This window comes from Ptychodera flava, chromosome 2 (assembly GCF_041260155.1).
Source record: "Ptychodera flava strain L36383 chromosome 2, AS_Pfla_20210202, whole genome shotgun sequence".
Taxonomy (NCBI): domain Eukaryota; kingdom Metazoa; phylum Hemichordata; class Enteropneusta; family Ptychoderidae; genus Ptychodera; species Ptychodera flava.
The window spans coordinates 42,993,625-43,106,546 of record NC_091929.1 but is presented as its reverse complement, the minus strand read 5'-3'; the positions used below and the strand labels follow the sequence as shown (position 1 = coordinate 43,106,546).

The following is a 112,922-nucleotide window of genomic DNA, read 5'->3' as shown; positions in this document are numbered from 1 at the left end:
GAAAATTAACTCCAGTAATGGTTGGAAATTTTGTGTAGTACTAAATTAAATAGCTTGGATAATTTTGTATCGATTTGACAAGAACTTAGCGAGTTATCTGTCGCATCTGAAAAACCACATACTGAAATGGACAATAACAATCCATCTCTTTAACTTTGATGTGTTGAAATGACAACTTGAATGTCAGGTTAAAGAATGTTTGATCATAAATATTCATGCAAACCAAGTGTTTTCATCACACTTTGAACGAAAGATGAATTACATTATCCCCACAGGACCTGGAAACCAAACACAACAAGGAAAAATTTTTTTGCAGATTAATGTTTTTTGATAGGTAATGAGAATTATAAATGTTCTCAAAAACTGAATTTCATCACATTTCGGAATAAATCTACATAGAATGACCATGCACTTTGACAAACTATTTCTAACCAAATCTATTTCGAACAAAACCCCTTGGATACCAACAAACTTCTACATCTATTATTTGGAATATGAAGATGACCATATCTAGGGACATCTACCAATGATATAAATAGACTTGTGATTTTCTAATGTTTTGTAACCTTCCTCGGAGACCACTGTATCAATCGTAATGCTGAATTTTCTGCCGTAGTAAAGGTGGATAACTCAGATTGTGGATAGATTTGTCCCAAAGGGATATCTGAGACCCAGCTGAGTGACGCATTCATTGTTTTGAGTTCAATGTGTGCTAGTGTGTATGTATGAGCATAGACGTCTATGTGCTACGGTACTTTCATGGTGCCAGTGTGTGTGTGCTTCATCAGACTAAGAGCTGTGAAGAGGAGTAACGATCCAGATTTCAACTACATTATTGAACCACCGTTCTATTAGAGGTTGGGGCTGTTGTCTGGTGGTTTTGATAGCAAGCAGGTACTGAAGGTCAAAAAAGTACTGAAAGTATTTTGAACGGAAGTTTTTAGAGATCCATGTTGATGGAAAATAGCCATCAGTTTGTATGCTACACATAAGAAACAGAATTAATCTATTGAACTTTGACCCTGCCAGTGACTGAAGACATCAAGTGGGAATTTAAACTTGCGCAGAATTAATAGGGCCAAGCAATCATGTCAGCCACTCACCTTACCTGATGTGAAAAGGAAATATCTGTAAAAAGAACTAAGGTATAAAATATAAAAAACGCAAATACAAAAAGGGAAAAATGACCTGTTGCAATAATAAATCAGCAGCTTAATAGTAAAATATTAGAAAATTAAAAAGATTAGCAGAAAATAAGTTGCTGTTTATAAGATTACAGAATCATCAAAGCTGTGTTCATTAAACTCAAATTTATTTCAACAAATTCATTTCTATCCATAGTCCATCGCCAGCCATATAAGTTTTATTCCAATGCTCTGAAAATAATAAATGTCTAAATGTGCAAAGAAGTCACTGAAAATGAAAATTTTTCTGTTAATGGACAGATAGATATAGGCAGAGTGGATTATATCAATGTTTCCATTTTAATATTTTCCACTGACATAAAAGCAATGAACTTGGTCAAGGATGCAGTGCATGGACATATTTCAGAATATTTCTAATATTACTAGCTGTTTGAAAAGTTTGTGTAATTTTTGAAAAAGAACAGAAACTGACTGCATTTATACCTCAAACAACTAGATGTAAATTTTGTGAACATCAGCAAATCTGTTAAAATACAATGCTTGTGTAGCAACTTGTAATCTCTAGTTGCCATGGTGAATTGTCAAAACTATAAAAAAGTATCCTGTGAAATGATGAGTTGAAAGTGAAAGGTGTCTATGCATCTGATGAATGATGTCCTAACAGTTATTGATGCAGCTACGAACCAGTAGCTTTCAGTCACTCTCATCAATTCATCAATCAATCAAATGAATTTATAGAGCCCTAACCTCCATTGCATGGTGAAGTTCAATGGTGCTTGACAGAGAAGAACAGTGCTGTTTGTATCTTTCATCAAACAGGCACATCTTCAATCTTGTTTTTACACTATCCATGCTGTCAGACCGATGTATATCAGTGAGAGCCTGACTTTTCAAGGTGATAGCAGCAGACTGTGAGAAGGTCAATCTGATTAAAATCAGATGTTGGGATGGTGTCATTTCCACCTTTGCTTGTTCTTTGCTGTATTGGTGAAGATCGAGTGACTAGGATGGTTTTCATCGACTCAAACGTACCGGTACATCATGATGAAGTCCAATCTTGTCATTTGAAAGTTGTAATCAGTGTTTCAGTACAAGGTCAAGTCATTTTTCTAAATTTGAAATGCATCTCAAAAACACACACACATACCGTACAAAAACCCATCTTCATACTGGTATATCACCCAATCATCATCCATTCACATATATATCCTTGCTGTACGCTACGGATGGACATACTGACCTCTATAAACTAGTCAAAAGAATCAAGTAAACACAAAGCTTACGAGGATTTGAACGTGATACTAGGTTTTAATAACAAACAGTATTTTATAATGCTTCAGATCATGATTAATTTTAAAGGTATACTGTCACCTGTTCCAATTTTGCTTCATTTACCATGGAAAGAGAAAATCTAACCAATCACAGATTTTAAGCGGGTGGCCCCTTTTTAAAAACAGTGCCCTCACATGGGCATTTTGAATACAAAGGAATGCCCCTTTGACCATACTACAGGTGACTATACACCTTTAACCACAGTCACTTCACAAGGAGTGACAATGCTTTATCTAAACCATTAGGACATGGAAGCTGTTTGACCAATAGCTGGCGCCCTTCGCCATACATCCACATGACACATCGTGTACAGAATCAAACACTGACAAGACAAAACAGGCATACTGGTAACGTTCCATATTTTATTAGGAAGACAAAATGGAAAAATTACAATCTGAAATCAATCACTGGGTATAAAATACTCAATTCTTATTGTCATACCTCATGACACATTCCTAACAGTGGTGGCGCACTTTCAGGCTGATACTTACGTGACTGTCAAAGGTCACACAGATTACAAAGGGGCATCACTTTTTCTGCCTCATGTCACAATGAGATACTTTCCCGTTAGAAAAATTACATCTGCAATTTTTCACCAAACCATGATAAAGCTAAAACAGTCTTTTGTATTAATGCTTTGGTTTTTAATACCAGTACAATTATCCTGTGTGTTATCGCTGATCACTCACTGAGTATTGTTCACATCACTTTCCATAAATGCAGTATATCACGGTATTTTTGGCAAGTTGTGGCCCAATGTGGTGCACCACTGGCTGCTTGGAGTGTGACTTCATAATACAGTATATCTGTCTTTCAATTCTCTTGTCCACAGTGTGTGGGACTCACAATTTTGCTAATAAGGCTAATCTTACATCAACAGCATCAACATATGAACAGCATAAACTTGGCTGATACAGCCTGACAGAACAGAAAACAACAGATTTTTACATTTCTATTAATTTCACTGTATCATCATGATGCATTGAAACAAATCCTTTATTGAAGATACAGAGATTGTAAGATAATGAAATATTTGGTCCATGTTCTAAGATAGAAAGATGGGCATCACTCATTGGTTGAAGGAAGTCATGTGACTTATTTAAATACAGAAGTGTGTACTGAAAGTAGTACACACTAAAACTTAAGCAAATGAGGCCATGCACGGTCTGATAAAAAATTTGCCTGTTCTGAAGAACACTACTAGTCACATCATCATGGCAGAATCACTGCTTGACTGAGGGTGCCTTTTACAATGTATAAATCCAAACATACCCCCTAGGATGATGTTAAATTGTAACACAGCTTAGCTGGACCCAGTATGCTTCAAAACCCGGGACCATATCTGAATGTAACATTTCTGAATTCCTAGGTTCTCTTTCTGTGACTTTTGAAAAAGCTACCTGCAATGAATTAAAACTGTAGTGCGAAATGCAATTTCTCAAAATAAGACTGTCCAAGTTTGAATCTGATCTCTTCCTAGATTCATACAGGCTGATTCGTATCGCCTGTTTCCATGGCAACAACTCCCAGGTGTTTGTTTGTGAGGAAACTGTACTTTGGATCTTCAACGATACTTTGGTACACGTGGATTGGTAGAATTTCACATGGACACCTGTTAAGAAAAAAGACAGTAATCCTGAGATGTAGATCAAGTGACTACATTGTTGATATGGCTACTGTCCTAATTTCTTACCCCAAGAACTTTAAAGGTTTTCCTGCCAAGTCCATATTTCACCATCAGGTCAAAATGGTTAAAATTAATGAAACGCAACATATTCCATATGGTGTATTTTAACATAATACTGTACATTTGAAAGCTGTTGAAAAAATAAATACTGTAAACTTGATTTTTTTGGACTAAAGATGCTATAACATACCAAGCCAAGTGGGTGAAAATACATCGTGTTTTGGCTCAATACTGCTTTTTACTGACTTGGCTGATGGGGAAGTGATACAGTCTGGCAGGAAACCGGTACCTTTAAATGAGCTCCAACAAGTGGTAGATCAGAAAAGAATTGTAAAAATTTGAAAATCCGAATATCTGTCCCCGAGGCGCATTCTACCTAAAGACAATTTAGATTAAGAGTGAGGCCGAGGGCCGGTTTGTCAATTAAGGGAATCGTGAGCATATGGAATATCTGAACATCAGCAGCATTTCTGAATACGCTGTAATTTATTTTTTTTTGGATGGGAAATAGTCAAGTTGGTGATCATTTCCACATATCCATGCCGGCAGTGACTGTTGGCTGTGTACATTCAAATTGTTAATTAGTGTATTGTGATAGCTCAACTGTCCAGACAATCTTTTTCTTTGGCTAAAACTGGCAAAAATTGCCCACAATATATGGTAAGCACGCAAATTTTATCATAATTTCAACAAATCGTACTCAGGTCACTCCTAGGAACCTGCATACAAAAACGATCAGACAAGGGGATTCTCAGATAATCTTTGGAATTTTTCGACCAAACAGAGCAAAAATAGCACCAAAAAAACAATATTGCAGATTTCATACATTTTAGGACTCTAAAAATAGTCTTCAAGGCCTGGTTTCATTTACAAGTCATGGGAAAATCATATCGACAATATATATGTGCAATATCAGCTACAAAGTAAAGTACCGTACTATGAGAACATCTTTCTTAACATTAATTCACCACTCTAATCTCAATTACTGCACTTTAGACCTGAAATTTGCCACACTTGAAAGGCACTGTATTGCTATGGATATTTGAAAACATCCTGTTGCCATGGATACATACATATCAATTACCCACAATGCATATTATGTAACTTGAGTGACAACTTGGTGACCTTCTGTAATAGGCTTATCAGCAAGGCACAGTAAGTGATATTACCCACAATTCTCCTTGATTCATACACACTGAGATCACTCATTCAACTGAAGCAAATTTCTTCCGTACGCAGAACAGCTTTGTCCATATTTCAAATTTCTGATAGCAATATTTTGATGATCATTTCTTTCCCACTTTGAATAATGAGAAAATCAACTCCTTTTCCAGAGAGGAGATAGCAATTTTGTAATTTTATCAACAAATAATTTTGACAGCGGCAGCCATACACGATATTTTCAAGGAAACTAAGGGAATAAGTTGCATCTGTGTTGGCAAAAGAAAGGGTATTGATTTTTTTTAATGTTCGTAACAAAGGAAATTTGCATGTCTGACAGGTTTGATTAGACCATCTCAGTTGCTTATTTACCCTGAAAAGTGTACTATTTTAGCACCTCCGAACATCGACTTCTCATTCAATTTACCCTTGAATTTTGAACATAGTAATTTCTGAACATACTTTGAACAGATAATCTTGAAATTAAATTCTAGCTTTAAAATTGTTCAGAAATAAAAACAAAATTGAATTTGCCTTTAGCAAACGATGTCTGAGTGCACAAATCAAGCAGCATTGTGGGTAACCTCAATATCTGTGAAAAGATTTGAGTGCACTGAGTTGAAAATGTTATACGGACTGTGAGAAATGCAATGTCATCTCAGAAAATAAGGGATTACTAATACATTACCTGTTATCTGTGCGGTTGCCATGGGCAACAGCTAAAGCATCCCTCATTAGGTCATTCATGAACTCTACCATTGCCTGAAACAACATTATAGACTGTTGTGTTGAATGCATCAAGTATGATTTTTTTGCACGTCCCATTCCTTGGTCACAAAACTGTCTGGAAAATTTAGCGATTGTAAACTTGAATTTTGCACACTCATTTGATGCAGGCATATTTAGAAATTGCTGGTTAGACGTGTTCCCTTGTAAAATGATTTTTCCTTCATGAAGTTTCAGCAGTATCACATTTTGTGAAGGTTCATCAAGTTTGGGATTGATAAAACTTTAGGCAGTGCGTTTTTGACAAGACTGATGAATAGAATTCTCTCAGGTATCCATATCTTTCTAAAATACCCAACATTTTGAAATTACTCACAGCCAGTAAGACTTCCTCCATAACAGGTGCATAAGTATCTTTTGCAATTTCAGTAGCTGGTAACTTTACACCGACCTGAAAAAGTTAGATTCAAAATTGTCATTCTCACACAAAAAAATCCTGGTCACTTCCTTTCACCTCAAGTTTTTACCTCTACGTCCACCTTAAGCATTGCTGAAAACATGATTTAACAAGAAGTAGACAGTAGAAGTGTTAAATATTGCTGTAATTAGTCAGAATGGGCAATTTATCTTTTATATCGAAAAATGATTGAATGAATTTCTGTCATATTTTATGATTTGAAAGATGCATTACCAATTGTTTATCAATGTAGACTCCTTCCTTTATACCAGTCTTTGCTGAATGAAATATTTTCAAAGTTTTTTTGGAAACATTTTCTGTACCATTAGGAGACTTTGTATGTTGTAAATACAGCTCTGATGAAAAAATAACCTGTAGGTAAGATGCTTGGTAACAAAATAAATGTTGAGTCAATTTGACCATGTATCGAGTGTTCACGGTCTTACATAAGATGCAAAATGATTGTACAGATGGATTTCATTAAGGAAATGGCTGCATTTCAAGTTGTTGAAAAGCTGTGTTGGGTGCGGTGGCTAGGTGGTCCTCATTACATTCCAAATTCAAGGTCACTTATCCATCTGAGCTTTGGTAAGACTTAGATTTTTCAGTGCTAAGACTGGGACAGGGGTCGCTGTGCAAAAATTTTTGTCCTGTTAAATATTTTGCTATCAGTAGTACAAGAATACTAATGAAAACACAATGTGGTGTATGAGTGTTGTACATTTTTTCAGTGCACTGAACAATAGCATGGGGATTTCTCTGGGTGTAAATAGAAAATTTGAACTTAGCATAAAATTATGCCTCTGAATATAAATAAATCTGAATTAGTGTCAGTGGTATGATGTCGAAACTGAAAGACCTGAACTTGTGTTTAAACTTGCATGAAGGTAACTCAACCATTCTCTTTCAAAATCAGGAATAAAAATCTGGGGTCACTGTACAAATTTTGGTACTAGAGAAACAAATTACCTAAGATTTACTGACATTTGAAATTCAAAATGGCTGCCATCCCTGTGTTAACTCTATGAGAAAAATACATTTTCGATTTTCACAAAAGGTTGAAGCTTAATTTACTTCAATCTGTCCCTGAGGCACATTCTACCTTAAAAAAGTTTCAAAATCACAACCTGCTTGAGTTCTAATAAAGTTGCTTACCTCTTCACAAGAGTTCTTGACAAATTCAGCGTCAAGTGTTGACGGCAGGTACATCTGGATTGCACCACTACTCTCTTGCACTTCTGTCTTCACAGTTATTTTATTCTCATCAACACCCACGACATCAATGTCAACATCGTCGTTTTTGTCTTCTTGGAGAGACGACTGCCTTTGTTCAATTTCTTTGCACAGACTATCACAAGTTGTTAAGCTTGTAGTTGACAACCAACCTGATGATTAAATAACATTACAAACAATATGGTGAATACCAATTCCACATAAATATACATGTATATCTGAAAATTTTGTCGGTAATTTTGTTTTTCTAATACCACCATTTGCACGGTGACACTTAAAGGGACATTAGCTGTAACTTTTGACTAATTTTTCACTACTCTGTTTCAATGTATCAACTACAGAATTTTACTATAATCCGATCATCATGACCAATGCCCAGTGTCCTGCTTGCCAACACAGCCTGTGTATGTGAAATGACCATTGTTATTGTTGATAAATGTATTCTAGTCCGGACCTGAATACAAAATTTAAACAATAACAATGCAGATTATACTCATATAGGGTATATTTATGAGCTAAATATTAGGAATTTCTCCATGGTTCAGGGATTCAAACCAGAAACTGCAGATGATACAAAGAACAAACAAAATTTACAAAATGACCAAAGTTACAGCTAATGGATCTTTAATTTTTATTCTTGATTATGAAAGTGAGTGGTTGGAAGTTTCCCTCATGAAAGTTTAAATAAAATTATAAGACTTTCAGTTTTGAGGCACCTACCACTTTAAGGTAGAACGTGCCGTGGGGACAGATATTTGGACTCTCAAACTTTTCAAATTCTTTTCTGATCTACCACTTGAGGGGGCTCATTTTGATGTCCTTGGTAAAAAAAAAACTTTCACTGCCTTTGTTTTTTGAAAATCAAACACTTATTTTCTCTCATTAGAGTTAACACAGTGATGGCGACCATTTTGAATGTCAAATATTGATAAATCGCGGGTAATTTGTTTCTCTGTTACCAAAATTTGCACGGTGACCCCAAATTTTTATTCTTGGTTTTGAAAGAGAGTTGAATGATTCCTTGAGGAAACTTTGAGCAAAAGTTTAAATCTTTCATTTTTGAGGCGCTTAATGATTAGGTTAAGCAACTCTAGATACAAGAGGCATTGTAACTTTAACTACATTTGCGTAAAGTTGACTGAAGATTAACAAAACACTTTTTGTTGTTTTTTCCTTCTTGCAAAGATCTATGAGATTTTGTGTCATCTAAACTGGATGCTTGTGAAGTTACAAGAGAAATCACCCAATGAAATGGTGGTGAATTATTTTCCCGAATCAAATCAAAATCAAAATATTACGGTAATATCTTACCATTGTCACTTAGCATTTCTTGTTTACATTTATGATCTTCAACGTCTTCTTCATTTTCATCTTCTTCGCTTTCATTTTCATCATCATCATCATCGTCATCATCATCGTCATCATCATCTTCTTCTTCCTCGTCTTCATCCTCTTCCTCCTCATCATCTGCATCATCATGCATGTTGATGTCTTCATCCTTGCCTGTGCTTTTATCCGTATCAACAGTTTTTTCACATTTGCCGTCAAAACTCTCATCTGACTTCTCCTTCTCATCTGGAATAGGTCTCTCTGATTTCATCTCACCACACACATCACAGAGTATTTGCTGGGAGTTAGCTGTGTAAGTATTTATATACAACAATGTTGCTAAATGACCAAAAAAGCTGTGAACACATGGCATGGTACTGGCTGTGTCAACATTAATGTGTATACTGCATTTGTAACAATGATATGTAGCTAAATGACCAATTATGTTTTAGTGTCAAAGAGAATCATATTAGATGAATTTCAGATTATTGGGCACAGATCTGCAAATAAATCTTGGATTTGGCAAAAAAAAAAAAAACAGCTTTGGTTTTCCATCACTATATGCATTAATCCAAAGTAGCCACTCTGCTCTTTCCCTTCTGTTCAAAAAAATAAATGTAAAAAAATAACAATTTGCATATACATATGTTTCTATCAGTCAGATCATGTGTTCACACTTTAAATTTCTAAACAATGTGCTGACTGTTGTCATCTTGCCCTGTATCAGAAATACTGCTGTATGTTAACATTCTTTGTTTGTCAATTCATATATTTCTTTCATTTTTGGAGTGTCATTCAGACTATCCAAAGAGGCATTTGGATGCACGGGTGTGCAACAAAATGTGGTATAAGCCTTGGGTGACTACAAAATGCTAATTACCTTCATCAGGAATGGAGTATCCATGTCTCCGACACCATATCATGATACTTTTGACACTCCACACATCTTGATCTGTCCACTTTTCAGATAGTTTCACAATCTCTTGAAGCGTTTTCCTGACTTTAGCGGCTCTCTGCCACTCTGCAGATCTCCGTTTCCCGATGTGCCAGCCACGATACTGCTCCACAGAGGTGACACAAAATGGCGCTTCCTGTTGGACTTGATAACCCAGGATACGAATATTGGTTAAGACACAGAGAATCTGTTGCTATTCTTGGCACACCATAGTCTCATTTTGACAACTTGTACATGAAAGCCATGAAAAGCAAATCTACATCTATATTGTCTGACATAACTCATCCATTATTATAACATAGTAACTTCACTAAACTGACGTCTGGTACCAGACATCATTCAATTAGGTGCTGCGCAAACAGGTTTAGGAATACTTCTATGCCCTCAGCAGTAAGGATTCTTCACCAATTTTCTACCAGGTGAAAATCTCATCGTCGAGATTGCTACTGTCATTTTAAATTGTACTGTTGTTGATAAACAAGTGCTGTGTTTGTTTTCTGGGACTGTGCTTGTAATGTTTGTCACCTTGTACTTATCTTTCATGAATTTTTCTGTGTGCACCACACCATATTTCCATTTTATATTGGATTAACCCTTTGCACCCTGACCCCCTGGTACTCTATGACATCATCGGACATTTATGTCAGAGCCGAGTTCAAAGGGTTAATAAAGGATAATAATAACAAATATAGGGCAACACTGAAGACTAGTTCCAATGATTGACAATTCTACATATCCCAATAATCCTAGGGGGTCAAGTTACTTCATAAAGCTTGAGAGGCCCCCTAGCCAACCTGATTGCTTTCATAATTTTTACTCGCCACTAATCTGAGGGATCAAACAAAAAATGTTCATAAACTGACTTCAAAAATTGCAATTTCAAAACAAAAGTATGAAAGATGAAACACAAATTTTACTTTCATCATGAAAATTTTCCACTGCATACTCTAAAACATGTAATCCTAGCAAATTGCTGATTAGACATTTTCAACTTTCTTTGAACAAGTTGATTGAACATAGAAAAGTCTATTTTACATGATATTGTTTGCCTCCATGCAATGGCACTATTTTGACTATATTGTTTAGGATTTGAATGCTTGGGGTCAAATTCACCTATCTTAGAACTCAAAACTGATATTTTGTTGGTAAACCCTTCACATGAAAATTCTGAATTTTACTGATTCTTACCTCTGTCTTTCTTTATCAAGGGGTTCCTTTTGACAAGATGGCAGACTAGCTCTTCAAAGGAAGTCACATGATCAATGCTGAAACAACAAAATTGACAACATCTTTTCAGATTTTAATCACAAGACATTACAACATTCTAATGGCAAATACACTTTTTAACCTGTTCACCCCAATTATACATAAATAGGTCCACACTCACCACTGATAACAATGGGTTTGGGCTAAACCATAGTGGTGATAGGGTTAAAGCTCCACTTGCTGTTAAATTTCAATGTACTTTCCTGTAATTTAGTTGTTAGTCAAACAGTTCTTGTGTTCCACTCTCAAAATAAACCGAAATGTCTCGTGTTCACCCAGTCCACACAGCTTGCATACAGTATATGTACTGTGTTATTGTACTTTTGACACCTGACTTCAGTCCAAACTAAAATTCATACGTCAAAACTGCAAATTGTACTCAGCGTGTTGTGATGACAATGCCTTTACTGTGTACAAGGTCCATTCACTCTAAATCACCAAAAATTATAGGGTTAATGTGCAGCATCTCGGAAGCTGTTATCCTATTGGTTGTTGATATCTTACTGTTATAATTGAATAATACAAATAGACTCCCTAAGTTGCTGTGAATGGTGACAATTGACCAATCAGGTATAACATTCCGAGCACACTGCATATCAGCAGAAAATTCTAGGGCTTTCAAGGACTTTTTAAGCATTTTTGAAGGACATATTAAGGTCCAAAATACCAATTTTCCAGCTATTATTTTTTCCACTATTTCCATTTTACAAATCAGATTTATGATTTCACAACTGATCATCTTCTCATTTTTGAAAATTCTTGGTGGAATATTAGTTTTCCGGGACTTCCCGGACTCAGTGTAATTTTCAAGCACTTTTCCAGGACTATCTAGGCTTTAAAATTCAAGGACTTCATGGAGTGTACAAACCCTGTTTGTAATTCAATAGATGTTACGGAAAAGAATAAGATAACTATTTGTTTTATTGAATAAAATAAACTCATGAAAATATTATTAAAAGTCTATACAGCTAAGGAGTCAAATCACTGTCTTTCCTTTTTGATATTTTATTATTTGAAAAGTTCTTGAGCCTCTCAAACACTTATATTACCCATACATGAGCTCAAACTTGGGATTTAGGATTTTTATTGATACCTAGTCAGGGCTCGAAATAATATTTTTCCCTGGTAGTCCACTTGGGCTACCATTTTCTGAAGTTGGTAGCCCAGTGACAATGGCTGGTAGCCCATGCATATTTTAATTTAGGGATTTTTTTCATTAACAAGAGAAGAAAAAGCTATTTTTCAAGATTCTGCCCATGAAGTGAATTTGTTAGTCATTTGGTGTGACTACTTGCACACCTTTATTACCCAAAGGAAACTGGTATAATTGACGACAGTGACACTAAAAAGTTTGGTGACCAATCATTGTATTGACAACCCGTTTCATTCTCAGAGCTGCATGCCAATTTTGATAGTCGTCATGGCAATGACCACCACCTTCTCAGCAGGGCTAAAACAGACCATTGGCTTTCTGTAGTAGGGAGGAGTTTGTGATTGATACATTTTGATGAAAATGCAATGAGAATACATTTTCATTGGCTATCATTTTCTGTGCCTGTCATCCAACTACATCAGTTGAGATATTGAAACTTTAATGCAAAATTCCATTGTAAGGTCGTCTTTGCAATTTTCAGAACAAAGTCATAGTCTGGCCTTACTGTGTCCAGCATTTAGCTCGTCCAAAAGTGAAAAACCGGACATGCCACGCCAAGTACTGACTGAATTTTATGTCCCAGGCTTTGGTAGCCTATGTGGGCTACCATTTCATGGACTTTGGTAGCCCCAGGGAAAAGTTGATAGTCTGTGGACACGGGACTACGCTAATTTCGAGCCCTGCCTAGTGACAATGTTTGCCTACAACTGGTGGATACAGACGATTTTAGATTCTTGTCAAGATACCCTAACAACAAATGTTCAAAGAACCCTGATAATTACCTTTTGATTGCTGATGAAAATTCATATTTAATCTGTAATTACAAGAATGTATTCCTAGATGATATATACTATTATTTTGATTTCCAATGAATATGACATTTTGTATATAAAAAGGTAAAATTTATGAGACTGTTAGTCATTCTAATTCTATTATTGGGTGGTATCTCAAGATTAATTCTAAAAATCAGAATTGTTCATACACCACTTACTTGATTGTTGAAGCTGTTGCTAAGCAACCAGTTTCCAGCTTTTTCGCCACAGTATCCATGGGTAATCTCGGGCCAATGATGGTTGTTGTTGGTTTCACTGCTGCAGTAACCTTGGCAACAGGTATAGTTGACATCGCAACCTTTGATGTTGCAGCATGTTCCAATGTTGCTATGGAAGATGAAGTTGGTCGGAGAAAAGATGTCTTTGTTAGTTTTATCACTTGTGGCGTTGTCTTCTGATCTGTGTCTTCAGCATCATCAGCATTGGCGCTCACTGGCTTGATTGCGTGTACCACCGGTTTCGTCAACACCAGCTTGGTACCGATCGGTTTACTAGTTGATGGAGTAACAACTGTCTTGGCCACCACGTTGGTTACAGAGCTTGATGATGGTGTCAAGCTCGGTGACACTTGTTTGATAATGGTGGTCACACTTCCTCCCATGGATGTCCTCGCTTGGTTTCCAAAAGCAACAGCTGTTGTTGCCTGGTTACCAACAGTTGCTGTTGCCTGGTTGCCAAGATTAACCGATGTTGTTGCCTGGTTACCAACGTTGACAGCTGTCTTTGCCAGTACAGAAGTTGGTGACTGCGCTGATAAAGCTACCGTAGAGGCGCTTGATGGAAGGGAACTTGCCGGGGATAGCTGAACTGTTGTCTTGGTTACAGCGGGCGGTGACATCATCACTCTCTGTGTTCCAGTTTGTGCAGTTTTTGCTGCTAATGTTTGTGGCTTAGATACTGGCATGGTCTGTTGGATTTGAACAATGCTTCCGGGATGAATTCCGGGAATATTGGCTCCTTGTGGAATGAGAATCACATTTCCTGGTGGTATTGGAAATGCTCCCCGTACCTGAACAGTCTGTCCTCTGCTTTGTGGTGTTTGACTCCTGACCTGTGGACTTTGACCTTTACCCTGTACCGTTGTAGCAATTCTCTGAATTCCGGTTGTGGCTTTCCCAGCTGTGATTTGACTTGGGGCTGTCAGCCTCTGTATCTGACTAGCTCCACCACGAGGCCTTACAGCTTGTGATGTTATTTGCTGGCTGACTGGGGCAACTAGTCGTTGTCCTGCCCCCTGCGAGACGGGAGCCACCAATCGTTGTGCTGTTGTTTGGGAGACCGGAGCAACCAACCGCTGTCCTGTTGCCTGGGTAACTGGAGCTACAAGTCGTTGCCCTGTGGCTTGAACCAGTGCTTGATGGGGAATTAAGATCATCTTCCCTTGTAAATTAGGATCCGTTGATTTCGCTGCTATGAAATACTGGGTTCCCATGGTGACCCCTGGTGCTGTCATAGTAACACCCGCTGGCATGGCAATAGCTGTTGGCATGGCAACTTGAGGTCTTGGCTGTGGTGATGTAATGATAGATGCCTGACCTTTGACCTTGCATGGTGGTGATGTTACCTCCATTTTGACACCAGGTGTCGCCGACCTTGCTGTCGTGGCAACTGTACTGCGAGGCAGTGATAAACTTGGAGTCAATTTCACCACAGCTGAACTTTGGGAAGGAAGTGGAGAAACAACTGTATTGTCACTTTTTGATTGAGGAATGTTACTTGTTGACGACAGACCAACGCCTGTACTCTGTCCTGACATTTCAACTTTGCCCTGGTTGATTCGAACTTTAGTTGTCATGGCACCACTTGTTGCTGTGGTAACAGCTACACTGCCAGTTGTTGGACTTGTCTGCGATGAAAGCATGACAAAGCTTCCGGATGCATTGACGGATCTCACTGGGTTGACTTTTGTTTGTGATGTCTGTGGAATGACAGCAGTTGTGACGGCAGTACCACCGACTGCGTTGTTTGAATTACCCTTGGTGCAACTGATAGGACCCAGCGGTGGCATGGATAAAGTTCCCGTTGCCGTGATTGCTTTGCTGGTCAGTTTTGATCCGTTTTGAGCAATCTGACTTTGCGACTCATTCACACTTGACGCCTGTAACTTCGTAGCTGCTTGCACCGTAGATTTTGTCTTCGGAGAGCATAACTGCTGAGCTGCTGCGATTCTGGCAGCGATTTGTGCCGCAGTTGGCGCTTGAGTTGCAGCTACCCCTGACGCATCTTCAGATTCATCAGCAGACTTCAATTCTTGAGAATCGGAATGCTGTATTGTCACTTCCTTCATGCCACTTTCCGCTTTGCCTTCAGTTTCATTTTCTTGTGTTGCCGGTTTGGCCTCACCACTTTCATGATCTTCCACGGAATATCTGTCTAATTCCACATCCACAACCTGAAATCATGGAAGCAGAGTGATATAAATCTATGGCATATATGGCATTGTACAGGGAATGTGCAACTGTAAATGACATATGTGCGGAATATTTGATATTGTAAATGGAATCTGCCACATTAACTGACATACTGTATGGAATATCCCACATTGTACATGGAACGCACCACAATACTTGACGTAAAATGACAGAATGTGTATTATAGGATATCAGATTTTGTACATGGATTGTGCCACTGTACCTGATACAATACCTAAAGTATCTGACAATGTACATGGAATATGCTACAGCCGTACCTGACATAGGATGTGGACTATAAGTCATTGTGTATGCAATGTGTGAGAGTCCCAAATATAATATGTGGAATATCTGACTTTTTACGTGCAATATGCTACAGAAGTACCTGAAACAAGGTGCTGACATTTTTAAATGGAATATGCCGTAGTCCATGACTATGGTATCATGTGAGAAATATCTGACATTGTACATGGAATATGCCATAGCTGTGCCTGGGCTGACATTAATATATGAAATATCTGACATTGTATATGGGATATGCCACAGTCCCTGACATAATGAGTGAAATATCTGACATTGTACACAGACTGTCCCACACTATCTGATACCGGTATGTCATATTACACATACTGATAGTCCTACCTTACTAAGGTAGAATGCGACAATAAAATCTCAAATTTCTACATTTCTTTTGATATACCACTTGTGGGGGCTCATTGTAAAGCTCTTGGGGAAAGAAAAACTTTCACAGGCTTAGTTTTTCGAAAATCCAAAATTTAATTTTTCCCCCACAGAGTTAACACAGGAATGGTGATCATTTTAATTTCAAATATCGCAAAATGTTGGATAATTTAGCTGGTTTTGCTAGTTCCAACCTTTGCACGGTGACCCTCAATTTTCATTGTTGATTCGAATGGTTGAAATCAGAATGGTTGAAAGTTTCATTCAGGAAAGTTTCAGCAAAAGTTTAAGTCTTTCACTTTTGAGGCGCGTACTACCTTAAGCATGGAATGTCACCCACAGTACACAAAATATCAATAAAAGTACCACAAACTGTTTGGTAATCTTTTCATAAATTCCACTGTTGAATATCTTTTGTTTGAATTTTGGAATTTTGTAACTGTACAGATGCTAAATCAGTGTGAAATCACGGCAAGACAGACAAATACTGAATTTGTGTCATTTTTGTATTACAATTCATTATCATATACCTATATTCACGTGCCTGTGTAAAGCTATGGGAGAAAGCTCCCTCAGATCCGTGCATTTTTTTTACGTATCACGCCCCGGCCCGGTGCCCAAATATGGGCAATCGCGTGCATTTCTGAACTATCTCGATTCTAGTTACTACGCGCGTTGCTATCCGCAAACGTTCCATTCGTACACACAAAGCCAGCGCGAGATTTGGAAAACGTATGCTCGCTCAGATCGTAGTGTGCGTGGCAACAGTGGAGCCGCGCCGGTAACATCGGCTTTTATTTCTAAATTCTTGTGAAATCCTGTGTATACTAAGTGCGTGCCTGTTCAGTATAAATTACAAGAAACTGACATCACGCTTTTGTCCTTCTTACACCTCGATTTCAGCCTTGATCTCTGTTGGTCACGTAATAGTACGCATATTGCTTTGCGCGTTCTAGAATTCTGCAGGTAAACAAATGACGTCATTATGTATGTCAATCCGCGACGGGAAGCGGCCATCGTATTTATGAAAAACTGACACAAATGGCGATGAATTTTTGATATCGCACGCATTTTTATCTTCTAAACAATGTTGAATATTATGTAAACTACATATTTATCGTTCCATAAGGTATATGATAAAACCTTTACGGCCCTGATACGGATTTTGCGGCCCTTGGTCGTACGGCTAACGGGCCCCGCACGCTCGGGCCCTTCCGCCGTTCGACCTCGGGCCGCAAAAGCCGTATCAGGGCCGTAACAATTCATTACCATCCTAAGACTTGTGTTTTCATTTAATCCATCTGGAACCCCCTAAGACTTCAAGTCATACTACCAGAATGAGAATTTGACCCACTACACCACAGGTGCAACTGAAATACTTACTGTTTCTGCTCCCAGAGTTTGCAATCCTGTGTAGGTTCTGTCCAGCTGTAAAGTAAGTTCAATAAATGTATAAAAACCAAATCTAGCTGCATCAAGATCACTTCATAAAAAGTAAAACTATGTGTTCTAGAATATTTCTGAACACTTCAAGTGTGCAAAACAACACTACAGTGTCATCAACAACAACAACTAGTTCAGAAGAACTATATTGTGGTCCCAACTAGAAATAACTACTATATTTAAGCAATAATGTACCCCCTTCTGGCCCATAATCGACGGCAGCAAACTTGGAACAACATAATGTATGAGGCGGAGCCGAGTACATTATGGACAGCAAAGTTTGCTTGAGACCATTATGGGCCGGGACGGGGTACATTGTTGCTATTATTTTATAGTTTTGGCAATGCCAGTGAATTTGTAGATGTAGAAAACATCTTGGGGCAATAACAATATATAAATATGTACCTTGAGGTTATGAATGATGTCCACTTTCTTGTTTCGTTGATCCAAGAAATGCAACTGTACCCTGACTGGAAATTCACCCCATCCTCGTCTGGTCAGATGAAACGGAGGTTCACTACAACAAGACAAAACAATGACATCATCAGAACAATTGTACCAATGCTGATGATTACCAATGACATTACACCTCTATCATTAAACTTTTCAAGCAAAAAAAATTCATCTGAAATTATTGACGAGACTTTCGTAAATAAACCGGACAGGAAATGGCAAAATTAACACTATGTTACCACCAATATACAACAAAATTTGTCTGAATTTTTATTGGCAGCAACAAATGTTTCACGTAATTCTTACAAATCTGCGATCATGATACAAACTATCTGCACTACCTACACCACTGTAATTGGTGTTTATGGTCCACAATACTCATAGAAGCTGCACTGCAGGTTTACTGAACAGCGCCCTCAACTTCTTTAAGCTTTCTGTACTCTGATATCTACTTAAATGTGTAATCTGCAAACAACTATGTTAAGTCAAAGTTTGACAAACCACTGAGTTATCAAATGGCATGGACAGCATATTTTTGCACTCTATATCTGTACTTATTGTCACCTACATATTTCTGTTTCTATCCAACTGATTTGAATATTACAAATGGAACATAACACTCAAAAACACAAAATTTGTGCAGATAGATTGACAGAAACAACACAAGATAAAGAACGAGCTGTGATTGTCATGTGGTTAGAAATCAAGCAATCTGCTTCATTAGGATGGTTCATGTTCAAAACTGATTCATTTGTTCAGAAACTCACCTGACTTCAACGAGATCATTTGGTCTGTAACTTGGATGTAAAAAGAACCACACTTTCTTCACAAAGTGGTCAATACGAGGTTCCTATTAAAGATATACATATCAATGTCATTATATTTTGTATTTTATGTCATTATTGCTGACATAAAAAAATCCAACATTAAACTTCCCAATCAGTTTTAAAATGTTTGTAAAACGTAAATCATAAAAAATATAGAAACTAATCATAAGCTAAAAATATACAAAACAGGCAATCACTGTTGCTTTCTGAAGATAACTGTCGGTCGTGGTGACACGCCATGAATTCAATTTACACATAAACAAAATAACTACGTATCTGACCTCTAGCGGGCCTCTGACATAAACCATCCACTTGTGGGTTGAGGGATCATTTTCTTCTCGTTTGTCAGGAGCAATGTACCTGCAAACAATAAATACTTATTTAATCACTAAACAACTATGTAATACAGGAAAAGTAAAAGAGGTCATGACTAGCTGAAGAGAAAATAACATTGTCATATACTAAAGAGGACAATTTTTTACGATATATGCAATGACTTACTTGGATATGTTTCCCACAACAATTCTTTTCTTCACATGAAATCTCGATGGTCCAGATGATAAGGAAGAAACTGATTGCGGTGACAAACTTCTTGGCACAATTCCAAATGTGTCCTAAATTATAGAAAAAATTTTATCAATAACAATTCAGATTCAGAATTTCTGTCGCAGATTTGTCTCTTAATCTAGTGAAAAAATTATTACAGTCTATAAAAGGAAAAAAAAGAATCGTCCGTACATTTCCTTGGTTACGAGGACCTTTGACCCCAGTCACTTTGGTTACAAGATTGTCTTTATCTTCTGTTTCCATTTTCTCTTCCTCATCAGAGTTGACTTGTTTGATGATGTCACCAGTCATGTCAGTATTTGCTGTCTCCATGGTTACACTGTATGCAGAGTCACATGGTTGTTCAGCTACCGATGACTGGATGCCAGTCGACTGTCCAAGGACTTTTTTGACCGCCGGATGAAGACTTGATTTCTCATTTGTGGAGGGTTGTTTCTGATTGAATAAGCATTTAATAACAAATTTACTTGAAAGAAATCAATAATATAATAGTAAAATTAACTGATTTAATGGATAATCTTCAAGTCAGGTGTTTCCTAACATGATGCACTGCACATTGTCGGCATTCAAGCAATGGAGGTTCTTCAACAAGGGTTATACAACACTCCCAGCAGAGTTGGCACTCTTAGCTTGCTCACACCTCTGCGACAACTTAAAAAAATTGCAATTTTTCATATCACATTTCCGTAAAACAAATATTGATAGGGTATGATAATTTAACAGAAAAGTTACCTGTCTTTATTTGAAAATGAAATTAAAATAAAAAAAACATACGTATTAACTTGTTACAGATCATGTTTGGGGAAATTGTGTGAACCTGAGTTCTTTTAGCGTTTCCTTGGTAATATGAGGCAGAAATAGCTGGAGGAGCAAACGTCTGAACAAAAGTTCCCATTTCTTTTGATCATGTATCCCAAATTATAGAGAAAATTCTATCGATGGAAAAGAAACTTCAAAATTGCAGGTTATAAAATTCAAAGGCATTATAGATAGCTGAAAAAAAACTTCAAACAAAATGTCACAATTTGAAATCTGATTGCTGGATTCAGAGGCATTGTTCATGAGCCCTTGCTGTCCTAATTTACCTGTGACAATGCTGTTAGCCTTGTTAGAGCGCCACCAGTGGTGGAACTCTGCAAACTGCTCTGCTCAAACAAAGTCCACTGTATGGGGGTTAATTTTCTCATACTATGCAAAGTCGATCATGACCTCGCATAATGCTGTGAATGCATAACCGAGGCATACAAAATTACCTAGCTTTATGCTGTTTTTGTTTGCAAGTTTGTAAAAGCTGTTATCATTTCATTTGCATATCTTTCTGGTAGCTTCCTGATTTTTTATTCTTGATTGTCAAAGAGAATGGTTTAAAATTTTCTTTAGGTAAGTTTGAGCTAAAGTTTAAATCTTCACTCTCAAGACGTATAATGCAACTTAAATGCCTACCTCTCCGTTGGGTTGCTGCCCAGGCATCCCATAATATGTAGCAACAACACAGGCTCTCAAACGATCCAACATTGAACGAACTTGATGAATTCGCTGTGAAGGTAGACAAAAAATAAAATACATCTGTAACATCAATTGTTTGCATGAACTCAAACAGAGTTTACTTAGACATACACAAGTGCATGTGGATGATTTTTTCTGTACCTACAATGCAAATAAATACTTTTTGTCAAACTATCCTTCAACTTGCAAACTAAGATATTCAAATGATTCATATAACAAAAAACTTGATAATCTCACCTGATCAATCAGTTCTATTTCTTGTTCCTTTTTCTTCATTTCAACACCAAACTGCTGCCTTATAATGGTCTCAATTCTCTTCACAGTGGCCTCCTTAGCTGTGTGATTTTATCAAAATAATTCTAAGACAATTTTTACAACCACACATAATGCACAATTCATGTTTTTACATTTCTTCAATAAAGACAAAAAACTTTACCAATGTTTATTTTGGGGTGAATATTTGCAGATTTATATAATTTGATCAAAAGTTCCATATACTGTACCCTAAATAGAAAACAACTTAGATAAATGGTTTTTGGAATAATTATCGATCAAAATTCAACAGATTTCACTTCTCAAAAAGAACAGCTGATATTTTGTTATAATTTGAATAAATCTGAGACAGGGCATCCATGAAAATGAACAAATAAATGTGAAAGCAATCACAAATGAGGTATCAGGAGCATTTCATGCGATTTCATTTTCAAACTTTCAAAGTAACTGTTGCAATATTGTTTTTCAACATGCAAATCAAATTTTGACTCATTATGAGTTGTGAATATTCATAAAGTTGCATGAATATTCATAAATATCGATGAATATTCATAAATCACAATCCGCACACACCACATACTTGTCAGCAATACTCAGGGAAAGATAAGAGGTATTTTGCACAACTTACCACCTTCTTCAATGAGGCGTTGCCGCTTTCTTGGAGTACCATTGTCCAGATAGTCTGGATCCTGGTCATCTGTTCTGTGTTTACTGGCCATTGCTGTCTTGACTTTGGATTCTAATCTGTTGGCAAAAGTGGTTAGACAGTATATTCCTGTAAGTGTCTCCTCAAAGCTAACATTTTATGTAGGACAGACTCAAAAGATTTCTCTTTCACCTTTCCAGTGCTGTAATTTTTCCCTCAAAATTTTAGTGCAACATTTGACCAATTTTTATGATTTTTTTTCTGAGTCTTTTAATAATTTTGGACAAAATGGACATCATGTTTTATTGGCTTCAGTTCCTAAGCTAAATTTTGACAAAAATCTGAAAAAATTGACCGGGATATATTTTATAAAGGCGACAAAAATTGACTTTGACGATCAAAGGGTTAATTAAAGAAAATGTTACATATTACATGTATTAAATAGGGCTGATTCAAGGAAATTTAGAAATTCCTTAGCCAGTACTAGTGACTCCTATTTTTGTTCTTGATTTTGAAAGAGAATGGTTGAACGTTTCCTTATGGAAAATTTGTGCAACAGTTTAAGTCTAGATGTATGATGAATCAAGAGTTTGGTTTTGTGGATTTGGTATAATTAAGCTGCAATGATGTAATGTAACTCATTGATTTATCCCATTTTTTCCACACAAAACCTTGCGGAAAACTAAGGGCTGCATCAATGGAGCAGCTTCATCTGCATATCCAAGTTTTATTGGATTTGGAGTATAGCACTGAACAGCATTACACAGTCCCTTGCTTTTGTCCATTTCAGTATTATCAATATCTGACACTACTTCCTGTAGTCACATTGAGCTATGGGACGCCACACTATGCCTGAAGCACAAAGACACCTGTACCACAGTCCCTCCAGCACTAAAATAGCGGGACAGTGCCAGTCAGAAAACCTGATATCCACTCCAGGCCATGATGTGACGGACTCTTCTGGCACTACGTCCAAGCATGAAGCTGATATTGGTGGCCTAAGCAAATAGTGGTAAAACCACCTATAGCTGATGGAGTATCTTCTATCCATGGCTGTCTGACGGAACATTAATATCTGAGTATGGAAGCAGCATCTCCATGGTCTTGGCCACAGTCAGTTGTGGTTCAATATATGGGGAAGGCTGATGTGTATTATAAAGCATTTGAAAGAGAGGAAAGAGAGGCCCATCCTTCTAATGCACACATTGGCCATGGCCATGTATTGAACCACAAGTGACTGTGATCTGAGCAGTAAGAATGAGGTTGGAAGAACCACAACTCTTGGTTCTAAACATGTTATGGTATTTCTGACAATTAGTTAAAAATGAAAAACAAGTGTGTCAGGGAGGTCAAAATAATAAGCAAACTATCTTCTCCAATTTCAGAGTGATGCTTTCGACTGCAGCAACAAAATGACAAGTTGAAATAATAGCCTAATAGGGAAGTTGCACGTGTACTAGTGTCACTGCACCATGGGCTGTTGCTGCAGTTTCATAGTCCCGCAACTCCTCTTGAAGATTGCTGTGTGCCCCACCTCCCCAACACAAAATATCTTCAAGGGGAGTTGCTGGGCCACGAAACTGCAGCAACATGGACAGTACAGGCTCAGTAATTTGAGTGCTATCTCGGGCAGACTGTCGCATAGATCGTGGGGTGAACGCGCTTGGCCAGCCAGTAACTGCTCTGCACGCCAGAGAAAAGCCAAGCAACTAATCTATGTACGCATCGGGGGTACGCATGTGTACATTGGTCATAATATTTTCATATTTACCGTAGTGCTACACATATCAAATCTCATGCAAACCGAGCTCTGTAGTACCAGCTATACTTAGGCTCTTACTGGCCAACACACACGATCTATGATTCGCAAACAAACGTACAGTCGGTCATCGGAGCTAAGACACTTCCCCGAATCATTACTAGCTTGTGGCACTACGCTGCATGCTGTAAATGGTGTGCAGGCCGAGAAGCGTGCGACAAAAAAGAGTCTCAGATCACGCAGCTCATTCGGTCGGATGCACAAATTCGGGAGAACAACCCACCTAGCTAGCTCACCCACTCAGAATGCATTGATAACTGGGAGAACAAAATGATTTGATGCAAAAAATGACCGATATGCCCTTACCAGATTCTGGTCAAACTCATTGCGTGCTTGAAATATTCATTCACGTTTCAACACTCTGACGATTTTCAGTATGATATTGGAAGCCGCCATATTAGATAAGGCCCTCCAACTTGGTTAATAAAGTGAAGCGTATAAGATTATCAGCAACTTGGGCAGCAATGTCTTTTTCTTTCACCGAAAAAAGCTTCGTTTACAGAGAAAAGAGAAAATATGAACAATGCCTATAACAAAAGACATAACGGACAAAACTCAAATTAAATATCAAGAGGAGAAAAAAAGAAACCGGCTTTAAATTAGGTGATATCAGACAGGGAACAATGCCAGACAGGATGATGTGGACTATAATAAGGTACTGGACACAAATTACAGGGGGGGTGGGCCGGTGTTTTTGGGGGTGGGTCGCCATTTTTCGCGCAAGCGTTTTTGAAGGGTCATAAAATTTTGTGCAAGCCTATGGGGGAGGGTCACCTTTTTTCATGCATCAAAGCTGAAATTGCATGTGCACGTTATGGAATACTGAAAAAAGAAAAAATACCTCCTGGCACTTTCATTTTCTGCCATTACCATTTTCGGCGCGCCCTTCGGGCGCAAATTTCAGGTATAATAAACAATGTATTGATGATCCAAGCAGCCACATGATTTTAGTTGTCATGATTTCTACTTATTCAACACTATTGTGCATAACTGTCCCCTATAATAACTCTTTCAATAACAATTTGGGAGATTACTTATTTGACATCATTCTCCCATTGACAATACATTGGGTATAGGTCGGTGTCAAACGTTCATGTCGCTGTATGTACATTTTTTAATTTTTTGAGGACATTGACAGAATACAAACTGTTCAGAATAGTGCATAGTGTCATCAAAAACAACTGGAAGCTTCAGGTCGAACAACTTTTGAATAACAACCTATAATAACCTATGAGTTATTTGTAGTTTCCTCATAGCCTACAATGTATAGTGAATCAACATTTTGGTGAATTCCAAAATCAAATTTCTTGCACAACCATTGACTTGAAACCACTCTAGTCTAATCATGAATATTAATACTAATAATTAGGTGTACATAAATGCACAGGTTTACCAAGTTTTGTATTGGAAAAAAATTATTCATAGTTTCATCATAGACTGCCATGTATAGTGAATGGACATTTCAGTGAAATTCCAAAATCAAATTTCTTGCACACCCATTGACTTGAAACTACTCTAGTCTAATCATGAACATTAATACCAATAATCAAGTGTACATAAATGCACAGATTTTCCTATTTTTTATTGGAAAAAAATTATTCATAGTTTCATCATAGACTGCCATGTATAGTGAATCGACATTTAAGTGATATGCCAAAATCAAATTTCTTGCACAACCATTTACTTGAAACCACTCTAGTCTATCATGAACATTAGTACCAATAATTCAGTGTACATAAATGCACAGATTTACCTATTTTTGTATTGGAAAAAAATTATTCATAGGGTTTCACCATAGACTGCCATGTATAGTGAATCAACATTTCGGTGAAATTCCAAAATCAAATTTCTTACACACACATGGACTTGTAACCACTGTAGTCTAATCAAGAACATAAATATCAATAATCAAGCATACATAAATACACAGATTTGCCAAGTTTTAAATTTAAAAAAAATTATTCATAGTTTCTTCACAGACTACAATGTATAATGGATCCACATTTCATGCGAAATTCCAAAAACAAAGTTATTGTACACAGATGCACGTGTTACCACCCTCTTCTAATCAAGCACAATTATGTCAATTATTCAGGGTCATATATACACAAATAGTGCATATTTTTAATTCTGAAATTTTTTTTTTACAGTTTTGTCATAGACTCCCATGTATAGTGGATCAACATTTATGCGAAATTCCAAAAACAAAGTTATTGTACACAGATGCACATTTTACCACCCTCTTCTAATCAAGCACAATTATGTCAATTATTGAGGGTCCATATATGCACAAATAGTGAAAAATTTTAATTCTGAAAATTTTTTGCAGTGTTGTCATAGACTCCCATGTATAGTTTTGTCATAGACTCCCATGTATAGTGGATCAACATTTTGACAGAAATTCCAAATCAAATATCTTGATCACATGTGCACTTGTAAACAACCCATGCTAATCAAGTATATCTATATCAGTTATTAAACATCTGTATATGAACAGATATAGCTAGTTTTATACTGGAAAATACACATTCGTAGTTTTCTTATAGTCGACTACATGTATAATGAATCAACATTATCGATAAAATCTAAAAATTACATTTTTGTACAGGCATGCACTTTTTACCTGCCACTTCAAGCAAAGTACATTTACATGAATTATCACACACATATGATTTGATATTTCTTAGACAACGCGTTATATCGGCCACATTTTGCCTTCCTTTCGGGAGGGCGACTTAAAAAGTATAGCAAGTCAGAAGGGGGTCTTTAACACATTGCGGGTTTTTTGGGGGGGTATTGAGTAACAGGGGAGGGTCACTTATTTTCATGCACGGATAAGGGGGAGGGTCACTAATTTTTGTGCATGAACTTTTGAAGGGTCACTATTTTTTACGCAGCGGTTTTTCGAAAAACACCGGCCCACCCCCCCCTGTAATTATGTCCAGTACCATAAGTCAAATTGTACTTTGCCACACATACTTGTCACTGTTTAGTCATACACATATTTGTCGTATACATATTTGTTGTATACATACATATTTAACATATTAGTGGATGTCAACTGTACTTCTTTGTTGTGGGTGGTTGTTTATTGTAAAAATTGATCTCCTGAAATTTTTCTATTTTTTTTTCTATTTTTTTAAAAAGGCTTGAATAATAAACTTTTTATTGGTAAAATAATAAAAGCCATGCAGAGCTCAACTCCCCAGAGTTCTAAGATGAGAGATGTGGATTATTTTGTTACTGTGAGGAACTGAGAAAGATGAACTTGAAGTTCCTCACATCAAGATTGATTTTATGTTATCAGAGTATTTATTTGCTTTCTCTGTTCATGTACATGGACAAGTATGCGGTCAGAAATAAAGTAATATCTAAATAAAAACACAAATATTGATTCTGGTGAAGTGATAATATGTAGGCTGTGGATTTAGCCATTTTTGATGATCTTTTGTTGAAGACACTGAAGAAGAGAAAAAACATGATATGCCAATCTAAAAATGTGAGTAATGACTAGAAACCAAGTTGTTTACTCAGAGGATAGCCAGGATAAACAAACAAATAAACAAACTAATAAATATATAAATATAAGAGAAAACAATAAATTGAATAAGAATTGAAATAATTGACAGAACAACACATGCAACATGAAGATGCGAAATAAGTAGTGCAGTCAAATATTTTGATTCTTATTCAATTTTAAAGTTCTTTTATTTTTTTATTTATTTATCTATCTATATATTTGTTGTTTTTGTTTGTTTGTCTATCCTGGCTTCCATGCAATCTATTTTTCTATTGTTGTCACTTTTTATTGCTTGAGTAAACATGATGTGCAAAAAGTGTCAGTGCTTTTTGCTGCTTGTATAGCTTGCAATCATTGTACTATGTACCTCGGAATTGAAGGACATAAACTTTTGCTCAATCTTTGTGTAAAGAAACTTCTAAAAATTCCCTCTCGTAATCAAGAATGAAAATCAGGTTGCCATGCAAAATTTGAAACTAGAGAAACCATTACCCAATATCCAATTAGGGACTGGTCAGTTTCTTCAGCCTGGGGGGGTGGTAGATTATGTTTTGCCCACGTCAAAAAGTGCCTGACTCTTGTATTCAAACTTTCGAAAAAAGGGTAACCCCCCTATTCCAACTTTGTGAAACACGAGAAATTAAAAATGGCCATCAACGCTATGTTAGTTCTGAAGAGAAAGATTTAAGTTTTCGATTTTCACAAAATTAACCCTTTCACCACCATGGTTTGTCCCAAATCCATTGTTTTCTATGGTTAAGTTGGACCTGTATACAGGGAACTGGGGGTGAAAGGTTTAAGCTGGTAAAAACTTGAATTACTCCAACAGCTTCAAAATGAGCCGCCACAAGTGCAAGACCAAAAAGCTAAAAGTAAGAATTTGAGAGTCCGACTCTATGTACCCAAAGCGCATTCTACCATAAAATTTAGAACAAATACACATAAAAAAACAGTAGGTCTAAGGAGAACATTTTTCTTTCAAAATCACCGCCTCTGATATGATTGTAAATTTGGCACCCTGATGTTCAACTGCTTAGAAAGAAAATTGGTAGCTAAACAGTAAAATAAGAATTCCATGAACCCTCATCATGATACATAATATATTTAATTCATTGATCAATATAATTCATTGATACTTTGTAATATGGTAATATTACAATTATACTTGAAAACAAAATCCTTTTTGATTATTTGTGAAATAAATAGGTGGGTAAACAATGAAATAATTATAATAACAAAGGTATATGTGTTAATTAGATCAGCTCAACTTTCCTGGGACAGTCCAGCTTCAGTGATTGCATTTTGGCGAAATTTGAACCACGGTCCCTCTTGAACTAATTCTTTTCATACGTCAAATTCATTCATTATCTAACAAAATACAATGTAAATATTTTTTTAAGGACAACTAACTTTTGTCAGTATCGTTGTCCATTCACATCATATTCCACAATCATTTTTTGTCTCTCCAAAAATTTCATCCCTGCTAATGCTAGAAGTAACCCCCCCCCCCCCCCCCAATCAATAAACGCCTAACATTATCAGCATTGTGGTTTAAGACGCGTGGACTGGCCGCCTAACGCTGGCAAGGGCGATAAGAATGGTGGGACTAGCGCTAGCCTCTGCGCACACATGGAGTGGGCCGTACGCCTATCTGTGCGTTTTATTAGATTGTACCATGTGATCGATGTGGTCACGTCAAAATTAAATTCAGCAGACCTTTATACGCAAACGCTGCAAACTAGCCAACCCGGATCTGTTCAATCCGGCCAAGTGCACGTCTGTGCTTGACCAAACACGCAGCAAAGTCTAGGTCGGTCGAAATACAACCCCGGGCGTATACTATCTTAGACAGCTAGTTTAGGATTGCTACTGCGAATTTTGAAAAATCCCCGAATGCTGTGCAAACGCTGTAAAACCGAAAGCATACAAAAACACACTGGACAGTAGACATTCTCTTGTATAGTGTCCCCGCGCAAACCGAATGCAGAATTGAACCGATCAAACATATGGGCAAGAGTTGAGCCAGGAGGGAGGGGAAAACTCCGAACGCGACGCGCGGTCCTATGCTATGTACATTTGTGACGTCAGAGGTCAAACAGCTGATAGCGGGCGTGAGTGAGTCGCCGATACAGAAACGACCCCGTCGTATTTCAGCTCCTTGTCATGTAAATATGTTTTCATTTCACCGAAGGATGATATCTTTGATTCGATAGTGAACCGGAATTTATGTTTCGTGTGCTTTTGACAGGCTCTTGCGTTTATTTTTGGTTTTATTCGTGAAAAATTGTCAGCTGTGGTCATCACCACTTGACCTAAAATCGTCCAAAAAATGACGTTTTTGCTGCAAAAAACCGCCTGGATGGGACATTTCCATTTACGTGGCACTGATTTCGATTGCAGATATGGAATCCTTGGTACACCAGGTTAGTGCATGCCAATTTTGAAAGGTTTGCCCTTTTTCAAAAGATTTATCCATACATTTAAAGAATTTTGCCAGGTTGATATATTTTAATGGCAGTCATACTCATAAGGGGAGAACCATTTGATTTACTGGGGGGGGTATGGAGGAAAAGGGTATGGAAGCAAATTTTTTTTTCCTGTCAGAGTGACAGCAATTTTTTTTTCTACTGTCAGACCTGCATCAATTTTTTTTTTTCAAATGGAGTAGCAGTGCAAATTTTTTTTTTTATTGGTCATCAAGTTTGTAATGCGTTGTAAGGGAGCCGTCATTATTTACGGCCTGAAACTCCGAAATTCGAGTGACCCCCCCCCCCCGCCAACCATGATGAATTTGAGTAACCTCCCTCTCTAACTCTGAAATTTTGACTGATCCCCCACTTAGAAAAGTTTAATACCAATACATGTAATTGTAAAATTTACAAAATACAGCAACAGTAAAGACCTTTCAAATCCTGATGTACCCTGCTAGACTATCATCAGTTATCTCATGATGGTTCAAAAAAGGTGAACACATCAAAATGAAATTCAAAGTCACAATAAAATAAAGATATAAAAGATCACGCAGTATCTAATTATATAGTATATTGTTTAATTTGGATGGATATTATGACAGGGTTTTCACTAGGATATCTGACCGGGCAGAATTTGAAAGTACAGGGGGAGAACATGAGAGAGGCTTAGGGGAAAGTGTCACAGGGGCTTTCCCCTATCTTGGATGGAAATTTTTAAGATATTGATGTGTGCAATGGTGCAGTCTGGTGCAATCTGAGAGGTTTTTAATTTTTTTAACTAAGTGAAACTGTCAGAATACCCCAAGGGGGAGAGCACGAGAGGGGGGTCCCCCCTCTCGTATTGGGAATTTTGAGAAATTGATGTGTTTAATGGTGCAATCTGAGAGGAGTTTCAGTTTATTTTGCACTCGGTAAAACTGTTTGAAAATGACATTGAACACTGATATTTTTTACATATTTTGCATGATCAGTTTTTGAGTCACAATATTCAACAACCAAACAATGACAGTACAATGTGTGAATAACAGTTCTGTTTGCCAGAGACTGAAGACAAATGAATATACAGTAACGGAAAATCTGTGACCTTCTTGTGTCATTTCTCCAGCTGCCAGCTTCTAATGAAAAGCCTGAATATGGTATGTTTGCGATCCGGTGTTTGTGGTCAGAAAAACAAGGCTCACACATTGTATTTCATTATATTTGTTATTCTCAATTTTTCATTGTCAAGCTACATCTTTCTAACAAATTTATATTGAGAAAATAATATATTGGTTTAACACTAGTTTATTGACTCCTGTCTTGTGTTTTAAATTTTCACAATTTACAGAAGTCAAATAGTCCCCTTTAGATAGTGCCTATGCCATTGAGATATTGCAACAGAAATCCTGAAATATGATTTCTTGGGTCAGAAAAGGGAAGGAAAACATTGAGTGTACTGAGGTGTAAAGTAGACCTATGTAGTGCATGCTTTTATCATAAGTGCTGGGAAAAGAAACATAAGAATTGCTTGTGGTAAAACATTTGCGCCGCCTATGGCGGCGCGCCGGCAAAGAATACATGAGAATAAGGTTTCCAAATTTTGCTTATTTCTGGTGCATTGTGACAATTTTTTTTTCTCTTCTGTCTGTTATGACAATTTTTTTTTCTCAGGCCATGACAGGATCAATTTTTTTTTTCTTCTCTCTCACCTGGTGACAAATTTTTTTTCTCAAAATCCTCCATATCCCCCCCAGAAATCAAATGGTTCTCCCCTAAACACATGTTTGTCATGTACCGGTACACCACCACGGTGTGGAGGGACCGTGACACCACCAATTATCATGTAGAAAACACAGGTAATTGTTATAATACTCATAATTAGTATTCAATGAAATTCTAGAATCATTACATGTAATAAATGATGTCTTAATCAGTCATAGTTGATTTTCAGAAGATCAATTTTAGGAAAGTTATGAAAATCAATAGGACCCAAGGATCCACGATAGATTTCTGTCTGAAATTTATATCATGGAAAGATATTGTTATATGCTTGAAAACAGTGTCACAGATTTCTTATGCTTGCCCTTCTTTTTTGAGCAATAAAAATTTAGTCCAACACATTTAACTGCCCATATCTTTAAAACAATGAAAGGGGAAATCTGTCAGACACACTTTTTGAGGATGTGAAAACAGCTATCTATCTTGCATATTTCGACCGGAAATGTAGCAGCTTTGTCACAGAAAGTGAGAAAATCAAAGGTCAAATATGACAAATCTGTCACTCAGATGATGAGAGACAGCATTCCTGACTTTGACTCAGAACAGTAATTTGGCAGCTAGCTGAATTACTGTACAATAACATGTCACTCTAGTTCAATCTTGACGGTGTAGCATGCTAGCTCAGCCTGGTTAACTACGCGCTGATCTTATAAAGTGGTTCAAGATTGTACTACTGATTTCGTCATTGATCTTTGTTTGTTTGTTTGTTTGTTTTTATTGTTTATTGGACCTGGTAATTTACTTGAATGATTATGATTGCTGGAATTGATTTGATGTCATATTTCCTGAAGTATGCCACTTGAGTACTGCAGTTCTTTCATGTTCAAGTTCACCCTATCTAAGAACTTTTCAATGTTTAATCTGTGAGAGGATCAGTACAATGGAGACTTTGGCTTGAAGGGCTTAGATCAAAAGGAGATATTGTCTTCAACTTTATCTAGGGCAGTTACTTTCTTGAAAACATTGATGAAACTTTCTGATTTGTCAACATCACAAATCCATTCCATGAATCACATGCTCATTTTCTTCTCTAATTTCACTAATAAACAAGACCGTTTGACAAGTCATTAGTGGTGTGACACAGTGTTACACACCCTGATATGAACTCATCTTGCCAGAGTTAGTCACAAAAATAAATTTGTTTGTTTGCTTGTCAGAGCAGAAAAAAGGGTCAATCACACATTATAATATGCTTGGCTGGAATCCGGCAATCTGATTGGCTGGAGCCGGGGTTTATATTCTCAACAAGAAGACCTGCGCGCCGCGTAACATTTTGAGCTCGCGCAAATTTCGAACGCCAACTTGAGAGTTCAACGCGCCGTAATGTCGAACAAGTCTATGGCTTCAGATTGTTTTTGATCGTTAAATTTTAGGCTAGTGCAGCTTGACGAACCAAAATATGAAGAGTTTCTGTAAGCAGCGGAGTCTGTGTAACAACACCACAATTTTTTAAAGTTTTATGAGCGTTTTTTTTAAGGAAAAAATTCTTCAAGTTCGATGTCTAATCGCGATATCGATGCGTTGCGTAACCGTAGTTTATGAATGCAACTGTGCACGCGCGCGCGTTCTGAAACGTTCTTTTTTAGAGTTTGTATGAGGCTGGGCGCTCCTGAAACTGTTGTTCCAACTTCGGCCCTAAATAACGAAATTGTCCACTTGCTTTTGACTTCAACATATTATAATGAGGTTATAAACGGTGCGCTCGGGTATTTAGTTGCGGATATAAGACCGCTGGGCTGAAAATTAGCATATTTGGGTGAAATAATCACCTCGCTTCGCTCGGTGATTATTTCCCGCCAAATATGCTAATTTTCAGCCCAGAGGTCTTATATCCGCAACTAAATACCCTCGCTTGCCGTTTATAACCTCTAAATGTGAAACAAATTAAAGTTCCATGAGCTGTAACTTTTGAGTATTTTTCTTGTATTTTTGTCCTCCCAATGAGTTTGACAAATATATCATATGAAAAATATTAAAACTACCTTAAACAGCTGGCACTGCAAAAACATCTGTTTCATTTCACCCTGCGGGTGAACAGCTGTCATTATGATGTCTCCATTCATGTGTCTCTTAAAAATCCTGACTGATCATACATCATAATCTTTTTTCTAATATGAAATTATGTCAGGTATCTCATTCAAACTTGGTGAAAGGATGGTTCTCAGTGACTTGAATATGTTTATTTTATTTTCCAGTGACTTTGTCAAGCAATACAGCCAAATTCTGGGTTATTTTGGTCAAAATGGGATGTTTTGTTTTCAAATTTTCCCTATTTTTGGTCCAAAATTAGTCTTCTCTGAAATGTGACTTATCCAACTGCTTTGAAATTTGTATTATGCAGGTTTCTAACTTTGAGCTAAGTTAGATATGCCCAAATTGTAAGTGAAATTTGTATATTTGAATTTTGGGGCAATTTATCCCATTTTTGGTTAAAAATCTCTGAAATCTGCCTAGCACACTATATGGAAGCGACTGTGTCCTTGACACGATTTTTTATTTCACTTTACAATGAAATAGTAACTCATCTATACTATTAGTATACAAACAATACATATACAAATGAAGCTTGTTGAAGCAGTTCTTTAGTTTATTGACTTAGTCATTTATGAGATTAAAATGTACACATTTAATAATTTAACAAGTAAAGGTTAAAAATATTACCGTAAACAACTCATAAAAGCTCACTGTTCTAATGGTATTTCTTCATGTTCATCTAAGAAATCACATGTGACTTGGTATGTTTGGGGATTTGTTAGTCCAAGTGTCACACAGTGCAGATTGCATGGTTGTGACTGACTTACATTGCATTCTTTGTGACAGAGACTACTTTGGCAGATTATTTTTGGTTTGGTATTTAGTGTGCCCATGTGGGTGGCCACGGTTTTTTTCATTGTTGAAATGTCTGTTGCAGGTTTTAATGTGGTCTTTGTTGTTCATATTTAACACAATATCATCTTTTAGCTCGTACACACCATGCAAGGTTTGTAAACGTTTACTTCCCGGATATTTGCATCCAGATATTGCACACACGTCAGCTTCTTGTCCTGCATATGGATTAAAAAAAGAGAGTAAAACTTAATAATGAATAAAGCTTATCCCAGAGTTCGTTTTCAGGTAAATGCCCCATTACCTGTACAAAATAAAATATTACTTGAAGCTCAATTAGCTGTAACTTTTGGATGTTGTGTTATATTTTGTTCGTGTGCATCTACTGAAGTTTCTTGTGATAATTCAAAAAAAAAATGAAATGCCCAGTAATTACATCTCCTACAGTTTCATCTGTTTGTTAAATCTGCATTCATATTTGAATAACATGTACAACTAACAATAAAAATAATTCATGAATCTTATTAAATGTGCAACTTTCTACAAATAATTTGGAATTAAACTATTATAAAATAGTGCTCATTGATATCTACTTGTTCATTTTCAGGAGCAGTGAACTCAGGATACATGGTATTCCACTGGAAGTAAATTCATCAGTAAAATCTGTAATGGAATAAACCTGGAAAATGAAATGTGTCTTAATTGCCAGATGTGGAAGATTGAAAATGGTGACGGAACAGAGATGCAGCAAATACATCATTCAGTACTGCTGGACTCTTAATGCCAGGAAAAAGTACATTGACTCCACCAGGGTTTGAACCTGGGACCCCAAGATCCTGTCGGTGCTGTAACATGGATATGTTGCTCTGCCAACTGAGCTATAGAGTCTCACAAACATCTGATCCTGGATGTAGAAAAATAAATGAAGCTAGTGATAGTTAGGATGTGATGTGATGTGATGGGATGTAGTACTAAATTGGGTGATGTAGAAAGTATGTAAAAAGAGAAAGAGTTTAGATGTTAATTGGGGTGATATTATAAGTATGATGACATTATGCTATGAAAGAAGCAATTACAATTTTTTAGATCAGTGAGGACATGGTTAATGAAAGAGAGTGTGAGGGAAAAGTGATCATGACATGACTTTATTGTAGCAACATGACAATTAAGCTATTATTATCTGGTGTAAATTTGAAAAAGACATACAAAACATTACTTTATTGATTCGATATTCTGTTTCAAGCAATTAAAAACATTTTCATCCAAATTTAATTTTCATCCAAATTTAATTACTTTTAAGTCAAAAGTGGTAGACATACTGAGGCAAGGTCCATTTTACGCCTTTGCTCTTCATGGTCATCTTTTGCCATTGAAGAGACCTAATTTTGGAAGATGAATAATGGTTTTAAGTGTTGTCAATCCAATCAGTGCTTTGATTTTTTGAAGACAATTACTTTTCGTACCATGTAAATCTTCACCGGGATTGCTCTCAGCTCTAGTACCACCTGTCTGGCGTCTTCTATGCATTCCTGAAATTGCAACTATCATGCAATATGCATCAAAATGGATTGTTTTGTTGAGATTATCAAGTGTATATCCGGTGTTTCAGAAATAGAATGACATGATACTAACTTATTTCATTTTCTCCAGTAATCACAGCATAACAAGTGACAGTGCTGAACCTTCTTGTTGGATGGCATTTTGTAAAAAAATGTGCAGGTGGTGTTCCAGTAAAACCAACTGTCATCTAATGTAATTCAGTGAGAAATTATTACAAGTTTCTGGACACCTGTCATACATAAGGGATCATCACTTAAAGGGAAAAGTTAAAAACTCACCTTTTCATGTTGTCTGATGCAGCCAGCAGTTTCAGTAATGCAGTGCCTCTGTAACGAAGCAATGCTCTGTCTCATCTGTTGATGGGCTTTCTGTAATTGGTGAACTCTCCTTTGGTATGACAGAATTAGATATGACTTGACGCACCTCATCTGGTAAAGAAAGATCTTTAACCAGTTATTCAATATACAGAATTATTTTGTATGGTAATACTCTTGAAATATTACTTGTATTTTACACTCATTCAATGCACAACAAAAAAATATCAGTAATAATATTCTTCTTCACCCACAAATGATGCAAATTAGTCACTTGCTATAAAATAATATTTGATATTGAAAATTGTTTTCAGGCATATTTTATGCTAAGCTTGGAAAAGCACTGCCACAGGATATGAATAGAAGTTGAGATGACGCAAACCAATAGGCCACTTTCATGACTCCTGAGCCCTGAGTGACCTTACAATCTGGTATTTCTGTTGGTATGGCATCATACAACCTTCAACTTTTCTCCCTTTGTGACTAATAAAATCCTAAGTTTTGTTCAAGGATGAGTTGGAGTACACAATTTCAATGATCAAAAGGTTCACGGTTGCAGAGTTTGAACTCAAATTAGTAAAACTTATACCAACAAAAATGCCAGGATGTAGGGGTCACACGGGGGTCATGAAAGTGGCCGATTTGTCCCACTCATTTGGACCTGCTTTCCAATTGAACATTTTCACATATAAATGAAATTCCTGCACTGTTCATTACAAAATATCATATTATCCTCATACTGACATTATTTACAACCCTTTTCAGTGTAGAAGTCAATATTACACAATGTCTAGTTTTCCTACACGCTTGCAATGGTGGCGTGTTTCGGCGGCAATACCGGCTACGCATGTTTTGAATGCTATGGAATGATATTGAGAAACTTGAAAAAGGTTGAATATATCGACAGTATGAAGATAATATGACATTTTGAAACAATCAGTACAGGCATTTTATTCAGATGTGAACATTTTCATCTTGGAAAAGCAGGTCCAAACGAGTGAAACAGAAATGGACTACATGTCTCTACTTCTCTTCATCGCAAATTTTGCATGTTTCAGTTAAAAGGATATTTTTTTCAGTATTTTTGTGAATGTGCAAAAGTGCATGATTATTGTTCTCTTCATCGCACTTTGCAGCACAGTGCTTGTAGGTGAAGCCGGTCGAAACAACCTAACGCCCACATGCAAAGCTACTATTACCGGTATATATGCTTCAAATTTAATCCTTCACATTGCTGTAGTCTCCTGCCAGAAAATACTTACCTGCGGATTACTTATCATATGGTATTTCTTGTGTATTAACCTCTTGTGAATCCTCTGTAATTGCACTGTTTTACAGGTCAGTTTTTATATTGACTTTTGCAGAGTTTGGTACTGAAAAGTAAACAGACATTTTTATCGCTTGTCCTTTTCTGATCTTTAGGATTTATAATGCAGATGCAAGAAATATAAAATACCAAACTTGATATTGAAGGCACTGTCAAATTCCCATGCAGTATTCAAATATTCATAAGGAAACAGCAAGGAACTTCAGAAAAGCTGATTTAATGCACAGCAGTGTTCAAGCAGTGTATATATCCAGATGAAGTGCTGATCAAATCTCTTCACTTCCCTAGGAAGATATGAACATTGCAAGGGATAGGGACTTTCAACATTGGTGTTTTACAATTTTTTGCATCTGCAGCAAAGGGTTACTGTCTGTAATTTCTGACAATTCTTCGCTATTTTTCTTCTGTGTATCCTTGTTTATAACGTTTCTTGCTTCCTAAAATATCTAGTTTTCTGCTTGTTAATACAGGATGTGGTTGTGTATGGTCTGATTGTTTTTTTGTCGTCAAATGACTTTAAATCCAGATGTAAATTCAATTTCAACATTAAACAGCAGTGATTGTACACAAATAAGTCGTGTTCATTGGCTAAAAACTTACATTCATCATGCTTTACAGAGTTTGACGAGAAACTACACTTGATACACAGGACAAAATAATAAAAACAGGGGAACAGTTATCGATAGTACAGCTTTACAAATGTAAATACATTTTCTGATTCCAAATGATACCGAGTTACTCCTACATGAGAATATATAGGCACTGTATAATAATATCTAGCAACTGTACAGTTGGAAATGGAACAAGCCAAATTAAGTTCCATGATTAGTCTTTAATATTTTATTCAATGTCTACCAAACATAATATCCACAATGAAAACCAGAAACCTCTTTTTCACCTCATAATTTGCACAACGATGCAATATTCTGCAACCATGCAAAAACACTTTACAAAGTTTGTAAGCAATGATTTGTTGGCAGAAAAGGTAAAGGGAAAGTCCTGTTGAAATACAGTGTTTTTTCATTAAACCTCCAAAAACCCATGTGCATGGGATGTGAAACAAAGAATTCATCACTGTGGCCTAATTTAAAGGATAAACTATATGTACTTATTTACAGAAAATTTACTCGTAAGTTTCTACCTCCAATATTTTCATCCTTACCTTGTTGCTCAGCCGCCTGGCTGGAACCTCTATGAAACACTAGATGAGAAAAACAATGTCTGAGGCCACACATAAAATTAACCCATTGAACATAAATCATGCGCAGAATTTGAGTTGAGATGTACCAGCTCACTAATTGTTGACTAATTGTTACCGGGTAATTATATATATTATAGCCCAAACATGGAACTATGTGCACGAGGGTAGGTGACCATTTGCCCGACGTAAGGAGGGCAAATGGTCTCCTGCCCGAGGGTACATAGTCCCTTGTTTTGGCTATAATGTTTTTATTACATGCCTCTCTTACAAATATTTAAGTACTGTACAGGTATTTACTCGACCAATTAATATGCTGCTCTTCGAGAGTACCTCAATGGCCCCTTCCCATCACAGTTAAGCTCTGTGGGACAGTTGCTGTTGTGATTTAAGTATGCCCATGCTACAAGACGGAAAATACTTTTAAGCTAGTACGCACCTTGAAATTTAAGTTTCTCCGATCACTTATAAATTAAGGTTAAGGTTTCTATTTGTGCGAGATTGATCATATCAAGATTGGTATCAAAATGAATGTAGGGTTGATCATCCAGGATATCACTAAATGGTTGAAGTAACTTCACATTGTCAAATGCAATAACACACCATTCAAGCTGAAAGAAATAGTATTTGTTGTGTATTACTGTAGTTGCAAGAAATAATGTTGCAAGGATGTTGATAAGTCCCTATCAGTTTCCCTGGCAATATTCTATGTATATTTTATTTATCAAACTTCATTATTTATTATTTCAATCCTACGGAAACAGTAAGGGATTTAAAAAGATGTTTAGATAATACAAAGCAGATGCAGTGTACATATACAGATGTAGGCCATTAATCTCTTCACTGTTTTCTTAGCAGATAGGAATATTGCAAGGGATATTGATAGGGACTTATCGTGATTGAGTAGAGCATGCTCTATTAGTCAAAATTCCTGTATTAGGGGCAATTTCACTTAATGTTACAAAACTGCTTGAAAATAAAAATAAAAATTCAAAAGCCAAAGTTTTAAATATTGTCAAAAGTTAAAAAATGCATCCAAATAGTAAATGAATCACAACAGTCAACACAATAGAGGTCAATCTACGTCGTTCAGGCCAACAAAAATCAGAATCAGCAAAATATCAGAAATAGCAAAATATGAATGTATGGATGATAAATATATACGTTGCCATTGGCAACAACCTGCTGCTACACAGGCCGCACCAGAAAAAAAATCTGGATAAATCTTTTGGGCACTCAGAATTATACAGTTTTTTGCAGAACACTTGTCAAGGATCCTGTTTTCCCTTCAGCGATCTTATTTTTTTCGTAAAATGCCCAATTAAATTTTGCGATCGAGAAAAATTTGGACCAAACGACAAATTTGTGTCCAGGTTGCACGATAACCACTGACTCCAAAGTACGAAGTTTTTCTTGAAATTTCCGTTGATAATCTTATCCCAATGATTTTTGTTCTTGTATTCTCTTACTTGTTACACACCAGTTACTATCGACACATTTTTTGTCAATGACACCTCAGAAATATTCAGAAAACCACTATTTTACTTGCCTGTGCGACACCGACGTCCTTTAAATCTCCCGCTGTGTTGACAAAACTGCTGGTGACGTCACAATTTTACATAGCATAGGACCGTGACCTCTGTAACGACCCCCTAAGAGTCATTTTATTATGATGATAGCAAAGTATTATTACGATCTCACGGCTCGAAATATGAATGGAAAAAAATCACTGTTGTAATTTTCATTTATAATTCAATGTCTGCGTGTGCTACGATGGAATCCCACTTTCTGTAATTTAACTTGTAACTGAGGTACACCGGCTATGCGTTGCGCGGTAAATTCCGTTTTAGGTTACTTAGGTGGCCTTATTCGGAGTTTTCCCCTCCCTCCTTAACAGTTGAGCATAACATCGGAATATTCTGATGCTATCTCTGTACTTGCAGTTGTCTTATTGTCCCCAAGTAAGGGTAGGTCATTTTGCTGGTCACGGCATAGACAGTATAAAAGATGTCTACGGTCACGGGCATGGGGTTTTTACTCATAACATATCTGGCCTATGATTCACCTAAGCTGGGTTGAATCACCCACGCCGGCCTCTCTCTCTACCCAGGAAAGTCTGTTGTCTCCGTTCTATTTGCAGAACTCACCACAGCAGTTGCACGCGTGGGTAAGACCAAACTAAAAACTGTGTAGGGGCCGTGGACCTCAGCTCAATAAAACTGTACTTTGGATGAACTTGTAAATTTCAGTGCGTCGACAAGGTTGACGTCGGCAGCCTTGATTTCATTCGATCGTATAACCTTGTGTGACACGTTGCCGGATATGTGTTTATATTCCTTACAGAACGCTTTAGAATGCTCCCGAGTTAGGAAGATGGCGTTCACGAAAACCGGCGCCATTCATGAGAGTCACTGAAGTTGCTTGGGCAACGATGATTGGTCTACAATGACATCATAGCTATTTCTTCTTGGCTTGTTCTGATTGGCCAAATATGACGTAATTTACTATTAATGGAAAGTGATCTCATCGTTCTGGTTTACGAGATGATGTCCGCCAGATCGATCGAGAACCGACTATGTCGTCCCTGTTTTTGCCTCCAAAATCGCCTTTTCCGTGTGTTGTTTTGCCGTTTGTGAACGGGAGAGACGATTGAGGTGTGCTGTGACCCTAATTTGGAAGCAAAAGCTGCGGGAATCGACGTGGAACCAGCGGGCCAAGAGTAAGGAACTTTGAACTGCTACCAGTTGTACTCGCTGGAAAAAACTATTCCAATTTTTCGGTTCTCTCCATGTTGTACACCTTCGGAATTCATATTTGAGGTCGAACTGGAACAGGAGACCCGACTGACCAAGTGGATATTATCAAATCGGCCATTTTAGACATCCAGAAAAGGTAGCAGTGGTCATTCAGAGGAACTGTGTAAAGGCTATCGCAAAGAGAGAGGGACCCCAAAAGTTGAACCAGCAAAGTTTATTTTTGGAGCTGATGCATATGCAAAATCTGCAACGTTCAAAACGCAAGTCAGCTATCGGTTCAGATCGGACTTAGAGAACGGTTTCTTGATAATCACAGGCTCAAAATAGCTACTGGAGACCGAAATCAAGCCAATTGTCGTAGTATTTGACAGGTGTTTCAAGTTTTGACATTTAAAATTTGATTTTTTGGCGAGTTTAGCAGTGGTAAGATGGACCTGGTTGAAGTTATCGATTTCTAATATTAGAACGAAATTGTCATTAATCTGCACAGTGTGAGAGAAGGGTTATGTCCGATCCGGTCCAAAATAGGATTGCTGAGTTGAGCGTCAAGTATTTTGTTTAGCTTGTATCAGTGGGTAGCTAAATACTGAAGGAATATTTTCCAGCGTAGATCATCTGAAAAATCTCTCCTGTTATAATCTCAATTTAAGTTATATATAATAAGCAACCTGAAAATAATATTGATTCCATCAAGCCAGGTTACGTTTTTTGTCGAAGTTTGTTTGTGCAATATATCGGAGAAAGGGCTTCGTCTAACATAAAGTTATCAGATAATATTTATTTTATAAAATACATATTTTTACTAATCTGTTGTGTATATGCAATACTTGAAAATAATCTTCACTGCATTGGTGCAAAACGTTCCACGAGCGAGGTTTTTGTTAAATTTATGAACGACATATATATTCTTGGTTTATATCTGCTTCACATTTAAAATCTGTTAGTTTCTATAGCACAACAACCGTTGTTCACATTTTTTGATGTCTTAGAAGTTTATTCTAGCATAAGAAAACAAAATCTCAGTATTGTACCAAGAAGGTTTAGAGACTCTCCACCCACTTGGCCCACAGTTCCTATATCTCTTGTGAAAAGTGGACCGCAGTTTTAGCATAGATGCAAGCTTTCTTCCAAACACCATTACCAGAACGCTTACTCTCCCTAAAGAGAAAGATGGCGGAAAAACTCGGAGAAACACCATGTTTGAAGATGCTACAAGCCGACAAGCTAGCAGAACTGCTTCAATCCAGTATGGACAAAATACTGGTCATTGACAGTAGATCGTTTCTTGAATATAATACTTGTCACGTCCACAATTCAGTAAACGTCGGTTCGTCCAAACTGATCAAGCGTCGTCTCCAACAAGATAAGGTAAGTTCTGACTTAAACTTTAAAACCTGCAATTTTTACCTTTATTTTTTTAACCTGCCCATTAATTAGAAAACTATCTTTGCTGTGTGACCTATCTACACACTTTTAGCAAAAGTATAAAATCCAGGGAAAGCAAAGTTGTAATTACAAGGGTAACATGTGAACATTGGTTAGAGAACTTTGAATTCATGCTTAAAATATAAATGGGTTTGTTAAAATTTGACAGTCAATGTCATACTTTTTTTGGTGACAGTATGGTGTAAAAAGTCATGTCTGTTGTGAGAATGGGTTGTCCAGTGGTCAATTTAAGATAAAGATATCATTTAGTATAAAATATGCTCATATGTCTCAGCATTTTATAAATCTGATCTTTTCCTTCAAGGAGTCATCTTTTGTAGGTTCTTTTGAGCAGTTTTAAACAAAAGGAGAAGCTAAGCTCAATTACTTTTCCTTTGTCATTCCCGGTTACATCAGTTGAAATTGTCATCACAGAGAAAATAAGATGAACACATCGTATCTTCCAAAAGTCTGGACCTGAGAAATAAGAAAAGATAATAGCTTTGTGTCACTTGAACCTTGCAAGTTCTCTTGAAAATTTTTTGCAGTTTCTTTTGTTGTGGATTGCAGGGCGTCAGTTGTTGCTAGGTGGGTTCTCCATTACACATGTACCAGTAAACCGGTGACACACTGACAGACAGTGCTGCCGTTTTCTCTGAGTCATGTCACTCTGACTTGACTTTTTCATTTACATAGCATTGCCATACCTGCCTATATTAAATAATCTTCCCAGTCACAAAATTCATTTCATAATTCAGTCAATAATTCCTTCAATTTTTCAGTTTGCGTTAATATTTTCAAATGTTTAATTTTACAAATAGCAGGCGTACATTTGGCATTAATATAACAGCAATTATTAACAGACAAGATATGAAATGTACCGTGAAATTGTATTCTTTTCTTATTTAAACATGTGTCAAGTATGAATCACCATGACAACTCACTCCAAATACTGATTGGTCATATCCTGGGTATGAGATCACACCTGTATGTGTTACCATTGGAGGGGAGGGTGTTACTGGATTGAACGGTAAAGGGAAAGAGGAGAGACAAAGTCTTCACATGTTTTCTGGGCAACAAAGCTTTAGCTTTAGCTAAGCGATGTTGTTCTTATCCCCAGGGATGTTAAATTAAAGCAAGAAATTTGGCGTCAAAAATAGGTAAAGATTAACTCTTACCAGAAAGGGAGATAAGAAAGAAATAAATAAATGGGAAGATCGTTAAATTGTTGAGACATTAGAGGATGTGGTTTTAAATTGTTATTGGACAGTAGGTATGACGAAGCATCATTAATTAATCATTAATATATGCATAGGTAATATTTTCAAGCATCCCAGGCAAGTGTTTCCACTAAAGTAGAATTGCTTTTGAAATAAAATTAAACAAGTCTAGCTCTGCTTGGTTAGGTTAAGCAATAATTGCAGTCACAGTGTCTCCACTGTTCAGGAAAATGATCAAGAAGTGCCACCATAAACAGAAAACTGGCTAGAACATTTGAAGATCAGGTCTTCAACGAGAAGGGTAATCATTAGTGATTTTGGGGGCCTGTTTCATCCAAAATTTCAAGAACGCGTCAGATGATTTTGCGGAACCTTTCGGCAGTTTCATGCAGTCTGATAGCTGACTGCATCACTGAAATCACCGTGTCAGTACAGACCCAGTAAGTCACTGTAATTTTGGTTACGGTAGAAGTGCCTTCCAGGTACTGTATAACATCAAAAAAGAACTTGTACCTGACAAATATTTTGAGGTTATCACCGGAAAATTTCAATTCATTGGCTGCTGTACAGTGTCCTTTTTAATTTTTCAATGTTCGAGTAAAAATTATTGATTTTCTTCCCAGTTTAAATCTGATCGCAGTTTCCCCTGGCGACCGTTGACGAGCACTGTACATGACAAACAACTGCAGTCATGCAAGCACTTGAACTTTTTTGATGCAGTGTAGTCACATGTTGATCACGTGACACAGAAACAATGTTAATTATTAGATGTCTATGTTAGACATAATACTGAGTATTTCATAATTTTTGAACCATTTGGAATTTGCTTCAACTCTTTACTTCCGTGACATGTGTTCAAGTTTAATGAAGTGGCGGGACCAATTTTACATCCAAGCCAGTGAATCTGATGACTCTGTCTTGGATTTACTTCAGTGACATCATCATGACATCATTATTATTGTTATAATAATCAATGACATCATAATGAATGATACTTTTATATTAATTGATGACATCGTAATGAGCGTGCTCGCAAAGTTCATTTGACAAATCCTCATGTGCCTACATGTGTCCAGTAAGCGTGCATTCCGGTTGGGTGTTTTTTTCTGTCAAAAAAACGTGAAGGAAAGAATCGCTTGATTTGTTTAGGAATTGCGTCTGTGCTTGCCCTGCAACGTAAATGCCGGTAGTGTTCAGTAAAGAAATACAGGCTTTGTGTGGGAAGGCCGATTTTCGGAATACTATGACGTGGAGTGAAAGGCATTTTGACTATTTTGAAAATGAGGTAGACAATGAGGAAAAACATCTTCTCTTTCGCTTACATCCCTGACCCATTTCAGTTGTCACGATTCACCCTTCCAACAAGATCACTGCCTCCCCCACGTGCCGCTATCTCTCCTCCCACACACATACACTGCACCACACTACACATAGATCAGTGGTAATTTTCCATGTATTTAAGATGACCAAGTGCTGGAGTGTGGATAATTCCATTATTCTAAGGGAGGATCAGTGGATTAAAGATTTAGTCTCAAAAGTTGGCTTATCTACTTTGCAGATTCTGAAATTTTCGAAAATATCTCCACTTCCGCATTTCAATTTTCTTTGTGTTAAATTAGTCGACCATGTTCTTCATATTTGTTCACACAATGAATACGATTATTCAGGACAGTATGCGGAGAATGTTCTATCTCACGACAGATACTTGAACAATATTGGCATTTATTGTTGTAAAAATTAAAAGTTATATAAAATTGAAATTTTAACAGCACAGGGAAATGTGCATGTTTGTGAAAGATATAAAAAATTTGAATTTTCTCGCATCAAATCAGTCCATTTGCCCAAAGATGTGGAAAAATATTGTCACTTTGGCCAATAAATTTTCAGTGCGCATTTCTTGCAGAATTTTAACATCAAACTTTTGAACCCTTTGAGTGCCGTAATTTTTTCCCACCAAAATTGTAGTACAACATTTTACCAGTTTTTGTAAATTTTTCTGTAATTTTCTAGCTAATTTTTGACCAAATAGACATTATATTTTATTTGCTACAATTTTTTATCAAAATTTTGGCAAAAATCTGGAAAATATTTACTAGAGTATTATTTTATAAAAGTGACAAAAATTGACTTTGGCACTCAAAGAGTTAAATATAAATGTCACTTGTGCAGCAAAGAAAGTCATAAATAGAATTTCTACAAAAACTGATATTGTTACCAGAATTTATGATATAGATTTACAAGCATGTAAGCATGTATTACAAGCAACAATGAAGTATGGAAATTAGTTACATTATGTAGAAATTATCTCTTTTTAAGGCATGGCCATAAGACACAAAAAAATGCTCTACGAAAAGAGTTATAGCTGTACCGTGTATTTTAAAAGTCAACATGGCCCTTGCTGTCCCTGTGATCAAATGACAGTGATAAATTGATGGTTTTTTACCAGTCACTGAAATAGATGACATGACATATGATTGAAAAGTGATCTGTAACAGATTGTTGATTTGACAAGCGTTACTGAACTGCGTGTCGCATTTTCCATGTTTTAACTTAAGCTCTCGATGGTGGGCCTTCGTAACAGGAAAATAAGGAAGCTGGAATTATGAGTCATACCGCAGTAACTTCCTTCACCTGAAACAAAAAAGCCAACGCCAGTGCAGTGACACAGAGTGTAAATAGACTGTGTAATTGTATTGAGATATCGTCTTTAACAATTTAAACAATGAGAGAGCGCACCACTGTCACTGGTAATTTAAGCAGGGAGGCAACTCTCTCGAAATCAATATTACAACATCATTGGCAAAATTGTATTTGTTACGTACATTCAGGAAGCTTGTATTATGTGTATTCACGACAGCATTAGCAATAGGCAATTTAGTTCTTGACGCCTGTGATTCGTCAAACACTATTGAAATGGTCCTTGATCAGAGTAGTGTCATTTTCAACTAAGCAAACTGTGAAAGACATGTTGAACTACACTGAACTTCGAGAGGAAATTTGTTAGTATGGAGTTGAAGAAACTGACAGTTGCCCGATACCAGAAATGATTTTCAACTTCACGTTAGAATTACATCACGCTGAATGTATTCAGAGAATTTTCAAGAGGTTGTAAACTGGTTTAATGTTTTGACAAGCACTGTCAGTGACGGCTGTACGGAGTCCATGTTGAAGAATTTGTAGTGCTTATGAACGCATGTGTGTATACTCCTAATGGTTGAATTCTTGAGCAGTGACTGGGGTTCTAAACTTAGTCACTGAAAAAATTGTTTTCATAACACTAGCGATGAGACTTTACATGTCAGCAGACAATCAGAATGACATTGCAGATTTGAAGTTGAACATCAATGATAATCACATCGATGACACATCGCAAAGGAATTTGTGTTGTTGTACAACAGCCCTGAATGTCAGTTACCTTGTCTTATGAAATGAAGCAGTCGGTAAAAATAACTCTTCGTAACACTCGAGATGTGTGGTACAAAAGATGTTGATCAACATATGCAAGGACACATATCACTAGAACTGTATTGAAGTGGTCTGTATCAAGTTCAATTTTGTGTAAAGTGTCGTATGTGTGCGTGAATCCTCAAAAAATATACACGTTCATTCAAAAAAAATAACAATAATAACAGTATTTGAATGTTTCAGAAATATATTGCAAGCTGTTTGTAAGCAATGAATAGATCACAGTAGTTGTGGAAGATAACTTGTTCAGCATTTTCGTCAAAAATTTAGCATTCTTTCAAGTTAAACTCAGTCAGATCATTGTAAGCTCTGGTTTTTGGAGAAACTTTACATGTACAACCCCGCCAGGACTATCAACACAACATTGGTGTTTGCTTAGTGTAGTTATACATTCATTGAAAATACCCAGTACATGATAACCTTTTTGACATGGGTGTCGTTAACCTTTGTGTATTTGAAATAGCTGACCTTTCATGAATGACCCTGGTGACCTTCTGTACCTGCTGATCTGTCGAGTGGTCAAATGGTGTGTACGTGTGTGTAGTGACAGTATTGTACATGTATATGGGTTCATTCTTAATCTTGCCTTCGCTAACCTTTTTGGAACATTAGGTAAATAGTTTTGCAACTGCTGTAATATTTTGTCGTTTCCTAAAATTATGTTTTTATGACCCTGAGTGAACGCAAGTAAATTGACAAGAGAACTTTAAATTTACCATGGTGCCACTAATAAAGACAACACTGTGTTAAACCCCTCAACATGAGTTTTCATATACAGTAAAACCTGTCTAAACCGAACCCTTCAGGGACTGAGAAAATTGTTCGGTTTGGAGAGGTGTTTGGTTTGTAGAGGTCCTTTTAACATAGAGTTCTGTTGGAATGGGACTTGGAAAAGGGTTTAGACAGGTTTCCAATTTAGACAGGGTTCGGTTTAGACACATTTCACTGCATGTAAACAAAATTACGCTCTTACGGAACAAAATCTGCACACGATTTTTAACAACATATTGATACATTGCCGTCCTGGACTCAACTAATTTTGTAGTTTCTGACAAAAAGAAGAACTACATATAGCTGCAGCTCTTTTGGTGATTTTATACTTAAAATGACTTTCGTAGATGCATGTATGGCTCTAGTTCAATGATTAATTACGGTTCAGAAATAGAGTACAAAATTTATTAGCATAACTGCCTACAGCCAGACGGAGTATGTGAAATTGCACGACAATGAAAGAAGCAAATGGGATATGACGTGAAACATGTTGATCAGTAATGACCAATTACACGATAACACTGTCACCACCAGATGGTTGATCCAGTCAGTTATTTTTCTGCGGTTACTTTTTGGACATCCGTATTTGGTAATTTCTCCTGATGAAAAGGTTACATTAGGTCTATCATGGTCAACCAAATATTTTTCTCCAAAAATTGTTTTCACGAGTCATATGTGGCTATCAATTGTATCTGCCTTAGTCACCAGTGCTATCGGTAAACATACTACGTTATACAAAAAAATTTAAAACCCTGATATTGCGTTCTTTATTTTAAGTATTCTTTTGTGGCAATTTCAGTACGGTCACTTCACACATTTATAGCATGGCTTTATTTCCATTTTAGCTATTAATATTTCAATTTAATCCTTTCCGTTTTGTTTATAAATCTTTTCTGTACCTCTGTCACATGCAATTATCCGGTGTCAGATTAATTTGGATTATGTTGAATGAGCTCATAGATTTACGCAAAATGCTTTTTTGTTGTGGAAGATTAAAGTTTTGACGATGTCTGACAATGCGGGCCGTCACTCCACTCACGGCAAATGATCAACGGAATAATACTAGAATTTCAAATTATATTATTGTCATATTGAAGTACAATAGGGTGCCTGTAGGTGCTAATTTGGTCCAACACTTGATAATAAATGGCTTGGCATATCAGTACAATGACCAACCCACTCAGTTCTGCATGCTTGATTGGAACGGTACATAAATAATTGGTATCCTAGTAAGTTGATAGTCTGGTTTTATGTTATATACATGTAGTAGTTCATTCATATAGCAGTATAGGCACTGTGAAAAGGAGTTTTGTGTGTGCCTATATATACATATATATATATATATATATATATATATATATATATATATATATATATATATATATATATATATATATATATATATATATATATATATATATATATATATATATATATATATATATATATATATACCATACTGTATAAGTTCAGGTATTATGTTATATAGCAGTTCATTCATATAGCAGTATAGGCACTGTGAAAAGGAGTTGTGGCGTCGGTGTGTGTCTATATATATATATATATATATATATATATATATATATATATATATATATATATATATATATATAATATATATATATATATATATATATATATATATATATTTATATATATACCATACTGTATAAGTTCAGGTATTATGTTATATAGCAGTTCATTCATATAGCAGTATAGGCACTGTGAAAAGGAGTTGTGGTGTGTGTTCTATATATATATATATATATATATATATATATATATATATATATATATATATATATATATATATATATATATATATAATATAATATATATATATACATATATATATACAGTTGTATATATACAGTTGTATATATATATATATATATATATATATATATACCATACCATACATACCATACCATACTGTAAAAGTTCATTTAGCAATACACTGTAGGTACTGTGAAAAGTCAAGAGAGAGATAGATAGGTAGATAGATAGATATACAACTATAGATAGATAGATGAAATCACATTGATTTGACATTCTGTGTCTAGGATTGGTATGTTGAGGGGGAACAGCTACCCCCTTCCTCCCACACCAATATGCTCCCCACCCACCTAAAGCCTAAACCTTTGCATCCATATACAGGTTGCAATGATCTTTGATGTTATATCATGCTTTATGTTTCTTTATTAAATGTGTACACACCCTCGCGATTTGGAGAGGCTTTAGCTTACCTCTGCCACAACATGGTTCGTCCCAAGCCCATTGCATTCAATGTAAATGTTGACCAGTTCACATCAAAAGGGGGGATGACAAAGAATTAAAGAATACACATAGTTGGCTTCTTGTCTGTGACAAGAATACGTGAACTACTTTTTCTGAACGGACCATAAAGTCAGATTATATCCTGACCATACTGCTCATAAGAGCTTTTGCAGTTTGGTAGAACAGTGGGTATCTCATCAGCATATTCTTAGGCAAAGGCAAATACTGAAAACTTGCATTGTGTTATCTCTTTTCTGTATCTATTCTGTATCTAAGCAGGGTTATATAAAGGTGTGAGTCAGTCTTTGCTATCTTTTAAGATAGAGTCGAATGTAAATGTAGCGTATATCTTATATAAATACCAACTTGCCAGAAATTCCCAAAGTTCACAAATAACTCCCTGTATCTTTGAACTTGAGGTTTTTTAGAATGAATCATGTTTACTGCTGTGTAATTTTATATTCTCATTCAATCTAAAAGTCATGCATATATCTTTTTCTCAGGAAAACTGTCCTGATGTTGTCATTCTTTTTGATTTCTGCAAAGGAAGTAAAGTTGTCAAATGTTCCCTGCATTGATTGAGGTGTGGCGGTGCTGCACGTTTGTAGAGATCGTATTTGCAATTCAATTTAGATCCTGTTTAATAAATTCTCACTACTGTAGATCTTGCACATATATGAATTTGCTGTTTTCTATGTATTTTGATGAAAAATTGTCCTCAAGGTATAGTGCACCGAGCTGCAGAGCTGGTGGAGTGAGACTCAGAATTCCCAATGAGTTAGGGGGCTTTATGAAAAGATGATGTCATGGTTTTCAAGGCTACAGAATGATGTCATAGAAAGAATATTGATATCAGAAAAAAGGCAAGCTGCAAGCCTTTGTGTTAATCAAAAATTACTTTCAAAAGCATCTAGTATACAGCAAATTTCTCTCACAAAGTCCTCATCACTCAATAGTATGCAGTTGATCAATATCTGAGTAATTTTATTTGGCACTTTGAGGAAATTTTTGCAGCGGAGAAAAGCCAAGCTATTTGCAACGCTCACCAAACGTTGGATCGATAAGTTTGTTTTAATTACCATTATGAAGGCATTTAAGCTCTTGTACAAGTGTCACGCCTATTTTTGCAACAAAAAGTGCCATTACAAGTGAAACATTTTTTGCATGAGACCAAACACAGAAATTGACAAGATTGTCAGGATACGTTTATGACATTCTACAAAAATATTGATTTATTAATATATTATCATCAATGATTCAGACACTTTTACCAAGGCTTAATAAGACATTATCATTTAGATGAAATTGATGATTGGAAAAAGGTGTGTCCATCGTGTCTGGTTCTGCAAAGGAAAGATTTAAAGACTTCGTTTTTCAGGAAAAAAATCTAACTTAAAGTGAAAATTTTTGAGTTTCAGTGTGTCCATTGTGTAGTCCACTTCCGAAGAACAATTGCAAGTCTTTGTTTCAGGGATTATATCCAACTTAGTATAATTTTTTTTATTTGAAGTGTATGGCCATTGTGTCTGCTAGTTCTTTTGAGAATTTCAAGCTGTCATCACCTGCAAGCTATGCTACTTCCAATGCATAAAATTTTTGGATCTCAAGTTCATGTGTTCTATGCATTTTGAACAAAAGATGCATAATGACCAATCTCGCCGAGTGGTTTTGGTCCATTTAGCTCTGCAAGCGTAGGTACTTTTGTGATGAACCAATAGCATCAATCAGAAATTACGAATTGCAGTTTGTGTCAGTTCATCCAGTGTGATGAATTCACACCAGGGTTGTTTTTCAATTTAATATTTGCAGGGTTTAAATTTCAAGGCACTCATATTTATGAAATAGAGAAAGTGACTCGAAACTGTTGACACGTTTCTCATTGTACATCGGCAGACAATAAAGGTATGACTCATCGTCATGTGATCAGCTCCTGAAGGTCAAGGTCTGTTGTAATGCTAATGCAGGTGATTGGCAGGTCAGAGGGTCAAATTTGATGTTGTGAAAATTACTTATCATCGTTGATGAAATTTTGATGCGATAGGAATATTACTTATTAGTGTATTCTTGGCAGTCAGGCAAAGCTGGTCACTAACGTTGCAGACGAGGTATTTCAGCTTACTTCAAAATATGTATGAATAATAAAACAAAAAAATATTTTATTTTCTAATTATCGCTCTTAAAATCTCTGTGTTTGTCTCATTTTTAGACCCTGGATATTGTCGGTTTACCATTGAGTTAATGTTTGTGCTAATGTGAATGGGGTATGAGTTACCATGTTTTGCATTGTTCAATGAAAACAATGGAAATTAGTAATGGTGAACTCTATATGGAGTAAAACGATGTTTTGAGTCGAAAAGATAGAAATTAATAATAACATTGTTTCTCAGCATGTTCTAAAATTACACATGATGTAATGCATATGGTAACTGATAAAATATTTCATAGTTTGTCATTTGAGATCAGAGGTTACTGTACAGGCCCGTCTGTGTCTTCCGTTCCCAGACTTTCCCACTATACCCCCTTTCGATTTTGTAAGGTCACATGGAGGAGGTTATTTTCCACGGTTCCTCCCAAGATATGAAGAAATCAGGAAAATATCCCGAAAACAGATTCCATTTAAGTCGAATACTCTCGAGAAATTGTGTAGTGCGCTTGGAATGTGAATTATCAGACGCGTGGAATTTCAGGGATTTTTTTCTGCTGGAACACGAGGGTGGCTTTTTGTGAGATTAGGTGAAGGTCACACAATTGAGGCTTGTTAAGTCTTGTGGCTTTGCGATGAGTCATACTCATTCAGATTCCATATTCTATCAATATTGACCGGACCACGTCATTGTCTAGGGCTGCCTTGAATCATACGATTAGCATACACCGGTACTGCCCGTCTCTGGTTTTCTCAATCTCTCTCCGGTTTTCTTTCAACCAGTCATTTCCGTTGAAATCCTCTCAACATGGAACAGACTTTGCATTTCAGAGTTCCGAACCGAACTAAACAAACCTTTGTAAATTTTCCATTCCAGGTAACAATACGCGAGCTACTCGCCAGTTCATGCAAAGTGGATGCTGATGATAATTGTGAAGTTATTGTTTACGATCAGTGTACAAAAAACGTCTCAGGAATACAAGCTGAAAATTTCCTTTCTGTCTTACTAAACAAATTATCAGGAACTTTTAGAAGTGTTTCTCTACTTACAGGTGAGTTTAATCATTTTCTTTCATTTCTTTCCAATGTGTATTAAGAACCCTTTGAGCACCAAAGTCAATTTTTGTCACCTTTAGAAAATATACTCCCGTCAATTGTTTTTTCAGATTTTTGTCAAAATTTTGACACCAAACTGTACACAATAAAATGTGATGTCCATTTGGTCCAAAATTATTAAAAAGTTACAGAAAAATTCATAAAAATTGGTAAAAATGTTGCACTAAAATTTTGGTGGGAACAATTACAGCAGTCAAAGGGTTAACCCCTATACACCACAGTTATTGTTATATGCAGCTCGTAATCGAAAGTTCAAAATTTTTCCTGAAACTGTCCTCAGAGAAACTTTCAACCATTTTCCTGTTCTGTTCATCTTACTTCTATCTTTCTGATATATGGAATTGAAAAATTCTAAAAGAATTTGTTAAAAACTGACAGTTATTGTCTGCCGTAATGTACAAAGAAGCATGATAGATGATTTAGAGTGAGTCAGTGCTATTAAATTAACATAACTATACAATCTCATTAATACACTTAGCATTTATGAATAGTTGTAGGGTATACCTCACTGCAAGTTTTAGAAGACAAAAAGTGACTTTAGAGACTGGTCTTGTAATATTTATGTATTTAAATATTGTGGTATTTACAGATGAGAAAAATCACCCATTTACAAGGAAAAAGGAGAAAGTTCATTGAACACAAATCTATGTGTATCTTTCTTAGTTTTTGAAAATTAACCCTTTGAGCGCCAAAGTCAATTTTGTTGCCTTTATAAAATGTACTCCAGTCAAATTTTTTCAGATTTTTTCTGAAATTTGGATGAAAACTGTAACTTATGAAATGTGATGTCAATTTGGTCCAAAATTATCAGAAAAATTCACAAATATTGGTAAAATGTTGCACTAAAATTTTGGTAGGAAAAATTACAGCACTCAAAGGGTTAATATCTCTGGCAATTATTTTTGTGTGAATGCCAGACAGTGAGTTTTTTACTCCTTCAACAATCACCGAAAGCAATGAAATGAGAGTCGTAAATTTTCATCTTGTAGGTGGCTTTGCAGATTTCCAGACGTGTTTTCCAAACCTGTGTGAGTCTCAGGGTACATCCACCAAATGCTCAGCACTGGCGCCGTTATCACAGCCTTGCATGCCAGTCGCCAACGTGGGGCCGACGAAAATCCTACCGTACCTCTTCGTCGGATCGCAGCAAGACGTCTTTGACCAAGAGCTGATGCACACAATTGGTATAGAGTATGTCCTCAACATTAGCAAAACCTGTCCTCAGCCCCAGTATGTACAAGATGGACATTTCTGTCGAATTCCAGTCAACGACAACTACTCAGAGAAAATTTTGCCCTGGTTCGATCAAGCTATTGAATTCATCGGTATGTATATCATTCAAATTTTATCAATGTGATCGATACAAATTTTAATTTCATATCAACCTGGCGCTGTCATTACAATGGCAATTAACTTAAAATTACTGAGTTTATTTGAAAAAGCTGCACACTTATCGGCGATTTCCAGCGTCTCTGAAATTGGCAGCTGCCGAGAAAGCACACTTCACGGGCTCATATACATTCTGTACCAATTGTGGTTACGTGTTTAGTACTCATTGAACTTGCGCTTGTGAACTAATTTTAATCAAAAATATAAAATCATGAAAATAATGCCAAAAGTTACAGCTCATGTGCCTTTAAGTGAATTTCAGAACATCCCTGCCATCTGAATAGTACAGGGAAAGTTGGGTGAAGTGATTTAACAAATTTATTACAGCAAAGGAGAAATGTGGCAGCAGATACTGATCGTGTTTGCATTTTGGAGCATAAGTGAAAAGACAGATACTCTATTTGTTGGAAAAATGAACTAAAAGTACCTGAATGGTTTCCTGGTTACTGAACTGATGTATTGAAACTAAAGTTATGGTACCGAATTGATTCATGGAGTGTGAAAATGTTTCCTGGTATAGCTCTTCTAAGTGTAGACATATCGTAACAGTGGATGGAATAGCATCGGTACTTGTGTGTAAATTTACTCATGAATATGGATCAGCTGCAATAAAGCCTGTTTGAGTACCCACCCTGGTAGGTTGTAGAATTAACCCTTTGAGCCCAAAGTCAATTTTTATAGCCGTCATAAAATGTATTTCAGATTCCTGCCAGAATTTTGATATAGAACTTAAGCCAATTAAATGCAATGTCCATTTGGTCCAAAATTATGAAAAACTTACAGAAAAACTTTATGAAATTTGATAAAATGTTATACTAAAATTTTGGCGGGAAAAAATTACAGCGCAGAAAGGGTTAATGAATGCATATCATGTACCCTTATTCACAGTGGAAATATTTCTCAGTTTTGAAGCATGATTGAAAAGGGAATGATTTGTTTAGCAGTAGTTTTTAAACATTTTTTCGCTTGGCTTATTTTTGCAGATAAAGTTCAAAGTTCAAATGGAAAAGTCATCGTACATTGCCTGGCTGGTGTATCGAGATCTGCAACCATAGCGATAGCCTATGTAATGAAACATCTAAGAATGTCCTCCGATGATGCATACAGGTAAGAATTCCAACTTTTCTTGATTGAATGAAGTTACCATAGTAACATGAAATATGAGTTACCATAGCAACATATAATCCAAGAGTTACCATAGTAATATTATCGTAATAACTATGGCAGTGTGATACCTTTCAAGCTACCATGGCAACATGTCCAAGTTACCCTAGTAACATATAAATTAACATAGGAAACGACATAAGAAAATTCATCTATGCTGTTTCTCTGGGTATTACTTCCTTGCATTTATTGAAATATTTCGTAAAAATATTCTTCTCAGCTAAAAAAGCATCTAATGCATGTTTTCCAAACTAAATGCATTCACATTAGCTACAGCAAAAAACAGGATGGTTGAACAGTCTCATATACGTTACGTTTACTTTTTTGTATGTGGCACACAAGTTTTGTAGATAACATTGTAGATAAAAAGAACTGACTCATTTGAGTGTTTGGATAGAACACACAAGGGAATAGCTAAATTAGTTATCGAGTTGATAGTAGAGACCGAAGTTAATTAGGACTGCACTCTGGCTAAACAAACCACAATACAATGTATACGTACTGATGCCAATCTGTCTAGACACACAAAGATAAACAGTGGAGTGGAGAGTTACATGATTAGTATTTCACTCAAATGAGTCGGTTCTTTTTATCTACAATGTATCTACAAACTTGTGTGAGACGTACAAAAAAGTAAACGTAATGTATATGAGACTGTCCAACCATCCTGTTTTTTGCTGTAAGTAGATACAGGTAAAACACATAAAGTTACGAAAGTCAAAGTAAAGCTTCAGGTTATACAGGAATTTATTGCCAGAAATGCCTGAAAAGATAAATAAGTTTAGCCACTTTCACAACAGACAGAACTTTTTGCCATGAAAACTATTGCAGGTGTGTTAAAGTATTTATCAGTTTAGCCACTATCTCAAACTCATGCTGTGGTGAGCAGCAGACTTTGTCTTACCCTGATGCATTTCAGTATCATGCAGTTTGACCCCCTTGGCAGACAAAAGTTATTTAATCTGGCGAGAATTGAAACTGCAGTTGAGTCTGAAAATAAACATACACAGATAGCTTTGATGATAGAAAGGCTCATTTGAATTCTTCGTCTGTGTCTACATCAACTGATCCAATGAGTGTGTTCTGTGTGAAATCGAGAACGTCCAGAAGTTAACATAGTTCTGTGTTTTGTTTATGCTTGTCAGGTATGTGAAGGACAAGAGGCCTACAATATCACCTAACTTCAACTTTCTTGGTCAGTTACTGGAATTTGAGAAGAGACTCAAGGAAGACAACAAAGGAGCTGATAGTGTAATAACCAACCAACCACATGGCGGTAACTATGGCGATGTGATCACCCCACAGCCGAGGTCACCGAGTCCATACCGAGACACTCGATTTATCTTTAACAAAGTCACCTCAGAGATAGTTCCACGTACATCTTACGAGAGTGATAGTAAACCTACAGAAAGGAAGCGTTCTAAAGTTTCCGATGTGAACATGAAGAATCTAGATACACTGGGTAAAGCCTGTGTACAAATACCTCAGGGAAGAAAATCACCGCAACGTCCAACTGGTTTGGATGTTTTCAGAATATCAGACATGGGACCAATAATTCCTCCTGCACCAGCCATGGCTGGCCCAGGATCCTCTCCTTCCAAGACTCTACAAGAATCCATGATCATCAACGAAGCTACGTTTCTGCCAGGGTGCTTGTCTCGACAAGACAGCGTAACCCCACCCTTATCAGGTCAAGTAACACCAGTGTCACCTAGTTTAATCACAGAGGTGCCTTCTGGTAAACCAGTCAGCCCAGAAAGTCTCCGACAAGTTGATTTGCTGACAAGCGCCCTCAGTGTCAACTCTCCTGATATAAAATTGCAAAATCCATTCATGTCAAAGAAAACTAGACTTGATCGCCAATGCATTTCCAAGGAAACCCAGGAAAACCAGGAAACTCTTGAAGCTGGAAAAATTACTGACTATAAATGTTCTTTAATTAAATCATTTGGCAGTTCAACTGATGCTGAGAATCCATTCATGAATGTCAAAGAAGCAGCCACTGAGCATGCTCAGTGTGGACCAATCGCAGCAGACGCTAGAAAGAAGAACAATCAGACAACCATCAACCAATCAGAGAAGCCGATGCAACAGGAACCTAGCTGTGATGATGATAAGGCAGAAACAAAAAACTTGAAAGTCTGGTCTCAGCGGACATCTGTTGGGACCAAAAAGGCAGCAGCTTGTGACGGAAATAAGAACCAGGATTCAGACAGGTTTGCAGGACAAAAAGGAAAGTGTAAAGGCGGACATCAAATAACGACTCAACGATATGGTCAAACTACGAAGAAAACACAGCACACAGATTGCAAGCTGCGACAAGAAAAGACGGATAGTGGCTTTTACAGGGAAAGAAAACCTGAACATCTAGATATCATGGAAAATATTCCGTGTGATATACTGGGAAGTCAACCCATGAAATGCTTTGCTTTCCAGGAGGCGCCACCATGGACTACGAACACTTCAAATCAGAGCAAAGGTAGAGAGTTTGTTTTGCATGAAGACCGGGGGAGTACGCTGCAAAGGTCTTCCGGTTCCTTAGAATCCATGGAGTGCCATTATCCAGACATCACAACAGATATGGACGACAGTAACGGAAACACACTCAGCAACCAAAGGGCTTTGTGTGGAAGTTGCGAAATGATTGAAGTTTCTTGAAAACAAAAAACTCAAACAACAACAGCGATTTATGTAAACCAAGACCAAAGCATTCAGTGAGAATTCAAAAACTGATATCATACGAAACTGAATGAACCCAACATAAATGATAAAAACGTTGCCAGTCAACATTTATTTCATACAACTGGTTTTGTAAGAAAACCTATGGTTCTTTTTTTTAATGTTGAATGAATGAATTCCATCAAACTCTAACAATACAACGCATGGAAGAAAGAACACTTTTCATGACCAGAATATTCCATACTGAAACCAACATGACCATCTCAGTGCAATAATTTTATGTGACAAAATCTGTCAAAGTAGTGCATTCAGAAGTGTGGTATGAATGATGTACTTTTTATATCGTAGAGGCATAGTATGGTAGAAGGAATTTGGCGGACGAGAAAAACCCAAACCATTTTCTCATGGAGATCAAAAACTGTTTCATGAGCTTTTAATTAAAACAATGAAGCTATAACTGCCGTGATGGTTACTTAAAGTATTAATTCCATGGCTTAGTAACCTTTGAACCTGGTTCGGAGGTTGATTCCTGTGTCATGGGTCATTGCGAGGTCAGAGTTCAAAGGGTATTTGCTTCTCAAAAAGTTGACTTAAAAATGATCATTTGTCAGCCATCCAATGTGAGTTAAACGAGTAATACAAAGAGCAAATTATGTCTACCATCATCAGTACTACAACCTGTATACTTCTAAACTTTATTGTACTGTTGCTTGCTGTGCTCAAATAGTTACAACTCAGAAATCAGTGCAATGTATCTCTGTTTTGCCATGAATCTGCAAACCCAAGCGTACTTATATACGTACGTACAGACGGTGTTTTTCGAACGGTTGGGAAGTGATTGCACAATGGCTTTAAGATCACTCTCACGACAAGTCGTAATGGAAATATGGAAAGCTACAAAGGAATTAGCTTCTGAACACAATTCATTTTCAAATTGCTCTAACTTCCCTTTGGACTATTTTGGAGTTATTTTACGGTACTAACATAATTGTAACTTGATCTGTTGAAAATTTACTGAAAATTCCAGTAACTTTACAAAAAGAATTTTCAAACAAAGTTGTTCATCGGCAGTGTTCTCCACAGCTTGGGGGAAAAAAAAGGGGTTGTAATTTACATAACAATGCATAATTTGCATATTCTTTTGTTTTGAAAACACTCTTTTGTATGGTTATCAACATGTGAATAGATTTCTCGAAAAAATAGGGGTGGCCCATCCCTCAAAGTTCACTTGTGGAGAACCCTGGTTAGGATATTTCACTGGGTGTTTGTATACTCTGTGTACAAGTTTATAGCTGAACACAACTCGTTACAACGTTAGCAGTCAAAACTAAAAAAACTCATCATCTACACCGAGATGAAGGTTAGCTTGCAAAGGGACTGAAAGAATGACGGTCAAAATGGCAAGGTGACTATCTGTGACTATTCTCAGGGTTCTTGTACTTCAAGCTGCTGTGCCTTGTCAACCAAATCTAGTATTCCCTCAAGATGAAAGACAAATAAGAAGAAGTAGGAAGTGGTGGGCTGTATGCTTTCAAAGTAGATATTCATCGTAGCAATGCTTGGTCCGATTGTTCATCAGTGAATTCTTATTGTTCTGATAGTCATAGTGTGTTAGAGACAGAATTATCTGTCCTTGTGAAAGTATATGATTAGTTTCAACCTGTTCACCCTCGATTCCTTGTAAAGAGGTCCACATTTACCATTGATAACAATGGATTTGGGCCAAACCATGGTGGTGAAAGGGTAAGAGATGTTTACTTCAACCTGCCTTACTTGACAGAACTCCAGATGTTGCATGTTTACAAAGATACTTGTGAAATCTATTCTGTGCCTTCTTAATCTGGCTTTATAGCTTACAAAGTCGTTGAAACACAGTCAAACCATCTCAAGAGACGATAAAGAATGCACTTACTTAAATAGAAGGATTTGGATGATGTCATCGGTAGCACTTTAGAGATAAATGACTTAATTTATTATTTGTTAAAGTGGTTCTAATTTACGTGTTTTCTTCATTAGGTGTTGTCATGGTAACATGTATGTGCTTTCCTTCTAGATATTGCTCTGTAATTTGCATAAACTCTGTATTTTGATCTCTTAATTTTACTTTTTAGTTTTAGGAAAGAAAGTGAAAAATGTCAATGATTTCCAAAATGGTATATAAATTCAAAATATATATGGGCAAGTTGGTATTACTTTCAGCTCCATCAATGACCTCGAGAAGACTGAATTGTCAATATTGGAGGTGCTGTCCTTGATCTCCCTTCACAGAGGGCGCCCTCTACCAGCCTATTGTGCAGTCTAATCTCGAATACTGTACTTCCACAAACTATTGCTGAAAGATGTGAAATTCCAGCATTGATGGAAGTTGTGTAATTAGTAATCACCGTACCGCATATCTTCTTGATTTTTCTCATGCTGTCACGGATGCGATGGTGATCGACAAATACCGTCTGTTGTATTTAATGATTAATTTATTGACCTCTCGTACTAATTTATTGTCGAAATTGTACTCTATATTTTATTTCTTATTGTATTCACTAGAAAAGGGCCTAATTCTGACCAATTGACATGTAATCTGTAGTTTTGTATTTGGGCTTATTGTTTGTTGCATCTCATCAGCGGTCTCAATCTAAACGTGTCATTTCTGTGGGTGTTGACGTTGCTGACAAATTCATTTTCTCTTTCTTTCTCTCTCAAACTCGCTTTAACTTATCTAGCAATCACTTTACTGTCAAATACTTGATTATATAGGCAAATGTGTCTTCTTCTTACAGTCTTCTGTGCAAAATAATTACTGACAAATTGTTCACTGTCAGTTTTGACCTTTCTGAGCTAAGGTCAAAGATGAAGGTTCATCTTGTGATCTACAATTTATGTAAATTCATTTTGACCTCTCTGACACGGTCGGTGACCATACCTCATGGTTTTGTGCCCATGCTCGTTAAATACACTGGCATTTTTTTTTATTTTGTTGCTGTTTAATAGTTCTAGTTCGTGGAGATCTGCAGATTTATATTAATTTTACTGTATTCTTTTTGCAGATCAAAGCAATAAGATATTTAAGCCTAATCTTATCCACCATGAAATTCAGTACTACTGATATACGTCTCATATTAGACACTGACAACTTACATCTCCAGTGTGAGGCGAGAGTTCTTATCAGACATTATATAAACCCTCTCATGTATTCAAGAATAAAAAACAAACCAAGACACATGCTTCTCAAAATTTAAGTTTTAGTCCTCATCCAGGTTTGCCATAAAATATGTAGTACATTACTGCACAGTTAGGCGGTGCTAATGGTTGCTGTATGACTCCCTATGTTTGTGGCAAAAATGTCAGTACATGACACCCTAAGTTTTTGATTGTCACACATGATGCTTGCAATTTGTGGGATGCGAATTCACACAATAGTATAACAAGTATAATAATTATAATTATGAAAATTATAATTATGATAATTAGTATCGTATAAAACACTTGTTGCTTAATATTGCTTTCCTGAAGTAACAACACAAGATGAATCAAATTTGTCTGTAGTTATGTTGACACTGTACTCAAATTTTTGTTTCAAGACTTATAGTTGATTTTGGCACGGCATCTCACTATGAGATACCAGCGAGTTTCCCCGTGCGAGCTTCTCAGCTGAAATGTAACGAATAATCAATAACCACATGCCAGCTTTTATCACAAAGGACAACTTATGCCAAACAGCAAAAGTTATGACAGGTTTTGACCCCATTTTTTTTGGCTTCATGGCAGTTTTAAGACATGAATAGAGGAGAAAAAGTCAATAGTAACGGAACTTTTTTTTCGTGTAAACAGAAGTTAGAAGAGATTTACGATAATCAGAGAGTGGCACTCGTTAATCAAAGACCGCACCTTTTCATAACAATATGTGCCTCAACCAGATTTGTTCAGAATTTATCAAAAGTTAATTTAGAATGACATGATTTCCCCAGTCATCTCTTTGTTTTTCTGTTGTTGATCGTGAGAGTGTGGAAATTGTAATTGTTGTCATCGTTTATGTTATTTCAAGCAATAAATATATTATAAATTGAAACCTAGCTTCACATTTCCTCAATTGAGTATTGTATGATGTGTGTATGGCGACTATTCAGTGCTAGGGTGTACACCTAAAGATTCACGGCCTCATGGTTGCAATTTGTGCTTGGCTGAGTGTGCTTGTCATTGTTATCAAATACAAATAGGCCCCCTAAGTTAATGTTGAAACATGGTCAAACTTTTCATGGCCAAATAGTCCTCGTATTTAGGACAGGTACCAATGGGACAATATCCCTAACCGTTAAACCCTATCAGCCCACATGCTAAAATGTCAAGATATTGACTATCCCCATAGTGCACGAGAGATGAGACTTGGAAAATGGCATTCTGGGACAGTTACCCCAGACATATACCTACTCGACCCTTACATAAACCCTAGCATTCTGGGATAGTCACCCCCAGACATACCCACTTGACCCTTACACAAACCCTAGCATTCAGGACTGTCACCCCTCCCCCCCCCCCCAGATATATACCCACCAGACCCTTACAAAAACCTTGGCTTTCTGTGACAGTCGCCCCTGGACTCACACTCATCTGATCCTTACATAAACCCTAGCATTCTGGGATAGTCACCCCCAGACATACCCACTTGACCCTTACACAAACCCTTGCGTACAGGCACAGTCAGCCCCAGATAAATACCCACCAGACGCTTACAAAAACCTTAGCTTTCTGTGACAGACATCCCTAGACATATACCCACCCAGTTAGCCCTCACATTAACCTTTAAGCATCAAGTCCCTTAGCCCTTAGGGTGATGAATGCCCAGGGTGGTTTGTTCTTGTCCTACATGGGGGAGTTAAAAAAGTTAGCTAAAAGCGCAATGGGACAGTCAATCACAGACATATACCCATCGACACCCTTTCCCAGACCCCAGCCTCAACTACCTTTGTTGTAAATACCCAGGGGGTGACTATCCTCATCTGCAAGAGGGATTACAGTTTCCTGATGGAATTCTATGACAGCCATCCCTGGCAGACAATATACCTGCTGGATAACTATCCAGGCCTAAAGTGGTTGGAGGGAAATTGGTATTGTGTCCAGGGAGTAAATAGTTGACTGCCTGTATCTATTAAAGCAACACTTAAACCCAGCATATACAATTGCCAAAGTTGCAATCAACATCGATCTGTCTCTGATCCATTCTTAGGGAGGGCTTATCTGGGTTTTGTCCTATGACCATACCACATGATAACATGCCATAAGTTTAGAGTTCAATTCCCTGTATTCGTACTTGTCATCCCTTATGTCCTGATCCTAATGTTACAATGGTCAAACCTTATCAAGGTCTACTGCACTGGCTAGGGGTCAACGGACTTTTAACTCACTCTTTTAAATCAGGCAGCCAAGGTATAACATTGTTTCTTCACCTTTAATAGCAAAGGGATTCTGAAAGCCAGTGGTGGTTGGGTTGCCAATCCCTCATTCTTCCCCTGGGAGTCTTCCATGGTGAGACTCTGAGAAGTTCAGGAATGGTTTCCTTCCTTGCTTCCTTCAAAAAAAATGTTCAGCAGGTACTCTTCATCAGGTCAACTATCAATAATTAGTCAGTATCATCTATTTATTATTTATTTGTTTGTTTGTTTACTTATTAGATGTTGAATCTATTTACTCGGCAGCATCATAGACCCTGGAATGAGATTTCACTCCAGGGTCTCTGGTTGCGTACAAAAAAATTTTGTTCAGTCTGTCAATAGAGGGCGCTTCCCTGTACAGTTTGCTGGTCAGCATGGCAATCAATAGCATGGACTGACTGCCGAAATTTACTCACACAGTGCTGTGACCTGCAGTGTCTCAAAACAACTGAAGACAGGAGAACAAGTTCTTTGATGTGTGAAGCTTGTATCATAAAATTAGTCATCCCTTGATCAAAATTTGCAAGATCACTGCAGAATTTTATTTTGATTGTGACACTGGTTTAAAGTTTCCTGAGAAAAGTTTGAGCAAAAGTTTCAAACCCTGTTTTGAGGTGTACATGTATATCTTAATTAGTTAATAAATAAATCACAATAGATCTCCTGTTAATATTTCCTGCAACTTTATTGGACATTCATATAAACTGTCACAGATTCCTGGAAATTTTTAAAATCTTTTCATTTTCACACCTTTATTGAAATATTTGGTGTTTGTAAGCATACCTTTACAATCATCTAGTTGAAATGGTGATGTGCAATGTACACTTTAGAAGCAAGATGTTTTTGGTTTTGGCTGAGAACTTGTTCATTCTTATCAGTATATGTCGGCGAAGACAAAGGAAGCCAAACAACAAAGTTACCATGAGGGCGCTCTTCAAATGTTACAAGTCATGAACAAATAAACTTTACGGTACTTTTCTTTATGATGACAAAACTTATCAGATATACTCACAAAACATCTACACAAAAGTACCAGTGCATGAATTTAGTATCATTCAGAAATATCCCTCAGGATACTATTCAAACATACAACAAAATCAGCTTCCTCAAAAACATCAAAAGATGGATGCCTAGATAATTGTCCCTGAAAGGGAAAATGTATATTTTGTCAATTTTTACATCCCTTGAGAAGCCTTTAAACATGTTGAAATATTGATGAACAAGACGTACTACAGTATATGCAAACTTGGTCACAGACAGATCAAATAAAGAAACTGAAAAATTTCTTATATTGCTCCACGGTCCAAGGACCATGATTGCTCTCACAGTCTGTGAACTCAAATTACTGTACAGCAAATGGCGTACCTGAATTAAACTGGGCCCACTACTCATTATCAAAGCAAAAAGATGAACTAAATAACTTGACCGCCTAGGATTATGGATAAATGTGAACCTGGTGTTCTTCAGTCTTATGCAGAAGCTGTCAATGGAGAAGCCAAGACAAACTGGTTTTCACATTTGGTTTACTTGATTTCAAACTGATAACAGAAAGGCAAGTTTCATCATTTGATTATCCGTATGTTGGTTAAATCCCGGCTCGAAAAGGCTCGGGATTGGGATTAACTGTGGTGCTTAGATTATGAGGTGTTTCTGTCTTTTGTTCTCCTTTGAAATTGCAATCTTTACATAAATATGTTGCTAGATTTTTGGGTTTAAGTCCACACCAGGGTTTGAAGTCTTCACCAAAATTCCCATAAACAGGTCCACACAATCACCATGCATCTGATAAGAGTTGAATTTTTTGTTCATTAAGGGGTGGGGGAATCAAAAGGTTAAACCGAAAACATATTGGTTACATCAAGACTTCAATACTTGATTGATGAGGTATAATAAATACTGCAAATATTGAAGTTTTGGAATATATATATATATATATATATATATATATATATATATATATATATATATATATATATATATATATATATATATATATAATATATATATATAATATATATATATATATGTATATATTATATATATATATATATTGCAATTGTTAGACTACAAATATTGAACTATTGAAAGAGACTGTTATACAATACAATGTTTGTATGCTACTCTCAATGTGCAATTTTTTAGTTCCTAACTCAGACCTCATCCTTTCATAGAACACAGCATGACTGTTTATTGCTGTAAACTAAACGTAATGATGTAGTCATGCTGACTACAGTTAGTGTGATGTTGGATGTGTATGTGTTAGTGCTTTATGAACTCTACATGTGTGGAGCGTCAGAAAAATGGTAACATATCATAGCTCATCAATCTTTTTTGATGGGGATAGCCGCTAGCCTAGGGGTTTTGACTGTGATGCATTCGGTAGGTGACTGGGTGCCATACCGGTATGTTGTGAGTTTGAATCCAATCAAGGATTTACTGAATTTGATATCAATACAAACTGGCATCTGTCAACTTAATTGGTGAACTACTCATTAACAACTTTAATAGCCTCCATGAGTATAAGGCAAAAAATTATAATTACAACTGCACTGACATAAAAACATAACTAACTAAAGGATATCTATCCATGGCTACGTTGTTTTTTTATTTTTGGTGCTTGTTTTCCAATTTATTCCAATTGAACTTACATCCATCTAAATAGTGTGAAAGAACTGATCACAGCGCTATCAGAACAGCTAGTGTACATGTTGCAAGAGTCTGCAGTTGGGTACATTTTGAGTATACTCCTATAATTAAAGTATACACAATATACACCTATCAGTGTATATAGTAAGTGTACAAATGTATATACAGTGTACACAATGGATATACAGTGTTATCATATGTAAACAGTGTACACAAGTGTATATACAGTGTATCAAAATACCAGTATATAGTGTGCCAGTGTATATACAATGTATCAATGTACAGTTGTACACAATGTATGCATGGAAGTATGTACAGGGTACAAAGTGTCAATACAAGTGTATCAATATTTGGATACAGTATTGATGTACTTTATATTTACAATGTAACCAAATGGAGACTATGCAACAGTGTAACAAAAACAATTGGCCAATTCCATTACTATACTGATCAGTGCTCTCATACTCTTTTGATGAAAAAGTTTGTAAGCTAGCACAACCAAATTATCCCCAGGGAGCCCAGAGGCCACCATGTTCATCTGGATTGCCATAGATGACATCAATAACTCCAGGATAGGTTGGTTTGACTGTTTCTTTGTTGAACTCTCCAAGTCTCCTGAGCAATGCCACAACAATTTCTGGGTTTTCTTCTGAAACATCCTTGCGTTCATAAGGGTCTTTGGCGATATTGTATAGGCGTACAACTTTACCGTACAACTTTTGTGGATGGAATGGTTTGTATTTGGCACTCGGAGGAGGGATCCAACTGTCATTACCTAGAGGAAGAAATCAAGATGTTCATCAATGTTGGTTTCATATGACATAGTTTATTGCTGTGAGGAAATATGGACTTTTTCTTTACCTCTTTTACACCAAGACGATCAAGACAATACATTTGAAGTAGGTAAAAAATCATTTTTTGTAAAGTTTACAATATGATATATCATATAAAAATGAATGATTTATCTAATTTTTGTTAATTTATTAATTTATTTATTTACCTATCCATCTATTTATCTGCTTATCTACAAGATTAGCCTTAGCACATCACAGTCAGAAGATTGGCTGATTGGTTTATCTTTGATAATAATGCATTGGTGAATATATTATTTCATTTATTTATTTATTTATTTATCTATTTATTTATTCACCCATCTATGTATATATTTACTTATTTATTTATTTTACTCTTTTTTGTTTGCTTACCTACTAGATTAGCCAAGGCATATCACAGTCATATGATTGGCTAATTGGTTAATATTCTTCATGTTGGTATATACTGGTGAAGGGACAGACTATCTGGCACTGCCCTTCAGTGGTTTAAAAATGATATTCTTATATTTTGAAAAAGTTTTGGTTTACAATATTTCCAAACTTACCAGCAGGCCCTGTCAGTAATTTCCAATCACCCAGTCTAATGGCAGCCAATGTGAACACATCAAAGTATGGATTTTTGGAGTATTTCTCACGTCCTCGATCCACAGGACGTAAGGCTAACGTATCAATGGTGTGCAAGATTTCTTGTCGTGGTGAGGGTTTTCCTAGACTACAATGAGAAAGACAATGAATAAGTCAATTAAGATTTGAACATCAAATTAAGAGGATAAATTCTTGATGCTATAAAGAGTTTTTCTAAATTATGAAAAAATATTATATTTAATATTAGAATGAAACTATACATTTAATACAAAGCAAATTTTTTTGATGCCCATTTTCAACTGACCAAATATTTGGATATACGTGGATTTTTACGAGATAAAATTTGATAAAATTACTATAACCATATGTCTCTTAATTACTCTTCTGAAACCTGAAAGTTTTAATCACATTGTCAGAGTGCACTCGTGCCCTAATATGCATTATTGTGATTAAAGCGCAATATATTTGTACGGTACATTTTACTGCTTTTGTATTTTTCCTTGTTTAGTTTTACGCACACAGAATGTGGTGTTACAATAAAAATGAGAAAGATTTTACTTTCTGTTATCCTACCTTATTGTTTCCCATTGGTTCATACCATCAATAGGTTTGTCCAAACTGTGTTCACCTCCAGCAAGATGTAGAAATGTTGGAAACCAGTCACTCATGTGAAGTAACTCACGATTCGTTTTGCCAACCACCTCGGGACTTAGCAAAGGACTTGTCACAAATCCCAAACCTCGTACACCGCCCTCAAACAGCGTGGCTTTTGCTCCACGCAGGGGAAAGTTGCTACCGATGAATTTAGCATCAGCACCATTGTCTGTGGATAAAAGTAGACACAATTTGATGAAAACAGATATTATTTTGATGTTTTCATGCTATTAAGGTAGTATGCGCCATGAAAGTCACAGACTTAAACTTTTGCTCAAACTTTCCTCAAGGAATCATTCAACCATTCTCTTCAAAATCAAGGATAAAAATTGGGGGTCAACGTGCAAATTTTGGTACTAGAGAACAAATAACCCGATTTACCAATATTTGAAATTCCAAATGGCTGCCATCTCTTTGTCAACTCTATGGAAAAACAAATATTGAATTTCAAAAAGCAAAGCCATTGAAAAGTTTTCTGATGCCTAGAGCTTTAAAATGAAACTCCTACAAGTGGTATATCAGAAAACAATTGTAAAAGTTTGAGAGTCGAATCCATATATCTGTCCCCAGGCCATGTTCTACCATAAGTAAAGCCACATTTAGATAACAGCACACTTTTGTTTTCTTTGAGTCTTAGAGTTGCTAAAAACTATATCCCATAGCCTACACCTTCATAAACAACATGTTTTGGGGCAACTCTAACTTTGAGGCCTTCAACAAACATCTCCATGCTCTCAACCCTAAATATTATGAATTATATGCAAATTCAATATTTTCTCTGAAAAGGAATTTTAGTTTTGTTTTGTTCTGAGTTCGTTATTACAAAACAAAGAGAACTTTTCAATATGGTTGACATTTTCAAAGACTGATTTATTTCTAAGTTTGGAACACTGTTGATAAGCTGCCAATATTTCAGAATCAATACTGGCAACCAATATCTTATATATGTGAATTTATTACATTCATTGTGATAAATTTTGCTATTTTTTGGATGAAATATTGTTTTGATTTGACCAAAAGAGTGAAATTAAAAGCTTATTTTCTATTGAAATGGAGATTTCCGAAGAGTTTGGTATTTAATGTGCCCATCTGCTGTAATTCCAAACAAATCAAATATATCTTGTATAAAATGTGACATCCTATAACCAGTCCACCCTCAATGCCCTGTAAACAGGTCCACTATCACCACTGAAACACTGGGTTTTGGACAAATCATGGTGGTGCCAGGGTTACTCTGTAAACTGGAATTACTGTTGTTGATCAATTACACTGAACTATACATATCACATTGAATTTTATGGCCAGTGTCACTTTGCAAGCGTGTATTAGCAGCGACATAAGATCTACTTATGTCTTGTTCTGTATATATTGCAAACAAACTCTGAACAAAGAAATATCATATGATGCTCAAAAAATTCTTCAATAATATTATCATTATCATTATTGCTTATTTAATATAATTATCCACATAGAAGAAACAGAAAAATAAAAATAAATAAACACAGAAAAGTAGTTAAAAATCCAGTTACACCCAGTTTTTCTTTAACTTACTGTATGTTATAATGGAAATATTCAGAATTGCTGAAATCTGAGAGTTATCAGAAGTGTGCATTCTACTGAGAAAATTAACCCACTGACTTTTTTCTGAACAGTTCCTCAGATGTTAAAAGCAGTAAGTTAACAAACAAAAGGCTGTTACTTTGCACAATATGGAATAGACCATTTCAAGATCTTGCGAGGGTTGGTCCAAATGAGGGGATGGTAAAAATTATTTTTTTTATTCAAAGATTTGATATTTTTTTAAGAATTTGGTAGTGCCTGCGAAATCTTTTCATGATTCCACTTTTTCAGTTTCATTCAAATTTTTTAGAGTCAAAGTAGCAGGGCCATAATTTATTTTCTAAATTTTTGATCCAAAGCTTTTTTCTGTTTATGACTAACTCCCCCAAGATATAATGGTTGATTCCTAGGGTACTGAATACAGTGGCTATAATTACCTGTTGAAAATACAAGGACAGTATTTTGCCACAGTGGAGAAGCTTTCAATGTTCTGGTGACATTGCCAATGGCTTCGTCCATGCATGTTACCATGCCAGCATAGGTTCTCCAGTCGTCATGGTTACCATACACATGGTCGTAGAGGGCAGCATACTTCTCTGGTACTTGTAAAGGCATATGAACAGCTTGGAATGACAGGAAGAGAAACAGTGGCTGCAAATAAAACAAAATAAACACCAAATGTTTTACAATATTTCCAAATATTGGAGGAGGCAACATGGGTCAGTGGCTATAGAGCAGTGGACACACGATCAAAGGATGGCGAGCTCAAGCCCTGCCATGGCCATGGTGTTGTGTCCTTGAGCAATTGGCACTTTATTCCTCATTGCTTCTCCCACCCAAGAGTGATGGATAGTGGTAGGACAGTGGTTGTAATGTGTGCGTTATAGCTCTGCTGCACTGATTGGCTGCACGTTTGTGCTGTTGTTTGCTCCCCAGGGAGTTGAGTGGTATCATATTAGGTCCAGTGACCAGGGATATAATTGTAAAGCACCTTGATCACTTCCCTTGTGGATAGATGCGCTATATAAGAACCCATTATTATTAATAAATATTGAGATCCTGGGTCTAGCTCTTACAAAAATTATGTAGCGATTATATATCTCTTTGTATGAGTTCACAAGATCAAAACTACTAACAAAAAAATAAAAATAAAAAGAGGTTGTTTACATGAAGTGGTAATTCTGATATGCAGCAAGGTAGTACAGAAAAGTTTACTCTTCAGCTTAATCTGCTCACCCCTAATTCCTGTAAACTGATCCAGAGTTACCATTGATAACAATAGGTTTGGGCTAAACCATCGTGGTAAAAGGGTTAAATATATTACTTTTTTACGCCGTTGGTAACACAATACCAGTTTTTGAATTTACATGTACATTTTCAAGTGAACAAGAAGCAAAATGCTGATACAGTTAGATGTTCTGAACTATAATTAAGGTATTGAAAATTAAATAGCTTCCAATACATCAACGATTCCTGCAATAGTTCATGGAGCAATTTACATGCAATACCACAAGTGTACATGAAATGACTGGTTCAACTGCATTTGATGAACAGATGGTAAATAAAAGAGTTCATATTCTAAGGTGAAGGGCGACGAATTCGGACGCGCACACGCTTCAGAACGTTTCTGCGCAGATTTAACTCCAGCCTGCCGCAAATGGGTATTTTTGTAGCGCATGTATTTAACATCACCTGTCATTGTTGAAATTGCACTTTTACCTAATTTTTTGACCCAGTGTCTTAGAAATACATGTGACCTATTACCTTGTCATATTTTGACCCCCTAGGAAGCTGGTTTTTATTCAATATGAGCGAAAAATTAACATTTCTCTCCCATTTATAAGGCGCAAATTACCCATTCACCTGGAGATATTGTAAAAAGTAGCGTGGTGACACCCTTTTATTAAAAGTGTAAACTAAATGATATTATGTCAGGAGTTTATTCGCCAAGTTTGTCAAAACATTCTCGCAGGCCAGAGCAATAATTTTCCGCTCCGGTGACCTTCGCAAAATCGGTTGGGTGATAAGACTCGCCGAAGAGGGCGTGGTGTACGACGATGGGTCAAAATGACACCATTCAAAGCGACAGGAAGAAAGTTCGAAAATTATGTAGTGACATAATTTCGATGTCGTCATTTTGTAATCGATACTTATGTTAAAATTTCTTCACAAACTCATGAAAACTATACATTCGATAGATATGGATCTTAAGTCTTGGTATTTATTAAATTAACTCATTTGCTAAGCGTTTTATAATTGCTTTCTTTAGTTTAAGTAAATTATATCATTTTTATTTATTTCTAAAGACGCCATTTTAACGTCCGTTTCCATGGAAACAAGCACGGTGACCCCCATTTTTTATTTCATTTTTGCACTTGCACAACTTCCAAGAATATTTGTGCAAAGTTTCAAGAAAATGACACCACAACTTAACTTTGACGTAAAGCTGACGCACGAAAAACATTATTCTTTCGTTTGGGGGGGTAAAAGCTCATTTCATTTTGTGTGCGTCAAAATCACATAGGATTTTCGTCTATTGTTTTCTAAACCATGATCACTTGCGTTTGTGGGAAAAATGTGGACCTGAATTTACTTCAGGATTGTGGAGTAAAAAACAGTTCAAACATGAATTACAAGAGAAAAACTGTCGCAATTTTATTTTTTAATTGAAATTATTAATTAATATGCACTTCCGGTATTTTTTCATGGGCATGCGGATCAGAGAGGTGCGTGTGGGTTTGTCAGAAACGGCATCATAATACGAAATTGATTTCACATAAAAAGTTTCATTTTGAGGGGTGAGGGACGGTTTCAAGTAAAACGATGGAATTACGTTTCTTGTGCGTCAGCTTTTATTATCGACAGCCCCTAAATCACATACCTTACTAGGATCATGATTTCTAATGATATCCTGGGCTTCAGATGCAAACAAATGTGTGGAATATTGACCCACATATTCCTGGGAAACATCATCCTCATTACGTCTGAAGTCAAATCCGTGATGGCCCTGCATGGTGGAATCATGGTTGAAGTAATCTTCCGCTCCGAGATAAAAACCTGAAAGATTTCACAACAAAATCAGTGCTTATCTATATATATATCAGAGCCTCGAACGTTTTTTTTTAAAGAAAACCGTAGATATTAATTTTGCCAAACTTTTTTTATATGCTGCTTGTTTTGACTTGTTTTGAAGCTAGTGTAGTAGGTGAATATTGTCCTGATTTTGTGAAAATAGAAAAATATTTTATTCTTCCCCACAGAGTTAACATAATATAAAGATGGCAATAATATAAAGATGGCAACCATTTTGAATTCAAAATGTCAGTAAATTTTGGGATATTTATTTCTCTAGTATTATAACCTGCACTCTGACACCAGATTTTTATGTAATTTTCGAAAGACGATGGTTTAAAGAATCCTTGGATAAAGCTTGATCAAAACTTTGAATCTTTAAGTTTTAAGGTGCAATAAATTGATGTACTACCCAGGTAGAAATTATTAAGTGCCTCTAGATCGAAAGACTTAAATTATGCTCAAACATTCCTCAAAGGAACTTTAAATTATTTTCTTTCAAAGTCAAGAATAAATCAGGGTCTCAATAACCATTTTGTTACTATGGAAACAAATTGCCTTGAATTTACAGATATTTCAAATTCAAAATTGTAACCATCCCCGTTAAAATATAAAATCAACTAAATTTTTCATATATACACAGTGAAAGCATCAAATGAGCCAAAGAAGCGTAACCAAAAACGCATAACATAACATAAGTATCCAAGTCCCAATATCCATCTCTGAGCAAATTCTGCCTTAATATGGTGGTTTGGACCTTAGATAATTGTTAAGTTTCTCATCACTGATTTTATTTTATATGTGTTGAGTGTAATGTCACTAAAACTAGATATGACTGCACTCACGTGATATTTTGAAAATGTCCCACACATTTCAGAGAATTTTGACAGTAAATCAATGTGCAAATATAGAAACATTCTACGCTAAAAACCTTTACATATGCATAGAGCTTTCTGTGTCCATCTTTTTATTTCTAGACAAATACCGTCAGTTTTCATGACTGGATATCAGCTTGTGAAAATGCTACCATAATACCACCCTTGATAATATGGCTGGGAGAAAGTATCTGGAAAAATGTTTTTCCCAACAGCCAAGAAAATATAAATAAAATCAATTTGAGTTCAAGAGCAACTGCAGAGAATTAAAAGTAAAACAAATGCTGAAACATGAAATATGATAATACAATTGCAAAATGCAATTAATTCCTCATTGAAAAATTTGGTGGAAGGAGATCAAAAATGATTTAGTTAACAACAGGCCTGGTTCCAACATATATACTTGTGGATAATGAATGTTTAGATGGTGTTGCTCCTTTGTTTTCCTTGAAAAATTTCATGAAATGAATTATTTTTTATCAAATGGGTATTTTTTATCCAGCAGAGTTGATAAACAGCCCACACCTTCATAGACAATTAATAGTATCATTGGCCCAACTATATGATAAGATACGTTCTGATATTAAAATACTATGAGTTCAAACACGATTAATTAAAAACACCATATTTTCTCCCCTGGGTTGATAGCTCTGCTGGTGGAGGCTGTCTCTTGCCCAGTTTAAGTGATTGCTTCGATAAGTTTGTATATGAGATATGTGATAGTGAGTGTGCGAGCGTGAGTGTTTCCAAACTCTACAACGTGTGGAGCAGTGGCGGTCAGAAAAATTGTAACAACTTAAAGCTCGATTATTGAACCACTCGTTTTTGAAAGAGGGGATTTGGCCGAGCTGTTGTCTGCTGCTTAATTCTCCGCTAGGTGCCCGGATGCCGTATGTTGTGAGTCCAAACCTCAAATCTGATTGAAAACACCACACTGCAGTCGTTGAACTAAAGTTCAAGAGTCCTTGACATTCACTAAAAAACTGATAAAAACAAGTGACATCATGGAAAAAATGTTTTTACCATTGTTGTTGTTTTTTTGTTATAAAGTCTGTGAATGACATCATTATGTTACACCATCTGTTTTGGTTTCCATAGTTACTAATGCCCCGGGGTGTGGTTGGTTTGATGGCAACATAAGATGACAAGGACAAATCCTAAGTCGAAAATGAAGTGTTTTAAGTCTCTTCTTTCAAAAAGTACGGTGCTTTCAACAGCTGGTGTTTTGATATTTTGCTATAAAAGTTTTGACGACATAACTATTTTCTCTGTACAACTGTAATGCATCAAATCTTTTTTGAAGTAGAAAGAAGCAGAAAGAAGACACAGTTTTAAGTGACACAAAGTTTGACAATAATTAAAAAGTTAAATACTAACAGATAAATTCATTATTTATAAAAGATCATATTCTCATATGCACTGCTCAAAGTTCTCATGGAGGGAAAGCAGCAACTATTCTCATAGTCAGAGTCGCCAATATAGATGTCAAAAATAATCATTTTGCTAGAGGAGGGGGGACAAATTCTTTCTGACAAACTGTAACAACAGATATGAAAGAAATAATTTTTTTAAAAAGATTGAAGTTGAAAAGATTGAAATGTGTAGAAATTGTAATTCTTTGATACATGAAATTTCTCTCATCCATTTTCAAAGCAAAACTGTCGTCTCAAGTAACATCCAATAAACTCAAAATAAAACCTTATCTGCAGCCACTTTCAGCAAAACTGTGCAATGACCTCAGGTCCTGCATACTTATCAAATGACTAGTCCTGGTTGCATGTGATACTTCCAAATCTATGCATTATACTTGAGCATTTGTTTTAAATATTGCTCACTTGCAAAAGCCATTGCACAGGCTTCAATTATTTCAGGTTGAATGCAGCTTGGCAACAGACATTCGGACACTCAAACATTTATGTTTTTTGTGTTTCACATGTGAGGGCTCATTTTGAAGCATTTTTTATGTGTGAAAATCAAAGATTTCATTTTTTTTTCATTTAAAAGGAAACCATCGTCGGAACTGCGCCTGTGCGAGTTTCTTTTTCACAAACAATGTATTCCATGCACAATATCTAGATGCACCTCATCATCATGGCTGCAACATTTAAACTATACGATGTAGATTATGACATTCACGTTTTAACTTTCATCAATCACCATCGTACCTTGGATACAGTGTTTACATTGGTCGTATGGGTCCCATACGTTCTTTGAGTGCAGTTCTGACGACTGTATCCCTTTAATACAAGCTTAGTGGCCACTTTGAATTTGCAGTGTTAGGAGATACTGTATAATTGGTTTCCACATAATATTTGCACAGTGACCCCTAGCTGATTTTTATTTTTAATTTGGAAAGAGAATGGTTTAAAGTTTCAATGAGCAAAGTTAGAGTCAAAGTTTAAGTCTTTCAAAGTCGAGGCACAACGTAGCTTAAGCTGCATAGGGATTAATTTACATTTGTCAATTTTACTATATTTGTGTGTGTGCTAAATGTGATTAACAGTATTGTTGCACACACTCAAATGCCACTGCCAGCCATGATGTAATTTGTTTGCAGCATACTGTATTTTACGTCAGCTTTTTATTTTGCTCATTGTGTAGTGTGCTGTGTGGAACTGACTTTGATACAATAATTCATTAAATCTTTATTTATTTGTTAACCCATGATTAAAATGTTGGTTGGGTTCACCTTTTAGTGTGACATTTGGCATAACTTGGGTGAGGAGGAAGTGTAAATCATAAATGTATGCAAATAAGTGAATTTCCTGGCTTCTTTTTTCTTTAGTTTTCAACATTTCAAAAAAATCTAATTCTATACTCTGGCTGAAACAGATTTTATGAAATTTTCACATTGTAAAAGTTTATCACAAAACTACATGTTTGTTTGGGAATAAAGTTCTTACATTTCAAATATGCATCTTTTCAATTTTGCTTTTCGCGACATTAATCACTTTTTTAAAGGGGAAGTTCACCAAGGATGATTTTTACATATGTGGTAGCTCTGTGGTCATTTACCCCAGAAAAGCTATTTTCACCATTTATAACTCGCCCGATTTTTTACGAAAATGATAAAAATAGTACAGGAAGTTGCCCATGTAATTTGAATCATGGAAAAAGCCCCAAGCTTGGAGCTTGTATCATGTGATATGGAAGGGACCATCTTTGGATGGGTATGGCCCCCACATTGTCCACTCACAGTAACACAGTAGTAAACAGCAACACAAAATCTGACAGTGGACAGTTTATTATAAGTGATTCATCGTTTATGCAAGGATACTCAGTATAAACAAGAGTTATGTAAATACGCACAGCCTGGTTTTTAAGCATGGGTGAGTGGACAATGTCATACCCATGGGAAATGGTGCCTTCCATATCACATTATGCAAGCTCCAAGCTTGGCGCTTTTTTCCCATGATTCAAATTACATGGGCAACTTCCTGTACTATTTCTATCGGTTTTTGTAAAAATCGTGCAAGTTATAAATGGCGAAAATAGCTTTTCCGGGGTAAGTGACCACAAAGCTAGCACATATGTAAAAATCATCCTTGGTGAACTTCCCCTTTAATGTCAGTCTTTCAACGCCTGCCATTAAAGAATTAGAATAGATAGTGCAAAATAATGAAAAAAGTATGCACCTGCTTGCAAGTGACATTTAATAAATGTCACTTGCAATGCATATGTCATTTATCATGATATTGCAACATTTTAGACTTTAGTGGACCGCAATCATCATGTCAATCAGTTCTTCTGTACAGACAATGACAGTACAGATGCAAAAACTTCAAGAATCGATCAAGTCTACGTTGTTGGTAATACAATACAGTTAATGGACATTATGTCGCATGTTTTTTGGAAAGTGTTTATGGGTGACAATTGAGACTCTGTTGGGTTGCATTCTTGAGAGGTCCCGCTGGACTTTGACCAGTATCTGCTTTTTGTTGGCCCTTTGAAAACACTTATTTCCTAGTCTGAAAGTATTTTCTTTGAACATGAAGTCATTAGGCTGCTCAATCATATATGAGACATGCATTACGGCATTGGCATTGAAAGCGTTCAGCCACATATACCTTGAAGCCCCCCCCCCCCCCCCCCCCCCCCCGCTATCGTTTTTTGTTAATAGAGCATGCGCATTACAGGAAAATCCCCCAAGTTCTACAGAAAAGACTGCCAAAATCACTTCAGATACCGATTCCTACAATACGCATTTTTTATACATTTTATGCAAATAAAAATCCAGTTGCGTAAAATCGTACACAAGTTTTGAAATTGTAACAGAATGCTGCCATTATGGCACTGGTGTATTGTGTACGGCGATTTCATGTCATCAGTTTGTGGCTATACCACTTGTAAAATGATGCCAAAAAGTGTGTTGGTTAAAGGGCGATGGTGACCGTCGCGATGCACGGGCGCGACATTTTATAAACATAAGTTTTTGTAAACATAAGCTTCTCAACTTCAATCGTATTCGTAGTGAGGAAGCAGTCCATCAATTTATAAATGCCTCAAGATCATGCGACAGTATGATATTAAGATCGGAAACGAACTTCCGTGGTGTATTTCTATTTATAAACTCGTGTAAGGCTACAAACATTGAGACATTATACACTCAGAACATTACCATATATCGCTTATTACTGCACAAAGTTACAGTAAACATTAATGGGGTTTGATCACGCCCAGTCACGTTAGTTGTACACAATGCTATGTACATTACAGCAATAAAACACATTCAGTAAAATTGATCAACATTGTATATATTAGGCCAACAATAAACAAGCAGAATGCCAAAAATTACACACAAAAATTACATCCAATGATCGGCAAGCAAGAGCAGGACACATGAGATGCTGTTGCATAGATAAGGGAGAACGGTCACCGCGTTAACCATAGACAGTAGTTCTCTACTGTCTATGCATTGATGTACATATATATCCGGCCCGACAACGTACAGACTTGACCCACGACCCACTATTGATCACAATTGCTAACTTCTTCTAGTAATACGTACGTGGCAAGAAACAGTCAAATTACAGGAAAAATAGACAAAACGAGCAAGTTTTCGTGGCGTTTGGCAGGAGAATCGCATGGCTACGCATAGGGATGTGTTGGGAGATCCTGTGACTACAACGTTAACTGTCATAATCGAAGGCCTAGCGTAGGCCAGTAGTACCACTGCTACGCAAACTTTACCTCCTGAGTGTTGGACAGGCCTGAATCCTCGTTCAAATGATATAACCCCACAAAAAGACCTATGAAGGTCCTTCACTTGACTCATAATACCTGTACTCAGAATTATCGATTGCACCACACCACAGGGCAAACTTCGTAGTGGAGTCGGATTCTCCACAGTTGAACAGGGAGCACAGGCATATACCCGGTTCTCTTGACACAGACATTCACGCAGACGTCGAAACCGATTCTCCTTGCTCAGCTGCTGCAGCGGGCATTGCTCTGTGAGCTACGTAGATTTCTGTCGCTTGCGTTATTGCCGACGGGACTCCAGTTGGGCCTCTGGAAATAAAGCTCTCGTCTTTGCCAGCGATGTCGTGGACTATAAGAGCCTCGTCATTTGATAGTGTTTTGGCGTTTTACTGTAACACGCGTACGGGTAAGTGTTCTCAAGTTCGCTTGAGCGATACCAGTAGCCGAGCCCAATTCAAGGAAATCATGATCAAATGTGATCTACAGTGTGTTATCATATACCTACATTCACGTGCCTGTGTAAAGCTATGGGAGAAAGCGCCCTCAGATCCGTGCATTTTTTTACGTATCACGCCCCGGCCCGGTGCCCAAATATGGGCAATAGCGTGCATTTCTGAACTATCTCGATTCTGGTAACTACGCGCGTTGCTATCCGCAAACGTTCCATTCGTACACAAAGCCAGCGCGAGATTTGGAAAACGTCTGCTCGCTCAGATCGTAGTTGCGCGTGGCGACAGTGGAGCCGCGCCAGTGACATCGGCTTTTATTTCTAAATTCTAGTGAAATCCTGTGTATACTAAGTGCGTGCCTGTTCAGTATAAATTACAAGAAACTGACAACACGCTTTTATCCTTCTTACACCTCGATTTCAGCCTTGATCTCTGTTGGTCACGTAATAGTACGCATATTGCTTTGCGCGTTCTGGAATGGTTCTACTCCGGAATAAAAAGGACGCGACGCGTACGCCATTCTACATATATACTCAGTACGCCCAAATAATCACGTGATGCCGGTACAAACAAACCCACATGTGTACTGAACGCGTATGGAAATACACGTACGTCTGTGCGCGTTTGCGCACATGGCTTTGTTTGTACCGTGGTCGATTCGAATTCCGGGTTTGGCCTATTCTGCATGTAAACAAACACGTCATTAATATGTCAATCCGCGTCGGGAAGCGGCCATCGTATTTACGAAAACTGACACAAATTGCGATGAATTTTTGATATCGCAGGCATTTTTAGATCTCCTAAACAATGTTGAATATTATGTAAACTACATATTTATCATTCCATAAGGTATATGATAAAACCTTTACGGCCCTGATACGGCTTTTGCGGCCCTTGGTCATACGGCGTACGGGCCCTCGCACGCTCGGGCCCTTCCGCCGTACGACCTCGGGCCGCAAAAGCCGTATCAGGGCCGTAAAGATTACAGCGTGTAATTCCTGTTAAATATTCAGCAGATATTTAACTCAGATTAATTGACCTGTTATTGTGTGTTAGCTTTGGTAAGTGGGAAAATGCTTGTGACAGACCGGCTGCTGCTCTAACAAGTGGCAATATCGCAACCATTGTGGCAACCGGTAACCTAGTGTCACGGCCGGGAGGGGGGGGGGGGAAACCCCCTCACGAGCATGCGCAGCGCAACCACAACCGCCCTTTAAATGCAACCGTATGCCAACTTAAAAGTGGATAACAAGAGTGTTGCACAGACGCTTTAGAAAAAACGCTAATACTTTGTTGATCTGATCAACATTTTCACTTTCTTTTCTGGCAAAGTAAAAAGAAAACTACCACGACTCACCAAAAAATGAATCAAACCCTCGCTGCCTTGGCAGACAGCCATCTTTGTAGAAGCCGAGATGCCATTTTCCCACCAGATGTGTCGAGTAACCTTTTTCCTTGAGCTTTTCAGCAAAAGTTGTTTCCTCTGTTGAGAGGCAACGTCGTTGATAATGGCCGAGGACGCCGTGTTGAAGTCCATATCGGATCTACAGGCAAAATGGCAAAAGTTATACACCGCCACTTTCCTCTCTGGTGTGTCAAGTGGTGCGACGGGAGTGGTGCATGACGGTAGCAAGCTCACCATGGTTCATGGCTGATGATAAGGTGGTATGCGCCTCAAAAGTGAAAGCCTTAAACTTTTGCTCAAACATTCCGCAAGGAATCTTTCAACCTTCTCTTTCAAAATCAAGAATAAAAACCGGGGTCACCGTGCAAATTTTTGAACTGGAAAAATAAATTACCCAAGCTTTACCGATGTTTGAAATTCAAAATGGCGCCATCCCTGCATTAAGTCTATGGAGAAAAATATAACATTTTTGATTTTCGAAAAACTAAGACAGAAAAAGGATTTCTTAGACCAAAATGAATCCCCATAAGTGGTAGATCAAAAAAGAATTGTAAAAAATTATCTGCTGCCGACAGACATTCAGGCAAATTCTATCCTTGTGCACGTCTCTGTAGGCCTAAAGCCTACTGTGCATATTGTGGTCGGAACTCTTGATTAGTGGTTTTTATAGCTTCAATGAAACCATCAGTGGTATCAAAGTAATAATTTCACAATCACTGTATGTATGATTTCTTAAAAAAAAATCTGAAAATCTCGGCAAAATATGGAAGACCGGTCACGACATGCGACATGCGAGTTTTTAAAACTGCGATCTGCGGTTAGGGTTAGGGTTGGGGGTAGGGGTTAGGGTTAGGGTTAGGGTTAGGGTTAGGTTTCCTCTCGTAAAAAGCCTTACTTCGCTCTCAACCATGAAGGTTAGGCCAAGGGACAGAAAATTGTAACGGCATAACTTAGGGTTAGTTAGCGTTAGGGTTAGGGTAGGGTTAGGGTGAGGGTTAGGTCGCAGATCACAGTTTAAAGACGCAGGTCGTATGTCGCAGGTCGTGACCGGTCTTCCATACATGTCGGAGTCCTAACGTGGCCGCTATTTCTCCCAGGTGGTATCCATTGTAGAAGTATGCAATAATAAGCTCGTCTCTACCTCTGTAATCCTAGGAGGAGAACGAAATGACATGTATGCAAACGCCATATTAGTTTTGCAACTCGCACGTCGCAGTTTAAGAACTCGCATGTCGCAGTTTAAGAACTCCCAGGTCGCAGTTTAAAAAAACTCGCATGTCGTATGTCGTGACCGGTCTTCCATAGCAAAATTTTCGGATAAATATTTTTGTTTTCAGATTGATGGTGGAGCTGTGACGTCAACTGGAATAAGCCAGTGCGCAGCTAGCTGCCAGACAAGCTCGGATGTGAAGAACTTGATCAGGACAACAATAGTTTGAACACCGAATCAACAGGTGGTTTTCGCATTTAACACTTGGTTCAAGTTGGTGAAATTTTAAAAAAATAAAATCATTTGCAATAGCTTCTCTTGCGTCTCTCCGACTTCATACAACCTATTTGAAAGTTGGCGACTCAGGTCAGGTTTTCCTGCCGATCGAACGCGTTACCTTTGAGTCTGCGCAGTAGTGAGGTTAGTTTCTGCCGGATTAACTCCCCTGTATCGCGTTCACCCAACATTTACAAATCACAGACTTGAATCAAGTCTAGATTTTACTAAAAAGGTCACTTAAGCTTACTGCATGCATAGATCTAGTAAACTGTTACTTTCTGTATGATATAAACTGACCTAACATGAAGTATTGATCTAAAGCTGACTGATGATATACATTGTTCATGTTGCTTCAGATTGCCGCCGTCCAAAAGTTTACTTCTTTTCAATTTCGGATGACTAGGCAAAAGATGAGCAAAAACCTACCACACATACATGTTCACATTGTTCATTAAACTCTATGGGTTTAGAAATATCATTATAATATATTTACCGCACATCATAAACGTCTGTAGACAAGTCGAGGGACAAATTTATGAATTGATATCAACATGATGATTGAATAAAGTCCTCAAATCAGACCAGCTTAGGGTTCATTGTTCATGCGCCCAATGTTTAGGATTGCATCGTCAATAGTGAATATCGTCATGCACCAGCATGCGTCTGTCGAAGGACGGGCGGACATATCTTGGGAGGGAGTCGAAAATGGGAGGACGAATTTAACTTGAAGCCAAGCTGCTTTCTAAAAAAGAGCAACCGGAGATTGAAAACAGGAGTCAAATATTGAAGTATGCGTGGAAAATTTCAAATCTGAAAGGCGCGAAATTAAAAGTTGTCTGTATGCTAGCAAATTATAGCTCCCACTATCCTAAAACAAGGACGGAATAAACGAGACTACGAGAAACAGTCCGTCAAATACCTTCAATCGTTTGATTGACACGTAACAAATACCCGTATAGATGATACGTGTTGTATTGTGGTATACCTCTCGCTTTATCATCTCCTAGCGATTCGCGTGTGTTACGTTTTTGGATCAAAGAAGAACATTTCTGCTCCCCTGGATAAAAGGGAACATGTTGTGACGTCATAAAAATAGCGTAGATTGTGCGTCACAAGGACAATCAGCGATCTTCAAACTAAAAAAATACTAACATTAGAGACTGCGAAATATCTGCTGCCATACCCGAGGTATTTTACTTTTTAGGGCCAGGCAGGTGAAATGTTAATGTTACCTGCCAACTGCACACAACATAATAGCCGCTCGATGCAGCGTGCAACATAAACAATGTCCGATGCAGCTCGAACTAAAAGAAAACGTGCCTTATATACGTAAACCATGTAAACACGGGGCGATCAATCGGGGAACAAGATACAGAGGCAATGCAGATCATAAACTTGTATGCAAATGAACAGACAATTATCTGTAAATGTTGGCAAAACACTGTTTCTGAACAACACATAGAGACTTTTCCCGTTCTTTGCAAAAATCTACAAATAATGCTGACTCGGCAGTTTTTCAAGGTTCTTTTGACAAAAAATAATGTTGTTTATCGCCATTGCTCAGTCGACAACAACCCAACTGTGACTACATTTTAAGGTCATTTTAGAGAACCGTTAGTTTTTAGAAAGTTACACTGAAAGGAAACTGCCATCTTTCAGTCTTCAGTGTAATCGTGTTATCCTCTCTAAGGGTTGGAATTTGTCATAAATCTGTGTTTACTGCACAAAATGAAACAGTATGACTTGTTTCCATGTGACGTATCTATAAAATGAGCACGGAACACCAACTTACTCATCGCACTCCTTAGTAACTCACAGCTGCTTCCTATACAATATGTGCAACTATAAAGCATAGACTACAACTGTTACACTTTAACTATTGGGCAGTACTCCAACTTAAGGTAGTATGCACCCCGAAAGTGAAAGACAAACTTTTGCTCAAGCTTTCCTGAATGAAACTTTCAACCATTCTCTTACCAAATCAACAATAAAAATCTGGAGTCACAGTGCACAATTTAGAATTAGCGAAACAAATTACCTGTCATTTTGCGTTATTTGAAATTCAAAATGGCCGCCATTCTTGTGTTAACTCTATGGGGAAAAATTAAAGTTTGGATTTTCGAAAAACTAAGACGGTGAAAGTTTTTCTTTCTCCAAGAGCTTTAAAATGAGCCCCCATGCACAAGTGGTAGATCAGAAAAGAATTGTAGAAATTTGACGAACATATGACGAACGTTGCGCTTGGCACAGGCACCGCCGTAGTTGACAGCGCTTTCAGTGTTATCACTACACTCAAAAGCGCTGTCGACTACGCCGGTGCCTGTGGTGCTAGGTGGATCGGGGAGGGGAAATATCCCGGGACATGTTACTTGCGCATATCTCTGAGATTTCGAGTATGTTTCAGCCGCTATTCACCCCGGCGGGAAAAAACTGTTAGAAGCGAGTATGATATACATAGTATGATAAGTCCTGCAACATAAACCGTGTATTCCTCCTATAAATAGCAGGATCAACCGATTCAATGGTTGTCATTTATTTTTTATTATTTCTGAAAAATCACACATTACTTACCTCGTACCTTCCTGTTAGGAAAACACTTCGTGACGGGGTACATATAGACGGCATGTAGTAACTATGAAGTTTTACCCCCTCCGCAGCCAACTTGTCTAAATTTGGCGTTTTCATTGTTGGGTTGTGATAACCAATATCGTTCCATCCCATATCATCGGCCATTATAAATATGATATTGGCTGGTCTGTCAACATCACATTTGACAAATGAACTTATTAAAAATACGTTGATTAAAAGGAGTCTGACGCTGTCTGTTATCTGCGGCATTGCTGCTAGTTGTAACGCTGTACTCTTGTGTCCATAAAATGTCTTGTTGATGTTAAGATATATCGTCTCTGAGTTTTATGTCAGGTTCGTTTGAATATCCATTACACTAACATCAAATAACCAACAGTCTGTTTTCTGACCCAGTCGGGATCACGTGATTGCCACATCTGTGACAAGATTTGTCGTAGATCCGATGCAAACCAGTCAACCGTTCCATCGAAGCGCGTTCGTTCCACTGTTCCCCCTGACGGTCGGGGTGTCCGATAATCGGGCGTTCGGTGAAGGACACATGTCCGGCAAAACAACTAATGGTGATTGGCAAATGTCACCACAATACTGCCGAGAGAAATGCTCTGAGCTGTTTCAAATATCAGATGGAGAATGACGGTAAGCTGTTGTCAGGGTAACGAAGGTTAAATTTCAGGTCGTCTCCAACGGAAGCCAGGCCGTACGATGCGATAAACAAATCGCTACTTCGGAAAAATGACAAGTCTCCTACACCCCTGGCAATATCTGAATAAAAATGTAATAAGTTTTTTCTCGAGAGAGACACGACAATTCGTGGGATTAATGTGTGGCATGGAGGATTTCGTCCCCCGAATGACCCGAACAATGCACATGTACTCACTATATGCATAGCGTTAGAGAGCTGTGATATGAGTGGATGTTGTAGAGAATTTAACAAAATTTGATACGCTCTCTAAATCGACTAGGCATACATTCCTTGAAAGATACTTTTTTCAACAAAAGCAGACGATTGAAATAATACAAATAACTCGAAAAATTTACGAGAAATACTTTGAGCGTTGTTTTTACATTTCTCTCCTGTGTTTCAATCTTTACCACCCAACGCACACCTGTAGAGGTAGCTGCAAAAATGGGTTTGGCCGGGTGGCTTGCGCGATGTCCAACGATGCCTTGGTTAGGCATCGCGCAAGCCGCACGGCCCATCCCACCAAGGCTATACAATTATTGCAGCTACTGCAAAGGATGTGGCAGGCCACATGTGGAATACAAAGAAAACAAATAACATACAGACAAACATCCATGTCATAGCGATTAAAATATTACGTAACTTCTACGTAACAGCATAGTCCTTGAAAGGTCTAGACTTGGTTCAAGTCTGTGATTTGTGAATGTTTGAGTGGAGTGAACGCAATGATTTGTATTTTGTTTTCATGTGAAACGCTATGCAGGGGAGTTTCACCCGGAATCACTATAGGCCTACTGCGCAGACTCAAAGGTAACGCATTCAATCGCTGGGAAAACCTGGCCTGGGCTACCAAATTCCGAATAGGTTTGTACGAAATAAGAGAGACACAAGAGAAACTATTATAAATGATTTTATTTTTTTAAAATTCACCGACTTGAACCAAGTCTTGGAAGGTCCAACTTTTGAAAACAATCGAAATTTAGATTCCATATTATTAAAATTTCTCTGTTGCCCCTTATGCTTCAATGGCGATTAATATCTTGTTTCGCGTCGAGCCCAGGAACAGCCAGAGACAATAAAGGGCCAATAGCTGTACGTTTTGATGACTTGTGCACAATTTCTGCTTCATGTACTAATTGCAAGTTCTTGTTCTACTTCCCAAAGCATTTTGGAACACATACGTTATTTATTACCAAGTCAACACAGCGTCTATAAGTGTAGGATTCACTGTTATCGTTCAGATATGAATTCTGGTCTGGACTAGAAGTCACTTTTCAACAAATAACGATGCAGTCTACACATGTAAAGGTTGAGTTGATACTTACAAGCTCAACACTGTATCGCAACATACTTTGGGGAGTAGAACAAGAGAGGATAGTCGACATTAAAAAAAAGGGTGAAAAATCCGCTGAAAGTTACGTCTTCTTGCCCTTTAAACATGTAAGTTTTCAGGTATATCTGCCCAATAAACTCATCACAACTTCGGCCTTGTGAAATTTACAAACCAAAGTGCCTCTTAACATGGATGTAAAAAATAGATCCATGCTCTCAACAACCGCGGTTAATCGTTCGACAAACTGAATGTGTATTTATCTATGTATCTGTTAAATCCTCGACGCCACATTTTCGATCGCGGAGCGTCTTTTCGTTGTTCATTCTTGGGGACGTAGTTTAAGTTTAACACGCCGTTAATGAATTACTGAACGTTTGCTCATAATTTACTCACGGGATCTTTACGCTATTATTCTACTTAATGGTCAACATTAAAAACATAGAGTTCACCAAGCAAATATTTGGTTGATCGAAGCACAATCAAATTTACATTATTTGGTATTCAAAATGGCAGCCCATCTCATCCTTAACTCTACATTGAAACTATTTAATTTCGACTTTCAGAGAAACACGGTACCAATGTAGCTTTCCTGACAATTTCATTTTGGATAAACACAAGTTGTAAAACTGATGAGAGCAATACTGTTTGATTTTTTATCGCCAAAATGTTTATCACTGAGGTAAATTCTCTGTTTTATAAACCTGATTTGCACAGAACCACAGCGCGACAGTGAGTACAATGCTGAGCGATTTAACAAAATTAATCCCCCGCACAGCTGACGCGATAGTATAGTCACATGGCATCACCCTTACCGACCCCTATTGGAGTTGTCATCGACTGTTGACGAAGAAACTGAAGGCCAACACAGTATGTATGGAGACAGTGAAACATGAAGACAGTTTGCATCTTGCTCTCCGTTCGACTGTGGCTGGCAACGGTCCAGGCTGCTCCGAGACCGCACATCGTCTTCATCTTGGCCGACGACCTCGGATGGGATGATGTCGGTTACCATGGCTCCATCATGAAAACGCCAAACATTGATGCGCTGGCGGCTGGGGGAGTGAAGCTCGAAAATTACTACATGCCATCGCTGTGTACACCGTCAAGAAGTGTTTTGCTGACCGGCAGATATGAGGTAAGGATGTGTCGCTCGGCACTTTCAATATATCCATGTTTATATGTCAAGGTAGCGACAGCGAATATGTAACTAAAAGGTAACATATTAAAATGGAGCGACATCCACAATTCTACCATAGTTTCGGGCAATTTGTTTTCTATCTGTCTGCTAGACAACAATACAGGAACGAGGTTCTGCATTGCTATCAAGAATGCTCCCAAACATAAAAAAATGTGCTATGTGTACAAACGCAACAGGAACTAGTTCTACATGTATAAGCTTATAGGTTTTCGCTTTCTGTCCCTAGATTACGTTTTGGCTCGTTGCTGGCACTGTTTAATTTTGTTCGGCAACAATGCTCAGCGTGCATGTCGCGCGTTTATTGATCGACGTTGTTAAACGACTGGTATTTGTTATTAATTTTTACAAACGTCTTTTACATCTAACGCAAATTTTCCTTATTGTAGATTTCGTTAACAACTGAGCATGCCTGAAGTGACACCGCGCCGCTGCGCACAAAATTTAGAATTGACGTGCTTGTCTTCTCGGTTCGTAAGGGACGATCCTTTATTATTATTTTTTTGGGGGGGGGGGAAATGCACGCCAACATGCCTCCGGGTTTTGAGACAAAACATTTGCAAAGGTTGGTATGGAACATTTGCACTCTAAATACATGTGAAATATAATCCCCGTCTCACCATAAAGTCCTTATTTACATGGGACTTATAAATCTGTCCTTGGATGACGAAAAAATGATTCTTTAAAGTATTTACATACTGCGTATCAATTCATTGTAAAGAATAATCTTTATGTAAGGAAAGTCACGTCATCAAATTCTAAGTATCTTGTGACAGATTTTGTTTACTCAATCTTTGCAATGCATTACGGGAAGTTCCATTATGTTGTTTCAATTTTATCAACGGAAAAGAAATATTTTCTACGTTCTAGTCATTTTGATTTTCAGAGCAGTATTCAATTGTAACATTCTCGGATTTATGGAAGTTCAGAATAAATTGGATGTAAGACTAAAGTTTTAAGTAATTAGTTGCAAGCAAAAGTCTTTTGAATGAAGTTGAATGAGCAATAGTTGTACAAGAGGGTCAATGTGCAAAAAGGTTTTCATATTTTTTTGTTCCGGAAAACGATTTCTGGAGTTGAAATCCAAAGTATCTACGCTAACCTTGAAGACACAGTATGCGCCTCGAAAGTTAAAGGCTTAAAAATTTTGTTCAAACTCTCAACCATTCTCTTGCCAAATCAACACTAAAAATCTGGAGTTAAAGTTTGGAACTAGCTAAACAAATTACCTAACATTTAACGATATTTGAAATTCAAAATGGCCGCCAGTCCTGTTTAAACTCTATGGGGAAATTAAATTTTGGATTTTCGAAAAACTAAGACCGTGAATGTTTTTCTCCCTCCAAGAGCTTTAAAATGAGACCCCACAAATAATAGATCAGAAAAGAATTGTTGAAATTTGAGAGTCGGGCGAACGCGTCTCAGGGACACATAAAGGGAGAGGTCCAGCGCCATGGGAGCACAATAAGCTTATGCAACATCTTAGTGACGTTGGTTGTCGGCAAACGCCGGGAGGGATGGTCAAACATTCGCCAATTGTCGTTGTCTTATCAGAGAAACATAAATCATCTTTTACACCAGGAGATGCCGATTATTTCCTTTGCCTGAATATTAAAGAAGTGTGCAAGGTTCACACAATTCGAACCTAGCTCATAGCCAGGGTTTGTTTGTGGACTGGCCGAGGGACCTTTCTCGACTCTGATGTCTTCGCTAGGTGACAGGGTGCCGTAGGTTGCGTTGAGAGTTCGAATCCCATCGAAAATTTACTGAATTCAGTGAAATCAAACCACAGTCGTTTGTCGCTCGATACACGGTGATGGCCGCTGTTGTATGCAATGGAAATATAGGAACTTGGGAAACAGAATGGCCGCTATACCCAGGCATCCCCGAGTTCGGAGGCAGATTTCCCTCATAAAATTTATTCAATTAACAGCCACGATGCACGGCTTTCAATAGCCCTGCGACGATGGTGTGTTTTTCCTGCGTCATACGGCCTCCTACAGTATCGTACGCAGGGCTAGGTTTTCAATACATATCTGAATTCATATCTGCTATCGTTTTTGCGTCGAAGTCAATCTTCTGTGCATATTGTGTCGAGATTACCAACGGGACCATTCTTTCAACCCCGGCTTTAAACACGAAACGACTACTTTCGTACAACAACAATTTCTTACGGTATTATATTTGACATCAGACATCAGAATCCTTGTCCGGACTGAAATTACGTTGTTTGTGGTATCGTTGAAAGCTGAACACGTAAAGGTTGTGTTGGCAAATTCACGCTAGACATTGTAGCACACATTTACTGGGATAACACCGTGTTCAATCCATGATGAAATTATGAAGCGATCTATCCCCCCGGTGAGAAATGGTATACAACGAAGAAAGTACATGCAACACGATTCGAACTAATTTGGGATATTGGATAGTGTAGTAATTTTGATTTAATCTGCAAATGTAAGCTCATCTGCTTTTCTTTTTGTTTTGCAATACACTTATTTTTATGGGTAATTTGTAATAATGCAACTTTCTGCTATAGGACACCTAACACCGTCGATAAATTTGAACAATTATTAGAGAGAATTCTCTCAAATTAGTTCCAATCGTGTTATACGTTTAACAAATTAGTCAGCCAGAAACACAAAGAACAATTATCTGTGCTTGCTTATACGTCCTAGTGACATAACTGCCATTACTGGATTTTCATAACGTCCATTTGCTGATACACTCTGTCAACCATTCTTGTCTTTATGTACAAGTCAGGATTCAATAATACACATTGCACACCAGTCTTAAGTGGTCATCCAGGGGAAGACCTAATTTAAAGTTTTGCTGGCAGTTTTTGAGCCCACTCGTAATCTCTTTGACAACGAAAGTCCTTCTAACAAATATCGCCCTCCGCTTATGTAAATAGACAATCCCTGAAAAAACACGAATCTTCAAAGTAGTATAACAGAACATCAACATGATCTCTAGAACGATATAATTCTACATGTTTTTTGTACTCTATATTGAACCTGTGCGTGGATGCTAACAATGCAATATTCAGCTTATGAGACAGTCTGTTCATATGTTACTGTATTGTACAAATGATTTATGACATTACATATAAATTTGATAGCAATAAATAACATCTGGAGTTAACAACTTGAAATACTGTGTTATCGTCGTTTGGACGGTTTGGTCTGCACAGCTTTCTTTACTTAGCATGGTATACTTTCCCTAACCAGGTTTGAGTGCCACCCGTGGCTAGCAAGGTTGTGTAATTTGTGGAAAGCCATCAGAACACAGTCAGGTGGACCAAATCTCGATCTTTACTGTAAAAAGTGTAATATTCAGACCGCTATTTCTTAATGATATTGCCTGAAAAGTCTGAGAAACAGTATTGAATTCTGATCGGTTCGTAACAGCAAGCCTGCAACTCAGTACAAAGACAGACATCCAATACACATATAACTTGATGGTACACGCCACTGATACCTCCAGTTTGGCCATAAGCACTGTTCACAGAAGCCGGATGAAATTAAACTTGTCAGTGGACTGTGGCAAGCATGCCGTTTACTTATCAATAATATTCATACTTAGAAATTTACTGCTGATATTTCAAATTTCATAATTCTTATGAATGCAGAGGTCGATGTGTTCACACTAACATTATCAGAAAAATATGGTACTGAAAACTTCCACTTAGCTTGTACATTGAGTATGTCTTTCCCTTTAATTTCCATCTGTGAAAAAAACACTGATAGTTTCCGATTTTAAGTAGTTTTTCATTAATGTACTTTTTCATTCTTTGTTTGGAAGTCTAGGATTTTTCCCTTATTGTTTCTTTTACGCTGTATGTTCAAAAGAGATTACAAACAATTACTTTAATTTGAAAGTTAATTCAAATACATTTTCAACCATAAAACTTAAGGATATAATGGAGTTAAAAAAGAGTACACTTAAAATTTGCAGAAGGAACATTATAATGATTGATCAAGCAAAACTCAAGCTCTTAATGAGCCAATATATATTAAACTATGTCCGGTATTTGCCTAGCTGTTGGTTGAATGATAAAATGTTATATAGTTATCATAAAATGTTGTAGATTTAGCCATTGGGTAACCAATACTCCCTGTTTCAAAAAATATTTGTTTCATGAAAAATTATACTCGTGATATTTCATATTATTCAGCAAAGTTTGAACATATAAACATGCTCGAAATTTAATGGTCTGTTTTACATGTGAAATTTATTGTGGTGATGATCAAATTCTGGCCCCCATTCATTGGTCAACTGTGCACAACCTCACCTCTGCTGGACTCGCTAGGCAAGATTAAACATGCTGTGAAACATTTTCGGTTTGTACCTAAAAATCAAGTTCATATGTCAAGTGCACAACTGTCACCATACACGGCTGGACCTACACTGTTACATAATGTTTGGACCCTCATGCAAGCTTTTTTAATGAAACTTTAAATGGCGGTACACTGTCACCTGTTCCATTTTGCCACAGTTACAATGGAAAGAGAAAATCTAATCAATCACAGATTTTAAGTGGGTGGCCGCTTTTTAAAAACAGCGCCCTCACATGGGCATTTTGAATACAAGGAATGCCCCTTTGACCATATATGGGCATATATAGATTACAGGTGACTGTATAACTTTAATTGGCGGTACCTTTAATATACACAAGGATAGCAGCTTTTCCTTACAATGTGTCAATGTTAATTTATCATAGGAAAAGAAGTCGGAAAAGGAAAAGTTCATGATGTCTGGAGTTCATAAACGAAATCATCTTCTTGCATTCAGCAATGAGGTAATTTTTGACACTTTTGCAGTTATTTTTATCAACTTTATTTAAAGAGGGTAAACATCCTTAACAGGAAACCTGGTTAGCATAAATGCTAATCTTCCCCAGGGCCCTCTATGTACCGTCGTCATTTTGTACACTGAGTGACTTTAATTCCAATTTCCTTGATATCACAAAAAGGTTAAAAAGAGTGACTTTGTCCCTTTAACATCATTAGTGAGTAACCAGTTTAGCAGCGAGAAGTGAAAAGTGTTATCATCATTGCATACTGCACCGAATTACAGTTACAAGTTCGATTTATTCCACATAGTACTACCACAAAATTTAAAACGTTACTTGAATTTTATTCTTTTGAGCATTCAAATATAGTGTTTTCTTCATATCCTGTATTTAAAAAAGGAACATTTTTTAACAATTAAAGGCACAAGGTCACTCTTTCAAGAAAAAACTTGCATAAAGTCACCCAGTGTACAAAATGACGATGGTACATAACTGAAACAGCGTCAAAATTACTCCTCTGCTGAATGCAAATCGATTAATTCGTTTGTGAACTCTAGATAAAATGGATTTTCCCATTCCGGCTTGCTTTGCTTACATTGCTACAATGTAAGAGAAAGGTGCCATCCTTATCTAGATTAAAGATGCCGCCAAGATTTCATTGCGAAAGCTTGCACGAGGTCCAAACTTTATGTGACTGTGCATGTTCAACCCTGCACGGTGAGAGCTGCCACGGTGAACAGAACTTGATTTTTTGGCACAGACCGTCAAATGTTTTACTGAATGTCTAATCTTGTGGGGCTGCAAGCAGAGTTGAGGTTGTGCCTAGTTGACCAGTATTTCAGCATGTTTCAAGAAGTCAAACAATACAAAAGACTTTTCATATAAAAAGAAAGTTAGGATAAACGCTCAAGAAAGAACGATTTTGTCCCTTTAAGCATCAATTCATAATTCAGCTAATATTTAATGCTTTGCATTTACTTTATATATGACTGTGGTTAGTTACGCATCCTAACACAATTTATGTCCCCAATATTTATATCAAAATTTAACACTTAATGTTATGCGCATTGATTACATGTTGTGATAATTAAGGTACTTATCGCCTTCATTTTGGGACCTTTTGTCATCTATAGTGCCATTTTTGTTGACTGACTGGCGGGAAGATGTTGACTGTCAGTGTTAAAGTGTAGATCTCCTTTCAACTGCTGACTCCTACAGTAATCTGCTCGGTTTAAGAAGACACAGAATGTTACCCACCAAACAGAGCGTAAAATGCAATTAAACACAACATCAGTGTCAGCTTGTTGCATGTCTCACCATTTGTCATAGCAACCAATGATTTCAGTGAATCTTCTTGATTAACAGGGCTTACGGACACCAGGATCGATTAGCCATTTCAAAAGCAATCTATGGTTAGATTTTAGTACAAAACTGTCCAAAATTCAAACATTTACACACCATTCACTTCATTACATCACTGAATCCCAACTACTCACCTCAAATGTCTAGCAGACTTTGTCATTTCAGCAGACATGTCAATCATTTAGACTTTCACCAGTGTTCCAGCTTTTAAGCATCTGAAAAGTGATGTCATCGATAAAGAGAACCAAAACATGGCCCCATCTTTGAAAGTGAAAAACAATTGCTGCAGTAATCTTTGCATGAATATTACAACATGATAACACAACAAGATCTGAATCAAGACATTTCTTTTGCGGTGTTGTGCTTTACAATATTTTCTGTTGTAGGCTGTCTTACACACTTTAAAATATTGTCGCTACTACATTAACATCTTGCTGTGTTTTCCTAACATTATGACACGAATGAATCTATACCCTTTATTATATTGTCCTTATGTTTTCATTATAATATTGTCTGTTATTTTCAGATAAATGCTTGTAATATCATAAATGTTTGAGGGTGCACGTCCACGGTAACTTGAATAAAGGGAGTGCATAGGGCATTTTAAAATGTGTTGATTTGAGATGTATTACCTATTTGATTGTCAATTGTTGGTGGTTTGTCAATTGCTGGAGTTTTTTCTGGGCACAGTACTTGTTTTAGCTACTCCCCTTTTTCAGAAATAGCAACAAAATTGAAGAAAAATGATTATAGCTCAGCATTTTGAAAATCCAAAGCTACATTTATCGATTGGATCTTTTACAGATTCCAAAACGTAATATGATATGTTGCAATACTGTTAACCACGTTCATTTGCTGTTAGGAATTCAGTAGCAGTCAATTTCAAGTGTGGGCAGGATGCTTAGATGACTGGCTTTGCTTCAAGTGTATGAGGAGAAATTTCTTCAAGGATGAGTGTGTGGACGAGATACATAACTGGGTGAATGGAAATGAAGATAGCTTGCCCTAAACACGCAATGAGAACCATTTGTCACGAGAGGGGGTTAAAGTAATAGTGTGTTGTGACTGTGCAAGAAGAGTCCATCGTTAAACTGTGAAGAGAAAGGTTTGATGTGATGGTACGCAGATGATAGTTGTCTGTAGGGATGTGGTGATAATAATAATCTGCTAGATTGTTATTAGGATCGATTGCAGCAATAAATTGTATAGTTTGCTGAGTGCAAGCTGGAAAGACCTAGAGTGATCTTGTGAGCACGATTAATAATGGTCACATCCTATTAAGACATATCATGGGTTTCATTGAGAGGCGAAGGGAGGCGAAAATGACAGGTCACTCTCTCGATTTTGCCATCCACGTTTTTGAAAATTGAAACTCTTGATAGTTAAACGTTTTGTTTCCTTCCAGAAAGCTACTTACTTTATCTTTCGGGCCTCTATGTAAAAACTTAATGAAACCCCTGTATATATTGATGTTATATGATTTGTTCAGATTGGTTTATTATCTTGGACAAAAAACTTGTCATTGGGCATTGAGTTCAGTAACACTATTGTTAATATTTGACTTTTTGGTATAACTTTAGTAATCTTTAGGTCATATTTAAATTTGCTATCTTTGATACTTACTCAAGTAGCAAAGAAATCAAAAAGCCATCAAACCATTACATATGCAGGATAATTGATATGATATTCTTTAAAATTGATGCATTTCCTTGTCGTCGTCGTTGTCTTCTTCTTCTTCTTCTTCTTCTTCTTATAGCTCATCTTATAGCTCTGATTGTATTTTCTGTAGTGCCAGAGATGACCTTTTACACATATTTTAGAATGCCCTCGTCTTTCTCCCTTGTTCATTCTCCTTCGTAAACTCTGTCACCTTTTTCTTGGTCAGGAATGCAAGATTTTATTCTGGTGGTTTGTTTAGGACAACAATACTTTTGCGCTTTTAAATTTCCTTTTTACGACAGCTAAAATTGCAATTCATGTAACAAGACGAAATGCAATTAATGGTCATGATCCCTCAATCAGTAATACGCTTGTTTCTGTTTTTAAAAGGCGAGTTTGTGCTCGCATTTTAGAAGAATATAATTACTTCACGCTCAATTCAAACATAAGTGCTTTCAAAAACATTTGGTGTATTAATGACGTCATTGTTTCTGTAGACATTGATGGAACTTTTACTATTGATTCAATTTTGTTGTAAAGAAAATGCTTTCACCTCTAAGCACACTTTCCCTTTTGCCAAATCCTATCTCGTCCTGGGCACCGTACTCCTCACGGAATGGAAGGGGTGGTCAGTTGGGAGGATTCTTCGTAAGCATGTACATGCCAACGAAAAGTTTTCTCAATATACCCCTTCTCATTGGCGGTTAGGTGGCTTTTTTCTGCAAGATGTAAGGTGTTCCTGTCCTATTTCCTCGCAAATTTCTGTCACTTTTCTTGTTTCGGATGTTTGTTTCGCTTTCTCCTATTCAGTGGAGATTTTTCATGCACCTCGCATCTTGCCTTTTGTCATTAACAAAATTGTGCTTTTTTCAGATTTAATTGGTTTCCTTCCCCATGTTGCAAGTGATATAGCTACCTGTTTGCCCTTTCACCAGTTCTCTCCGTCTAGCTCCAGCATCAGTTTCATAGTCATTTCGCAGTTTTTGCTGATTTTTACAGTCCAATTTTGTTTAGTATTTTCAGTAATTGACCATCATTTGCTATAAAGCATTTGTCAGATTTCATTTTTGCTTTTTGTCTCAAAATTGAATTGTTTTGATATGTACTTGTCTGTACAGGAGACTAATTTTAGTAATAAACGTTTATTTGAAAAATCAAAATCTTCTTCTTCTTCTTCTCTTTCTTCATTGATTAACTTACACGAAATTCCCATGCAAATGGTAAAGATTTTTCCAACATAAGCATATAACGTCATCCTTTTTAAATTCTGATGGAACACATACACTATATAAACAAAACATTTGTGAAAACTGTTCTGATGCGTTAACTTTCGACTCATGATTGTTAACAGTATAGATACAGTATAATGCATGTACATGATCATACTTCGAGCGCTTTTCCGGTTTTTAACTTTTATCACAGGATCGTTGCTGATTCTTTAAATCATCTGTTCAGATACATACAGGTTTACAACATGGCACAATATTGATGCTTCAACCATTATGTCTTCCATTTGACGAGATAACTCTACCGCAAAAACTCAAAGAGTATGGATATTCTACTAACATGGTTGGCAAATGGCACTTGGGATTCTACACAAAGAATTGTTTGCCTAATCATCGGGGCTTTGACAATTTCCTAGGTAAGTACACCATAGTGCATCTATCCACTGTGGTAAGTTCCTAGGTAAGTACAACATAGTGCAAATAGGCATTTTCAATCACATACAGTCGAAAAGACCACATGTGGTGGTTTGATAAATATTAAGTCATACAAATGGAATGCAGGGTGTTGTTGAAGAAAAGACAGTGAGGATTTTAATGTCTGACTGGGTCATTTTGATCACAATTGCCAGAAACATTTTGATGGTTATCTGTAAAGTGATGGATTATGGTTGTGTCATCTCCGGGAGATTCAGGTCAAGCTCCTTATACCAAATATCTCAAATCCGTTCACAGCTGCTGCAAATCTTATTCAGTTATCGTAGCAGAGTTTGGTAGATAAACTGCATATCTGGACATCTTCCAATCACTTAACGTCAGAAAAGTTGAAAAACAGAATGATCGATGGATACAGAATATCAGAGGGTGTCTAGATGCCCAGTGCATACACGGCTACGGCTTGCTGTATGAGTTCGTAATGGCTGAATGCAGCTTGAGGAATAATTTATGCTAAATTTATTATATTTTCAGCAGAAAGTAACATATGCATATGACTCTGCATTCAAAATATGCAAATGAGTCATGCTGATCATTGTAAATCACCAGTTATTGCAAGAGTTTTACACAATGTTTGATCCCGATTACATTTTAAAATTCTGATAAATGCAGACAAAAACTATAAAATTTAACGTTTTAAAACATTTTAAAAACGATTAAAATCTAAACATTAAGTAAGATCAGGATGTAAAAACTATTCTCTGACGTTTACTGCAAGCGTCATGTTTGTGATTATTTTGATATTCAGTGAAATGTGTGCTAGTTTACCTGTAGAGACAGAATATGGTGTCTCTCCTCAGTATACTAAGAAGAATGTAGAGATTGCCTTTAAATCATATGGTTGCAAGTTGAAAAACTAAAATGCAGCGTATGTCAAAACATTATCGGTATCCTTTCTTTGGCAAAATGTTTCCATAGAAAGGGTGTTCATATACAAGTTGTAAGCTGCATATAGCTGTCCAAAACACTTGCGCTGTACTTAATAATCCCAACGTGATTGAGGCAATTCTTTCGCAGCAAGTGTAGCCATAGACCTCCAAGCTTTATATAGTATGTTCAATATCGCAGTTTTTAAAGGTAGTCCAATTTTTTTCCTTTTAAGTTGATTCAGATAATCTGGGTTGTTTTATTGGGTTGGTTTGAAGTGGTCGTTAAGTTAAAGTTGAATAGCTTCCCAGGATTTTATTGTATTTAATTTGTCTAAAATTGCTAGAGATGGTTTAGAATATTGGTTCACCAACAATGTTATTCACAGAGCAATGTCCTCCAAATGGCCGCAGTAAATCATGTCAATAAACTATTAATTGGCAAGCTGGCGCACATTATAGTAATGTTATAAATAATGTAATGAAGGTATGATGATCCGTAAATGCCATCCAGTAAAAATTGATGTACATTAGACAAGAATTGATTAAAGGTTGTCATCTGATATTATCTGTTCCTGTTTCATAACAACATTAGTGAGTGTCATTTGTGAGGCATCAGACACGAGACAAAAACTCATTTCAGTACAAATGAAAAAGTACTATATTCTAGTAGCCAATATCAATTTGAACCTCCAGTTGCTATGATTCTTTATGTATTTTCCAGAATAAGCTTATTCATTCTATATATACATATGTAAACTGTAACTCCCGAAATCATATTAAAATGCTTAGAGTTTGATTTTTCAGTATAGCCTGTGTATGCTGTTCCATGTCTTTTATTGAAACATCAACTCTGGTCTGGACTAGAATTCATTGATAAATAATATACACTATGCATTGTGTTGGTAAAGTCACCTTCTCTTTGAACAAGAAAAAATTGATTTGTTTTATTATTTAAATCGATGAAAAATAACATTCTAGCTATTGTTCCTCTAAATGAGCTTAAAGGGTAAGGCCAAAAACATTGTGCTGTTCCGATAACCCGACCTACCCTATTTTCTACCTGCCGACCACAGACTTTTTTGAGCTATGTAAACATGAAAGTAAAAAAAAAAAGAAAGAAAAAACACGTAAAATCATGCGTGCGTTACCTGGCATTTATGTTTTTATTCCTTTTACACGTATGGTACAGTTTTTCTGGAAATGTTGTCGCCAGTGTTTGATCGCCCTGAACTCCTGAAATATGCATATTTACAAATAAAAATATTTTGGAAAAAATCTCTACCTACCTACCTACCTACCTACCTAACTACCTACCCTATTTTTGAAAACCTTGTTATAGGAACAGCACAATTTATTTTTTTGGCCTAACAAGTGTTTCACTTCACCAAATATCAATTTAAACAAATATTGCTGTATCTGTAGGGTTTTATCAAGCAATGGAAGACTATTACTATCATAACATCAGCACTGGATCATTCAATGGTTGGGATTTCAGACGAAATGATGAACCAGCTCACAGAGAATACAATGGCAAATATTCAACGCACATTTATGCACAAGAAGCTGAGAATATCATCATGAACCATGATGAAACTACAGTGAGTAAACCCGTGTCCTAAAACTTTACATGGAAATTGATTAATGGATACATATGTCAGTTTCATTTTTGTAGTATAAATTATTTACAAACGTAAATTCCTAAAAATTGTCCAACGGTCTTTCTCTAGGACTTGACGATGCAAATAGGCAATTTTCAAAATTACTATCAACATTCCTCAAAACGCCTCACAAGATTGGATTCCAGTGGAACTTTATCTATCGCAAAGGGTGTATGTACAATGTTGGGTGATGATCCTTTGTAGTCAGACTGATTCTCGGTCTCAGATTTGTCATATTGCCTCCACGACAATAACGGTTTCCTTTGTCACACAATGTTCTTTACTGATTCACATGTTGATGATGACCTTGTAACAGATGGTCATTAATGAAACAACTATTGTGACAGATTTCACACATTGAAAGCAATTGCGTGCATCAAGGAAACAAATCAGGGCTTTGTCAAATCACTTCAGTGGTATTACAATTAACAAAAACAAATTTTTATTCAAATTTTTGCCTAGGACTTTCAGAAATTATGGTACTTTGTGACAGCCACTTATATATGGAATTCATAAAATTGTTTTTCAAGGGCTCCAACCATGAGATGCAACAAAACATTGGTCAAAATACAGGAACAGACAAAATGTCTGTGCGCTTCTGTTTACAGAAAGGTGTAAGGAAAGAAATTGGAAAAAAACCCAGTCAGTTGTCTTTCAAAAATTAAATGTAATAATTACAAAATAGATAAACCTTTAGAACAGAAAAACATTTGTTAATATATATATGAAATGTATGTATATATATATATATATATATATATATATATATATATATATATATGAAATGTATATATATATATATATATATATATATATATATATATATATATATATATATATATATATATATATATATATATATATATATATATATATTTATATTTATATTTTGACTCATGTTTTTCGCGGAGCCGCACAACTTCTCGCCTTCGGCTCGAAGTTGTACGGCTCCGCGAAAAACACTCGTATACGATGACGTCAAACAGAGAAAAATACCATGGGATTATATATATATATATATATATATATATATATATATATATATATATATATATATATATATATATATATATATATATATATATATATATATATATTATAAGCAGCATGGTGTCAGAAAATTGGTGCAAGCCTGCAATAATGGCGGCTATGCAAGTTAATTGGAGAGAGCTGTACATTGTTGTGATGGTGATATTATGACCTCTCTCGAAAACACACATAGCTGGTATTTTGATATTGAACATATGTTTTCCTAGTTCATGTGACCATCTATCATTGTATACGGCGCGTATTGAATTGCTCAACATTTTTATAATAATCTTTTTATCCCTCCTCAAGACTTTTCAAATAATTATATGAGTTACAAAGTAATGCGTGTTTGTAATCTGGCTGAAATGAAAATAATTTTTTCCGGCAACAGAGAAGTGGGTAGGTAAGGGAGAATTTTGTGAGATATACAAAGGAACAGAGAAGCATTTAGCACAATCATCTCCACTATATAAGAATTTGTCTACACATCGGAGAAAGGGTTAGCAAAAAAGGCGGTTTGTTGCCAGAAATGTACACTTTTGAAAAATTGTTTAAGATTTTTTGGATTAATGATAAAATGTACTTTCACTATTTTCATAGCCATGTAAACTACAGCTCTTTTTATTTATCTTTAAGCTAAGAGACTTACTTATTCAAGGTAAATAAGATTCTCACGTACATCAATATTCGATCTGGAAATACCTGTAGTAGAACAGCAACTTTATCAATATTTAGATTATATTTATTGAACAAAATCTGATCATTTAAAGGTATGCTATCAATGGCAGATGCTCATAATTTATTTATTGATATTTTCAGCCATTGTTTTTGTATCTATCATTCCAAGCTGTCCACATCCGTTCCTAGTACACTTATTTTTTATATCTCAGCCATTGCTTCTTTATCTGTCATTCCAAGCTGTCCACATACTCTTTAGTACAAATACCATCTGTATTCATTCTCTTCATTTTCAGCCATTGTTTCTGTACTTGTCATTCCAAGCTGTCCACACGCCCTTACAAGTACCATCTGAATACTCTGATATGTACAAGGACATAATTCCTAATGACGAATCACGACGTACTTATGCTGGCATGGTAACGTGTATGGACGAGGCTGTTGGTAATGTTACTATGGCCCTTCAAAAGAGAGGATTATGGGAAAACACTGTCTTGATATTCTCAACAGGTATGAAATCAAATAAACAGTCACTAGCAGTCATAGCCATCTAGATCTGTGATTGTACTGTGCTGTTCAAAAATTTAGAAATCAGTAATACACATAACAAACAAAAAGCAGAGGCAAGATACACAAATATACAGAAATATAGACTTCGGAAATCAATTAGGTTATGTTTTATACAGGACACCATTATATTATAGCTGTGACTGTTTACAATACTTTCAAAGTGTTTGGTCTGGGAAACAAGTAGTTATAATAATTGAAGCCTTGGTGGGCTGGGTCGTGCGGCTTGGGCCTCTGTCGTGTGGTTTGTGTGATGAAGATCGTCTCGTCGAATGAAGATGGTGGTAGAGTTTGAATCGACTTTGTGCCCAAATCATTAGGCCTAAACTGTCATTTTTCAGCTGCAAGGAGTACAGTTGGCCATCGATATGGTTTCATAACAATTCTAACATTATCTGAGAGCAGGATAATGGTGAAATTTGCACACTGTAAGCCAAGATTTGCTGATAATGCGGCCCAATGTGTGTCTTATGTATGTATTGCAGATCTGCAGTGCTGTTTTATGTGGGCAGGGTATAGGATAGGATTTGTAGCCTTGGTAAGGCATCGCGCAAGCCGCACGCGCACGGCAGAGGCCTATGGCCACACGACCCAGCTCACCAAGGCTACAATTGTTACAGTTAGGAAACAAGTACCTCTCCTTCTTCCTTCCAAAAAGGTTTGTTGAAATAACAAGTATTAGCAATAAAAAAACAACAGAATTTACAATATACAGTATTATTGTTGAAAAATTTATTGTATTCAGGATTACAATTGACAACAACTACTATGCGCATAATTGTAAGTTTAAGGGGGTGCTGCACCCAACAAAGCATATTTTGCTCAAAAATCACGTTTTTGCAAATATTCATTCAATTTTAATTAATATGTTAACCCAAGATTAAAATGTTGGTGGGGTTCACCTTTTAGCTTGTCAAACAGTCGTAAGTTTTGTGATAAAGAAGTGTTAATTTATGCAAATGAATGCAAATCACCCGATTTCCTGGCTTCTTTTTCCTCCCAATTTCAAAATTTCCAAAGAATTTAACTCCACTCTGGCTGGGTCAAATTTTCTGAAATTTTCACATTATGTTCTTTAAATGCTCTTTAAAAAAACGACTATTTTGTTTGGCAATAAAGTTCTTACATTTTAAATAAGAGGCATTTGAATTTTACTAATCATGATTTTAATCACTTTTTTGAATGTCAGTTTTTCAACTTTGCCATTTTTGAATGAGGATAGATAATGCAAAATAAAATAGTCGTTTTTTTCTACATATACTCTTCTTTCAAGTTAAATATTACATTTCATAAAATAGTGTCAAGTTTTTGACTTAAATCAATTTTTATCGTTAATACCAAAATTGAGGTTTTTTACCCCAAATATACACCCACTTCATCTTTCGAGTAAATTACTGCTACAATACTAAACTTTAGAGTCTCTGCTTTCTGAAAATATATAGTATGAGGGGGTTTCCTTGTCATCTTTGATGAGAAATATTGCTTTGAAAAAAACAGTGTTGGCAACATGCAGCTCCACCTTAAAAGGCTGTGTTGATGTTGGCATTTTGACACAATTTGCAGAGTTAAGAACAAGAAACCATGTATTGCGATTCGGACAAAATGAAAATATAACACATCTAAATTATATAGAGCTTTAATGGTTTTACAGATTTTTCATTTTAATATTAGGTTTTGAATATTGCATCTTACATGCTTGACAGTTTTCATAGATATGGTGACGTTTATATCTTTCAATTAGTATACAGTTGCTTCTTGCATATAGTTTATACTCAGTGAGGGCCACTTGTAGGTGGATTTTAAAAGTCAAAATTTGAATTATTCAGCAAAATTCTATCAGATTTCGGGCATCACGTGTCCGCATTGCATGATGCACAGTCCGTGGGTAGAGGGACTGTGCGTGATGATTACCATAAATAAATAAATATGGAATGATTTCTGTATTTTGCCTGAATGTGTAGATATGATACATTGATAATATTTCAAATCCCTTGTTTTCTCAGACAATGGAGGGCTTCACTTTCTGGGCAGTAACTGGCCATTGAGAGGAGGAAAAGGTACGCTGTATGAGGGCGGTGTTCATGGGGTTGGTTTTGTCAACAGTCCCTTGCTAAGTGACCAAGTCCGAGGAACAGTCAGCCATGAATTAATTCACATCAGTGATTGGTTCCCGACCTTAATCCAAGTCGCTGGAGGAAATCTGATTGGTGGAAGAAAACTAGATGGCTACAACCAATGGGAAACTATCAGGCAAGTCCTGTATGGGGTCAACTTCAATTAGACTTAAATAATTAAGTTCTTGGTTCTGCATCCTTGAATGTAGATTTTTGGAGGTTTTCATGAAAAATACAGTGTATTTGAAAAAACTTTACCATGTAGCTTTCCTATTGATAAATCTTTGTATACAAGTTTTATAAACTGTACTGAAAATGTCTACAGTATGTTAGTGAAAATTAGGGACTGATCAGTTCCTTCAGTGGGGGGGGGGGGGGGGGTTCAACGTGTTTTCGACTTTGGTGATGGGGGTCACCATAGTTTTAAAATGCTGGGCTCACACTTGCCTGAAATACATCATACAAGCCACAAATTGCATTACTCAATTGCATTTTTCAGCGCGCCTTTTGGGCGTGTAACTTTAATATCAAATATATACTATATATCAGAGATATCTGGATGTCTGCAAATTGAAAGTTTGTTTTGCAAAGCATAATACCAGCCACAAATGCATGATAACTTTAATATATAAGAATATATATATATCAGAGATATCTGGATGTTTGCAAATTGAAAGTCTGTTTTGCAAAGTGTACTACTCATTATGAAATCTGCAGTTCATATGAAAAGCATGACAAATTCCTGATACTTTTCTGTTTTCTCTATGAGAATTCAGTATTAGAAAGCAACATGCACTAATATTTCACAATACATTGATACAGTGACATATTTTGGGAAGGCAAAAATGACAAGATATTTTATGTATTGATGCAACTATTTTCCTTCCTGTCTAAGGTTTTCAAATAAAAGTTCATTTTTTCATGAGTAAAATAACACTTGACAAAAGGAAGTTTTTGTCATTATTAGCTGGTTTCAACGATGAAAGAAAAGGTCCTCTCAGACACTGCGCATATCAGATTGGCTACAGCTTATAAAAATACCTCTCTAGGGCTTCTCCAGAGTTGTAATTGGATGACTGGCAGCAGCCACTGAAGTTTTTGATTTACTGCTATTCTCTCTTTGATATTGGTGATCGACATCAAAATATGTAAAACAGTTCAGGACATCTCCCGGTTATGAATAGAAAGTGTGAAATACATTCTCAGCTCATTCAACTGTATTCAAACTTTAAAATTGAACATTTAAAATTCCTGCACTACAACTGGCATGCCGACAGTATCAACATAACAGAATGACTGAATTTTTAAAATATCACTAAAACCTTTACCTTTGCCTTGGAAGGGGTGTCATCCTGTATTCAAAAGTTGGAATGGGGGGGGGGGGGGGTTTTAGCCACTTTTTGATGTGGGCAAAAAAAATATTCACCCCCAGGCCAAAGAAACTGATCAGTCCCTTATGTATGTGAAAACATAGTCTGTTTTGATTCTTTAGGGACACTCATATTATATGGAAACAATCAAGTATTAAAAGATAAAATTGCATATGAAAAATATTCTGTGTGCATTTTTGAACCCGTTTATACCTTTCAAAATTTTGAGTGGCCACAAAATGAAAAATTTGATTGGTAAGGCCTTTAAATTTGACATGCATTGTTGAACTGAAGGCTTGTATCAGTTTGTGTCACAAGCAACAGACTCCACAAATCTGTGTAACAGCTGTTGCCAATAATCCTATTTCATTAATTTCAAATTTTACTTTCAGAGGTCAAAGTGTCCTCTGTTGTCATTTCTCTGATATTCTTTTGTCTTTTTTTGGAGAGTTTTTGATGTATTCGTGATGTTGCAAAAGACAGGCTCTTTTAATATTCAGTTATAGGGAGGGTTATGTAGCATTACTGTGTACGGAGCTGCTTATGTTAACTTGTAAATTTAACTTTGTTTTTCATCCACACTTCTAATTACTTGCAATTTTATCAATGTTGGAATTTTACCGTCAGAGGTATTGAGGAAGTGATGCAAAACAGAAGCAGATTAAGAACAAGAACCAGAATATCTACCCTGTTCTGAAGCTAAATGAGCAGAAAATGAGGATATATTCAATGACACAATATACCCTACAAATACACTAGCTTAAATGTTCCAGTGTTACATAGCTATTATAATGACAACTTGCGGATAATTTTTTTCACAAAAGATTTCATGACTGCATCCTCAGGGACAATCAACATCTCATGATCTTATCGTCAGTTTTTAATCTTGTTTCTTATTATTTTGATGTAACTTACTTGACAGTAAATCAAAAGCCAGGAAAACCAGATGTACATAATATTGAGTGTTTATTTTAGGGTTTATGAAGGACTAAATATCAAAGTAAATGTCGAATGCCAAACATACAGAAACAGTTGCTTTAATAAACTGGATTAATGTCAGACACTATCTTCTATAAATTTGAATCGGAAATGCAAATCAAAATTATGAAATTATGAAATTCCCAGTTATATTTAAAATATATATGGAGGTTTTAACCCTTTGAGCGCAAAAATCAATTTACTGAGACCCCTTTATAAAATATACCCACCCCTATTTTTTCCATATTTTTGCAAAAATTTGATAAAAAAGTGTAGACAATGAAATGTGATATCCATTTGATCTAAAATTTTCAAAAACTTGGAGAAAAATTCATAGAAATCCACAAAATATTGCAGTGAAACTTTGGAAGGAAAAAATACAGCACTCAAAGGGTTAAATCTACATTATGACATTATCCAGTTATTTCTTTTCTCCAGTCAAGGAGCACCATCTGTACGCCAGGAGATGTTGTTGCACATAGATCCACTATACACTGCAGTAAAAAACGTTAAAGATGACATTTACTCGGATAATCCGTATTTCAACATCTCCATGAGAGCTGCTATCAGAGTCTGCGACTGGAAATTAATAACGGGAGCTCCAGGTAACACAAGAATTATTTTTTCCAGTAATGTGGAAGATTTACTATGTACATCCATAAATAATAAATTTTCAGATTTTTGCTGTCAATCTGAATACTATAATTATGATATAGAGATGTACTGTTTATAACAGTAACATATTTTTTATTTCCATTTCACATCACAAACATCAAAGCCTAATTGGTTTTGATATCAATGACTGTTCCATCTGCTGTTTGTGTAAATATTGTATTGAATTTGTGCATTGGTCACAGCCTGATCATAAGATCAGTCAGTGTTTACTTGTCACTCTAGTCAAGGACATCTCCTCAGTCACAGTATACGCTACGCTTAACCCTTTTGAGTGCTGTAATTTTTCCCACCAAAATTTCAGTGCATCATTTTAACAATTTTTATGAATTTTTCTGTAACTTTTTTGATAATTTTGAACCAAATGGACACCACATTTCATAAGCTCCAGTTTTTTATCAAAATTTTGACAACAGTCTGAAAAAAATTGACTAGGGTATATTTTTAAAGGTGACAAAAATTGACTTTGGTGCTCAAAGGGCTATAAACTGAAACATACTGTTGAAGTGTAGTGTATACCGTAACCAAGGAGAGGTCCTAGACTATTATCACTCCAAACACCAAGAACATATATATATATATATATATATATATATATATATATATATTATATATATATATATATATTATATATATATATATATATATATATATATATATATATATATATATATATATATATTATACCATATATATATATATACCATATATATATATATATATATATATATATATATATATATATATATATATATTATATATATATATATAATATATATTATTAATATTATTATATTACACACACACATATATTCAACATATACAGGTCACAAGAAACATACAGGTCACAATAAACACTGTTAAACACAAAAAGGTTTAAAGGTTTGAATGCATGGATTATTGCAACACACAAAGCACCATATTATTATATATATATATATATATATATATATATATTATATATATATATATATATTAGAGAGCGAGAGAGAGAGAGAGAGAGAGAGAGAGAGAGAGACGAGAGAGAGAGAGAAAGAGAGAGAGAGAGAATTTTTTTTAACAGTTTGAATATCATATTGGAATCTTTGTTTAGGATGCATTTATGACAGGCTTCCCATTCATTTCAAACACTATTTTACTAATATTGATCATAAGTAAAAGTACATGTGAGGGTAGTGGCCTAAAATTGATCAGCACTTATAATAAATATATGGCAGTGGAAAAATTGTGAAGATCAGTGGATCAAGAAACAAGTTGTGAATATTTTCCTTAGTTCTGACTCTTCAAGTCATGTGTAATCTTGTGAAACTTGGCCAATGTATTAATGAACTGCCATGACATTTTCTCTTTTCAACTGTTGGCAGGTAATGCCAGCTGGATGGCGCCCTCAGAGTCAGGAATGGATTCTGTACATCCGGAAAAAACGCCAGGCAAAGCTGTGCAGCTTTACAACATTGCACAAGATCCGTACGAGAAATACAATCTTGCTGAAGCAAAGCCGGACATTGTGATAGAATTACTCTGGAGATTGCGACAATACTATAACAGTTCAGTACCACCAAACTTTCCTCAACAAGATGTCAAACATGCAAATCCAGCACTGTTTGGAGGTGTGTGGTCACCATGGCAATGACAACTTATCAAAAAGATGATAATCTCAAAGGGCTTGATATCTATATATTGTTGATACCAAGTAATTACATTTTTCCTTCAATAACTTTTACACTTGTTGTTTGCCTGAAAGTTTCGTCATGAGATATCAAATGTTTCAAAAACTTATGATTCAGCTCGAAAAAAAATTTGATGAACTGGCTCTTGAGTGATAAAAACATAATCCCACCTATAGAATGATTCTCGTAATTGGCTTGCGTTGATTTTGTTCACACTGTCTGTCGCTACAACTGATTAGGCCAATAAAAAATGTTTCCAGTAACCCGATGGAATGGTAAAACCCACCAACTCTAGACAACATTTTTGCATTTTCAAAGAATTTGAGTAAATTCTCTAAATTTACCATAGTTTATGGATCTCAGCCAACAAGGAGGGAAAATTTTAAGCCAACACAAATATAAAAAAAAAAAAATTTGTGGTCTACCTATCCTCATTTTTCCAGGCGTCTTACCAGTGACATGCGTTTTGTTTGGCCTTATTGGTTGAAAAAATGACCACATTACCCCCCTTCTAAAAACTTGGGGTCTTTTTGTTCAATTCATAATTGTTACTACACCGATGTTTCTCCAAACTGCAATACTATTAAAATTGAATCCATTTGGGATAAATCTTGGTAACCTCAAACAGTCCCTCTCTCTTCCATATCCGGAAAATGTAACAAAGCAAACACCATTGTCATCATGGAAGATTTGGTGGAAAAAAACAAATAGCAATAACTACTGTATAAAATAGAATTTAATGAAAAAATATTTTAAGAATTCATGAAGATTTTATTGAAATACAAAATAAACACACGGGTATAATAACTTAAGCTAAGCAAATCTATTGGACACAAAAAAAATTTATCCCACAACTGAGAAAAAAAAGTTGTTCGCTTTCTATTATTTTAAATGAATGATGGCAATTCATTTACCATGATAATATCACTCCCATGGGAGTGATGGTTTCATTTTAACAATGACAGTTGATGAATATTTCATATTTCTACATTGTCAAGCATCTTGTAAATACACTGTAACATGTACAGGTCACAATAAACACCGTTAAACACAAAAACGTGTGAATGTATGGATTATTGCAATACACAAAGCACCACTTCCAGGAAGGTTACAAGGTCAATTGTACCACTGCAGATGATAAATCGCTGCAAAGCCAGCTTTGATTTCATGTAGGACTTGTACAGCAGTTGAAAATATTTTATGTTATACCACTATTTCATGTACAAAATTAGCGGTTTCATATTTTTAATAGCATTTTCCATCAACTATCATTTGCATGATAATGGCATAATTGACCCTGTGACCTTCCATATACAGCTGCGACAACATATAGTCTGGTCCCCTGCCCCATTTCTACCACTGGCTGCGCTGCTTATGAAAATAGGGTCAGGTATGGGCTATTGTAAGCATTGCTCTCATTGGTCAATAGTACGAGAGCAGTGATTGTGTTGAATTTATTTCTAACTTGGAGCTACCTTCAAATTTAGGTTTCGTATGCCAATGGAGTCATTTTACCTCCATAGTTTCCTGAATCAAGCATCCTATCTCTACATTGAATGAAAAACAAAAAAATTTATTTTTTGCGTCATTGCCGTACATGCAAAAGGAGGGATACATACTGTAAAACATTATGAATTAGCTGCGTGCATTTTAGTGATTTGGGATTTTCAATGCAATCAGCGGGTTTTTAATTTAACTGAAAAGACATTTTGACCATAGTAAATTAGAGGAAAAGTTTAAATTAGAGGCATGTTAAACAAGTCATCGTGATGACACAGTCCCCACTTGTTAATGGGTACGTTGATTACAGGTCCTCAGAGAGGATAGAGTCCTCTTCATTAGGTCTGTGATAAAAATACTTTTGAATAAATTCGCTTGATACATGTCTGAGTTATAGTTCAGGACATGAAAAATCGTAAATAAAATGGCCACATGGTGGCCATATTGGATCGTATCACAAAACAAATCAATGTGCATATGTATGACATAGGTCAATGTCCTTGTACCAACTTTGATTAAAATCGGTTGAGATATGCCTGAGTTATGGCTTTGTACATGAAAAAATCATAACAAAATGGCCGCAAAGCAGCCATATTGGATCGTATAAAGAAACAAATTTACGTGCATATGTATGACATTGGTCAATGTCCTTGTACCTACTTTGAATAAAATCGCTTGATACATGTCTGAGTTATGGTTCTGGACATGAGAAAACGTAATAAAATGGCCACACGGCGGCCATATTGGATCGTATCACAAAACAAATCGATGTGCATATGTATGACATAGGTCAATGTCCTTGTACCAAGTTTGAATAAAATCGGTTGAGATATGCCTGAGTTATGGCTCTGTACATGAAAAAATCGTAACAAAATGGCCGCACGGTGGCCATATTGGATCGTATCACCAAAAAAATTAAAGTGCATATCTATGACATTAGTCAATGTCCTTGTACCAACTTTGAATAAAATCAGTTGAAACATTAATGAGTTATTGCTCTGTACATGAA

At 36.5% G+C, this 112,922-nt stretch overlaps 4 protein-coding genes and 2 long non-coding RNA genes across 6 annotated transcripts; 2 read left to right on the top strand and 4 right to left on the bottom strand.

Moving 5' to 3' along the window:
- Positions 1-2,819: 2,819 nt before the first annotated feature.
- LOC139121517 (YEATS domain-containing protein 2-like) lies at positions 2,820-24,332 on the bottom strand. Its single transcript, XM_070686471.1, has 18 exons — positions 24,210-24,332; positions 22,067-22,182; positions 21,403-21,500; positions 21,103-21,195; positions 19,831-20,094; positions 19,594-19,706; positions 19,374-19,452; positions 19,033-19,115; positions 18,218-18,329; positions 17,753-17,797; positions 13,436-15,669; positions 11,214-11,290; positions 9,951-10,169; positions 9,053-9,379; positions 7,664-7,893; positions 6,428-6,502; positions 6,014-6,087; positions 2,820-4,089 (listed from the first exon to the last, which is right to left on the bottom strand). Exons 2-18 carry the CDS (start codon positions 22,155-22,157, stop codon positions 3,960-3,962), a joined length of 4,344 nt encoding a protein of 1,447 aa, XP_070542572.1. The 5' UTR covers positions 22,158-22,182; positions 24,210-24,332; the 3' UTR covers positions 2,820-3,959.
- A 9,885-nt stretch (positions 24,333-34,217) lies between these two features.
- On the bottom strand, positions 34,218-36,006 carry LOC139121515 (uncharacterized). Its single transcript, XR_011549298.1, has 2 exons — positions 35,942-36,006; positions 34,218-34,696 (listed from the first exon to the last, which is right to left on the bottom strand). It is a non-coding gene; the product is annotated as an uncharacterized lncRNA (long non-coding RNA).
- Positions 36,007-36,327: 321 nt separating this feature from the next.
- LOC139121514 (uncharacterized) lies at positions 36,328-39,872 on the bottom strand. The gene is made up of 4 exons (XR_011549297.1): positions 39,317-39,872; positions 38,842-38,880; positions 37,615-37,725; positions 36,328-36,466 (listed from the first exon to the last, which is right to left on the bottom strand). It is a non-coding gene; the product is annotated as an uncharacterized lncRNA (long non-coding RNA).
- A 1,524-nt stretch (positions 39,873-41,396) lies between these two features.
- LOC139121516 (uncharacterized) lies at positions 41,397-60,370 on the top strand. The gene is made up of 5 exons (XM_070686459.1): positions 41,397-43,001; positions 53,812-53,986; positions 55,040-55,375; positions 56,423-56,546; positions 57,749-60,370. The coding sequence occupies exons 1-5, from the start codon at positions 42,747-42,749 to the stop codon at positions 59,259-59,261; spliced, it is 2,403 nt and encodes an 800-aa protein (XP_070542560.1). The 5' UTR covers positions 41,397-42,746; the 3' UTR covers positions 59,262-60,370.
- Positions 60,371-67,182: 6,812 nt separating this feature from the next.
- Positions 67,183-86,451, bottom strand: LOC139121570 (arylsulfatase B-like). The gene is made up of 7 exons (XM_070686588.1): positions 86,047-86,451; positions 81,939-82,125; positions 73,865-74,040; positions 71,421-71,634; positions 69,343-69,592; positions 68,730-68,896; positions 67,183-68,126 (listed from the first exon to the last, which is right to left on the bottom strand). The coding sequence occupies exons 1-7, from the start codon at positions 86,311-86,313 to the stop codon at positions 67,855-67,857; spliced, it is 1,533 nt and encodes a 510-aa protein (XP_070542689.1). The 5' UTR covers positions 86,314-86,451; the 3' UTR covers positions 67,183-67,854.
- Positions 86,452-88,854: 2,403 nt separating this feature from the next.
- Positions 88,855-111,470, top strand: LOC139121563 (arylsulfatase B-like). The gene is made up of 7 exons (XM_070686575.1): positions 88,855-89,214; positions 98,546-98,732; positions 101,100-101,275; positions 103,339-103,552; positions 105,613-105,859; positions 108,510-108,676; positions 110,108-111,470. Exons 1-7 carry the CDS (start codon positions 88,969-88,971, stop codon positions 110,374-110,376), a joined length of 1,506 nt encoding a protein of 501 aa, XP_070542676.1. The 5' UTR covers positions 88,855-88,968; the 3' UTR covers positions 110,377-111,470.
- Positions 111,471-112,922: the final 1,452 nt, after the last annotated feature.

Excerpts from the sequence above, each read along its gene's own strand:
- LOC139121517 (XM_070686471.1), bottom strand. The coding sequence starts at position 22,157 with ATGGCCAGTAAACACAGAACAGATGACCAGGATCCAGACTATCTGGAC. Across the intron at positions 19,116-19,373 it reads ATGTCAGAGGCCCGCTAGAG|GAACCTCGTATTGACCACTT; the intron begins GTCAGATACGTA and ends TATCTTTAATAG. Across the intron at positions 6,503-7,663 it reads TCAAGAACTCTTGTGAAGAG|GTCGGTGTAAAGTTACCAGC; the intron begins GTAAGCAACTTT and ends TAACTTTTTCAG.
- LOC139121516 (XM_070686459.1), top strand. The coding sequence starts at position 42,747 with ATGCAAGCTTTCTTCCAAACACCATTACCAGAACGCTTACTCTCCCTA. Across the intron at positions 53,987-55,039 it reads AAGTGTTTCTCTACTTACAG|GTGGCTTTGCAGATTTCCAG; the intron begins GTGAGTTTAATC and ends TTCATCTTGTAG. Across the intron at positions 56,547-57,748 it reads TCCTCCGATGATGCATACAG|GTATGTGAAGGACAAGAGGC; the intron begins GTAAGAATTCCA and ends TATGCTTGTCAG.
- LOC139121570 (XM_070686588.1), bottom strand. The coding sequence starts at position 86,313 with ATGCCGCAGATAACAGACAGCGTCAGACTCCTTTTAATCAACGTATTT. Across the intron at positions 71,635-73,864 it reads GAAATCATGATCCTAGTAAG|CCACTGTTTCTCTTCCTGTC; the intron begins GTATGTGATTTA and ends TTTTATTTGCAG. Across the intron at positions 68,897-69,342 it reads AACCAATGGGAAACAATAAG|TCTAGGAAAACCCTCACCAC; the intron begins GTAGGATAACAG and ends TTCTCATTGTAG.
- LOC139121563 (XM_070686575.1), top strand. The coding sequence starts at position 88,969 with ATGAAGACAGTTTGCATCTTGCTCTCCGTTCGACTGTGGCTGGCAACG. Across the intron at positions 89,215-98,545 it reads TGCTGACCGGCAGATATGAG|ATACATACAGGTTTACAACA; the intron begins GTAAGGATGTGT and ends TCATCTGTTCAG. Across the intron at positions 101,276-103,338 it reads TGAACCATGATGAAACTACA|CCATTGTTTCTGTACTTGTC; the intron begins GTGAGTAAACCC and ends CTTCATTTTCAG.